This window comes from Cupressus sempervirens, chromosome 1, assembly GCF_028749045.1.
Source record: "Cupressus sempervirens isolate cs-2001-9-10 chromosome 1, ASM2874904v1, whole genome shotgun sequence".
NCBI classification, from domain to species: Eukaryota; Viridiplantae; Streptophyta; class Pinopsida; order Cupressales; family Cupressaceae; genus Cupressus; species Cupressus sempervirens.
This window is the reverse complement of record NC_143118.1, coordinates 30,134,536-30,278,714: the sequence shown is the minus strand read 5'-3', so window position 1 is coordinate 30,278,714 and position 144,179 is coordinate 30,134,536. Positions and strand designations below refer to the sequence as shown.

At 33.8% G+C, this 144,179-nt stretch overlaps 2 protein-coding genes and 1 pseudogene across 2 annotated transcripts; all 3 read left to right on the top strand.

The window, feature by feature from the left end:
• The first annotated feature begins 63,967 nt into the window (after positions 1 to 63,967).
• Positions 63,968 to 119,346, top strand: LOC149576018 (putative disease resistance protein At1g58390; annotated as a pseudogene).
• A 7,608-nt stretch (positions 119,347 to 126,954) lies between these two features.
• LOC149576017 (putative disease resistance protein At1g61300) lies at positions 126,955 to 130,006 on the top strand. Its single transcript, XM_089793745.1, has 2 exons — positions 126,955 to 127,666; positions 127,837 to 130,006. The coding sequence occupies exons 1-2, from the start codon at positions 127,149 to 127,151 to the stop codon at positions 130,004 to 130,006; spliced, it is 2,688 nt and encodes an 895-aa protein (XP_089649871.1). The 5' UTR covers positions 126,955 to 127,148.
• A 7,565-nt stretch (positions 130,007 to 137,571) lies between these two features.
• On the top strand, positions 137,572 to 143,468 carry LOC149576016 (uncharacterized). The gene is made up of 2 exons (XM_089793737.1): positions 137,572 to 137,759; positions 142,904 to 143,468. The coding sequence occupies exons 1-2, from the start codon at positions 137,572 to 137,574 to the stop codon at positions 143,466 to 143,468; spliced, it is 753 nt and encodes a 250-aa protein (XP_089649863.1).
• The last annotated feature ends 711 nt before the right edge of the window (positions 143,469 to 144,179 follow it).

The following is a 144,179-nucleotide window of genomic DNA, read 5'->3' as shown; positions in this document are numbered from 1 at the left end:
ATTAATGCTCTATCCACTACAGAGGCAGATTATGTTGCTGCTATAGAGGCAACCAAGGAGATGATATGGCTTTAGTTCTTCTTGGAAGAATTGGGACATCCTCAGATGGATAATTATTTGTTTACAGATAGTCAGAGTGCCATTCATCTTGCAAAGAATTCAGCTCTGCATTCTAAGACCAAACACATATAGTTGTGGTACCATTTCATTTGGTCAATTTTGGAGGATGGATAGTTAAAGTTGGAGAAGATACATACCAATGAAAATCCAGCAGATATGTTGAAAAAGGTTGTAACAAGGGAGAAGCTAAACTCATCTTCAGCTTCGGTTGGTCTTTTAGACTGAACATGAATAAAAGCACAACATAGTCCAGGGTGTTTTGATCCAGTGGGAGCCCCATGCGGTAGTGGTATTGCTATAGGATCAGTCTCCAAGTGGGAGATTTTTGTTTAGTGTGGAGCCTGATCAGTCCCCAAGTGGGAGATTGTTAGGTTATGGTGACTGATCAGGAAAGTACTGTACATACTTCCAAGGTGTGCTAGATGCACAAGGTTTTCAAGGTGTACTTCTTCGAAGGTGTGTTTCTCAAAAAGGTACACTAGAATTTTTTTGAAGAAGTTAGAGGTGTGCTAATAGTTAATTGCTAGTTCCAAAGTTAGAGCTTTCCATGGATCAAAAATGCATTCTGATGATAGTTTAATTCCTACAAACATCTAGAGAAGGTTGAGCTTCTATTTTTGGCATCTCTAGAGACTCCTACATCATCTAATGGCTTTCTTCTTCTTATTTTCTCATGCTTTCATTGTTTTAGGACATGTAAAGGCTCATTCATCCATTAAATGATATAAATAAGGATGGAGTCCTACTTAGCACTAGTTAAAGAGTAAGTTTGTACATAAATATATTATTTTTATTAGTTTGGAATCATATGTTTGCATAAAGAGATCTCTCACTCTCAACACAAATTGAGGAGACAATTTCTTATAAACTCAAGAATGTAATATATATTCTAGGCCATTATTTTGATGCAATAATATATGTTATTGGTGTCGTCATTCAGAGTGTAGTTATTCTTGCCTAAGTGTGTTATATTTTGTGAATGAATGTTTATAGAATGTAATTGAGCCAATAGTTTTATTTTGTTATTTTGATTGAGTGATCCTTTAATTCTAGTGTTTTCCATTATGTTTACAAATTCCACTGACATACTTAGTTGGAGAAGAGATCACCATATTGTTCTTGCATAGCTTTTTGTCTCACATGAGTACACTTTTCATGGCCTTGTGATTTGATGACAAGTTAAACATCTTATGGTTACTAAATTCCAATAGATGATTATATTAGTGGAATTAAGGAAGCATTTTTCCTATTTTCATTAGTTGCCTACCAAAATTTTCAAATGCTTAATTCACAAACGTGTTGTTTCTGTGGCTTATGTCCATTAGGAATTTACTTTTCAAGTTATTTGTTTAAACTTCTTGTTACCAAATCTTCATTATATGCTTTTACAAACACTTGGTTAAATTAGGATTTCATATAATTGCATAGTTAAAATTGCATTCATTATTAAATAGAAAATGAAAAAATATATTTCTTTTTGGGTGGTTTTTTGTTTCGAGATAGCAAGTAGATTCAACATCTTATCCAAAATAGGTCAGAACCAGCAAAGGCCTCCTTGTGAACACTCATATTTATCTTCTAATAAGTGGATTCAAGTAGGTTGCAAGATTGCCTGAAACCTTGGAGTTGATCCCAGATTAGCTTTTCAAGAGAGGAGTTTGAAAGGATTCCTGTTGTGAAGCATCATGCAAGATGACAACTCAACACATACCACAATAATGTATTAGTCTAGGGGCATCATGCATTGTCCTTACAAGCATTGTACAGAATTGAAATTTCCTTTCACCAATTGGTCTAGAGATGTCATACATAGTGACCCCAATCCATAACTCTAGCAACTCATCAATCAAGGGCTCAATATATGCATTCATATCTTTCACTTGGTACTTACCTAGTTGAATGAACATAAACAAAACATAATTATTATGGTCATTTTGATATTGTGTTTATAAATTAACTTAGATGACTATTAAATGGAAAAATACCTTGTAAAATAATTGCCAATATTATGTGCTCCCTCTTTACAGACATCTAAGGAGGAATATTATTGTTAATAACAAAAATAGGCTAGACCAAGTAAATAGATCTGATCTCTCCTAATGGATTGACATCATCTATTGCCAATGAAAGCTTCAGACTATGAGTTTCTTCTTTAAATATTGGCCACCTATCTTCTATGTCCTTAAATGCAGAACTATCCCTAGACATTCACATAATGTCATATTGGCTTCTATTGTGTACATGGTAATCCATAAATTATGCCAAGCTAGTACACCAGAATAATTTTTGTAGACATGGAATAATGGGAATGTATCAAAGAACCTTGCAAGGCACCTTTTTGGTTATTTGAATTGATTGATATCTACTAATGTGATATTCATGGCATTGTGTTGCAAATTCATGTTGTTTATGATATATAATATGATTATTGGGACATGCATGTATTGTTTCATACTCCATTCCAAAAAATTTCATAATGGTCAATAATTCTTGGTAATAGCGAGGTAGAATGTTTGATGATGGTAACAAACACTCACCTATCAACCTATGTAAAAACATTGTTAATATAAAGAACATTAATATTACACTAACATAGAAGATGACAAAAATAACACCATACCTTATCGTATGTGAGATTACTACATTTGATATACCATTCATAACCTTGAAGTTTACCAACAAAAATATAGCAAAGAGAAGTGTTGTTTGGAAGCCTTGGTATAGGGGCTCGTATGCCTTTTCAATTATAGGTATTTCAAGGTTCTCTTCATCATCATCATTTGATTCATTACTATCATCATCTTCATCATCTTCATTAGTTGGGCTAATAACATCTTCTTCAATCATATTCTCTGGCACATTATTAGTTGCACCAATACCAACATCTTCAATTGTGTTCTTAGCCTCAGGATCATATTCTTCCATGGGAGCATTACATTATACTTCAATATTCACACCTCCATGTTCCACTAGTTCAAAATCCACATTCGCTAAAGGACAAAAATCATTTCCCCCTTCAATGTGATCATGATGCCTAAAATGTCTCTAAGCTGTTGTTATTAGAATTCTTGAATTCTTTAAGGCCTTGCATATTTTGCATGGACAGTAGCATTTTCCATTACTATTTCTTTTTAACTGAGACCACAATCTAGCAATTATCGCCTTATTTTGTTCTGGGTTCATATTATTAGGTGTGGACTTTCTTCACAAGCAAATATTCAGGCTATAAAATTATATCAAGTATAAACACATAGGCATTAGGAGTATCTTGTATATAATCATTAGTAATAAAATAATTAAATATTATTATCTCTTCAATAAGGATGGTATCTAAACAAATCAAATAAATTATACAATATAAATATTGGCATTGATTTTGAACAAAAATTATTCATTTATGTATGTTGCCACTTGAAATATGTTGCTACAACAAATGCGAGTAAAGGTATGGATGGTTTTGGCAAGATTGGGTTAGGATCAAGAAACATTGGGGGGTGGGGGTGAGGGGGTGTAAATAAGTGTTGTAGCACTTTTGAAACAATCATGAATTTTTTAACTTAACCATAAATATTCACATAAGATTATATCAAAAAAAAATGCTAGAACAGTAGAGAACTCATAACATGATGATTTATTTTCAAGGAAACCCTAGCTAAGTGAAAACCACAATGGGGTTGGTACAAAACTATGTACTAATATGAAAGTTCATTATGAAGAGTTATGACCTAGTTTATATTTGTTTCCTTGTTACAAGATTTAACCTTGCTAGAGTTCTCAACCCTCTAAGAAATTGTTTAACAAAAACAAAAGTATACTTGCTTGATAAAGAAAACATTGTCTAATTACAATGAAAGTATACCAATGCCAAAAAGATCATACTAACATGCCAATGTATGATTATTCTGAAATGAAGCTTGCATATAATCTTATCCACCATCAAGACTTACACATATAAATAATAACATTGATCATAGGATCATAATGCATGCTCACATACAAAACCAGTCTTTATAGTCGACTAACAAAAAATCTTCACAAAATTTGTAACACAAACTCTAATATGAAATATAAAATTGATGTACCAAAGGGTTAACATATACTATATCATCCCTACTATGCCAATAAATTTAATTGATTAAACAATTCAATTAGATAGGCCAATTTGCCTGATCTCCAAAATTGTCTTGAACAACTGCTGTAATTTGTCATTTTTACTCTATTCACCTAAAATATGTGCTAATTAACACACTAACAAAAAAGACCATATTTGAACCACTCATACACTATAAATATTACATATAGCAAAAATTGAGTCAATTCTAAAAAGTATTATGTGCTTGCTAACCAAAACTATCTAACTATATACTTGTTCTTGCTTTATACTTAGGCATTTTTCATGAATGAATTCCATTCAAAAGTTATTATCTAAAGAAATGACCATGTCAAAAATCTATATTTTCATCAATGACAACATATATAACTTTATCCTATGATCACTTTCCTATATATCAAGGGCGGAAGGAAAATTTATATTAAAACTAGAGAATGAAGGGTCATCCACATAAAGTGGATCCTAGTGGAGATTGTACAAGAAAAACTTGAAAGGGAAAAGGAAAATTAATAGTAGATATTTCCAATAATATTTTAGCTTCAATAAAACAAGATATTCCTATAATTCCTCCAAGATACGTACATGTATATCTTAGAGGAAAGGAAGTAGAAAAAATAGTTTCAAAAATTTAAGGATGTTGGAATGTTTGTAAAATGATGAGGGAGTTGAAAAATATTTAAAAAGATTGAAAAATGGTAATGTAAGTATTGGGGAATCAAATTACTACTAAAACCTCTACCATATTGATTCACTATATTTACTAGTCAATCGATCATGAAGCTAATATAGGCTCTTTTGCAGTGTAGAAAAGTTGGAAAGATAGGCATCCTATCTTCTTCTCTATTGAAGCCAACTTATGATCACATATAGCTAAAATGGCATTTTTTCTTAATTGGCCATTACTAAGCATTCCTATCTGTAAATGAAATCATGCCAATTTGATTAAATTGGATTAAGTTTGGTAAGCAACTCCTAGAGAAAAACAAATGAACCTTTAGGGAATGGCTCATAAGTCTAATAGAGAACTAATCCTTATATGATGTACCAAGGGACCCTAAATTAATGTTCCAAATTATTTTCCCTCATTGTTGTGCAAATACAATATTGCCTTCTTAGAAAAAATGATGTCAAAATCCATCTCAACAAATTTTTTCAGTAATGGTCTTGGATCATCCCACCCTACTGTGTCATAAACAAACATTATGCAAAATTTCATCACCTTCAACAAATCATACATACAATTATCTAAAGTTCAACAAGTATATTGGAATTGATGAAAGTAATAAAGGTTAAACTTAAAACCATGTCAAATTCCATTAGTTTACAAAATCAAGGCATTTCAGTTGCCAATTTAATTCATAGGTTTCCATCATTGATATAAGCCAGGATAATTACTTTCAAATTGCCTTCTCTACAATTGTAGACTAGACATAGACAAAGCCTTAGATTATGCCATTGTAGCAAATTTATTCACTATATTTACTAGTCAATCGATTGTAATAATATTGACTCTTTTGTGATATAGAAAAGATATCGAAATGAATATTAAGCATCATGTCCTCTTCTCTACTAAAACCAACTTTTGATTACATATAGGACCAAAAGGACATTTTGACTTGATTGAGCATTAGCAAGCATTCCTATTTGTAAATGAAAGCCTATCAAATTGACTAAATCAAATTAAGTTTAGTAAGAAACTCCCAGAGAAAAAAAAAAAATGGGCCTTTTGGAAAGGGTTCAGAAATCTAATAGAGAAATAATCCTTATATAATGTATCAAGGGCCTCTATATTGACTATTTCTAGTCCTTCTCCTCCAATGATGTGAAAAAGAACATATTGCCTTCTTAGTAGAAAGCATGTTAAAATCCATTTCAATAATGGTTTTTAGTCATTGACTCAGATCATGCCAACCTACTGAGCCATAGACAAATATTATGCAGCAATTGATCACCTTCAAAAAATCATACATAGAATGATCTAAAGTTTAAAATGGGAGTCCCTATGATAACATTGTCAACAAGTATATTGGAATTGATTAAAGTAATAAAGGATTGACTCAGAATCATGTCAATGTCCACCAGTGCACAAAATCAAGGTATCTTCACTGGAAATTCAATTCACTATTTTCCATCATTGACATAAGCCAAGACAACTAATTTCAAAGTGTCATCTCTATGATTGTGAACTAGAATATTATTGATGGGGTAGAACAAGAAATCTCTGCTATAAAATTTGAATTCTCACACTAAATATCTAATACATATTCAAAGCCCTTCCATAATAGAAAATAGAAATGAATTAATATGTCATCTACCTCTTCTTAAAAGAAAAAATCATTAAAAAAATCTAGTAGCCTGCATCTTAAGAAACCAATAAATTTGATATCTACATTTAAAGAGAACATGCCTATGCTACATCAAATATACAAAATGACACTAAATATATATGTCACTCAACTAGGCATGAAATAACTATCTCTCTACACAAAACTCTATCAATTAAAAAAATATATTAAAAAATCAATCAACACATTGTAAAAGAGTCACCAATAAAGGTTGCATTCCCAGTTTTAAACATCAATTATTTGCTCCCACTTGGCTCATAGCTTTAACTCATTCACACATCATGATATATATATATATATATATATATATATATATATATATACACATATATACATATGATTTCCAAGTGAGATGAATTCATATACCTAGCCTTGTTTGTATAAGATCTTCAAAGATTGAGATATGAAGACCTATGCAGTCTAAAGTTTCACTTTAAGAGTCATCACTTTTGTGCTTCTCCTCATTTCCTTAATTGCTACGTTAAGGAGCAAGACAACATCTAATGTTTTTTGTTTCTACTAGCGATGGGGTTTCAAAATGGGTCACAGGTTGAAACCCCTACTAACTGCGCCAACCTCCAACTTAACCATGATGTCACATGATAGTTAGCTTTAACTGTGAATGCCTAACTAGGCCTGTGGGACACGTAACAAGACCTCACTATGTCACTATAGCTAAAGGTCAATCATTTTACCATAGCAACAAAGCAAGAGATGTCAATCTTCCTCCATCTGGTGGCCTCAAAGGTACACCCAACCTATCAGTGTACCAACCAATAGAAACACGACCCTTTGCCAACTTGTCTACACTGACCCACCACATCATGGCCTACAAAAGGAATGGATCCACCTGCTACATGGAAACTCATCACTTTGTCACTATAACTAAAGATCGAGCAACTTCTCAAAGAAAAAAAGTGACCACCATTGATCTGTTTGCATCAGATAGTAGAAGGTAGAATATAGAACATGTGGCCCACAACCTTGACATGTCAGAGGCTACGCCAATGAAATTCTTACTATACACCAGCTCAATCTAACTCACCACCCTATCACCTTGCATCCCACCAAAAAACTCAAGCCTACACAGACAGAGTGCGACATTGGTATGTCCCATGAATTAAAGTGCTTGCAGTTTTGCATAGTGACAAGGCAATGACCATAGATCCTAGGAAGATCAACAACTTGGAAGATGCATGATGAACTCTATAAGAATTGGCCCATAAGGAAAGGACTCACCTTGCTATGTTAATGAGAAACTAACAAAATGTTGATGTGCTCTAACAACTACCCAGTTGTTTTGATAGGAAAGTGGGGGCCACCAAGATCAAAGACAAACCATTACTATGTCACATGAAAAACTCCCTTGCATCTCTACATAGTGACATAACGACGATCCTTGATGATGAAAGATTTGATGGCAAGGAAGTTGTGGGAGCCCAAAAAGATAAAAAGGAAATACAATAAGGTTTTATTTTCATTTATATTCATATTTCTATTGGCATTTAAATATTTAAAAGTGGTAAGTGATTGTTGGGTGGGCTTAGACATTTAAATTCAATTTTTTGGCAAGAGGCAAATATGGTTAATAGGGCCCTAGGACCCCTATAGACATATTATAATTGTTCATATGGGTTGAAAGGGATAATAGGATAACCTATGACCCCTTTTGACACATTTCATGACAACATATGTCCCTAAGAGTCCTATGACATGTACAGACATATCAAAATTTTTTATATGGGTGGAAAGGGGTCATAAGATAACCTATGACCCCTTTCGACCCATTTAATGACAACATATGTCCTTAGGTGTCTTGGGCCCCTAAGGACATGTTATAATTGTTTGTATGGGTTGAATGGGGCCATATGATAACTTATGACCCCTTTCACCTATTTTATGACAACATATGTCCCTTGGGGACATATTACAATTTATTGTATTGGTTGAAAGGGTTGATAGGATAACCAATGATCCCTTTTGACACATTTTACGATAACATGTCTCTACGGGTTCTAGGACCCTAGGAACATATTATAATTTTGCATATGGGTGGAAAGGGTTCATAGGATAACTTATGATCCCTTTTGACACATTTCATGGAAGCATATGTTCCTAGAGGTCCTACAACCCCTACATACATATTATAACCTTTCATAAAGATCAAAATGGGTCATAAGATAAACTACGATATCTTTAGACCCATTTCAAGACAACATATTATATTTGATCATATGCATCAAAAGGTGTCATAGGATATCCTATGACCCCTTTCAACCCATTTCATAACAACATATGTCCCTAGTGGTCTTGGGACCCCGAGTCTCGAGATCCCAAGACCATTAGGGACATATTTTGTGATGCAATGGATTGAAAGGGGTCATAGGATACCTATGTCCCATTTCAATACATTTCATGACAACATATGTCTCTAGGGGTCATAGAATCTGTGGGGGTGTATTATAATTGATCACATGGGTTGAAAGGAGTCATAGGATAACCTATGACCACTTTTGACACGTTTCATTACAACACATATCTCTACAAGTCCTAGGATTCATAGGGACATATTATTATTGATCATATGGATTGAAAGTGGTCATTGGAAAACCTATGACCCCTTTTGATGCATTTTCTGATAACATATGTCCATAGGGATTCTAGGACCCCTAGGAACATATTATAATTAATCATATGAGCTGAAATGCCTCATACGATAATGATAGACCCTTTTTTGATCTATTTCATGACAACATATATCCCTAAGGATCTTGTGATGACTAAAGACATATTATAATTGTACATATGGGTCAAAAGTGGTTGTAGGATAACCTATGACCATTTTCAAAAAAAAATCATTACAACATATGTTCATAGGGATCCTAGGACCCCTAGGGACATATTATAAATGTTCATATGGGTTGAAAGTGATCATTGGATAACCAATGGCACCTTTCAACACATTTCATTACAAAACATATAGAACTCCTCAAGACCTATTTCATTTGTTCATATGAGTGAAAAGGGGTCATAGGATAACCTATGATGCCTTTTGACACATTTCATGACAACTTGTATCCCTAGGTGCCTTAGGACCCCTACAAACATATTTATAATTGTTCATATGGGAAAAAGTGGTAATAGGATAACTTATGATCTCTTTTGACACATTTCATGATAACCTATGAACTTAGAAGATCTATGACTAATAGGGACATATTATAATTATTTATATGGGTTCAACCCATTTAATGACAATATATGTCCTTAGGTGTCCTATGATCCTTGGGGACATGTTATAACTATTCATATGGGTTGAAAGGGGCTATAGGATAACCTATGACCCCTTTCAACACATTGCATGACAACATATGTCCCCAAGGGTCCTAGGACCCATAGAGACATATTATAATTGATTATATGGGCTGAAAGGGTTCATAGGATAACCTATGACCACTTTTAACACTTTCATGACAACATATGTTCTTAGGGGTCTTGGGACCCTCAGGGACATATTATAATTATTCATATGGGTCAAAGGGTTCATACGATAACTTATAACCCTTTTAACACATTTCATAGAAGCATATGTCTCTAGGGGTCCCAACACCCCTAGGGACATATTATAATTTTTCATAAGGATTGAAAGGGGTCATAAGATAACCTATGAATTTATCCTATGGCCCCTTTCAATCCATTTCATGACAACATATGTCTCTAGGGGTTCTTGTACCCCTAGGGACATATTATAATTAATCAGATTGGTTGAAAGGAGTCATAGGATAACCTATGACCCATTTTGACCCTTTTCATAACAACATATATCGCAAGTGGTCTTGGGACCCTGAGGTAAATATTATAATTATTTATATGGGTTGAAAGGGGTAATAGGATGGTCTATGACCCCTTTCAATATATTTGATAAAAACATATTTCTCTAGGGGTCCTAGGATTCTTGAGGATATATTATAATGGATCACATTGGTCAAAATGGGTCATAGAATAACCTATAACCCATTTCAACACATTTCATGACAACATGTGTCTCTAAGGGTCCTAGGACTCCTAGGGACATTTTATTATCAATAATATGGATCAAAAGTGGTCATTAGATAACCTATGACACCTTTTGATGCATTTCATGACAATATGTGTCCCACATATATCCCTAGAAGTCCTATGACCCCTAGAGACATATTATAATTGATCATATGGGTTGAAGGGGTCATGAAAATATATGTTCCTAGGGTCTTGGGACCCCTAAGGACATAAAAAAATTGTTCATGTGATTGAAAGGGGTCATAGGATAATCTATGACTCCTTTTGAAAAATTTCATGGCAAAATATATACCTAGGCATCCTAGGACCCTTAGGGACATATTATAAATGTGCATATGGGTTGAAAGGGGTCATAGAATAACCAATGATCCCTTTTGACACATTTCATTAAAACAGACATAGGACTCCTAAGGACTTATTTCATTTGTTCATATGGATTGAAAGGGGTCATAGGTTTTGACACATTTCATTAGAATATATGTCCCTAGGGATCCTAGGACCCCTAGGGGTATATTATAATTGTTGATGTGTCAAAAGGGTTCATAGGATGATCTAATTAGGATCTAGGAATATTATAGAGGAATGCTTAACATAATTACATATAGTTAAATCAAAGCATTATTTAATGAATTAACACAAATTAAATTCTTAAATGAACAAAGCATAATAATATAATGACTGAAAGAAAGAGAGAAGAGAGATAGAAGACAAAACACAATTGATAACAGAGTTTGTCCACAGGTTGGACTATGTCTCCAAGTCTTGCTCTAATAGAGGGACTGATCTGATTAGCTCCAAAATCAATTACAAGTATTTTAAAATAATTCCCTTCAAGAAAAATTACAACATTAATCTCCAATGTGCAGGAGTAATTACCAAGTCTCTAGTCATAATCTCCTTCTCATCAGTTGATGCCTTTCCAAAACCTACTTATCCCCTTTTATACATGAAATTAGCCAAAAATGGGTCATAACCACTAATTGCAAAAAAATCCCTTTTAACTAATTTGATATTTGTAATAGTTCCCCTTTTCTATTTTAAAAATTTGGCCTTATTTCATTTTAGTGGTTAGTTTTGACCCATATCCTTATTTACCTAAGGATAGGCATGATTTGATATAGTTTAAATGCAATATAATATGCACATATTTCAAGTGCCATAAAGAGCACAATAGTTATAGATTCTTTTGGGAGGTCAGTGATCAAGGGTTCCATTCCTACTGGCCTTCACTCTCTATTTGGCAGCTTTTTTGTTTTAAAAATAAACTCCCTCCATAATTTAGTAAATGACATGTGTGGCATACTGGTTAGGGAGAATGGGTTAGATATGGAAGTTGGAATTTTAATTCTCCTCAACATATTTGTTACCACCCAATTCCTAATGTGCCACAATGGTGACATCATCATGATGTCATTTCAATTCTCCTCAACATATTTTTTACCACTTGATTCCCAATGTGCCACGTCACCATGTTGACTGGAATGGTGAAATCATCATGATGTCATTAGAATCCATATTTTTCCCTGAACTTCAAACAGCCATAACTTCGACATCTGCTCTCTATTTTTAATGAAAATAATGTCACTAGAAAGCTCTCGATGAGTTCTTCAATTTGAAATCCATTGTTGACCAATTTTGAGATGATCAAATTTTCACCTTTTTATAGCTTTTATTCCTATTTTGACCAAACTTTGACTAGCCATAACTTTGTCATCTGGACTCCAATTTTTCTAGTTCAATTTGTGTTGGAGTCAAAATTGCAAACACTTTGTAATGATGTTGATTCTTGGAGCATTCAGGATATTTCAATTTTAACTAATTTTTATCCCCCAGATCATAGGATAACCTATGACCCCTTTCGATATTCATGACAACATATGTTCCTAGGGGTCCTACATATTAAAATTGGTCAAATGGATTGAAAGAGATCATAGGATAAGCTATAATGCCTTTAAACCAAATTTATGATTATGTATAACCCAAAGGGTCCTAGGACTAGGAACATATTATAGTTGATCAAATGGATTGAAAGGGTTCATAAGATAACCTATGACTCTTTTTGACACATATCATGACGACATATGTTGCTAGGAGTCCTTGGACCCCTAGGGACCTATTTCATTTGTTTATATGGGTGGAAGGGGGTCATAGAATAACCTATGACACCTTTCAATACATTTCATGACAACATATGTCCCTAGGGGCCTAAGGACCCCTACGAACATGTTTATAATTAAAGATAACAAATTCCATGATCAATGATAATTAAATTCCTACTTTTGGGTGAGATTGTGTGTGAGTTTTTTGAATCAAGGTTTCGGATCATACTTAATGATCCATAATCAGGATGAGAGTTCTAAGAATGTGACAAAATATGTTGTAGACCTAGGCTAAATAAAGAGAGGAGGAGAAGGGGGTAGGGAGAAGCACACAAACCTAAGAAGAAAAACAAACTAAAAAATAAAAATAAGACAAAATAAAAATAAATGAGAAAAGAGAAACCAAGAGGGATGATTGAAGAAAAGAAGACAAGGGGAGATGAAACAAGTGTTGGAAATGCGAATGGAGTAACTAAGAGGGGGAGGGGGTGAATCAGTTACCACAAAAACATTTCACAGTCCCTTAGATGTCTAAAATTTTGATCTTGGTTACAGATTACTAAAACTTGATAATGCAGCAAATACTAATAATTATTAAGAACTAGTAACCAAAACAATTCAGCAATCATGAACACTAAAGACACCAGATTTAACGTGGAAACCCAATATGGGAAAAACCACCAATGTAACTAGTTACTGTTTTTCACTCTTCTGAAGTGAGCCCTATTAGGAGCCAACCCTGTTAAAGGTTAAAAAACACACTGTTAGGTGTGACCCGGTTAGAGGATTTAATCACCCTGTTAGGAGTGGCCTTGCTAGAGGTCTTTAGAACAATTCAACTGAACTGTCACCTTGTTAGAGGATTTACAATAGGGCTATTAAACCCACTCTGTCAAGAGATTTTGAGTTCACTGTTACAATGGTTAGAAAGAAACAATGAAGTGATCTAATATAATGTGCAACTTATCTTTGCTGATTGCAGATCTCTGTTATGCTTGACTGGATCCTTACTGATCACATACAACTTTGTAGCTTCTTCAACGCATCTGATCCTCCATCACACTTTTTCAACATTTGCTTATATGTTCAATATTCGCACTCTTATGCATCCAAATTCTTGCATGTTTCGAATTCACAACTTGATCTTTCATATATACCTTACAAATTATCTTAGTCGGCTTTAATCACTGATCAAACAAATACAATAGTCGGCTAAGAATTACAAACCAACAAATCCCTTTACTAGCCGACACTGCTTGGTTAATACTGTTCAGAAAATAATTCCTGTGTTAACCAACTGAGCTCGGTTAATATAGAAAACTCCCTGACATCCCTTCAATTGCCAGGAGAACTCGGTAAGTATAGATGACCGAGTGAGCTCGGTAGAAACTGTTTTTGCCAAATTTCCTTTGGACACTGAGTGAACTCGGTAAGCACTGACTTTCCTTTGCTTACCTTCCTATCTCGGTAAACACTAACTTTTCTTTGGTTACCTTCCCAGATCGGTAAACACTAACTTTTCTTTGGTTACCTTCTCAACTCAGTAAACACTTTGTCACAGTTTCCTTCAATCACCGAGTGGGCTCAGTAAGTACTGAACTTCCTTCGTTAACCAAGTTAGCTCGGTAGAAGCTATCTATACAATGTAATATACAGCAATGCTTGGTAGACTCTGTAAATGACTATGCTTACCTTCTAAGCTCGGTAGACTCTGTCTGATGACTGATATGACATTTGTGTAACATCAAAGACAACACTCAATTAACCAATTGTATCCAACAACAAGATCCCCAAATATATATACATATGAATATTTATATATACATATAAAAATGTGTATATGAAAATCTATATATAAACATATGTAGATATATATGTGTATATATACCTACCTACATACATACTTATGTGTGTGTGTGTGTGTGTGTTTTAAAAAGGACAAAATGCAGTATAGAGATAAAACAAGAAATAGATAATATAAACAAATAAAAAGAGGAAGAAAGAATAAAGAGGCCTTGAAAAATAAATAAATTAAAAAATAAATAAAAATAAATAATAATAATAATATATAATAATAATAATAATAAATAAATACAACACCCATAAAACATTAACACAATACAAGACCCAATAAACATTAAAACAAAATATAAATAGACTAAAAATAAAAAGCCCCAGACCTATCTCACAACCAAATAAGGAAAGCACATATTTTTTATTTAAAAAAATAATAATAAAAATAAAGTTTTAAAAAATTAATTTTAAAATTTTTTTAATGTGTGTGTGTGTTTATATATGCACCCACATATCTATATGTGTGTGTGTGTGTGTGTGTGTGTGTGTGTGTGTGTGTGTGTGTGTATGTATGTATATGTATATGTGTATATATATATACATATATATATGTATATATATATACATATATATCCATACATACATATATATATGTATATATATATGTATATATATATATATGTATATATATATATGTATATATATATATATATGTATATATATATATGTATACATATATGTATATACATATATATATATATGTATATATATATATATGTATATATATATACATATATATATATGTATATATATATATATATGTATATATATATACATATATATATATATACATATATATATATATATACATATATATATATATATATATATATATACATATATATATATACATATATATGTATATACATATATATGTATACATATATATATGTATACATATATATGTATATATATATATATGTATACATATATATGTATATATATATATATGTATACATATATATGTATACATATATATATATATACATATATATGTATATATATATATATATATATATATATATATATATATATATACATATTTATAGTTGTTTATATGGGTGAAAGTGGTAATATGATAACTTATGATCCCTTTCAACAAATTTCATCATATGTTCCTAGGAGTCCTATGACCCATAGGGACATATTATAATTGTTTATCTGGGTCAAAAGGGGACACAAGATAACCTACGACCCCTTTCAACCCATTTGATGACAACATATGTCCTTAGGTGTCCCAAGACCCATGGAGACATATTATAATTATTCATATGGATCAAAAGGGGCCACTGGATAAAATATGACCCCTTTTGACACATTTCATGACAACATATGTCGCTCGGGATTCTAGGACCCCTAGGGACATATGGCAATTGATTGTATGGGCCGAAAGGATTCATATGATAACCTATGACCTCTTTCAACACTTTCATGACAACATATGTTCGTAGGGGTCCTAGGATCACTAAAGACATATTATAATTGTTCATATGGATCAAAGGGGTAACCTATGACCCCTTTCAACACATTTCATGACAACATATATCTCTAGGAGTCCTAGGACCCATAGGGACATATTATAATTTTTATATGGGTTGAAAGGGTTTATAGGATAACCTATGACCCCTTTTGACCTATTTCTTGATAACATGTGTCCCTAGGGGTCATGAGACCCCTAGGGACATATTATAATTATTTATATGGGTTGAAAGGGGTCATAATATAATCTATGACCCCTTTCTACACATTTCATGATGACTATAATTGCTCATATGGGTTGAAAGGGGTCATAAGATAACCTATGACCCATTTCAACCCATTTTATGACACTAGATTTTCTTTAGGACCCCTAGAAACATGTTATAATTGATTATTTGTGTCGAATGGGGTCATAAGATAACATATGACCCATTTTGATACATTTCATGACAACATATGTCTCTAGGGGTCCTAAAACCCCTAGGAACATATTATAATTGTTCAAATGTGTTGTAAGGGGTTATAGGATAACCTATGACCTATTTTGACTCATTTCATGACAACATATGTCCATAGGATTCCTAGGATCCCTAGGGACATATTTTTAAATTGATCATATGGGTTGAAAGGGTGCATAGGATAACCTATGACCCTTTTTGACATATTTCAAAATAATATATGACCTTAGTGGTCCTAGGACCCTAGTGTAGAAGTTGATGAAAGCCAACTTTAGAGTGCACCAAGGTCACCTACATGCAAATAACGTACTGAAGAGAAATTGGAGAAGGAAGGAACAAGAGCTCAAAGCAAGAAAGAGAAATTATATTGCAACAATGAGAAATAAAATTATTGTACAATATGAGATATGATATTACAATGGGAGGGCATGTTTATAAAGGCCTCTAGGAAGCTTGTAGAACAAGCTAGAAAGAGCTAAGAGATAAGGTTGACAACTAAGCATATGTCCACAAAAGGTGGATTATCCTCCATGTAGGTGAGAAGATAAGTATGACTAGATAGGAAAAAACTCCTGTGTTGTCAACAACTCCTAGATGACAACTAATAACTAAATGCATTTTAGCTAAGTAAACTTACGTAAAGTATAAATAATAATTATTTACTTTAGCACCCCCCTTAAGTGCAACTTAGGGGAATGCACTTAAGCTCACAAAAGCTAAGATGAAATGCAGAATGGGTCTCGGCAACTAGGCCATATTAGGTACCCATGTACAAGTGCAATAAAATCTCTGTAAACTGGAGAAAAAGGAGAAAATTAGTGGGAAAAACCACTCTACAAAAAGACATAACTAAAAATCTAGTGAAGGACTAAAGAAGCCTCCAACTAGAGGAATGTCCCAGAAAATAGGAACAAAGAGAAGATCATGAAGAGTATCACTGAAGCATGAAGAAGTTGTAGACTCTATCAAAAAGAAACTATTGATCTAAAGATTCTCCATAGAAATAGAAGGCACAAACAAAGAGTGTCTATATGGTAGATAACCCATCTCATTGAAATGCATAGGTAGCTAGCCACTACAATCGCCTAGTATATAGGATCAAATACTAAATACATAGCTCACACTATCAAACCATCGAACCAAGGAAGCATTAGAACAATAGAATAACCCCCCCTTAATTTAGGTGGAGTGAACTGATAGGCAACTGAAAAGGTACAAAACACCTATAAAGGCATGTGCCACTAACACATCATTGGGCAAAAAGGAAGAGGGCACAAAATTGGCAACCAACTATCCCCCCATGGCACTTTATAAAATAGTGTGAGTACAACTGTCTCAAAACAACATTCATGAACCCAAAGTGCAAGAGTGGCACTTTATCTCAGTGCATTTGCATAAAGATTCTTACCAATGATATCAATAATGATCAAAAAGGGAAAAAAGCTGATACAAAAGATAATATAGTCCAAAAGAAAAGATCAAATGCCATGAAAATGATCCTTGGACTAGGAACAACCAAGATATCCGCCATAGAGAAAAAAATGTTGAAAACATGATAGAAAGAGCACGGGGTAGAATCTGAAGGAAATTATAGAATGTTTGAAAAGTAGATAGAACTAGCTTTCCAAAAATATAACATTTTAAAAAAATAGAGATGGGATGCACAAGATATGCTAACCAAAGTGAAAAATAGAACATCCAACTTTGACTACAAAAACATGCAACAAATTGCATCAAAATTGAAAAATACCTACACCAATGTCTTCATCTTGGAACCAACTTTTTGTTGCTTCTTTTGGATTGGAAAAATACCTCTGTATGCCCAAGTTATGGCCAAAATTTGCAAGTAGGTCTAAAAGAGACCTAAAGAGGATGGAGGAGTGTTGATGTAGTGTTGATGTTAGCATTACACTATGTTAAATTTGATGGCCAAGGGGCCATTGTGGCAAAAAAAGACTACCACATGGCATGCCATGTGGCATCCACATGGCATGCCATGTGGCATCCACATGGCAATATGACTGTTGACTAGGTACAACCGCATGGTAGGTGCTGACATGGCATTGGTGTAGGGTGTGCCAACTAGACTACAGTGTTGGGCCATAGGTGGGTGGCTACAGAGTGGTGCAGAGGTGGCAAAACTAAAAAAAGCAATGGTCATAATGTAGATAAAGGCAACATCATGGAGGTGGGTGGTAGGCCGACTGGGCGGCGGTGGTTATGGAGTGGCGACCATGGATAGGTGGCGTCATGGTGGAGTAGCTAGTTGTAGTGCCGCAGGGGTAGTGCCATGATGATGTGGTGGCAGTGCCATGGTAGTGCAGTGGCACTACTATGGCAGCAGGTTTGTTTTTTTTTTTTCACCAAAAAAATTGTCCATACAGTCTGTACAACCTCCTGGGGGGTTAAAAAAATTTGTCAGATGCTATAGAAGCCAAAAATAGAAAATATGATATGATTCTTGACTGTAACCAGCCTTCTAAACTCAATAGCAGTGTCTATTTAGGCCCAAAGTTCCCTAAAAAATTGCTCTTCCTCCTGATTGAAGAAAAAATCACAAACAAACTAGGGTTTGTGTCTCCGAATCGTAGCTTCAAAAATGCTTTGAACTAGGAAGCAGCATGAAGGCTCTAATATGATGTAGAAGTTGATGAAAGCCAACTTCATAGTGCACCAAGATCACTTGCGTGCAAATAACCCGTTGAAGAGAAATCAAAGAAGGAAGGAACAAGAGCTTGAAGCAACAAAGATAAATTATATTGCAACAATAAGAAATGAAATTGCTATACAATATGAGATATGATATTACAATGGGAGAGCCTATTTATAAAGGCCTCTAGGAAGCTCGTAGAACAAGCTAGAAAGAGCTAGGAGATAAGGTTGACAACTAAGCATATGCCCACAAAAGGTGGATTATCCTCCATGTAGGTGAGAAGATAAGTATCACTAGATAGGAACAAACTCCCGTGTTGTCAACAACTCCTAGATGACACATAATAACTAAATGCATTTAACCTAAGTAAACTTAAGTAAAGCGTAAATAATAATTATTTACTCTAACACCTAGGTACCTAATTCATTTGTTCATATGGGTCGAATGGGGTCATAAGACAACCTATGACCCCTTTCAACATATTTCATTACAACATGTGTTCCTAGGGTTCCTAGAACATATTATAACTTTTTATATGGGAAAGGGGTCATAGGATAATCTATGACCCCTTTCGACACATTTAAATGACAAAAAATGTCCTCAATGGTCTGAGGGCTCATAAGGGCATATTATAATTGATTATATAGGTTGAAAGGGGTCATATGATAACCAGCTATGACTTCTTTCAACCCATTTCATGACAAAACATGTCCCTGGGGGTCCTAGGACCCTAGGGACATATTATAATTGTTCATATGGGTCGAAAGGGGTCATAGGGTAACTTGTGATCCCTTTTGGCACATTTCATGATAAAATATATCTCTAGGTGTCCTAAGACCTATAAGGACATATTATAAATGTTCATATGGGTCGAAAGGGGTCATAGGATAACCTATGACTTTTTTTGACACTTTTAATGGTAACATATGTCCCTAAGGATCCTAGAACCCTTACAAACATATTTCATTTGTTCATATGGGTCAAAAAGCTTCATAGGACAACCCATGACCCCTTTTGACACATAAGAAATTATTTTTAAATTATATAATGTAAAATAAAATTATATTTATCTAATAAAATATATAATACTATAAAATAATTCTTAATACTATGTAAAAATATATATTATTATAGATATATTTATAATTAAATATAATATTATATAGATAATATTTATAATACTATGGATAATATAGACTACTATATAATACTATAATCCTAATATACTATGTGATTATATTTAGTACTTTATATAACATTATAATAATAAATTTTATTATATTATATAAAATTAGAAAATAAGAAAATAAATATTCATTTATTATTATATCTTAAATGTAAAACATATAGAATTATGTTTGTAAATATATTGGTTTAAAATGTACGATGTGGTGCCCAATATCTAAAATTTGAAATCTTGCATTTTGCTACTAGTTTTTGGGTACCTGAAGCCATATCAAGTACCCAATCCTATTTCGGGTATCCAATTAGGCTTGATATTTACCAAGCCTATTTGGTCAACTCAAAACATGTGTTTGATCCATATTTATTTGACATTCATACTTCAACTGACCATCTAATGACTCTTTTTTCATCCAATTCCAATGAAACAAAAAGGGTTTTTGTAGAACACTCTCATAATTCCATCGATATAATTGTTGTCAAGTTATGAGTTTGATAAGTATTTTTTATTTAATTTCTAATGAAGATGCTTGTAAAGTGTTGATTGGAATATTGATTGAAAAACATCTATAACTTTCAAATAGTATAACATTTTTGAAATCCAAAAGTTATGCCACATTTTGTGCTTTTCCTATTATAAGAAAAATAGAATTGTAAAGTTTTCAATTAGTGAAGTTGGTCAAACATGGGAGTTTTTTAAATTCTAAAAATGTTATAGTAGAAAATTTATAATTAATTCATAATTTGGAATACAAATATCCAAAAATATGGGTCACATCTAGGCATGAGTCTACTTCTTATATCTAGAATTATTTTGGTCACATCTGAGCATGAGTCTACTTCTTATATCTAGATGATATTAAAAAATATTATCATTTGGTTTTGATTAAGGTAGTCAGACATACACCTATTTTTTATTTTCACCTTGAAATTTTTGTAATGCCGCATTAAAATCCAAAATTTTGATCAATCAATTTTTTTCTATAGATAAGGCCTAGTAGTCTACAAACCACATTTAATTTTCTATAGATTATTTTCTTACAACTTTTGGATATAAAGCTCATAACTACTTTTAAAAAATGTGTCATGTTGACATAACCCTCATTTGCTTATTTTTTGCTACTATTTAAAGCCATATTTTGGTTGACCATGATCCTACACATACCCCCAAAAATAATAGTCATTTATATTACTTAACTAATTTTACAAAGTATGCAGGTTTCCTTCTATGGTATTTGATAAATAGAAACTACGAAATATAGGTACTATATACACAGATAGATTTTTAAAACTAGGGATATTATTTACAACTAAAAGCTTTAACAAACTATACAAATCTCTACAAAACTAAGATTCAATATTCTACAAAAACCTATAAGATAATAGACACTAGACCCTAGAGGGCAAAACAAGAGCTAGACCTAAATACAGAGAAAAAGCCAAAAATAAAAATAAGACAAACCAAACAACAGAATGACCAAAATAAGATGGACCTAAGAGTGACAAGGTTTCATCGAGATGAAATCCTTGTCTAAATCAAAGTCCTTAGGAAATATTCTCTCTTCATCTACCATCCTAGCAATTTTCCTCTTTTCGTTGTTAGAAGCTTTTTGAAGGAATGATAGACAAATCTTGACATTATACTTGTTTCTATAGTCCACATCTACAGACACTACTATCTTAGATTCCCTAAAGAAGGTCTCAAGTAAATTGGTATGATCTTCAATTACCTCATGCCAATAGAAAAAAAAAATGAAGAATTTATTCCATCTTGGTCTAGGCTTCCTCCAATTTCTTGACATCCATGATGAATAGAATTGGCCTTTTGAGTATAATCGAATGCTTCAAACTCCTATTGACCAATTTGTATAGTCTTCTTGATACAAAATTTCAAGGTGATTTCTAATGCTACTTATGGCATTGTCCAAACCCTTTTTGCAAAAAAATTTGATTGGATGATGGTATGGGTTAAATGATGTCGACAATTGGGTTGCACAATAACATGGAACTGTATTTCTTCATTGTTTAAATAAGCTTATTGTAATGGAGATTCTAATGTTGCACTAAAGGAAATTGATTTAGCATATGGCTTAAGAGGTCATGAGGTATGTATAAATCTATTAATGACCTCTATGTTTATCAAGTCATGATGCATTTTTTTTACATGTTTGACATATTATTGCAGCTCAAACACCACAAGGCTATCTGGTGCAATGGTTATAAATGTTGCATCAAAAATTTGGATTACACAAAGAAACTTTGTTATTATGGGATAACTAAAGTCTTTGAGGTGACTAATATTTTATCAAGAAATTACATACATTCTTGAGAGTCTCAAAATTGATACTATGGCATTTTGGATGATATACTTGAGTGTGGCTTCAATTCCTTCAAAATGTTTTTCTTCGTCCTCAAATGATGTAGGCTACGAATCAATGAAAATGATCCCAATAAAAATGTTATTGAACATGAAAATGGATTTACAATTGTTAATACAAAGTCATTTGAGCCAATTAAGGATGAGCACTATGTTATTCCAAGCCAATGTGAACATGTATTTTAATCAAAGGTTCCACATAAAATGAATTGGTATGCTTTTGTTAGAAATAATCCAAGAGGAAGCATAATAAAGAATAATGTGATAGAAGAAGAAGACACCAAGGAAGAAGAAGATGATGTAGATGATGATCATGATGGAGATATTCATGAAGAAGAAGAAGAAGAAGATGATGATGATGATGTGATAGTGATGGTGGTGAAAAATATGGTGATGATGGTGGTGGTGATGGTGATGGTGACAATGAGGATGACGATGATGGAAATGATGATCATGATGATGACTTGGATGAAGAATAAGATCAATGACATGAATGAAATGTAGATATATGTGATCAATACTTAATCTATTTAAATAAATTTAATTGCAATTAGTGTTTTGATTAATGTAATCTTTTCTATTTCAACTCCAAAGAGTGTCCAACAAGATGAGGTGGAGGAAAAACAAAATGATGTGGAAGAAAATGTTGGATAATAGAATCTTTTATATGCCAATATTAATGAATATTTTTTAATGTTATTTTAATGATTATGATTTGTTAATGAATGAATTTTATATTTTAATAATGATGAAAGAATGAATGAATATTAGATGTTAGCTTTGGATGTTAGATGTTCTTCATGTGATCATGAATGAATGTTATATTTTATTAATGGATGAAAGAATAAATGAATGTTACATTTGAATGGGGAATTTAGAGTTATGTTGGGGGGAGGGGGGCAGTTGATCTTCTACCTTAACATAGTTGATCTTTAACATAATCAGATTTCCACAATCCATTAGTATGTGAGCAATGTTTTTGGATTAGATTGTGTGAGTTTTTTTAGCATCAACGTTTCGGATCATACTACATGATCCATCATCAAGACAAGAGAACATCAGAATAGGGAATGAGCAGACTAGGACACCACAAGCAGTCCTAAAAGGAGAGGGGGGGGAAGGCACAAAGACCAAGAGGACCAAAAATAAAGACCTAACCACCTAGAGAACCGGTACAGAATAACCAATCACATGAAAAAATGCAGATAATGTGCATAGATGTAAAGGAATTTTTAATATGCATTAAAAAATAAATAACTAAATAAAAATTTAAAAAATAAATAAATAAGTAGATAAATAAAAAATTAAAAAATTAAGGATCAGCGAGAAAAAAGGAGGAAGCACACGATTATTAAAAAGAATAAATAACTATAAGACGTTGAAAATACAAAATTAGGACTTAAAAATTAAGTATTAAAATAATAATAATAAAAAGAAGGCTCAATCCCTAACCTAAATACATAAAATAACAAAAAATAAATAAATAAAAGCATGTGCAAAAATTAAGAACTTATATACAACTATATCTAAAAAATCGAACAAGCCAAAAAATATTTTTTTATTATTTTATATCCCCAAGAGAAAGAACAAGAAGAGAAACATTAGAAAGGCCCTAATACCAAAACGAAGAAGCTATACACCAAATAAAAAGCACAGGAGCAAAAAACCTAAATAAATCGATCGAACCTAAGAACTAAAAATGCTACTATAAGAAAAAGCGTAAATATGCCATGAGTGCGAAGCAAACACAACATTGGAACTAACCCAGATTAAAGAAAACGAGCACAAAGAGATAAAAAGAAAACCATAAATAAATAAATGAGGATAATAATAAAAAACAAGACATAAAGATGGAAGACCCAAGGCTGAAACCACCGGCACAGGAAAGAGCTCTAGGGTTAGAGCGACACAGAGGGCTAAGACGGTTAGGGCTAAGGAATTCTGATGTTCTCTTGTCCTGATGATGGATCATGTAGTATGATCCGAAACGTTGATGCTAAAAAAACTCACACAATCTAATCCAGAAACATTGCTCACATAGTTGACCTTGTTAAGTAGAGAATAGTAAACTATTTTTGAAACAAAGTGAAGCTCGATAATATACTGGATCCAACCATTCTCATTCTTAGACCTATTAATGGTCAAATGCTTATATGATCCACATTTTTTATGTACAAGTTAGTCACCTTGTCAAACTCTGATCACATCTAGATCAAACTCCTATCACATATAGATCAAACTCTCTTATCACTAGACTAATTTTGAGACATGTTTGAAATAAATTAGTCTTATCCCCAATGCTCCTTAATATATTCACTATGCCCAAATGATGCAAATTTGGATTTAACTTTCTGTATGAGCCCCAAGGGTTCCTAAGGTCTCAACTAAGTCAATTCAACCCAAACAACTAGGTTTCAAAGTATCATTGACCTTACCTATTATGCCTATTAGCCCAATTAGGCCTCTAGCAATTGAATTAAATTCCTTTCTAAAAAAATTTCCAATGAAATTATGAAAGAAAATGCACTTTTAGTTACCTATTTTCCTCTATTCTAACATATCAAAGATTAGCCCATGGTATTTTGGACCAGAACCCTCAAAATGGAAAAATTGATAGTTTTAAGGCCTTAAACAACCTACTTTTCCAAAGCATGTGTATGGAATACTTACTCCCAATCCCTGGATCCTTCAAATAGTATCTTAAAGGTTAATTTTCTACTAAAGCCCCAAATTTGGCTTTAAACTAATTTAGTTTGTGCTATTTTTCTCTTTCAAGAATAGATTTCAAATGTTAAGTGCTTTTAAATGTTGATCTTATTTCAAGAGAATATTCCACCTCCAAACTAACTTAGAGGTCATTCTATATTTTCTAAATCTAAATCATGAACTTATAAAAAAAATTATTGCATTTAATTTCAGGTATACAATATCCTATGGCACAAATATATAATTTGTTTATTTTTATTGTTATCAAATGTTTACTAGAGAGTTCTAAACTGAAAAGATGGAAAAAATCACTCCCAACTTTTCTCCATTGTCTTTGAAATCAATATGGATTGTCCCTTCTTCTATCTTCTTAACTATCCACTAGCATGTAACATGCGACTTCATGGAGTTTCATTAAACAACTTATTCATGTATCTAACCAACACTATCATAAATCAACAAGGTAACACATGAGCAACATAGTTTGTTGCCAAAGGTATATGACACTCCGTCTTTATAATTTTATGATATAATATACTAAAAAATTTTATATGGGTTGGTATATGCTTGAAAATGGTGAGTTCTAGTAGATCCATGCACCAATTTTTACAGATGGTCATGAAAGTAGAAATATTCCAACCAAAAGATTTTCTCATTCCATTTCAATCATTTTTATTAGGAGGGTATCCTACATTGCTGGTTACAAAAGTTGCAATTGAAATTTGATGACAACAATTTTTTGGATAGATTGGGATCATTACTTTAATGTTGGATATTGGCATGGTGATGAAATTTCTACCAACACATGACATTGGAGGCATCTCATACACTGTCAAGGCTATAAATTTTAGTTTTTTTGATGTTGGTTTGAATTATAATAAAAGCCTATTATGGTTTGATATATTCTTATTGGAACTTTTGATGGACATCCATCACATTTTTTCATATTCACTCAGAATTAGACGGATGATTGGAATTAATGTTATGATAAGGGACATCTATAGAACTTCCTTATCATAGAAGCAACATGGTTCATTTTAAAAGGTATATAATACTCCATCTTTAGAATTTTATCATATAATATACTAAATTTATTTATCTTCCATTAAAAGCACTCATTTTCTTATTGTTGTGTTGATAGAATGTATTTTGAGCATGCAACTAGATGTGTGAAAGTTCTTTCTTCTAAGCACAGGTTAGGAATATTCTTCATCTACCCTCAATAGGTTCAATGTCAAGCAATTATAGCTCATATTTTCTTGCATCTTGCATGTTTATAAGTACTATAACTATTTTGTTGTTATATTAAGTTTTTGGAGGATGCTTAAGTTAATAATACTCTAACTTTTTCTTTGTTATACATATTTCTTATTGTTATTAGGCTTAAGAAATATGGTTTATGGGAATTATTATTGACTATAGGGTCTTATAACACAATCTCTATGAATTGTACATAACTTTATCAGTTGTCATTCAAAATTTAAGGCATTGCATGCATATGTTTCTTTGATTATCATTTCATACTACCTATTTTTTCTAGATTACCCTTTTATACCATGTACATTGGCCATTGAAGATGAATGCTAATTTTAGATATTTATTATGCCAATCTATTGGCTTTAGGAAATACAAGAGGTGACCCTAGATCAATATTGAAGATAAATAATGGAATTGCTCATGTGGTTTTGTTTCCTCTATTACATACACATACACACACATGGTACTTTTGAGGAAGCAAGTTAGGGACAATTAAAACCTTAATCCATAAGCATGGACAATAGATAGAGCTTTAAAATATAATTTCCAACACACGTTTTCATGTCTATTAGAGATGTCTATAGGTTTTTTAAGTTATAGAGTGTGGTGGACATCAAAATTTTGACTCCTATAGAAGAGGTAATGCCCTCAACAAGAAAGAAAATTAAAATAGCTAAGAACTCTCCTATTTAAAATCCACCATGGAGTTTTGACCATCAACAATTTTATGATATCCACAAAACTATTAGCAATCAAAACTTCTTGGTGGTTTTTGAATAAGGGTGTTCATAGTTATTTTGACTAATAGTGTTCTAGACTATTAGTTATTTTGTTTTAGTGGTTTGCTAGGAAGATTCCCTCACCTATAAAAGTCAAAATTTGAACATCTATAATGGTCCATAACCTGAAAAAACCTATCCACCTCTAACATAAATGCAAACATGTGTTGGAAGTTTTGGGTTTTCAACTCTTTCCCCTATCCATGCATATCAATTGTGGTTTTATCCTCCCTAACTTGCTTCTTCAAAAGTACCATTCATAGGTCATCAAAATTCTAACATATAATGCATAATTTCTGATGAACAATCTAAGAAAAAAATAAAATGTGGATTCTATACACACAACATTGGGTACACCAAACATTTTGTTAGTTTTTTGATGACATGAATTCAACACAAGCCCAATCAAATATTCCTCATCGTTCTTCTATTTTAATGTCTCTGGGGCATCCATTGCAATATTTTTTTACATTTGATGGGAGACATACAAGTCAATCATTTCAAAGCTTGACACTAGTTTAGTGATGATGTATTTAGTCATGGTGCTAATGAAATATTGTTGACTCGTGTGATGAACTTTCATCAAAAATTGATGCAAAATGTAGTAGTGAGACTATTGTAGACATAGCTAGCATTGACAAGTATGGTCACTTCTATCTCTTGAAAAGGGAATTTTATGCATTGGTGGTATGTGCAAGGAATTTCCTATATCTCATGTATCCGGGGTCTACCCAACAATATGTTATATACCAATGAATTATCAAGCACCTAGCATATGATGTCTCTCTCTTCAGGTCCAACTCTGATGGGTAGAGTGAATTTTTTTCTTCTTTGTCATATACTTTTATGGTGATTTTTCTACAAGGATCAATGGAATCCTCATCATAACCAAGATGAGTCAATAGAATATATGTTAAGACCAACACTTCTATCTACCATAACATGATGGATGCACATTTTATACATCATGACTTCAAAATGTAGTGATTGATTGTGAGGATGACTCAAAGAGATATGGTCCTCCTTGGAGAAGGACACATAGTGTGGTGAAGGTAGATGACCCACCATGAGTTGAAATTGATTGAGATCTAAACCTTTAGGTACACTAGACTCGATGAGAGCTTTAGCAAGGATCTCCTTATGAGAAGGCAATATATTAGGTAGTTCAAAGATTGTAATATGTGGATTGGTTCTTTGTAACTGATCCAAGATGTTGTAGTTAGAATTGCTATAGGAGGTTGTTGGCTTTGTGTTCTTTCTAGTAGTACCAGTAGTAGGTTTTTCTTTAGTCTATTATGGTTCAAGTGTAGAAAGTGCAAAATTGGTGTACAGGACTGTGTGATAATGTTTTCTCAAAATTGATATTATTCTTGATCAGGTACATGAGATTCAAGTTCCTCAAGGATAAATGGGGTTTTTGGCTTGATTGTGTTATCATTTCTCCCTTTGATGGTTATGACATCACAATATTTAGATTCCATAGGTGTAACCACGTTGATTACATTGACATTATTAATGTATGTATAGTTGACATTTGTCTTATTTTTGGGTTTTGTTGTCTCTCCCTTTTCATATGGAGGTAATGGCTCTTTGAACTCTTTATGATCATAATTTTTTTTATGTCCAACAACTACCTCACCACCATCAATTAGATCTTGAATCTTCTATCTCAATTTTATGCATTTGTTTTTTTTGTGACCCTTGTTGTAGTGGTATTCATAGTAGTTAGCCTCATTCAACCATTTGGGTCTAGGTTGTGGATTGTATGGTTGAGGATTGTTTAGAGGACTGGTGATTTAATTTTGAAGAAGTGGCTTGTAGACTACTTCCAATGGTTCACTGAGAGATGTGTAGTCATGCTTGGGTCTAGGAGCCCAAGGTTTGTCTTTAAATATATTTCCATTTGGTTTGGCATTTGTGCCAGTCTTTTTTATAACTTTAGCCACTTGCATGATAGTTGTGAGATTGAAGATGATTTAGGAGGTTTAGAGGTCACAGAGTCCACCATTCTGTCATTCACCACATCACAGGTTTTGTTGATATATTTGGGTTTATCTTTTCTTGAGCTAGACAGGCTTGTTAGTTTTCCTTTTGTAGAGTTAACTCATGTTTCTTGACCATGAACTCCTCTATGTAGACACCTAGTTTAATCATATCATCAAATGTAGTGGGTACTTGGAGTTGTAGCTTATAACCAAAATTAGGTAGAAGGTTATCCACGGATATGTCAAATTTCTCATATTCATGTATCTTATAGGAGTATTTGGTATACAATTATCTATATCTCTAGATGAATATAAATAATGGCTCTCTCATTCTCTATTTGAGGTTGCAAAGACCTTTTATGTTAACTAGATGTTGAATTTTATGGGATTATTGTTAAATGAACATGTTTGCAATCTCTTCAAAGGTTTTGATTCTAGTGGAAATCCTCAAAAACCACTCCATAGATTCTCCACCCAGACTACATAGAAACAAGCACATGAGATATGTTTGATCATGCATGAACTCCATAGACATGGTGCCAAACTCCCTTAAATAATCTTAGGGGTCATAAATGCCCAATTATTTTCATATTTAGGTAGCTCAACTCCTTTAGGAAAAGGAGGCATGTACATGTCTTTATCAAAAGGGAATGGACAAATGACTTCTAAAGTGTATTGCTTTGTAGGTTTGTCCTTGTCTTTCATCATTTGTTATAATTGTTCTTGTATAGCTTGGATTTTTTTTTGGAGTTTATATGTTTCAATTTGTTCCTCTTTGATCAAAATCGTCTCTATGTCATAGTCCAAAGGTAGCTTGGTTCCCTCCTTAGCTAGTTCAAGGAAGTATTTTTCTTTTTCTTCCTTCATTAGTATTTCCATCATTTTGAAATTTTTTGTCCATTTAACAATGTTCTATATCTTCTTGGGGTGTTTCTTCATTTTAATTTATAGGTATATAGGTGTATTGATGTTTCTTTGTTCTCATATTTTCTTCTCTAAAATTTCCCCTCTTTATTGGTTTTGATCATCCATCTTGCCTTTGTGCAAGTTTTCAGTAGGTAGAGTTTCTATGTTTGAAGTAGTAGGTAGTGGTGTCTTGATCCTAGTGATAAAATCAGGTTTAGGTGATGACCTATCACATATGTAGTCTATGGATTTTCTTGGAACAAGGGGTTCTAAATCTTAGAGTAGTTTATTGAAAAAAAAAAGCATTTGATGTAAGGTTGATCAATAGGGTATGGAGATTATGACAACCCTTCACTAGGTGTGACAAGCAAAGGAGACCACAAGAATCCTTCATTAGACTCAGAGTGTATCAAGAACTTGGTACAACATCTACCTTGACTTCTACCTCTACATCTTCCTCTTCTAGGTGTACACAAAGAGAAAACTCATTTGCACTCTTAGTTGCAACCATCATAGAAAAGAAAGTATAATAGGTTCAGACTAAGACTACATTTAAACTTCATCTCAAGGTGAGTAAGGATGAAACTGAGAGTTATGTACACCAAGGCACAAATTGTCAAAGTGGTGGCCATAAAAAATGATATGTTTGACTATCATGATAGAGAGGTGTGATAACATAGTAAGACAAATAGGACACTGTAGTGAGAGACTAGTTTGCATGTGGGTTGAAGTGTTCAACCTAAGAGATTCAGTTTCAAATTCAGACCATTTCAAGACATGGAAATGTATAGAGGGTTAATAGACAATGATTGGGATAGATTGAGTGATCAGACAACAAGTTCTAAAGCTATAGAAAGAATTTATTAATAGGCTCGTACAAGGAAATACATTCCCACATAAGTGATTTCTCAACTCGTATAAGGAAATAAAAATCCATACAAGTGATGAAAATAGTTTGGAGTTTTTAGAGAGTTTTAAAAAATTCCAAAAAAGTCTCACACATGACAAAATTGGGATTGGTATGAGTTAAGACTAGAATCTATATGAGGAAAGGAGGAAAGCTACTTTCTATATTCTAACTTGAACGAGCTTTCTTGCAGTACCATATGAGTGGAAAGATCTATTTTCCAATTTATACAATTTTGAAGAGATTTTGACTATTTTAGTTTGTAGTTTGGTTTTCAAAATAATGTTTTGGACAAAAAACAAATTGTAATGTGGATAGTAGTCACTGGCAATGAAACCAAGGGTAAAGCAACCTAGAAGGATAGGAGAGTTTTGACAACTTGCACAAATTTGGAGAAGACAAACCCAAAAAATACGCTTTATCCATAGAAATAAAATGGTAGAGAAGAAACAACCTTTGTCCACATCTTATGCATATACATGCACCTCACAGAACCGTGTCACCCCCTAGAGGATGCCCATGATTTTTTGTTTTTAAGGACTTAGTAATATATGTTTAAAGGTTAGTCTTATAGCAAGGGAAAGTATCATATACCACATTTAAGCATCCAGGTGTATACCTATGGTGAGTATCTTGATGAGATATTCTTCCCCCTCCTTGTACAAAGAGTATGCACCCTTTTGGAGGTGAACCAAGTAAGCTTCTAATTAAGTGGCATTTAATAGGCTCCCATTCATGATAACTCCTAGTGTTCTTACAAGCAATATTGAGACCTCTCAACCATACTAGAACCTAAAAGTGTACACCCTTGGCAAGCAAGGTTAGGAGCGAAGACACTCAATACAATAGGTAGGGCACTCTCAAGATATATGGTATGAGATTAAGAGGGCGAAACTACCATGGTTTTGGAAATCTTTTAATTTTACAAAACTGAATTATTAATGTGGGGTGGAATTATTGGCAAAAAGTGTGTACCCACTTGGGTTGTTCCCAGAGGTTGGATCACTTTGATAAGCCCACTAAATATGACTTAGACTAACTAGTTTAGATCTAAGATTTTGAGTTTTTGATTCTCTAAAAGAGAAGAAAATAATCATCTAGCCTCATCACTTCAACCAAACACAGAAGACATATTCATCACCAAGCTAGCTTCTCCTTCAAAAAAGTCTAAAAGTTTCAAGGTTTTTATTTTTTGATTTTCCCACTAGGAGAAAAGAGCATGCTCCCCTAACTAAAATACTTGCTATAGAAATCACCACCTTTCCCCACTTCCCCAAGTATCTATATCTTAGTAGTATCTAGGTCTCAAATTTGTCCATGGTCATCACTTTTATGTATTGAAGAGCCTAATACCCTATCATGTTATTAAGACCCTTAAGAAATTTTAATGAGGCCCTAATTAGACTATGTTTTAAAAAGCAATAAATAGACACAATGTTTGAGTGGGTTTGAATTTGAGTTTTTGACAAGCATTCTTCGATAGGTGTCCTACAAGAAAAATTTTAGTCAGTTTCTTTGTATTTCAAGGTATATTTGACATGCATTCTAAAGAAAATGTTAGGTTGTCTAAAATCAAAACACACAAAAAAGATCAAATCAATGTTAGAGTCAAAAAATAACGTGAATATTTCATTAAGAAAATTTGCAGAAAATAACTTTTAAAATTGAAATTAGTAAAGAATCTAGTAACAAGTCACATATGAGATAGAAAATTCCCAAACAAGGATCTAGAAACCTTGTATGATCAAAAATTAGACATGGGACAATGATTGAAATCCCTTAGGGCTTGTATGAGCTAGAATCAAACCTTGTGTGAGTAAACAAAAGACTTGTACAAGAAAAGAACTTCCTAGATGAGTCTATTACACAATGTATGAAACTAAATAATGTAAAATGCAAAAATTAATAGCGAATGAGGTCAAAAAATTAATTTTTCTACCCTGTGGTGGGCACCAAAAATGTATGTGTCAAAATAGGCTACACACACTTCAACATAGTCATTGCATGTTAGATTCATCCAAGAATGAACACGAGATTATTCATCTTGAAGTACTACTCTCAAAATCAAGAGCTCAGTGACCAAAGACCGAACTAGAACGAAGGATTTTAACTAGCATGGGAGCATGATTTAGCTAGATTCTTTTGATTTTTCTATGCAAATAGATGAGACTAAGCTATATAAAATAAAAATTTAATCTAAGGAAAAAAAGAATGATTAACCTAACATGAATGCCATAATAATCTAGAATGAAAGTAAATAGCTACAGTGAAACAAGGCTCTTGAATGCAAGAATACTGAGTATTCAAACTAAGAGAGTTTCTTTACTCACAAATTGCATCCTCCTAATGAGAGATAGAAGTTCCCAATCAACAGTGGAGATCAAACTAGATGAGCAATCAAGATTGATTAAAAGTTCAGTTTGGAATGGAAATTTCCTTTTGACAGGGAGTTAATTGTTTTGTTTTCCTCTTCTTTTCAAATTAACTCAAGTTTCCACTTTTCAAACTCAAGAAAGATTTTTTTGGAGAATATTTGAGATTCTAATTAAATATTACCTCATATTTATTGATTTTCTCAATTAATGAATCAATTAAATTCAATAATTGGAATGAGGAGATAGTATTTATTTAATTGTATTTAATTCCTTTTCTATGTGTTATTAAGCTTAAATGGGTGATTTAATTTAATTAAATGCACAAGGACTTTTAATTAAATTAATTCAATTAGATGGGCTTATTAGCCAAATTAAGTCAAATTTTAGGAATTAAAGAAGAAAGCATGATTATTGCAAATTAATGATTTTCTACAATTGATATTCAAATCAAGTGGAGAAATAAAAATAGAAATGCCTAATAAATTAGGGCTTATTTGATTGATTAGAGATTAGGAGAAAATTGGTGTAGTACAATATGTTGTGACCCCTCCTATATCATTTTATAAATCATGTTATCTTGTGTTTTACTACATCTGCTTTTTTTAAGGTATCTGTAGAACTTATCACTAAACTTTAGATTCATGTTTTCATGTAGGTACTATAGAAGGACAAGAAGGTCAAGTTAGGAGAAATCTTGAGAACTAGTGACATCAATTGAGGCATGACATCTAAGATTATTGCCGATCCAATGTGTGTATCTTCTCCATTGACAAATATAAGTGCTTCCAGACACTTGTTGGCTCTAATGTATTGAAAGGGGTCATGGGGGGTCCTGGTCTGTCGAAAGGGACATTAAGACCCCTTAAGATCCCTTAAAAAATATTATTGAGTACATGTGCACTAAAGACCTTATGTCACTACTTGACCTACTTATACATGGTGAGTATTCATCATCATCATCATTTGACATAGGCTCACATACATATCTTACTTCTTTCCTTTGTTGCTTTCCCCTTCCTAGCTCTTCAAAATCTCATTTGTTACTTTTTTCATGGGTTCAAGAAGCTCTTCCCACTCTTTCCCATTAATTGAGTGGGATTCATCTCTTAATCTTGACTAGTTCATTAAAAGTTTCATTCTTAATAGAATTCATAATTAAATTCTCTGTAGCTAATTTTCTTCTTGATTGCTACAATATTTTCTCCTCAACCAACATTTTTTAATCAATTGACATACAATCACAATTTCCTCTTGGTCAATCCTTTAAGCTTGTGATTGAGCTTGTAGATCCACAAAAAGGTTGAAATCTAGATATGGTGAAAGAATAGTAATAGGTCCATCAGGTGTGCCCTAAGGGGTTATAAGAACCCTTAAGGCACAATTGATGGTTGTAATGTGTCCTAAGGGGTTATATGGGATCATAAGGGGTTAGGTAATGTCCCTTTTGACACATTATAGGCATCAAGTTTTCTCTAAGGGGTCTTACGACCCCTTAGGGAAAACTTGATGGATCCAATTCTATTCTTCCAATATATCCATATTTTAACCCTTTTGTGGATCCATGGGCTCAATCATGAGCTTAAAGGATTGGCCAAGAGAAAACCTTGATTGTACATCAACTGATTACAAAATGTTTAGTTGAGAAAAAAATATTATAGTGATCAAGAAGAAAACAAGCTATGAAGAATATGGCTATGAATTATGTCAAGAATAAAATTATTAATGAATTACCAAGGATTGAGAGAGAAAGCCCACCCAGCTAATGGAAAAGAGTGGGAAGAGTTTCTTGGACCTATGGCTAAATTTATTGATAAGGACCTGAAGAGATAGGAAGGGGAAAGCGACAAAGGAAAGAAGTGAGATATGTATGGTAGCATATGTCAGGTGATGATGATGATGATGATGAATACTCACCATCTACTAGTAGCTCAAGTAGTGATATAAAGTCTTCCATGCACAAGCACTCAAAAACAAAAAGTTTAGATAGATAAGTGACAAGTGTTTTAGAATTATCCACAGAGCAATGTGAACTAGATGCAATGCTTCTAGTTCATTATAATGTGATTACATTTTATTACGCATAACATGATCACATTATGAATAAGATAAAAAAATTAATGTTATTCTCTTGGCTCTTTAGTGAGCCAAGCCTCATTTTGAAATTTGATGAAAAGTATATATAATGCGATTGCATTTGTGTAATTTTGATTTTTTTTAATGGTATCCACTTTTTTACACACTATCTTGGTACATATGTCCATTCTTATATTATATAATTTTAATATAATATATATTATATATTATTTATGTTATATATTATATGATTCAATTTTTTAAATATATTAGATATTTTTAATTCAATTTATATTTATTATATTATATTATATTTATTTTATATTTTATAAATACAAATGAAAATTACTTTATATTTAAATATAAAGTGGTTTTAATTTACATTTATAAAGCATAAAATATTACATTAATTTAACATAATAATTATAAATTGAATCAAAAAATTATATATCATATTAAAAAATATAAATATAATAAGAAATATCATATTAAAATTATATATTATAAAAGGGCACAACACACAACTTCCTAGTAGAGAGTTTAAATATGAATATATTAATAAAAATACTATTGTAAATGATTTTCCACAATAATTTTCTCACAAGTTTCATTGTATTTACATATCATATCATCTTGTAAAATAAAGTAAAACTATACTTACTTGAGTTAATATTTATAGACATGAATGTTGTATTAGTTATTTGGAAGATAATAAATATCAATATTTTAATATATAAATAATTAAATTGATAAGTAGAACATTATAATATTGCTATCAAGATTCAATTGTTGTGTATTTTTTAGTAGATTCAACTCACTCAAGAATGTTTCAAGGATATTTAAATTTGAGATAAATAATTTAAAAAGATGCGTTCTAGATAATATAATATGTAAATAATAATAATTAAATTTCACTATGTCATTGCTTTTAATTGTTGAATCATTCCTTATAAAAATCCTCAAATTCAATATAAAAATTTGATACTACACAATTTCCAAATGGCTAAAATTGACCACCACATAAACAGGTGCTACGTAGTGGCCAAGTACTTGCCTTTCATTATATAGCTACCTATAGTTTGAATTTTATACATATATTAATTTATATAATTTATAATGTCATTGATGTGCAAAGGGTCCATGTTACAATAAAGTTCTATATAATACAAAAATGTCATATACATGATGTGAATAAATATGACAATATCTTTGATAATTTTTAATGTTTAATATAGAGTCCTTTGATAGGAATCTTGAAATCAATTGATATATTAGGAAATGATGAATAAGATTATCACATTATATGACTTCTTTGATATTTAATGTTAATATAAATTTTTAATTAGTTAATTTTATTCTAGTATATTGCCAACATATTTATAATGTCTTTAATGTATAGTTTTGCTTTTGAATAAATAGATAATACATAGATAATATGACCCTACAATATAGATACATGTGCTAAAAATTAGGGATAAGAGGAACCAATTCAAATCTTTTATAAAAAATCATATCTTACAAATTCACAAATTTCCATTTAAGCCTCCAAATCATACATCCAATCAAAATCTAGAAAATTAACATATACAAACAATAGAGTTAAAAAATTGACATGTACTTAAAAGAAATTTAATATTTATTAAAAAAATATGAAGTCAAATGAATTATAATTGTTAGAGAAGAACTCATTTAATAACTAGTTAATAGAAGTAATCTAAAATATGTCACAATAGTACTTAGCGTATTGGCAAGTACTAATAAATATTTTCATTAAATCTATATTAACTATTATGACATTTCTAATAATTGATAAATATACATTTTATTATTAGTAAAAAGGTATTGCTATTCTAATGTGTAGAAGTTGGATCACACTCATTGATCCATGTTATATGAGGGGGAAAAAAAAGCGAGAAGTATTTATTGATTACTATGAATATTAAAAATATAAACAAAATTGTTTAAATATGTTTTCTTTGGTTTATTTTATATTGAAGATAGTTTTACTTTTTCACTATTACTTTGGTGGTAAATTGGTAATGATTGAAGAGTGGGAATATACAATTTATGTAGTTTACTTTTTTGAAATCAATACATGTAAATTTACAAGTCATCTAGTCTCGTTTCAAACAATATAATATATCTTTTATTAATTTTTTCTCTAATGAAAGACTAACTTAATTTTTAAAAATATAATATTTCAATATTTAACATAAATAACATAGATAAAAATATTTATTTTAATAGATAAATGTACTAATTTTCTCAACCAATAAAATAAATTGACATGCATTTAAATCTGAAAATCGTTTCTATTATAAATCCACATTTTCAAAATGATCATCTATTTCACTAAGTACTATTAACTATATTCTTATGCCAGTGGCTATGGGGCAAGTTATATGTATTATAGCCAGTGTTAAATAGTGAAAGATTCTTATATTTTCCTTAAATAATAAAGCATATATGTTGTACGATAGATAGATACTCTTACACCTTGTCTCGATGCAAGCACCACTATATTTAGTTAACTTTGCAAGTGCTAGTTTTATTGTCTTCTACTCTTCTTAAAGGCATGTCTCCATTGACTCGTCATTTGTCAAACACCCCTAACCATGGGAAGCCAACTTCCACTCAACGCCACATTGATGTACTTGTAGTGGTACTAATATAATCTTCAAACAACACTAGCTACGGTGCAACTTATTTGCACTGGCCATGCCATGCTTATCTATGCCTTTGTTAACATCCAATCAACTTCATACTGTACTATACCATCAGCAGCACGTTAATTTCCACCAATCACTCTTTAGAAATTATTCTATCTTTTGCAGTCATCATAATTTATAGATCTTGTGTTTAATATGGAAACTAAAATAGAGTAAAATACTTCAGCATTAAGAATAATTGTAAAGATAGCTCATATAGCTATTTAATAAGAATATTTAATATTGTCATGTTTAAATAGTAACTACATAATTATAGTAGAAATCTTATTAGTATATTTTTAATTATTACCAATAGTTTTTGTCTATTGATTTTTATAGTTTTTAAAGTTATTTTTTTCAAATAAATGATACTCTTTATTCCATAAATATATAATTTAACAAATAAGCATAATATAATTTATAAATAAAATTTACTTATAAATAAATAAAAATTAATATCAAATATTTTTTTTATTAGGTTTAATGTACAAAATTCATCAATTAATACATAAAAATCATTTTAAAGATTAGGGTTACTGTAGGATAACAAAAAAATTATCATAATAATAATTAATTCTATTTGTCATTTTTTTTTCAAGGTTCTTTATAAGGCTTAAATAAGACTTATAATTGTATTTGAATAATGTATCATTCAAAATTTTTAATAAATTAATACATTTATATTTATTTGGAAAAGAATATTTTGATAAAGATAAAAAGTAAAAAGGTATATTTTATATATCACTATAAAAATAATTTGTAAAAAATAAATGCAAAATATATTTTCATATATCATTATAAAAATGTAGGAAACAATTATGTAGATTGAATATAATTTATTATAGAAAATATTTATGTTTTTATACACTATTATCTTACCATTAAGTTTTACTCTTTTAGATTTTTCATTTTAATTTAATACTAAAATAGTATATTATTTCAATTAATCTTATTTTATAATTATATTAAGAAATATTTATCTTATTAATTGTAACTATATTTTATTAACTATGGTTACATATTATTAACTATAACTACAAAGGCAAGTCCACTACATGGCACTTGTTTTTTAGTCATGTTCTAAAAGTTGATAATAAAAGCAACATAATTTAATTTCCTTCAAAGTTGAAGTGTCCAAAAGACACTTGATAGACAAATTATTTGCATTAGTTATAGTACAATAATTTTATAAATTTTAATTTATGTTAAAATAGTACGATGCATTTTAACCCTAAGCACATTCTAAAGTATGCAACATGATTTTTCTCATAGTATGTTGCTTCACATTTATTTTTTAATATTTATATAATAACAAACATATTCTATAAGAATATTATTTGCACATAGAGATTTATATATCATGCTAATAGATAGATACAAATTTAAAAGTAACCTAAGATAGATGGATAGGCTTGAAGTTGTTGGTCACGTCATTAAAAAACAAAAAAAACTGCAGACATTTCAAAATCTAAAACCTATAAGTGACACAAAGTGTTTTTATAGCTCTATTTTAAAACTATAATACTTATTGTAAACTTGAACCCTAAATTCTAATCATAATTTTGATGAATTTTTTTAGTTCATTTATAGTGATATATAAAAGAGAAATTTACTTTTTATCTTTATCAAAATATTTTTTTGCAGATAGATTCAAATGTATTAATTTATTCAAAATTTTGAATGATACGTTATTCAAATATAATTATACGTCTTATATTTAAGCCTTATAAAGAAACTTGAAAAAAAATGACAAATAGAATTAATTATTATTATGATAAAAAAATTGTTGTCCTATAGTAACCCTAATCTTTAAAATATTTTTTATATATTAATTGATGAATTTTGTACATTTTACCTAATAAAAAAATAATTGATATTAATTTTTATTTATTTATAAGTAAATTTCATTTATAAATTATATTATGCTTATTTATTAAATTATATATTTATAAAATAAAGACTATCATTTATTTGAAAAAATAACTTTAAAAACTATAAAAATCAATAGACAAAAAATATTGGTAATAATTAAAAATTTACTAATATGATTTCTAATATAATTATATAGCTACTATTTTATAGAAAACAATATTAAATATTATTATTGAATAACTGTATGAGCTATCTTTAGAATTATTTTTAACACTAAAGCATTTCACTCTATTTTAGTTTGCATATTAAACATGAGATATATAAATTATGACGACTGCAAAAGATAGAATAATTTCTAAGGAGTGATTGATGGGCATCGACATGTTGCTGATGATACAATATAGTACAAAGTTGATTGGATGTCAGCAATGGCATAGATAAGCATGGCATGGCCAATGCAAATAAGTTGCACCGTAGCCAGTGCCATCTTCAAACCTCCATTATAAAAATAAATTATATCTCTGCATTCACAAATTTATGCATTACACAATGTCGAGAAACAATGTTTTGGCTCACTTGTCTTTCACTATGAAATGATCCCCCGTTATTTAAGGTGCATCTAACATGTGATAGCTATACTTGTATATCATGGACAGCTCAGCATTGACCCTATTGAATTTTCTCTACAACTTCTCATTTCTTCATCTACTACTATTTTTCTTCACATGGTTTCTCTTCTTTTCTTTTGCTTTTGCTGGATTATCAAGGAAAGTCCTAATGAAAACCTTTCATTCACACTCTTCTACACTAATGATTAATCTTCTATCCTAAGAAAGATTATTTAAGTGCCCAAAATAAAGTGACAATCAATAATTGAATAATAACACAATTGTAACTTCACTAAAAATAAATATGAAAAGTAATTTGAATATGATGACACAATATTTTTTAGACAAATCATATCTAGGAAAATCTCTAAGGGCCCATTTGGCTGCGAGAATAGGAATAGCTATTTTGGAATACTTATTCTAGAATAGAAAATGGGGGTCCATATTCCTATTCTCTATTTGGTTCAGCCAGAATTTGATGGAGAATTCGCAAACCCAAAAATTTATGTTTTCAAAAATAAATAAAACAAGAATAGAAATACATATTCCAATTCCACCTATTTGCGTGGAATTGCAAAACCTCATTTTTGGGCCAAAATTGGAATACATATTCCTATTTTATTTCATATTCCAATTCTGATTTGGTGAATCCAAATGAAGAATTTAAAATTTTAAGAATTTACATATGCCTAGTCCACTTGTATTCCCATTGCCAAACGGGCCCCAAGGGATGAAGAGTTACAAAAGAATTACTTGCCTCTTACTGGTAGAAATCTAAAAAACTCCTAATATCTCCCACTTATATTCCCCATTGCCAATTTCAATGCTATCACTATACCCTTGCTCCCATTGCAAGATTATTTTCTATTATGACAAACGTATTTGCTATCACTACAAATGATTCTCCAAAACTTGATGATTTCAAATGCCTCCTAGCCCCCTTTTATACTACCCTCACTGAAAAATCAATGACTGAGAGACAAGGCCTTATGAAAACCAAAATACCAATTAAATAGATATTTATTAACCAAAACATTCTCAAGAAAAAAAAAATCATTTAATTAGGGAAAATGGAACACTTCCATGCTACAAAAACTAACATTCCCTCTTAGCGAGGAAGTTCTTCTGCATGAGATTCAACATATCCCTTAAGAAGATGATTTTTGCCTTCCCTAAAGCCTTAGTCAGAATGTCTTCTACCTTCTCATTTGTAGGCATGTACTATAGTTGAATAATCCCTTGTTCTACACAATTCCTAATGAAGTGATATTTGATGTTTGAATGTTTAGACCTATCTTGAAACACTGGATTCTTAGATAACTTGTTGCAACTCTAATTGTCACTGTGTATCACAATAGTCTCAAAACTCTGACCAAACAAGGCTACTAGCAACTTCTGAAGCCATGTAGCTTTACATGTTTCCATGCTAGCTGCTATGTATAATGCTTCTAAACTTAGAGCCACAAATGCTTCCCACTGAACCAAGAAACAACTCCTGGTACCAAACTGAAATAACACCTTGAAGTGCTCCTCTTATCTGTTGTATTGCTTGCCCAATTTACGTCGGTATAGCCTATCAATCTGATAAATTCACCTTGAATGTATCTCATCTGATACTCAATTGTACCATGCAAGTAACATATCCCATGCTTAGTTTTTGTCCAATGCACTCTCTTTGATGCAACCATGAACTGACTAAGAGAATTTACTTCAAATTCTTGATTTGGCATGATGTTGACTAAATACATGAGTGAACCAATCAACTACCTATACAAGGTGCTATCTACATCCTTCTCCTTGTATGTATCTACCTTTCTCCAATTCATAGTCATAGGAGTAGTCATGGCTTTGCAATCTTCCATCTTGAACCTCTTCAACATTTCAATATAATATTTCCCTTGACCAAGGAAAATCTCTTTATCTGTTTGTAACACCTCCATGCCTAGAAAGTAGTGCATGAGTCCCAAATCCTCCATCTCAAACTCTTATGCAAAGTCCCTCTTACAATATTCTCTGATCCATAGTGAACCTATAAGAAACAAGTCATCCACATATAGAACAAGAATGAGAACCTCACCCCTAACCACCAAGTAGTATAGGTTAGAATTTGCCTCATTCTTCACAATGCCCATTCCCTAAAAGTATGTATCAATGCACTCATACCATGCTTTGGGAGCCTTCTTGAGTTTGTACAATGCTCTCTTCAATCTGCACACACGGGTCTCTTTATTGTGTGCTACAAAGCCTTCTGGTTGCTATATGTATAACCCCCTCCTTCAATTCACCATTAATGAATGTTGTCTTGACATCCATTTGATGGATTTTCCATCTCATTTGTGTTGCAAATGAGATCACAGCTCGAATAGAAGTATACCTGGCCACTTGAGAAAATGTCTCTTCATAGTCTATTCCCTCCTTCTGAGAGAACCCCTTTTCCACAAACTTTGCCTTGCATTTCTTGATACTACCATCTACACCATGCTTTATCTTGTAAATCCAACATGATCCAACTATTTTCCTATATGTTGGTCTAGGCACTACCTCCCACACATCATTCTACATTATTGAGGTATATTCCTAAACCATAAAATCTCACCATACCTAATATTGTGCAACCTCCTGATAGCTAGAAGGCTCACTATCTACCTAACTGACTAACTAATGCCACATAATCATTGAACAAAGTTGGTTATCTCCTCTGTCTTGTACTCTTTCTAGGAACTCCAACAACCACTTGAGTATCCCTTTGTTTATGTTTAATATTATAAAATCAGTTTATGTTTTTTAAATCTAAAGATGAGAAAAATCATTTTATTTTAAAAATATTTAAATTTAATTTAATATAAATTATTATAAAAATAGTATTTTAATATTTTTTCTTATACTAGTACTCTTATGATAAATAAATTATGAATTTGTTGTGATATTAAAATAAATTGTGTGGATCGAATTATGATTTATCATGTTTCAACATATGAAGGACTTATGATGACTTACAACATGAAGATGGACTTATTACAACAATTTGAACTTTAAATTTTGTTTTTGGTCTTTAAGGGTAATTGCATGAAGCACGTGTGCAAAGAGCCTACACAAAACTTAAGTTATTATAGACTTAGACACAATCAAAACTCTAACACTTGATCTCCCTAATGAGCTCATAGGGTTCTATTTATAGAGGCAGTAGGAAAGAGCTATATGATAAGGGATATGGATATGAAATCCAAGAGTACCAATGAGATTGAAAAAGTAAAGATATGTATAAAGTTGAATCGATGATAAGATTATTAGGACAAGTGGCAATTGGATAAGGACAAAAGATATTTTGGCAAAAATTAAGATTAGGATGGTGAGAGCATTATGACAAGTGGCATGTGGATAAGGATAAATGGTCAATGTAACAAAGCTAGGTGGTAAAGGTTAATTGGGAGGTGAAAGCTCATGATGACATTTTCATATTTTTCTAAAAAATATTATATTTTCATACTAAAATTTATTTTGCCACTTTTTGTTAGAACTATTAAGTGAGAATGACTCACTTAATCCCCGTAAGTGGTTACAGCAGTCTTTTATGTGGATATTGTACACAACAAGATATATCTTGTGCTAGTCAATATAATTTGTATTGGCAAGGAGGAATATCATATCAAATGGTAGACAATGTCAATCCTCACTTTTATATTCTTATTCACTATCGTAGTCATATTCATTTGATTCATAAGGAATACCATATAATGATTCATTATGAAATTCATAATAACTTTGAATATGTCCATCCCACCAATATAAATATTTTGCAGTTTGATGTTTTCATTGTTTATGTTCTCCATTAGCATGATTAGCATCATACACTTAGACCTTATGAAGATAATCTAGTGTACATACACAAGTGGAAATATGATGCTCCACAATGAAAGGCATTATTTTATTTAATGGCTTAGTGAGAAAAATCTTGGAGGACCATATTCATCAAAAATCTTTCAGTTGAAACCATCATGTTATTGCAGATCAATAAACCAAAGGCACCAATATTTCCCATGATAATGTGTTCCCTAGAAGTCTTCATTCATAGTTACTACATGCAAAATTTCTCAAAGCCATACAAGAATATTGTTATGGAACCAAAAATACTCTTGATTACCAATTTCATTAAACTGGAGATTATAAGGGATCACAAAAATTAAATAGCAAGGTGCTTTCTAATTAGGGACCATTAATTCCTTAGGGCATGGATCACAATAAACTTGACCTCTTAGTTTAGAGGGTGGCTCGATGTGAAGAAATCCCTTTTCTAGGAAAATTTGTTTGTAGCTAAAATGGTCTCGATGTTCTTTTTCTCTAACTACATTAAGATCATTTTTATTAATATTAACATACCTATTGTAAATGCATGATTCCATGACTATATAATGATGTTTTTCATTAGTTTGAAAACCTTCCCTAGAAAGAAAGTCAGCTAGAAGATTTTTCTTGTTTAGGTAATTAACACAATCAAATTCAAAGGTATCCAAAAATTGTGTACACCAAAGTAGCCTTCCATACACAACTTTATTCTTTGAATTCTTCTTGCAGAACCCTTTGATATTTTGTAGATCGATCCTAAAAACCAATTCTCAATCAAATAAAAATAAATGAAATGATTTAAAGGTATTACCCAAAATAAGAATTTCTTTTTGAGTATTATGGTAGTTCAATCCACTTCCCTTAAAGTATCTAGATACATATTTAAAAATTTATTCCTTCCTTGCAGAGGTAACTAATTTTAAAACTCCTCTCAAAGAGGAATCACTTGGATCAGTTTCAATAATTTTAGGACTTGAATTGGGTAGAGAAAGTGGAGAAAGTTCTAGACATTTGGCCTTGATATGTTGCATAGCTTTATTACATGCACTAGCTCATCCAAGGGGATTCTTTTTTAGAAGCTTGTTTAACAGTGCCCTATCAAAAGTAATATTTTGATAGAAACCAAAAATATAATTTATCAATCCTTAGCCACAATATTAATTGTTGATAAACCTAAAATAACCATGTAGCTAAAGTATTGACTGATAGAAACATGATTTTTTGGTGATAGTAAAGGGTTTTGATGTAGCCAAATTATGACTATATCGATAAACTTAGCATAACCATCAAGTTCAAATTACAAAAAATTGACATACTCTATCTAATTGGAAGAGAGAGAAATGGATACTTTACAAACCAAATAAGATGCATAATTTCTATTTCCAAAGCATAGCTTCATCTGTGTGGCTTGCCATTGGTCCTTTGGAAAACTATGATAATAGGCAATATGAACATTTACACCAATGTCAAGAAAAATTTGAAGATTATATGGTTTGATGGATGGGAAATGGACCAAGGGTGTGATACTATGACATATTGTAGTAGAAACCACATGTACTCTATGCATATTTGTTGGTGAATCCATTTCATATGATATTTTAACCTTTAGTGCTTTGTCTAATATAGGAGAATTAGGCTTGACTTTACATAATAGCTCTTCATCTAACAAGATTTTGACATTTTCAAGACCTTCCTAAAGATGTGTATGGCTAGATGATGGTTGTCCTTCATTTCCTCAATGTATTGAGAGAGTTTAGTTGTTGGTGGACTTGCATAGCCTCTTGTTGCAGATATTCAAGTTCATCTCGTGCTTTGCTAATGACCTTATTCATGAATGTGCAACATTGGTCCAACCAAGATTTTTGTGAGGATTTATTGCATTAGTGTTAAATTTGGTTAAAGAAGAAGATGGAGATGTATAGAAAGGAGAATCAATTATTGAATTGTACCAAGGCCTAAGGACTAATGGTCAAGGAGGTGAGGAATGTTATTGCCCCACTAGGGAACTTGGAAGGACAATACTAAAGTTACTAAGTTTAGTGATTCTTTTTTACACAATTATTTTACATGTCTATCATGACTATGATTTTACAAAATTCCTTATAGGTTCCCCAATGTTAATCTTCAGACTACAATAACTAGATTCATTCATCTAACTACTTAGATTGATGTGAGCTATCTAATTAACCACTTATCACATTAGAAATAAAAACATTTACATTCTAGTTATCTTTTTCAAAAGAGAAACATTCCAACACATGAATGAAAATATCCCTTATTTATTTTAAGATAAGTTACTTGTTTCACATTAGTGAAAATCATAAGAAATAACTTTTCATTTCAAAAGTAATTCTAACTCCATTCAAGAAAGATATATTGTTAACATAAGATGAATAACAAGACTTTTCTTTATTAAACTTCATAACATAATAGAGGAATGAAATATACATCATATGCACGTTCATAATACAATTTCCTTTTTCTCTTAGCTCTTGGGTGGTCATTTTGTAAGGGGCCTTAAAAATAGGTTGTTCTTCTAGCACCAAATCAATGTGAAAGTCAATGTTTCATTTTGGTGGCATCTCAAGTATTTTCCTTAGGAAATACATTAGAGAATCATTGAAGTAGAGGTCGATTTAAAGAACTTAGAACTTTTATCTTATTCTTGAAGGATTTGGAAAATATGCAAATCAAATCTACGAAGCCTTCGAATGCCTACATGTAGAAAACTTGTCACAAAGAAGAAAAAGATAAGAGGAGGAAAGGCTTTGCTCTGAAAACATGTAAATTGTATTCTAAAATAAAGAAAAGATGTAAATTATTACAAAAGATCAATCTTTATAAAAGGATATCGGAACCCAAAAGGGTAACCTAAAAAGTTACAAAGGGTAACCTAAAAGGTAAAAGCTATTTAATAATTAATTATTAATTATTAAATAGAGAAAGCAAAAAGAACATATAGAAAAATCTTAAGAAGGGAGAAAAGGTAATTTATTTAATGAAATTAAATAACCTTTTTCTCTAACAATTCTCAATTACTAAGACAGCAAAGAGTTGACATCCCCTGCAGATACTTCTTTTGAGTTGCATTGATGAGAGTAATACTTGAATCAAAAACATATTGTTGGCACTTGTTTCTGGATTAGATTGTGTCGAATTTGTTATCATCAAAATTTTGAATCACACTATGTGATTCATCATCAGGATGAGAGAGCAAGAGTTGTAAAACAAAGTAATATATTTTGATTGTATTAATTATTATTTATGTGGCAACACAATATTGTAGATTAACTATAATATATATGTATATATATGTATATGTATATATATACATGTATATATGTATATATATATAAAAATATGTATACATATATACATATATGTATACATATAAACATATATACATGTATATATATACATATATAAATGTATATGTATATACATATATATACATATATACATATACATATATATATACATACATACATACATACATACATACATACATACATACATACATACATACATACATACATACATACATACATACATACATACATACATACATATATATATATATATATATATATATATATATATATATATATATATATATATATATATATATATATATATATATATATATATATATATATATATATATATATATATATATATATATATATATAAGACAAGAGATATCCTTCTTGAGATGTCTATTTTTATAATCTGATTCAGAACAATAAATGCCTGAAATGAACATCTCTTTGGTTGTGATAATGCTATTAGGATTTAACTGTGTAGTTTATGAGTCAAAATCATTGACCCATGCTTCATTAGTAGTGATTCAACATGAATCCATCTCTCATGAGAGTAAATGGTCCACTTAACACTCAATGGATCTTTCATGAAAACAAATGGATCACTTAACACTCATTGGATCTAGGTGATGCTCACAGAGGTGAAGCATCAGGAATTCCAAGGAGGTGTACTACTCTAGCTTGAATGTGCTTAACTACGAAGTTCTTCCATGATTAAACACACTCTAGTTAAACTAATATATATAAATTAGCATCTCTCCATTTACAAATAATGTCATTAGTCAATGTTGCCAAACATTATTGTAGCCCCCATAACTGTCACGATGAAAATGATCATCCATTATTTTAGCTAACAACTATAATTGTATGTCATGAACAACTCAACATTGAGCCCACCATATTTTCTCTACAACTTCTCATATCTTCAGTTGCTTTTTCTTTTCTTCACACATTGTCTACTTTTCTTTATGTGGTTTCTTTCACTTGATTTTTGAGGCAAGTCCTAATGTCAATCACACTACATTTGCATGAAAGCCTGAGTTATATTCTAGTCTTGTTTTAAAGCCTTCATATTTTTGTCATTTTATTACATATTTGACTCCACACTTACTCACAGTTTCCATCCATCTTTACTATTTGAGTTCATGGGGTCTTCCTATTCATCGTTCAGTGAATTTGAAAGTGGAACATGCACAGTGTCTGAAAAATCATATGATGCATTTAGCAATCACAAAGGTCTTGACACCAAAGATACTATGGCTTTTGTTTTGTATGATTCACTGGAGGAACTAGGTTTCAACACATTTCTTGATGATCAAGCATTACAATTGAGAGATTCACTTGATCCTTCCATAAGAAATGTCATTTACTCTTCCTTTATTCAAATTGCTATCTTCTCACCACAATACGCAAAGTCCACGTGGTGTTTGAATGAATTGATTGACATGCCCAAAATCCAAGCTCTATTTATTCTTATATTACGATCCAGGCCTCATCTCTTATGATGTCATGCCTTTGCACTCAGCAAGTCCTGATCCTTACTAGGCTCTTTCTGAGCCATTCAACTTCACCAATAGACCAAGGGCCTTTTAGTAAGACTTTATCCTTGGTGAGCTCTTTGCAAGCCATTCAATTTTACCAGTAGACCAAGGACCTTTCGACATCATTTTTTATTTGAAAATATAAAATTAGTGCTTTTTTACAATTTAAAGATCATGAAATTTTATCTATTTTAAATAAATTATATTTATATTTATTATAAAATTATTTATGAATACTATAATTTTAATATTTTTTCTTATATTAATAATCTTGTAATAAATAAAATATTAATTTTTTTAATCACTTATTAAAATAAAGTGTGTGGATCAAAGTATAATATCTCATATTTATTCTTTTGTTATAATTTTTATATTTTGTATTTCTCTTTTCTTATTAATTTTATATTTTGTATTTTATTTTTTAATAAATTTTATATTTTATAAATGATAGTTTTTAATAATCAAATCAAACTTCAATTATTGGAGTTTGTCATAATTTCTTATTCTACAACTAAGAGAAATATAAGAGTTACTAACATATTTAATATTGCAAACTAAAATTAGAATAATACCTATGTTGTCGTTGATGTCACACCTTGCTCATAAGATATTTGCTACTAGTGTAGAGTACCATATCAATTGATTGATGTTTAGAGGATTTCAAAAAAAAAAAATAGTAGATGTACTAGTGAAGTTGTTGAGTAAAGAAGAGTAAGTGTGTCAGAATTACAATGGGCACTTGATCAATTAGTATTTGACAAGATAATGTGTTGTTTAATTATTGTATGAAGTATAGAAGAGAAGTTGAGTAAAATAGTAAGCTTGACTGAGTGACAGTTTTACTAGATCAATGAAGGAGTTGAAATAAAAGATTAAGAACTTAAGAGATAACCAAGGAGAATAGTATCAGTTAAGTGATAGTTATGGTTGACCAAGATGAAGGATAGTGAAGACTGGGTGAGCCAGTGTAAGCCAAGTGTGACAGAATAGTACAGACCAAGATACCCAATGATGATTGAGAAAAAGTACATACTGATGATTGAGTATCAACACCTTAAATTTTTTTGAAAGAATCAAGATTTGAGGCTGACATAGTTAAATTTTTCAATTGGCCAAAATGTGTAAAAGATAAGGATTGATGGGTTGGCATATTTAATGCATGAATTGTTCTTGTTAAGAAATCGATGGCGAGAAGTCAAGTTTCTAGAATTTTCACAAAAGAAGAAGGAAAAAATAATGGACAGATTCGATGAATTTGATCAGACCCTAAGATCTATAGTGATATTTAAGTGGCAAAAGATCAAAACTACCTATTTAATGAGGGACAAGTGATGTTTTATGTTTATTGTTGGTTGGGACATTATTGACTGAAAAATTTGTGAAGGACAAGAGAAGAACAAAGTAATAGAGGAAAAATGAAAATATTGGTGAAGTGTGATTGCTTGAAGGGTTGCCAAATATATCAAAGATTGAAAATGTGTTAAAGTCCAATCAATGAACCAACATGAGCCGAATGGAGATTTGATTATTGCAAAGTGGGTTGTATTTTATCAGATCAACCTAGATGTTACTTTCTAACCATTGTGATAGTAAAATTCTTTAATCAATGTGACATTCCAATAGAATCATCTTAAGGCCTCTAACTAGGCCACTCCTAACATGGTTATTGAAATCCTTTAATAGGGTCACAATTAACAGTGTGTTTTGTAACCTTTAATAGGGTTGGCTCTTAACCAAGCTCACTTTAGAAAAGTGAAAGGGGTAAAAAAAAAATCAACTATCAAACCTTTATAAAATAAAAAGGTTAACAACAATAAAACTAATAAACTTCATTGACCAAAAAGTCATATTTCTATTAGGAATTTCAAGATTGGTGCAGAAGCACCTAGCGTAAGGTAAAGCCCTAAGCTTAATTTTGGTGTGTAAATGATCTAACCAACCACTGGGGTAATAAAAACTAGTTATAAAGTTCCAAGGTGATTTTAGGTGATTTGATTTGATAGGTTTTGGTTTGGGAGTCTAATCTTGTCAATTAGGTCTCAATAGGAGCAAAATTACAAAAGTTCCTCTAAGTGGAAAAATGTGGTAAAATGTCATAAAAGGGGGAAAAGAGTGTGTGAGAGTCATAATTATATGTTTTAAGGTCATCCTAGAAGGTTTGATGACATTATAAACAAGTTTGAAGAGTAGAGGAGCAAAATTGCCAAAGTTGTCAAAAAGTTGCATTGACAACTTTGCAATTTTTGCAAAATTGCTTGACAACTTTTAGGGAATTTTGAAAAATCCAATGAATTGGGTATTTATGGTTTGAAATATAGGATATAATGGAGGAGGATGTATATTTAAGACTTTTCCAACTCATTTCCAAGGGTTGGATAGTTGAGCATATGAACCACACTTGTAGTAGGACAGTTTTGTGCATTGTAGCTTAGTTTTTGAAGTTTGAATAGAGTTTTTGGATTAAACAATGAACTATTTTTGATGGAATAGCACCTTGTTTTCATGTTTGAATATGTGTGTGATTTTTTTGGTTTTACATAAGATTTTGATAGGGTTTATAAAACTATTTAGTTTCAATGATCCTATTGTCCAGTCTTGTGGTGCAATCATGAAATGGGCTATATCCTAAGTGTCCTTGGTCAAAACATCATGGCTCTTGGAGACCAAGAAATTGTAAGAATTTTACTTAGGTAAAAATAATGCCAAAATCAAGAAGCTCTTGAACAAGCACAATAATGACCAAATGATGTATGATCATAATAATAATATGATAATGAATAATGTACAAGTACACTAGGAGTGCCTAAATATAAAGACCTCTAAAATGCTTCTAGAATGTCTAGGAGTTAGCAATATGATAAGCCTCACCACCAAGAGTGGATTATCCTCCATTGAGCACAAGAGTTAGTGCAATGATGAGAGGACAAGCCTACATAGGTGTGTCACGTAAAATTATGTTGTAGAGACCATGTGCTTAATTAAGAGTGCGAACAACTATATTGTCTACATGACAACTCAGTTAATTATACAAACTCTAATGTTATAGACACCATGTGCTAAAATAGAGTTGCTAACTGCCAAAAAATGGGGCCAAAACCAACATGAAACATATATCCTAAAGTAGACTTGCGAGAATCAAGATCTCCTGCATAGTTTGTGTCTATATATCCCACTAATTGTAGTCCAGTACTAGCTACATAATGTACCCCATGTGCATGTGTAGCCTTGATCTAATGTAGAATTTAGCTACCTTACAATGAAGTTTATGTGGCTATTGCATGAAGTAAGAAACCATGCCAACTACAAATGAAATGTCAGGGTGTGTATGTGTCAAGTAGATGAGGCTTCCAACTAACTATCTACATAAAGTAGCATCAACAAGTGGAGTAAAAAAATTGGCTTCTAACTTAACACCTAAAAGAAAGGGAGTAGGGGAAGCCTTGTAGTCACTCATGTGAGACCAAGCAAGTAGATCAAGAGCATACTGGGGTTGTGATAATATGATCCTTGATGAATACTAACGTATCTCAATACCAAGGAAGTAGTGAAGTAGACCCAAGTCTGTCATCAAAAACTTGTCCTGCAAAGTAGCCTTGACACTGTCAATGATGGATTTTGTGCTTCTTGTAATGATCAAGTCATCAACATAAAACATATATAGCACATGAATCATCCCTCTAGTGAATGTAGACATTTAGATCTGAATGACAACTGGCAAACCCTTTGGAGAGAAAAAAAAAGAATCCATCTTGGCACACCAAGCTCTTGGAGCTTGTTTAAGTCCATAGATATATTTCTTCAATTTTCAAACCAAGGTAGAATCTTGAATGAATAACTATGGATACTCCATATAAATCTCCTCATGAAGATCACCATTTAAGAATGTTCTTTTCACATCCATCTGATGAACAACCCATCTCTGAGTTGCTGCTATAGATAGTGTCAAATGAATGGAGTTTATTTTTGCCACTTGTGCAAAGGTCTCAGTGTAGTTAATGCTAGGTACCTGAGAGAAACCTTTTGCAAAAAGTTGAGACTTATGTTTATCAACACTTGCATCCACTATGAACTTGGTCTAATAGATCCACTTACAATGAACCAATTTTCTTCCCTTAGCAAGAGAGACTAAGTCCTAGGTATCATTTCTAATAAGAGAATTATATTCTTCCTCCATTGCTCTATCCCATTCTGGAATACTTGATGATTCTTTGAAAGATTGTTGATTGGAAGCAACTACAATATAAGCATGTGGGAGTGAATTGTGTTGTGATCTTGTCCTCCTAGTATCTAAAGGATTCCCTACCAATGGTCTTGCTGCATCCAATGTCTTCTTAGCCCATCTAAGTATAGTGGAAGAAGATGTAGAAGGAATATCCTCAACCTTGATTGGCTGATACCTCTATTTGGGTTGGGGATGAACATCTTCCAAGTCACTATCATCAGTATCACTCTATTCAATAAAGGAGAAAGAAGGAGTTGAAGAAGTAAATCTTGGACAACTTTCTTCAAAATGTACACTCCTCTCATAGAATATGTCATGTGTCTCTATATACATCAACTTGTAGGCTTTATGTGAGTTTGCATATCCAACAAAGATGCAAGGTTTGCTTTGAGCTTCCAATGCCTTTCATTTCTATGGAGGTATTCATGCCCATGTTGGACAACCAAGGACTCTGACATGCTTAATCAAAGGGTTCCTACCAATCCAAGCTTCAAAAGGAGTTACACCATCCAAAGCTTTATGAGGATTTCTATTCTAGATGTAGTTAGCTCAATTCATTGCTTCAGCCCAAGAGACTTGATCAAGAGACTTGTTTAGTAGCATGCAAGTGTTCATCTCCTTGAGGGCTCAATTTTTCCTTTTAGGAACACCAATTTTTTTTGGCGTGTATGGAATTGAATGCTGAAGGTCAATTCCCTCTTGAGTACAAAATTTTATTAGTCTTGAGTTCACATACTCCCCCCCCCATTATCTATTTGAAGAAATTTGATGGCTTTTTTTGACTACTTTTCCACTTGAGCCTTGAAGCTAAGAAATTTTTCAAACACTTCACTCTTATGATTCATGAAGAAGACCCAAGTAAAGCGAGAGTAGTTATCAATGAAGGTGAGTGCATAGCAAGACTTACCAAATGATGGCACTAGAAATGGACCCACCACATCACTATGAAATAATTCAAGAACACATTGTGCTCTCCAAGACTTCCCCTTGTCAAACATTTTATCTAGATGTTTCCCAAGTGAGCAACCTAAACAAACACCTTCTAAAAATTGGACTTGAGGTAGACTATGAACCATGTTCTTGTTGTTAAGCTGATGAAGATATTTGTAGTTGAAATGTCCAAATCTCTCATGCCATAGTTTGTTTTCTGTATTTGAATGTAATAATAAGGCTTGTGCATTTTATTTAGGCACAAAGGAAGAGAAAGTATAAATCCTAGAATCGTGATTGGCTTCTCCTATTGTAATCATAGAGTCATCCTTGATTCTTTTCACTACTATTGAGTCTGAAAGAAATTACACCTTCTTTCCACCTCCATAGTGAGTCATTTGGTAGACTGAAAGAAGGTTGGAGATAAGAGTAGTAACACATAGAACATCCTTGAATGCTCCATTATCCATCTCAACTTCACCTTTAACTACAACTTCCACTTTAGTATCATCTCCTACAAAGATTTGTGGTACCTCTGAATGTGTCATGGAAGAAAAATATCTATTTGATGCACCCATGTGATGTGTGGCACCTAAGTCAATAATCCATTCTCCATGACTAATAGTGTTTGTGAGTAAAGCATGCCCTTTGCCTTTAGAATCTAAAGATGAAGATGCTTTCTATTTATAAGCATTAGATAGTGGAACATTATTTTTCTTCATGTTGTTCTTCAGCTCATCAATTTTCTTGTGATAACATTGATGTTCATCATGACCCATCTTCTCAGAATAGGCACACTTTTTATTTTCCTAATTAGTGTCCCCCTTTTTGTTGTTATTAGGAGAAGACTTACCTTGTTGTTTATTTGATTTTGGTGTTGACTTTTATGTGTCCCCTTTTTTTTTATTCTTCCACTTCTTGTTTTTTCCCTTTCCTTTGTTTGAACTTTCACCAACTAAATTTTTTGAACCCTCATTATTAGCCACCAATGCCTTAGACTTTGAAGACTTGAGAATACCCATTGTTATCAACTTAGCTTGTTCATCCTCTAACAACTAAGCATAATCATCAAAATTGATTTTCTTATAGGAAGCTCCTAAGGTAGTCTTTGTGGTGTTGAAAGAAGAGACAAATATGGAGTATTCAAATGGAAACTTATTGTGAATTAGATAAATCAACCTATCATCTTTAATAGGACTACCATAATCATATAGTTTTTTTCTCAACTCATTGACCTTAATGATAAAATCCTATATAGAATCAAAGCTCTTAGGATCTAGGGAGATAAATTCATCTTCAATTTTGTAAACATCGTCCTCAGTCACTTTACCATATAGGTTTTTTAGAGTATCCCAAGTTTCCTTGGATGTATTATACTTCATGATCTGATAGAGGATTTTTGTCTTCAACCCCTAACCTAAGAGTACTTAGGGCTTTCCTATCTGCCTAATTCCAAGAATCGATATCACTTTTAGATACTTGATCACTTGTTGGTTTAGGATGAGAACCATCTACATATTGAGAAACTTCTTCATGCATTAATTCACACCATTTTTTAACAGACCATGTGGCATAGTTATGTTGTGTTAATTTTGGAATCTTAAGATTTCCCATGATGTAAAGAAATGAAATATAACAGCAAAAAAAGAGGAACACAACACCAACACCAAGAGGCACCCCCCCCCCCCCCCCCCCTTTTTACTCAATCAAGAAACCCCTCCCAAATGAAAGATTTTGGCACTTTATACTTAATTTGATTACAATATTCACTTGCCAAATTTGGCCTTAGTGGTCTTATGATTTGTTGTTTACAACCTCCTCTTGGAGTTTAAAACTAGTAGTAAGCATTGTAGCTCAGATGTACAACAATTTTAAAATTTTATCAAAGCATTACAATGCAAAAAAAGGACCTATTTTTGAAAGTGGTATTTTTGTCCACACAAGCCTATAATCCGATCGAAGATCTAGAAAGTAGACAAAAAATTATTCACTTTCAAAAAAATGAAACCTAATTATGTCTCTAGATGAGCTCATGCAGAGTTTTTGAAGTTGCAAAATGCAAGACTGGACAGGTATAGTCACCAAAAACTAAAATTTCTAACAAGTCTATGCACCAAAATAAGAAAATAATAGCACCACTAAAAAAATTAGGAAATTCTAGCCAAAATCAAAAAATTTCACCTAATTTGGAGCTCGGATGACTGGGATATGGCCTCTTGAAGTCAGACTACCAAATCAAAACTAAATATGGTGAGGGGTCTAACCAATAAACTAGGAGGTTAAATTTGATGTCCAAATGGACATCATGGCAGTGCAATTTTTCCTACCGGTGACAGTCAAATGACTGTCAAATTTAAGATAGTGACCAACTGACATTAGCAAAAAAACCCACCTAGCTAACATTGCAAATGACATCACTAATGATGTCAACTGTAAAAAGTCATACAGTGTGCTTACTTGTCAAGGTGATGTGACACAGGCATGTCTTACTATGTTGAGGTGGCAGTACACTTGGATTTTCTGGGGGCTATCAGATGAAGTGGGACTGCAAACTGAGGTGTTGCCAAGAAAGTGTGATGTGGCAATTGGAAGACGAGATTGCTAATTACATTTTTTGGGGCCTGGTGAAGCTGACGATAATAGTCAATGGCCAAAAAATGGAAGTTGATAGCTGTGGGTATTCCACATGGAAGTCACATGGAGTGTTTGGAGAATGTTGTGTGGAGGAGGGGCATTAAACATTGAGCAGATGTGGCTACTTTTTTTTGTTGCCAGTGAGGTTCAAATGTGCTAAAAGATGGAATTTGTTGGAGGGTTGAGAAGCTGGCAAGTGCAATGGGAAAATAATCTGACATTCATGGGGAAAACTATATATGACAAGTTTAAAACCAATTACACTCAGTGGGTTTAATAAGCCATTGAATGTTGTGTGAAGGCTATCATGGGTTGCAATGTTGTAATTTGGATCATGTGCTAGAATTTGTGTGGTCACTAGTTGGTTAGACTATGAATGAAGTTGATGCCACTGGCTTTAATGGAATAAGGAATATGCCACCATCAAATTCTACAGGTGTTGGAATTTGATCACCTGGTGCCTACAAAAAATTCACATCTATAGGCTTGATGGCCTAAAAATAATTTTTAAAAATAATAGGAAAATTAAAAATCCTAAAATTCAAAAATATCGTAGAGAAAATAAACACAAATTTGAAAAAATAAATTCATAGATCTAATAGATCATACCAAATTCTGCAAATTAGGCCTTTGGGTGCAAGTTTTCAAGCAAAAAAAATTGTCTTAATTTTGACTATTACTCAACATAGGCAAATTTATAGTCAAAATTCACCAAATTGATGTTCCAGACACAATGGTGAGGTTTGCTTTAGCTCTAGAAGCTCCTAATGACTCTAGAATGTTAGATTTGAATCAGTGCCCCCTAGAGAGGTGAAGAAAGAATGGTCTCCAATGACTATGAAATGATGCTCCTATGGCTTTGATATCATGTAAGAATTTTCCTTAGGGAAAAATAATGCTAGAATCAAGAAGTTGAAGAACAAGCACAATATTGACCAAATGATGTATGATCATAATAACAATAGATAATGAATAATGTATAATAACACTAGGAGTGCCTAAATATAATGGCCTCTAGAATGCTTCTAGAATGTCTAGGAGTTAGCAATATGATAAGCCTCACAACTAAGCACATGTCCACCAAGAGTGGATTATCATCCACTAAGCACAGGAGTTAGTGCAATGATGAGACGATAAGCCTACATAGGTGTGTCACATAAAATTATGTTATAGAGACCATGTGCTTAATTAAGAGTGCAAAAAACTGTGTTGTCTACATGACAACTTGGTTAATTATGGAAACTCCAGTGTCATAGACATCATGTGCTAAAATAGAGTTGCTAACTCTTGTGTTGTCAACATGACAACTCATATGAGTACACATACTCCTAGGTGTCTAACCTAATAAATAATAAAATAATACATTTATCCTTAGTAAACTTAAGTAAAGCATAAATAATAATTATTTAAAATAACAAAAATAGCCTCTATATATAGTGTAAACAAATTTTTTTGAGGTTGTGGAAGGCCAAATGTTGATTTTACAAGCGAGCCCTAGGCAAGAAAGTAGGCTTGGCAAGGTGCAATCAAATACTTGTAAATAAGTTTTGTGATGAAGGGATCAAGACTCAAAGGAGGAGGTTTGGAATGGAGTTTGACACTTGTGATGGAGGAAACATAAACATTGCCTTTGAAACCCCTAAAATGAGGTTTTTCTAAATTCATACTATATGGACAGTACTAGAGCCCAAGACCTACAAAATCTTCAAGGTTAGGTCATAAGGAATGAAATTCTAGAATACGCCAAGGGGCCTTATTAAGAATTTTTGTAAGTCATGTCACTTTCCTTGTTTCTAAGAGGGCTAATAGGGGCTCTTAAGGCTATAAGGGCTAACTAGGAAAATTGGTGATTTGTGTGAGGGAAACTCAAAAGAACGGTGCAGAATGAGGGTAAATGGGTCAAGAACCTCATTAGGAAGGTTCAACCTTTTTTTTGAGTCACTTGGTGCATTTAGTGAAGTTTTGGCAATCCAGGCCAAAGAACACATATTTGGTGAATTAGGGGAATGACATTGAAACTTGAATTATTGGGAGGGATTCTTGTAGGAAGGGGATTTTAGAGGGATCCTCTAGGTTAAGGTTAGGAGAGAAAACCCTTAATGGGCTAGGAGTGGCTTGGGAAGAGAAAGAAAGAACTTAGTTAAAGAAGCTCCCATCAAAGTGGTATTAGAGCCATAAGATTATGCTTGTGGTGACATGATGTATTCCACTGAATCAAGTGGATCTTCCAAGATGGTGACCAATGCAAAGTTGGAAAAGGAGGTAGATGAGAAAAAGAAGCTCTTAGAAGAGAAGACAATGGTTCTATATGAGGCCCTAGAAGAGGTGAAAGATAATTTCAAAGAGATAGATGATGCTGCCCAAGCTAAGGAAGAGGAAGAGTTTGGCCGATAATGAAAAGGTGAGTTTGGAGGATGAGATACTAAACCAGATCCTCTACTTGGTGAGTAGGAACCATTTCTTAAATCTCTTAAGGCATTTGGAGGAAAGAACCTAGAGAATGTTTCCCTATTACATGGCAAGATGGATGCATAGGTAGTCTTAGAATGGCTTAAGAGCATTGAGAACTACTTTGAGTGTGAAGGGACAAAAGAGGTTTAAAAGATGAGGTTTTCAAAGTCTAGGTTGAAAGGTCAAGCTTTGACATGGTGGAAGTTTGTGCAAGAGGAAAGAGAGAGTGAAGGGAAGAAGCCTATAGCTAAATGGAAAGCTATAGTGGCAAAGATCAAGGAAACATACCTAGCAGAGGATTGTGAGATTCAAATCCACAAGCAAAGGTAGAATCTCAAGAAAAAAGATCTTGATGTGGCTATTTATACTAAGAAGTTTCAAAAGTTGGCCCTGAGATCAAGGGTGAAAGAAGCAGAGAGCATAAAGGTAGCTAGGTACCTAAATGGCCTTCAATGCTCCATCCAAGATAAGTTGATCTTATTTAGCCCCACCACTCTACAAGGTTGTTTTCAAATGGCTAGAAAGGTGGAAGAAAAATTGACAAAGAAAGGGGACTCAAGTTTCAAGAATAGGGATAGAGGTAAAGACTTCTGAGGTGGCTCAAGGGGAAGCTCTAATGGTAGGGCTAATGAGCAGAGAAGCTATGGGGATTCTAAGTGGAATGAGCAAGCTAATGAGACTAGTTAGAGGGGAGGCTCTAATAGAGGTAGAGGGTCCAACATTGGTGGTAGAGGCAGATATGGAAACAACAACAGAGGCTAACACTTTAGTAACATGAAGTACTACAACTATGGCAAGTTGGGACACCCTACTTACATATGTACAAAGAAGGTATCATCTTCTTATTGGGAAAAGAAACACACATGTCCAAGAAGAAGACAAAAAGAAGATAGGAGAAGTGGACCTTGATGTTGAGAAGGGTGAAAACCTCATGTCGAGGAGAGTATTGGTTAATAAGCTAGTTAAACATGAGCCAAAGCAGAGGAGAACATTGTTTAGGACAACATGCAAAATACTAGGCAAGGTATGCCAGGTGATTATAGATTCAGGGCCTATTGATAGTGTCATGTCAAAGGAGGTGATACAAAGGCCTAGTTTGACCAAGATTCCATCTGTGTCCTTATAAGGTAACTTGGTTGAATAAGGGAAAAAATATCTTAGTGAATGAGCATGTGTGGGTAGACATCACCATTGGCAAGTATCATAACAAAATCTTATGTGATGTGCTTCCCATGGATGCTTGTCACCTATTGTTGGGAAGAACTTGGTAGTATGACAAGGAAGTAGTGCATCATGGGAAGGAGAACAAGTATTACTTCAAGAAGGATGGGGTCACTTATAGGATCTATTCTATAGTGGAAGAAGACAAGGTGGAGAAGTCTAGTACTAAAGCATTTCTCATGAGTGGGAAAGAATTCCTTAAGGACTCAAAGGAGGGTGAAGGAGTAGGATATGCTATTATGTTAAAACCTAAGGAGGAGAAGACATCTTCATCTACACCTATACTTGTTGAAATGCAAGAGTTATTGGACCAATTTAAATATATCATCTATGATGGAGCACCACCAATTCTATCACCTAAGAGGGCCATAAGTCATCAGATTGACTTCATACCAGGAGCATCACTACCAAACAAAGCTACATACAAGATGACTCTAGAGAAGAACAATGAGATTTCAAGGAAATTTCAAGAGTTTCTTGATCAGGGGCTGATTAGGAAGAGCATTAGTCCATGTGTCATACGAGTGCTCTTAGCACCCAAAAAGGGAGGTAAGTAGAGAATGTGTACTAATTCTAGGGAAATTAATAGAATCACAATTAGGTATAGAATGCCTATTCATAGGATAGAAGACCTGATGGACTATTTAGGTGGAGCTAGGTACTTCTCCTAAATTGACCTCAAAAGTGGATACTATGAGACTAGGATGAAAGAAGGGGATGAATAAGTCTTCATGTAAGACTACTGAGGGTCTCTGTGAGTGGTTGGTAATTCCATTTTTCCTTACCAATGCACCAAGTACCTTCATGAGAGTCATGAATGAGGTCTTGAAGGACTACATAAGGGTATATGTCATACACCTAGATGACATCCTCATCTTAATCAAGACCAAGGAGGAACACATGAAACACTTGGAGTTGGTGTTGAGGAAGCTCCAAGAGGAGAAGTTGATAGTAATCTTGGAAAAGAGTGAGTTCATGAAAGAGGAACTAGTTTATTTGGGGTTTGTAGTATCCCAAGGAAGTCTTAAGATGGAAAAAGATAAGGTAGAGGCTATTTGAGTTGGCCTACACCTAGATCTACTACCAAGGCCAGGAGTTCTCATGGATTGACACAATTTTATAAGAATTTTTTAAGAAGGTTTAGTGAAATTTGTGCACCTAAGATGAATACAATCAAAGGGGGCTTGAAGAAAAAATTTATGTGGATCAAGTCTATAGATCAAAGTTTTGAGAGATTGAAGAAGTAGGTAGCAACCCAACCTATCTTGGTTCTACCTAGTTTTTAAAAACCATTTGTGGTGCAGTGTGATGCTAGCAATATAGCAGTTGGGGTAGTTTTGAGCTAGGAGGATAGACTAGTAGCATTTTCCAGTGAGAGGCTTAATGAAGCCAAGACAAGGTACACAGTATATGACCTAGATCTCTATGCACTTTTCCAAGCCCTAAAGAAGTGCAAGCAATACTTTTTTCGTAAGGAGTGTGTTGTCTTCACATATAAACAAGATTTGAGTTTTATTAACTCACAAGAGAAATTAAATCTAAGACACATAAAATGGATGGAGTTCTTGTAGTCCTACACTTTTACTATCAAGCATAAGAAGGGAAAAAAAATAAGGTGGTAGATGCTTTGAGCAGGAGGTTGTTGACAATACAAGAAGTCAATTTGCAGAGCATTGGCTTGGATGGTTTCAAATATATGTATGAGGAGGAAAATGATTTCTCAGAGGCTTACAAGGTATGTATTGATTTTGTCAATCATTTTCATAGTGATTTTTCTTAATACACCTTGCAAAATGGAATATTGTTCAAAGGTCAATAGTTGTGCATCCCAAGGGGACCCATGAGGGAGAATCTCATACAATAAAAGCACAATGGGAGCATGAGTGAGCACTTTTGTATGAACAAGACCTTGGACCTTGTGGAAAGGTTTTATTATTGGCCCATGCAAAGAGATGTTAGGTGGAGCAATGCAACATATGTCAAAAGGCAAAGGGGACTTCATCAAATGCAAGGCTCTACCAACCTCTCCATATTCCTAATAGGCCTTAGGAATGCATCACCATGCACTTTATAGTGAGCTTACCAAGGACTGGGATAGGGATGCATAGTGTATTTGTGGTAGTAGATAGATTCAACAAGATGAGCCACTTCATACCATGCAAAAAAACATGTGATGCAAGTAATGTTGCCAACCTATTCTTCAAGGAGGTGGTTAGGATACATGGCTTGCCAAGAAGCATCATGGCTAATAGGGATGTCAAGTTTATGGGGAACTATTGGAAGACCCTGTGGAAGAGGCTTGGAACAAACCTAACACATAGCTTTGCCTACTATCCTAAAAATGATGTTCAAGTAGAGGTGATAAATAGGGTATTGGGCAACCTGTTAAGGTGCCTCACCAAAGAGCATGGGAAAAGTTGGGAGAAAGTCATTTCCCAAGCTAAATTTGCATACAATGATAACAAGAAGAGGGCAACAAGGTTAAGTCCTTTCCAAGTGGTGTATAGCACTCACCCAAGTGATATCATGGAGTTAAGGGACCTTCCTTTACATGAAAATATTAATGGGCAAGCTAATGAATTTGATTAATCAATGAAGGAGGTACATGACCAAGGGAAGTAAACTTTGATGGAAGCTAATTAGAAGTTAAAGGAGAAGAAGGATGAGGGGAGAAGAGAGTTTTACTTTCAAGTGGGAGACTTTGTGATGGTTTATCTCAACAAGGCCAGGTTACAAAAAGGAATCCCTAGCAAATTGCACGTGGAGAGGATTGGACCATGCAAAATCCTTGAGAAGTATGGACCCAATGCCTACAAGATAGATTTACAAAAGGACATGGCTCTCTTTCCAATTTTCAATGTGAAAGACCTAGTACCATACAAAGGTCCTAAGATGGATGACATAGATTATCAAGAAGAGCTAAACAAGAATGTATCCGACCTGAAGGTACCTGAAAGGAAGCAACCACAGGTTGAGAAAATCTTGGATTCTAGGGTGAAGAAGAGCAATAGAAAAAAGGTCTATAAGGAACATTTGGTGATATGGATGGATTTACATGAGGCTGAAGCAACTTGGATTGCTGAGAGTGATTTCAAAAAGGTAGACATCAGCAAGGAGTTCTTATCTCCAATAGTACCTTAGACTTCTTCATGCAGGGGGAGAATGGTGCAGGAGCACCTAGGGTAAGGTAAAGCCCTAAGCTTGAGTTTGATTTGTATATGGTAAAAAAAACCATTGAGGTAATAAGGACTAGTTATAAAGTCCCAAGGTGAGTTTAGGTGATTTGATCTGATAGGTTTTGGTTTGGGAGTCTAATCTTATCAAGTGGGTCCTAATATAAACATTTTTTCTTAATGTTAGCAAAAGCATGAAAAAATATAGAAAAGGTAAAATAGGTAGATAATCCGACCAACTCAGAATTGCAGCTCCCCTCCCCCCCCTATGGTACCTTCCAATGCCATTCCCATTGTGAAAATTCCAAGCACTCCGCAATAGCTAGGCCTCTACACAACTGATGAGCTAAATGAGGAGAAAGCTATGATCTAGTCACTGCACATTGAAGTAGGCATCCAACACAAGGACAAGATTAGAGATACAATTTCACATATGGTAGATAGGGTAGGTTGGTCTCTTTTCTATTTGGAATTGTCAAGGTTCATAGAGATTGTTGGCAAATAGATTGTTCTTTTATTCTACTCATTGAATGCCCAATATTCTTGAACAATATATGGATATAACTGTTGGGAAATCATAACCAAGTGATTGACTTCCCTCTAAATTATTAGGTATAGCTCCTTGGATTTTGTGATTTGCAATAAATCTTGTTTATCCCTAAGTCTAAATGGGGTTTGTTCTTGATTAAAGAACATGAGAGGAAAACAAAGTTAGGCCTAAATAGGAACTAACTCAAGAAAACATTTGGGTCTTAAAACCAATCAAGTCTGTGAAATCACATATATTATGAACCCACAAAAATTAGTGGAATGATAATGGATTCTATCTATGAAGTAGCTACTTAATTGAAAGCTTCTAGCTCTAATAAGGAAGAGACTAACTTGAAGAAAAACACAAAACATAATCTCTTTAAACTTTCAATAATACTATTATTATCTATAGCTTGTTGCATCAAATAGGGGAAAAAACCTCTATTTATTCCTTAACTCAATTCAATGGAAAGAAATATCCTAAGCTATTAAAAAACAATGTAAGGTAAATAAGCAACACAAAATACCTTCAACTTGTCTCTATAACATGAAGTATTTTATGCCAAAATTTAGCCGACCTTCTATTAATCTAAATACATATAGGATTTTGAGATGATTGTTACAAAATGAGACTCAAATTAATTCATCTCCTCAATATTGACAAATGGCAAGGAGCCAATTGTCAGTTACAATCATTACATAACAATATAAAAGGGGGAGATAAGAATCACTTTCCCTTCTTTCCTTTTTTTGACTTCGCCCTATAGGCTTTGGCAGCAACAATGATTGGGATCAACTCTTCATGTCTATGAATGTGAATGTTAGTATATCTTGAGAGCCACTTGGAATTCTCTCTAGCTAGATCTTTGATGGCATTCAACTGCTCCTACATTTCTTCCACAACCATGTGTACACACCCACCAAGCCTTTGGAACTCTGACACTCTATTCTATTGATAAGAATATTTCTCTATTAATCTATCTAGATAATTGGAGAAATTCTTTTGCATGAAAGCAACTCCAACTATCCCTTACTATTGTCCATTAGCTAGGGAATATTTATGTACACCTCTTAGTAATCCATAGTCTTTGTCTTGATCCTTTTTAACTTTAACTTCCATTTCCTTCAATTCTTCTTCTGCCACTAGGATAATTTTAGATTTCAATTGCATACTCTGTATCCATTCAAATAAGGGCTCATCTCCCTTAGGTAGAATATTTTCCTCTATTGCTTCTTTAACCTTCATATGGATAATCATTTTCAATAAGGAAATACAATCCTTGCTTTTGGATTTTTCTACTGACATGGTAGCTCAATTAGTTGAGATATTATCTTTCTCTATTTTGAGCCTTAGTATTGCATTACTGATATTTTCTATGATTGCAAACCCCTCAAACTTGATTTTTTCGCTCCACTCCCTACCAATATGCCCGAAGTACTTGTCTTCTTATAGCTAGGAGATGATAGCTTGAATGTCAGTGGCTATAGGATTATTGGTGGTTGAAATTCCCAAGATTCTTTAAAAAAAGATTTTGTTGAAGTAAAAATATTAGGAAAATATATCTTGAAAAGGAGCAAGAAATATTAAGCTTCAACTGGCTAGATGACACACTTTTTGACAAGTGGATGGCAAATTGTTCTCTAACAACAAGCTATTACAAATGGTAGTTGAAGAAGAAAGTATTGACAAAGCAATTCAAATAGAAGACAAAGAAAAGGAGCAACAAACTACAATGGTGGACATGGCCACTCAAATTGATGATCTAGCATATGAGCAATGAATTTTAATAAATATATAGATATCAAAGCTTGATACAACACATGAAAGCCAAGTGGTCCCACAGTCTGGAGAACAATAGATGGAACAAGACCAATCATTAGGTGCAATGGATTCACAAGAAAATGCTACAACAAAGCTGGCCTCACCACAAGACAAACAATGAAGAAGCCATTATGTTGCAAAGACAAACAACCACTAGTTTTTGTCTCTTCTCATGCATCTTTATGATAGTGATATTTTTTACCATATTGTAAGTCTTTTGTTCTGCAAACAACTACCCTTTGCCTCTAGGCCTGAAGCTTGTTGCAACTCATGCTATATAAGTGAGCTTCCAAGGCTAGATGAGAGGTCGAATCCTGTAGAATTTTAGTGTTAATGCTAATTATAGTCAGTCCTATTTTCGTGTCAATTGTATGTATTTCAAATTTGCACTCTAAGAATACAAGGAATCTTGGATGATAAAATTTGTCATATCTTGAGTTATATTTTGAGTTTTACATCAGTGATGTATCATTTTCAAGGAATATGAATACAAAGTGGAAGTTTTGAATATTTGTGTCTTTGAGTTCTTTCTCCATCTTTATATGCTTGTTATTTTGGGATTGAATGAGCAAAGTTCTTTCAATTTAATACAGTTGAGACAAGTTTTATATTGGTTCATTGTTATTAATTCAAAAAATTAAGTAAGTGCTTCCATGAATTGATAGGGTTCCTAGGCATATGAGAGGGATATCATAAGAATGGAGTTTAGGGTTAACAATTGATGAATTGAATTGCAAGTCAATTAAATAGGTTAATTATTTACTAATGTGACTATGTATAGCAATGGATAAGGCATTGATCATGAATTGTGATGCAAATTGATGTAGTCATTTGGTTACACAATACACATATAAATCAAAATCAATTTTCCATTTCTATTATAAGGAGCTATATCAGTGGTCATTTACTTATTTGTAATAGTTTTCCTTAGATTCAAGAAGATTGTTGACCATGTTTCTGCTATAAGGGATAAATATAAGAAGGAAACTCCCAGTGAGTATAGACTGAAGAGGAGGATCAAAGAATAAGCTATATAATCCCTAGGTGCATCCTCCTTGGCCCCACAGAGCCTAAAGAGTATAAAGGCCTTGTGTGCCTTGTTGAAGTTGGTCTAGACCTGAGATAATTTCTTGCCGAATATAGGAACTAGCTAATCTTTAGGCTTTTATTTATCTTCTACATCCTGGTAGTGGTTGTTGGAACATGTAGTTTTAAAACACCAACAATCCATGAAACTATTGTGCGTATAAATTTATTGGATTACATAATGAAAATATGAATGAAACTATTATGCATTTTTGATATTATGACTTGTTAACAATATCAAATATGGATGAAACTGTACTACAGTTTTGATAATACTCATAATGACCAAAAATAGTCATCAAGATACTAACCCTAACTTAACTTCCTAATAACAATATCCAATTATGGATGAAACTATAATGCTTTTTCAATAAAACTGGAGCTGCCCAAAAATATTCAACACATATTGTATAATTGTATTAGATTACATAGTGAAAATATGGATAAAACTGTTATGCGTTTTGGATATCTCCTCTTTTTTTATCACCGAAAATACTCATCACAATGACTTATAGCGATATATCTCTATCACTCGTCACTATAATGATTATATTTATTTTTCGTTTGTTGGTGATTGCTATATGTTATAGTGATAAGCCTCCTTTATTGTGCATTGCTATATATTGTTTTTGTAGTTTCTTTGCATAAGGATAAAAGGGATCACTATATGTCATAGTGATATTCTTTCCTCATTGCTCATCACTATGTCAAGATTAGGCCTTCTTCATATAGCAATAGAAGAGTTTGCTATATTCTAGAGCGATATAGTACCCAAAAACTCTTTTGACCATTCTATGATCGCTATAGTGTATCGTGACTCATGAAGCATAATCATTGTAACTATAGCAATATATGAAACATCGAAGAAGAAACAACATTTCTATTGATTGAGGTTTTTGATGTGACTGTGTGAAATAAATTTTATTAATGGTTAAATGAAATGTTGAATGATAGATTCCATTGCTTATTCGATGGTTCCAATGCTTAAAATTAAATTGTTGGAGTCCATGAAGGTGGGAAATTGTATTGTTAGCAGGAACACAAGACCATTTAAATTTCCCATAATGGAAGCCTGTGAATGTGCGAAACTCTTCTCATTATTGTTGCTTTGGATCCTTAAAATTATAAATATGGAAGGTCACTAATGTGTAAAATCCTATTGTTCGTTGGAATGTACTATCATTTGAATTAATATTATGGAGCCCTAGACTGTGCAAAACATTGTTGTTTTGTATTCTTCACAGGATGTTTTAAAATTGAATTGTTGGAGCTGCAAAGATAATAATAGTTGTTCATAGGTTCTATTACCATTACTAATTAATTTTTTGAGTGTGGAATGATATTTTTTGTGCTTTTGCAACTTTATTTAATGTTCAATTATTTATGGTTGCAATGGTGCCAAACCTATAGTTCACACATTCATGGGCTCCTTTAACAATAAACAATGTGACCCACGATTAGGTGTTCGATAGAATACATCGAAGGAACAAATAGTAATTCTATCGATCAAGACCTATGATATGTCAAAGGAGAAATAGTAATTCTATCTCTACATCAAAGGAGCATTAAACTGTAAGAGATGGCAATGGCACAAAAGAGAGGATACATTGAAGAAAGAAATAATTGTTTTATCAATTCCGTCTTACGATGTGAACGTACGAACAAGATTAGATAAATGTTTAAATTTTTGTCAACTGACTATAGTTAAATCACTTGAAATGTTTGACTCTACGATGAAGTAATAATAATGGCTAATCAGAGGTACGTAAACAATTATTTAACTTGATGTAACATTAATAGGCCCACGAAACCGCATCAAATGAGATTTCTTTTCTGGTATGAATTCATACAAAAACAGTCTCCGATGACAATTCTATCGTAACTCTATTACTCCAACTGCATAATTTATTTAAAAATGCACAAATCAGTTGCCAGCCCAATGAAACATCCGTTCGACACGCCCACAGAACACCGAGGAAGGAGAAGAAGGACCATAATTGGGTCTATGGAATGGACTTTCATCAGATGACCATACTTAAAAAAGGATGTATGTATCATGCTTTTTCCTGTACTTGTCCTTCGGGAGCATAGCTGCGTCCTAAGTAATTGGCGATGCACAAGTTGAATAACTCAATGGAGAGATTATATTGTCAACAATTCTCATATTAGGTAACACCACCTCACTAAAAGCTACAATCCATGCTCTTGCTTTAACATTATTCATTTATCTCTATTACACATTCATCCTTCTATATTATTCTAGCGGACAAAGCTCTCCCAGTGAAGCCTGTAACAAAGTATATTCTAACTACCAATAGATATAAACTTTAAGACAACTTACTTTAATGTTTCAAATTTCAATATAGCGTTTTAGTGAATTTTTAATATTGTTGTTATTTGCTTTTGAAAATTCGATAGAGATTCCCATGGAAAGTTAACAGATAAGTTGTATTTTCGGTCGAGAGAATATATATAAATATGTTTTTCAGTTGCGTGAAGCAGGTGACAGGAATATGACCAAATTATGAGCAGAGTATGTTTATTAGTTGGTACTGTATTCCAATAGAAAGCCAGCTACAAGATATAATATTACAGATGGAATGGATTTTTTTTTATAATTTCCCAATATTTTTATATCTAATTCATATCGGTGCTAAACAATCATTTACAAAGCTGCGATTTCGATGATTCTAATTCGACAATTGTAGCACAAACGTGGCATACAGTTTAATATGCAGAAATTAATGTTGACATAATTATTTTAGACTATTTTCTTTTGAGATAAAATTCGAATTGATTTTATTTAAAAAAATTTATATTTAAAATTATATATATATATATATACACACACACTTTTCAATTTTAACATTTATTTCTTTCTTTTTCTATTTTGCAAATATGTATCTAATTTCTTCTACATTTGGTCCATTCTTCGACTGGATGGATTAAACATCACATTAAGCTTAATTTTTAGATTAAAAGTATTAAATAGTCAAAGTTGACTTTTTCTTCCTAAATTTATTTTTAGTGTGATGTTTAAGAATGACAAGTTCCACTCAATTTTTAGATTAAAAGTGTTAAATAATCAAAAGTTGACTTTTTCTTACCAAATTTAATATTTTTAGTATATAAAGATGAACAATTCCAACATTTCTTTACTTAATTGATAACTGTCACTAGAATTTTTACTCAATTTCTTCGCCTGTCACTGGATTTTTAGGAAGTTGTAGATTGAAGGACAGTTAGTCTGTACAAGCGAGGAAAGTCATTGTGCATCCCTAGTAAATATACTCGGAAAGCACCTTCAACTGTAGGTAGTCAAGGTATGCATCTCAACAATCCGGTTTTAAAATCCTTCAGATTTATGTGGTTCTATCAAGCCCAGTCGACTCAACTCTCACTTACATTTTCCATCCACTTCTGCTATTTGAGTTCATAGCATCTCCCTTCTCATCCCACAAATGTTCTTTCATTGAATTTGAAAGGGGAACGTTCACCGGGTCCAAAAAATCATATGATGCATTTATCAATCACAGAGGCCCTGACACCAAAGAAATTATGGCTTTTACTCTTTATGATATCTTGGAGGAAAAGGGATTTAGGAAATTTCTTGATGGTCAAGAATTAAAGTTGGGAGATTCACTTGAGCCCACCATAAAAATGTCATTTCCTCCTCCTCTGTTCAAATTGTTGTTTTCTCACCAAAATATGTAGAGTCTCCATGGTGTCTAGATGAGTTGGTTGACATGTTGAAGAACAATGCTCTATTTATTCCTATGTTTTGTGATGTGAAGCCTTTTGATGTTTGATACCCTCACAAGGGAGTTTACAAAGATGCTTTCGCTAAGCATGAAGAGAAGGGTAGATTCGGCAAAGAGAGGCTAGATGACTAGAAATCAGCCCTCCACTCTTCTTCACTCATCTCTGGCTATGAATTCAACACATCTAAGGAGTATGGCTTAGCTTATGTTTTACAAGAATTTTTTTTCTAAACCAATCTTTATAGTTTTTGTTTCAGCTATTTGTTTCAGCTCGTCCTGTCCCGTTGACCACTCAAACATTCTCGAGCATGCCGAACCAAAACGTCCCTAAGATCACTAAATGCCATAGGGCAGTGATCTTTGATGGGGCATATATCAAAGCTCGTGTGAGGTATGTATGTGTTTCTAGGTGCTATAGGACCATGTTGTGGAGACCTACAATAACCTCTCTCGCTTTTTGGATAGGCTACTTTAGTATGTTAGAAACACTAACTTAAAACAATCAAAAGTATTTGCATACTAATTTAACATAACTTCATGAGAGACAAAGTGAAGTCCTCAAATGAGAATATGAGCCATGGATAGGCTCTCTCAATGAGGATGATCACTTGATGTAGGGGTGTGTCTAATAGCTAAGATGGCTTGATTATGTATGTATGCTCAAATGCTTAAATGGACTTCAATGGAGGATTTTTGATAGATTTTGGTGAATGGATTTGATGTAAAGATGGCTTCTCAAAATGGCATTATGGCTTTACTTTCTAGATTGTGTTAAAATGGCTTCAGAGAGGATTCCTTAAATAGGCAAAGGGCTTGAGGGATTAAGAGCTAGGATGCAAGGATGGGAGAAAGCTTATGGAAGGTTTAGATTGAATGAGAGGAGAGCACATGGATTGTGCTTTCTTACAGCCAATCAGGGAGTGACACATGTCACAGGGTCAATGGTTAGAGCAAGAGGGGTTGAGGGGTCAACAAAGGAGGCTCAAAGCTCATAAAGACTCTCATAATGGCTTGTAAAAGCAATGAATGGGCTTGTAAGAGTCATTTATGGCTTTGTGGGCTTCATAAAGTTTTATGATTGGGATATTTGTGAGAGAGTTGAGATATTTTGACTTGGGTTGGATTAAGAAAGTCTTAAGCTTGACTTAGGAATGTGCAAATGATTAAGGCTTGGATTAGGCTTGGGTTAAGATTAGATTAGGCTTTTTAGGGATGGGCAAGTGCATGGCATTTAATGAGGGTGAGTGAAAGATGAGATATTTGTTAACTTTGGCTTGGGTTAGCAAGTCTTAACCCATGTTTAGAGAATGTGACAAGGTTGGGGGGGGATTAGGATTAGGGTCAAAGATAAGGATTGACATCTTGTAGAAGAGTCTAGGCTTTGGATGAGGATGAAGACTTTCTAGAAGAGTCTAGAACTTCCTAGGATGAGGATAAATAAGGTTTTTAGGAAATAAATAAAGCTTTATTTATTTCAAGGGTTTGGGTTGAGGAGATATTTATTAAAATATTTTTAATAAACATGAGGATTGATATTTAATCTTAATTAAATATTTTGAGTTGGGATTAGGGGTAGGAAATGATGGGATTGGCCTTTAATCGAAATTAAAGAAGGATTAGAAGATTTTGGAAGAGGTTAGTGGTCTTAAGGAAATTGGCCAAGTTTTGGGCAAAAATAAATAAATTATTTATTTTGAGATTTTTGGTCAATTTATTAATTAAATAATTAATAAATAAGGAAATAATATTTAAATAAGATTTAAACAATTTTAGGAGGGATTCCTTAATTAAATATTTTTAATTAAGATAAAGAGATTTAATGGCATAAAAAATAAATAAATAAATTAAATAATTAATTAATTAATAAATGATGATGTCATCAGGGACTTAAATTTCAAAAAATAAAAATACTTTATTTTCTAAAGGATTTTTAGGTGTCAACATTTTGCCCCTCTTTGACATAGTGTTGAAACAACACTATTTCAAAGAAGTTTAGATATAAACGACACGAAAAAAATGTTTTAGCAACAAAGTTGCCCCAATATTGGATAAGAAGGAGAGACTAGACTATGAGATGCCCCCTCAAGATGGTGGCGGGGAGAGAAAATGAGGCTCGACGGCTTCTTGAAAAATACAAGAATCTGGGATAAGCAAGGAGACTCAGATTGGCAAAGAGAAGGGGCTAAATCAGCTCAAACTCTCACTATGGGAGAATGCTAAAGGAGAATTAGATGCACAAGAGGAAGCAAGCTTAAGACTTTAGGGAAGGTGGAGGATGAAGGAGCGGAGCGCTATAAAAAGGAATCCAGGATAGGGAGAAGGATGAGGGGATTATAAAGCTGATGCAACAGGATTTCAAAGAGCTAGATTGGCAAAAAAGATGGGTTTCGGAGATCCCTAGGACGAGGATTGTGGATCTCGAAAGATGAGGCTTGGTGGATTGATTGGATTGGTGGATCCCTAAGACTAGGATTGTGGATCCCTAAAGTTAAAAGTGAAGATTGATTCAAAGAGATACTGCTACATAAGTTGGGGTAGGAGAGACAGATGCTCGATATGGATGGCGGATAATGGAGATGAAGGGAATCCATTGAAGCTTTTTGAGCAAGGGGATACTTCAAAGAGAAGTACCACCATGTAGTTGAGCACTAGATTTGCTATAGGACTGTTGGTTAATTGCCAAGGTTATCAAGAACATCAAGGCCGTGTCACCAACCATCCAGAGGACTGACGGACTAACTCGAAACAACCACACAAAGATTGCCCCAGCATCACACATGAAACCCGAAGGAAACAACATGGAACCAACATTGGGTAACTCACAAGCAAAAAAGAGACAAATGAAAGACTTGATCAAAACCGTATGCTCAGAGTGCCCCATTCGCAACATTCCAAAAGAGAACCGTTTGCAAATGAGATGGGTAGGACAAGGTACTAATGGACCAAGATCAGATATGAGAAAAGCTATATCCTGCAAGGATCTATCGGAGAGCACCTAAGCTGGTGGATTTGGATGAGTGATATGTCTGGCAAGCTAAACTAAGAATGATAACACTTTTGTGATAGGAGATCTAGCTAAAGGATGCATTGGAATAGCTAACCAAGATTTGTGCGATGTGTGCAACATGCTAATCAAGGATGAACTGACACGAAAGCTGGATAGATACAATGGTACTAAGCTAAAGAGGATATACAAGCTAATGGACCAAGATATGGTACAAATGTACAAGTTATTTTGGACAAGATTGGATATACAAGCTATGATACAAGGTATGATACAAGCGTTGGATACAAGATTATTTACAAGTTGTATAGGAGCTCTGAATGATAAGATAGTGGGATGGCTCAAGTTGGTGCAAGATGCAAAAGCTAAGGATTAGGTGATAGTGGAAGATATGGATTTGGCAGGATGCATCCAATGATGATGATAGATGTGCAACCAAGGATGGGGACAATGCTAAGGTTGGTGGTAGCTGAGCTGATAGATGGCACTAGAGTGAATGGCTAATGAGAGGATGACATTGGATTTGCATGAGGATAGCCTAGAGCGAGATACCAATGACAAGGGAGGATGGACAAGACAAGATCTTTGAGGAATAAAATGCCCCCAGTCAGAAGATGACATGTGGAAGGAGGTCTTACGATGGATGTGATAGGATTGAAGCTAGGATGGAAAAGCTAAAGGCGCTAGGGAGATGGATGATAGCTGGGATGATGGGGTGAGGTTGTAGAAGATAAGTGGATAGTGATAGATAAAAGCTGGAGGATGAAAGATAGGTGGATGAATGGGAAGATGGAGCTGGATGGCAAGATGTGACCAAAAGCATGAGGATGATAGGCTAAGTTGGGGATGGTTGGATTATGCATGACACTTGTTTGCCAAGTTTTCATCATGGTACTTGTCCAAGGCGCTTGAATTGCCAAGTTTTCACCAGTGGACACATTATTTTTCTTTATTTTCTTGACTTTTTAACTTTGGACTAAGCTGGAATGACTTTGGTTTTCTTCAGTTATTTTTGGCTTTTTTGGGATTTTTCACTGGCTGTTGGAATGTTCAATTTTTTTGCTAGCTGTTGGTACACCGTATGTGTGATTTATGCAATAGATCAGATTAGATGGGATTGATGGTAGGAGATGGAGGGATGAAAAGGCTAGAAAGGAGCATGAGATGGGGATGCTTGCAGGATCAACATTGGCACATGTTGGGACTAGTGTGAAAAGAGCATATGGGGGATAGATGGTAGATGTGGGCTTGATGGAGGATTTGTGGAAGTGCACTTGGGGATATAGGCACCCAAGATGGAGTTAGGAGATGGGGGACACGAATCACTGGATGGGGGATTAGCAATGGTGTATGCCATTTTGTGTTGGGTTTCAACTTTTTTCTTTGGGATCCACATGGTTTTGGATTTTCTTTTCATAGGCTTTTGCATTGTTTTGCATTCTTTGATTGGATTTTTCCTTTTTGGAGTATGTCTTTTAGAATAGACATATGATTGCCTAGGATGTGGATTTTTAGCTTTATGCATTTGGAAGTTGGCATTCACATTGTTGTGGTAAGCTTTGGGAAGATGGTTAGGAGAAGCTTTGTGAGATGGAGAGGATATGGAAGAGCGTGTAGGAGGAGGATGATGGATGATGTTCCCTAATATGTGCCTTTGTTGATCTTGCGTAGGAATGGAGGGAATAGGATTTTTATGATGGCTGATAGGAGGATGGAGGATGGTAGATTTTGGGACATGGGGACCCAAAATGGATTTAGTGGATGAAGGGGGGATATGGTAGGTTGTTTTGGGTTGCAAAGATGGTGGAGGGGGGATGACATAAGATTTCTTGAAGGAGTGATGGGAGGCTAGCATGGTGGGCCTAGAGATAGGCTTGGTTTGGGGATGGCGTGTACCAACACTTTTAGATGGTGAGCTTTTGGAGACATCCAAGACCATGAAATCTTGGATTCTTTTGTGCAATAATAGGCTTTCTGATTCCTTGCTCTTGTGGTCCTAAACCTTGACCTTGATAATGCCATCGATTGAGCATTTGAACGAGCTAAGGAAACTTTTTGCTTGTAGAAAATGGTAGAAGTGCTTTATTATATGTACTACAATGAGGAGATATTGTTCTTAATTCTTCTGTTGAGAGGGGCCCACCATGGATGAATGTAAGTGAACTAAGAGGGTAGATTATAGATGATGGAATAGCTTGGATAGGTGGTAAGATGGAAGCATGGAGTGGAGGAGATGGTAGGATAGAATCTTGATTTAGCTGATGGGATGAAAAGATATCCTACAATAGAGGAGGTATGGCTTGAGGTTTTGGCGATGGAGGGGATGGTGATTGCACTATGGATGGAAGACATGGTACAATGATATCTTCCTTTATTCTTTGGGGGATGTCAACATGCTTTTGGGCAGGATCTTGAGAGGATTGGATTGGAGTGGATGGTGTGATAGGAGGTGAAGGGATGGATTTTTCAAAGGTAGTGGATGGATAGATGGGAGATTTAGTAGTGGAGATGGGTGAGTAGAAGATGGATGCATAAGGGTCATTACGGGAGATTTGGGAAATGCTTGGAGGTGATGTGGATAGAATTTGGAGGGATTTGATAGGTGGTGGGATTTTGATGCTTGCAGGAAGTGGAAGGATTTTAAGAAATTTGATAGATGGTAAGGGGATGATAGCTATGGAAGATGGAGGTGATATTATAGATGGGGAAGCTTCATCACTGACTACTTCACATGGTTGGATTAGATGACATGGCTTATCAACTGTTGGAGGCAGCTTTTCTTGTATTTCCTCTAGGAGATTCCTAGGAGACTTGTGTGTCAGAGGTGGAGGTGGTGGATTGACAGGAATAGCTGGTGTCATGGGGGTGGAAGATTGGAAGCTTGGTTGATTGGGTGATGGACAAGAAGTTGGGATATCAGATGGCATGACTAGATAGTTTGGATGAATGCTTGGATTTTGGGGGATGGTTGGCAGAAGGCATCTAAGGCTCTCAAGATACCCGTCATAGTCAACAAGATTTTCATCATCATTGGAATAGGATGTAGTGGGATAAAGGACAATCCGAACAAGCTCATCATGATAGGGTTGGGATTTCATGTTTTGATGATGAGTTGGATGGGGATGGGGTCTTGCATATGGATGAACACAGAAGCTCATGGTTGGATTTGGATTAAGTGTAGATTTTGGATTGGCTGATGAAAGATTTCCTAGGGAGAGTCAAATCTGCATGACATATCTAATGAGAATTGGCTAGAGATTTTTGGCTTTCCTGTGGATGGAAGACTTCAAGGGTATGCTATCAAAAAGTGAGAGTTTTGCTTTCCTATGTGCAGGATTGGTGGCTTTTGGTGTCAACTTGAGGATAGACAAATGATCCTATGGGCATGACACAAGATTAACCACTTGTGGATCCTAACCTTTAGCTTAAGGTGATGAGGGATGACAAGTGACAAGGCTAGATTACCCTAGACAAAGCTCTTCCAAAGGGATAACCTTGGGGAGATTGAGGGATTTGGATAGATTGATTGGATAGTAAACTCTAGCAGAGTAACAAAAATTCCTTAAAGGCTTGGGTGATTTTGGATTGGGTTGCTAGCTGGCTGGGGGGATGATTTGGATGGACTTTCAATTTGGGATTTTCCTAAAGCAAAGAACTAGATAGATTCGGTTGCGGCGGGGGAGCTTGGATGATTTTTTGATGAGGCAGTGACTACGCTAAGTATGCCTTGAGCTGGGAGATTTCTATTTTTTTGGAATTTTGACCAAAGTTGGCAAACATTCATTCAAAAGCTATGAAAAAATAAGTAGAAAAAGTTTGGAGGAAGCACGTCAAACACACCAACATCCTAGGAAGCTTTCTACAATGATGAAATTTGGTTTAGCTAGGGAGTCCTCGATATATGCAAGGTACGTGAGGCCCAAATCCGTAGATGAAACCAAAAAGATGTCACACAGTTGAGAGGAGTGGTAACCCACTTCTCCTCTTTCACTTCTCAAGGGTATAAAGTTCCTTGAGGCTTAGCCCGAGTGACAGAATTTTGATCCCAAGAGAGGTGTCTTTGGATTCACCTCTTGATCTTTATACTCTGTTGGAACGTTGGAGTTGAGGTTGTCCCAAGGGGTGATGAAATCCCCAAGTAGGCCTCCGAAAACTTAAACAAGATTTTGGATCCTAATCTTATGCACCCAAGATGGCCTCGAAAGATGACAAGGGGAGAGAAGACTTGGATGATCTTGGGCTAAAAGACAGAGTTCTTTTCCAACTGATGGTTAAGTTTTCTGATCTAAACTTTTTGAAAACACACGTGATTAAGATGCAAAGGTTAAATTCCAATTAGAAATGTGCCAACAAAAGAGAAGTGATCGAAGAATGAATACACAAAGGAGAGTTAGGGTCAACAAGAAAGTAAACCCGCACGCCCGGAGGCCCTCCACGTCAAGTATCGATTAATTTCCTTTAAGGCATTCAAGAGTTGGTGTTTGTTTGTTTTAAGGCCAAAACAAAGATGTGTGTAAAGCTCAATTTCAAGCGTGCACCCGGAGGCCCTCCATGTCAAGATTTGTTCAATTTTTATGCCCAAATGAAGTGTTAGCGAGACTAATGTGCATTCAAGAAATTTTTTATTTTAGAAAAACCAATAAAAACTCAAGTGAGTTGAATTTGATTTTTGTGGAGCACTTAACAGCTTCTTAGGTAGACCCATCCCCATATATGGCATTGATATTGCAACCAATGGTTAGAATGATGGGTGATTAAAGAGGGTGAGTCCAACAACAAATTCACTCAAAGTGTCTTTATTTGTTTTTATAACTTAGAAAGTTTCTAAAATGTAGATTCTTTTTATGCCCCAAAAGATGAAGTGTGAGATATTGTAATGATTAATTGACCTTTTGCATTCAAGATTGGATTTGTTGTTTTAATCATGCATTCATAAAAAATAAAAATAAAAACTTGATTTTAATCCATGGCACTCAAGAGTGATTTTAGCAACATGCATTCAAAGACAAGTGATTAAACATTCAAGTTTTTTCCTTTGAACATTCAAGATTGAGATTTTGTGTGTTATTTTAAGAACTTTGAAGTGCTTTTTTTTAACCTTAGATCATTCAAGATTGTTTTGGACTCAAAAGTGAAAATGACTCTTTGGACTTTGGTTTTCATTCAAGATTTTGTGTTCTAGTTTGCATGTTTTAAGCCTAAAAAATGATATTCCTAGATTGTTTTGATGCATGAAAAACCTAGGAAACATTCAAGATTTTGCAACAAGACATTTGTTTGGAACAAATAACAAAGCTTTTAGGACAATTTTGGCAACCATTTAGGACTCTTAGTTTTCATGAGATTTTTAAAAGAACTTTAAAATATTTGCAAATGAGGTTCATTTTATCCTTGATGGATGCTTTGAGTTTGATTTAGATTTTAGTGTGCACTTAGTGTTGATTTTGAACCTTTTGAAATGGAAACTTGAAGTTCTTTTTAAATTCTCAAAAATGAAGTGTTCCTAACTTTGCATGAATGCATCTAAAACTTTGATGTTGCAAGGATGCAAATGATTGGATTGGTTTAGTTTCACTTGTTAAAAGATTTTTTTTTTTTTTTTTTTGCAAATTCTTTGTTTTTAATGGATTTAAGTATGATTTGGGGGTTCATTTTAAGCACTTAAAAAAAACAAGTGTGTATGATTTTGCTTCCTTAAAAAAAAAAAAAAAGGCCAAGATCCCTCAACAAGAAGAAGAAGAAGTAGATGGAATAGAAGAAGAATATAGACAAGAAGAGCAATAAGAATTCCAAGTGTTCCGTCCACCTATAAGCTTGAAAAATCTGCAAACACTATGAGATGGACTATGAGTTCCTTTGTCTTCTTCATGCTCATGTGGACCTGCAAAACCAATTTATACAATCCTACCAATCACAAAAATAAGAAAAATTAGCCAAAATTAGCAAATGACATATGAAACTTGACTAAAAAAGCTAATGAAGATGACCCATGCGGGGTCCCACCAGGCATGCCAAAATGTATATGCTACTTTAGTATGTTAGAAACACTAAATTAAAACAATCAAAAGAATTTGCATACTAATTTAACATAACTTCATGAGAGACAAAGTGAAGTCCTCAAATGAGAATATGAGCCATGGATAGGCTCTCTCAATGAGGATGATCACTTGATATAGGGGTGTGTCTAATAGTTAAGATGGCTTGATTATGTATGTATGCTCAAATGCTCAAATGGGCTTCAATGGAGGATTTTTGATAGATTTTGGTAAATGGATTTGATGTAAAAATGGCTTCTCAAAATGGTATTATGGCTTTACTTTCTAGATTGTGTTAAAATGGCTTGGGAGAGGATTCCTTAAATAAGCAAAGGGCTTGAGGGATCAAGGGCTAGGATGCAAGGATGGGAGAAAGCTTATGGAAGGTTTAGATTGAATGAGAGGAGAGCACATGGATTGTGCTTCCTTACAACCAATTAAGGAGTGACACATGTCACAAGGTCATTGGTTAGAGAAAGATGGGTTGAGGGGTCAACAAAGGAGGCTCAAAGCTTATAAAGACCCTCATAATGGCTTGTAAAAGCAATGAATGGGCTTGTAAGAGTCATTTATGGCTTTGTGGGCTTCATAAAGTTTTATGGTTGGGATATTTGTGAGAGAGTTGAGATATTTTGACTTGGGTTGGATTAAGAAAGTCTTAAGCTTGACTTAGGAATGTGCAAATGATTAAGGCTTGGATTAGGCTTGGGTTAAGATTAGATTAGGCTTGTTAGAGATGGGCAAGTGGATGGCATTTAATGAGGGTGGGTGAAAGATGAGATATTTGTTAACTTTGGCTTGGGTTAGCAAGTCTTAACCCATGTTTAGAGAATGTGACAAGGTTAGGGGGGGATTAGGATTAGGGTCAAAGATAAGGATTGACATCTTGTAGAAGAGTCTAGGCTTTGGATGAGGATGAAGACTTTCTAGAAGAGTCTAGAAATTCCTAAGATGAGGATAAATAAGGTTTTTAGGAAATAAATAAAGCTTTATTTATTTCAAGGGTTTGGGTTGAGGAGATATTTATTAAAATATTTTTAATAAACATGAGGATTAATATTTAATCTTACTTAAATATTTTGAGTTGGGATTAGGGGTAGGAAATGATGGGATTAGCCTTTAATCGAAATCAAAGAAGGATTATAAGATTTTGGAAGAGGTTAGTGGTCTTAAGGAAATTGGCCAAGTTTTGGGCAAAAAATAAATAAATTATTTATTTTGGGATTTTTGGTCAATTTATTAATTAAATAATTAATAAATAAGGAAATAATGTTTAAATAAGATTTAAACATTTTTGGGAGGGATTCCTTAATTAAATATTTTTAATTAAGATAAAGGGATTTAATGGCATAAAAAATAAATTAATTAATTAAATAATTAATTAATTAATTAATGATGATGTCATCAAAGACTTTTTCAAAAAATAAAAATACTTTATTTTCTAAAGGATTTTTAGGTGTCTACAAATACAAGGTTGCACGGGGACGGGGGTACTTGGGGTACTTAGGGTACGGGTATGGGTACAAGTACAACTATCTTTTATAATAGGGGAGGGGGTACTTGCGTATGTCAAACTTTATTTTTAATTATACTTTTATATTTATAGAAAACCTAAATTTATGAGTCATGACAATGATTTTTGAAATCAAGAATAGTGATAAAGTTTGCAAATCTAATGTATTGTTTTCAATTTCAAATTTGTTATATGTTTGTAATAATAATTTATGATAAATGTTTAGATGCACAACATAGAAGGCGGATTGTAAACATGAACAAGAAGATCATAAATCATATGACAATGACATATTGCAAATGATAAATTTCTGGCTTTAACATTGATAAAGTTAATTGTTGATCGATATTGTATCAAAGTTTCAAACTGATTAGGTATTGAATTAAGCTTGATAAACAAATAACAAAGAAGGGAAACTTTAAACATGAACAAGATCATAAATCATATGACGATGACATATTGGAAATGACAAACGTATGCTTAAACAGTGATAAAGTTTATTGTTAATCAATATTCTATCAAAGTTTCGAACTGATTAGGTACTGAATTAAGCTTGATAAACAACGAGCTAATACACAAACAAATTTTTTTTTTTTAAATCAAAAATCTCAATCAAGGTTCTTAGCTATGATGCTCTCCGCTGAGTACCCGATAATTGGGATATGTGTACTCGGTACTTGGGTATGTGGGTATGAGTACTAGGGGTGTGGGTACAAGTACCCATGCAACCTCATAATATATCATGATAACCAATAATGTCATATATGAACGAACATAAAATATATTATGATAACCAATAATGTCATACATGAACAAAGATATAATATATTATGATAACCAACAATGTCATACATGAACAAAGATATAATATGTTATGATAACCAATAATGTCATACATGAACAAACATATAATATAAAATGATAACTAATAATGTCATACATTAACAAACACATAATATATTATGGTAACCAATTATGTTGTACATGAACAAACATATCATATATTAACCAATAATGTCATAAGTCTAATATATGTCATACATCAAATATAAAATGTCATATATATACATCAAATGTTTATTGAATATGTCCACTAACATAAAATCCAACATATATGTCCATTGATGCCTATACATGTGTGTCTATCAACTATATCTTCTCCTTCCCACGAGAGGAAGGAAACAAATCTCTAGAGGTCTTTAGTCATTGTGTGGAGGGAGATGATGGGGTCTTCCTCACATGCTCACTCGTCCTCTTGTTTAGGCTCTTCTCTAACTCGAGCTGATACAAAAAAAGTAGATATGAATCAATAATTATACATTGAAATCAAATATATGTACACAAAAAATTAATTATTTTCTTACCACCATCAAATAGTCGCTCTGCAAATCCACCTCAAAGGCTCGAGGACGACCAGGTGTAACAAGACCCTACACCAATTCAATCAATATAATTACTTATAAATAACATTATAAATTTTGATACTAACTATTATAAACAACAACTAATACCAAAAAAGTTCTTTCATACCTCAGTCAATGGCTTTGAACTAGCCATAGCTATAGCCACTCCATGATCGATGGACTGTTAAAGATGAGGAGGAGTCTCAGATGTCAAGAGTTGCATGCCATACAATACACGTTACATGTAACATGAAATATGAAACAAATATAATTTAATTAATTAAATTAACATGAAATAAATGTACCTATACAAAGCTCGTATCATGCCTAGGCTCGGAGTCCCTAGTGAATGTCGATGGTCTAGTAGAGAACTGATATGCATGCATAAATTTTTTTTTCAATCCTTCATATCATTACTTAATAAATATATGTATTAATTTAAATGATTAAATTGATACATACCTTTGGACTCGTCAATGGGATGAAAAATGGGGTCGGGGGATCTCTACTAGGGCTGCCAACACTCTAACCCAAAATTTTAAACAATGTCAATACATGCTAATTAGTTAGTCATTCACTATACATATGACATGTGACCAAATTACTTTATTATAATTGTAATTTACCTATGTGTCAATGCCAAATATCTCATTCAGGAACTAATTAGTGACTAGCCCATCATCTATACTATCTCCAACATGACTACCAAATGTGCATAAGGATCCACATGATGTGCACATGTGACCGCGATGCACAGAATGCTCCTCCTCAACTAATGGACTTGTGCAATGAATGAGGGTCTGCATCAAAGTATTAATAGTCCCTAGAGTGTTGGCCTCTACATGTTCCTTCACAACTAAAGGAATAATCACATACTCACCCTATGGCTTGACAACAAGTGCCCTAACTATGTTAAGGTCATGACGTACCCCTGACCTCTCAAATGATGACCCCCACCTCTACCTTGAGATTCTAATATATCAAAATAATTGAGAATCTCTCAAAGGAAAAATTCACAATAAAATTTCTTTAATAAATACATTGGGACCTCATGATTATTGCAGGGAGAGGCATCAAAGACAATCTATCATCTATCCCAAAAATTATTTCTAATACCATCATGTATGCACCAATGGATGGGGAACCATTTAGTTGTCTCTCTTACAGTATTTTGTTCACCAGGCTTTCTAAACAATGCATAAATGCTACCTTTTGGTATATCTTTTTTTTTTTTACATCTTGATATGATAATTTGTTTGCATAATATCTTTTTTGTTCCTCCCTCTTAACACACCAAATATTTAACTGACCACTAACAGAAGATACATGGGTCATAATGGACTTGAGGGAGGATGCCAATTGTGCTCTCATTGGATTGGTTTGTCCACAAGCTTTCAACCTACCAATGAGTGCTTGTAATTAATTTTTCCCTCTTTCTATTTCATTTATTATGTTGTCTTGTGTGCCAGGAGGAGGTCTTCCAATCGGTGTAGGTTGCAGAATTTCTTGTTCTTGTTATGGAGGGTTTTGATTCTCATCTTGTGGAGGGTTTTCGTTTGGACCTTGTTGAGGGTTTTGGTTTTGATCTTGTTGGGGATTTTCTGGTTCATTATTCACATTTCCTAATAAGAAACCAATTGTGATCTAAATAAATAAACAAATTTTAAGAAAAATTTAAAAAAAACCTACAAAACAAAGCAAAAACATATAAAACAATGCAAAAACAAGGGTAGAGAACATACGACGTGATCTTGATCTCGAACTTTGGTGATGAGGGGGCATTTTGAGGAGACAGGTGGAAAAAATCTTCAATTCCTTCAACTCATGTATGTGTTGTGGCTATGAAATCCTTGCATAATGGAGTGAAAATTAAATGGGCTATAGGTTTGTAGACCATTTATAAATAAATAAAAAATTAGAAAGTGACACGTATGCACTTTTCAAAACTAGAAAGAAAGGGTGTCATCTTTTTGGCACCACAACTTGGTGCACTTACCCTGAGACTATATGGTCTACCAAAGAGCATAATTTCTAATAAAATACCAAGTTTGTTGGGTATTTATGGCATACATTGTGGAAGGATTTGAATTTAGACTTGAAGTTTAGCTCATCTCACATCATCCACATACTAATGGAAAAACAAAACTTGTGAAACTAAGTTTGGGAAATTTGTTGAGATGCTTGGTTGGAGATAAGCTAAAAGGTTGAGATTGGTTTTTCCACATGGTATAATTTACACACAATAATTCTATCAATAGGAGAGTACTAGTAAATCATCATTCTAGATTGTATATAGAAGGTACATAATTTCTTATGAATTGAGGCAGTTGGATAAAAGAGAGATATGTTGAAGATGACGATTTTGCAGAGCATTTGAAGAACATTAATGAGGAGGTGAGGAAGCACATTACATGAATGGATACATAGTATAAGAGTAAGGAAGATTAAAAAAGAAGGTATAATGAATTTTAGATTGGAGAGGAAGTCATGGTTCATTTAAGGAAAGGGATATTTCTAGTGGGTACATATAACAAGCTAAAAATAAAGAAATGTGGGCCATGCAAGATAGTGAAAAGGCATGATTCTAGAAATTCCTAAGAAGTAGAGTTTCTTGTTGAACTAAATATTTTACCAGTATTTAACACTTTATATCCAACAAAGTATCATGAAGGAGGTGATGGCAATGTAGTCATAGAAGTCCAGTGGAGTATTCTAGCAACTACTTCAACTACAAAGGCGATTGAGGATATACTAGACAATCAAGTTTGTAGAAATTAAAGGAACAAGGAATATGGAGAATATTTGGTTAATGGAAAGGATGACCTATTCAGGATTCATCATGGCTAACAAGGGAGGAGGTTGATCACCTTGGATTTTCTCTAAGCACTAAGACCTAATGGGGTCACTTCTCAAATTACCCCAGTTGTATGATGCAAGAGCATCCTGTTGGAATTTACAAGTGGGAAGATTTACTTCTAAGAGGGCAGGGGGGTGAATCGGAAGTAACTAACTTTAACCATTTCAAGACCTTTTGGCTGAAAACATTCACATGCATCTAATTCATCTAATAATCATAAAAGTAAAGACATGCATGAAAATAGATAACACAAGATTTGGTAACCCACAAACCCTCTAAATGAGAAGGTAAAACTGGGGTGGGGATGATACCCACAAAAAATCACTGTAGCAATATGCAACTATTCAAGGTTACAAAATTTGACTACTTCCAATGGTCTTCCCTATGAAAGGCCTATCTTGTTAGAGATTTTTCACCTTGTTAAAAGTGACCTAGTTAAAAGATTTACAAACATTCACTTGGAATGTTACCCTATTAAAGGATTTGCAATCCTGTTGAGGATCTACAATGTGGTTGCTAAACCAATGTAGCTACTAAGATAATCTATCATCATAGAATTGTCATTCTTACAATACAATGGTTAGAAAGTATAGAAGAATGTCTTGACCTAATAACTTGCAATCTTTAATTGCTAATTCCAAATCCTTGTTCTACTCTATCTGTTCTGATCCTTGCTTGATTTGATATGTCTCTTCTCAGAACTCTGATACTATGCTCTTGATCAACTGAATTCTACAATGTTGCTATGCTTTGTCTAAGTCTATAAACCCTTCTGCACTTCACCCATACACTTCTCATATCCACTTCTCACTCGTACATAATGGGGTTTCATCCTCCTTTTAAAGATTTCAAAGACTTAGGGTTAGGTATGAATCTATGATCAATATTAAATCTTCATTTCCCACTCAATTCTTGCACTTTTTCTATTAGTTGCATGCCTTCTCCATTTTTCTTATTGGTTGTATGTTGATTACATAGGTAATGCAAAAGATTTGATATTATCTTCAAGATCCTTCGAGATACATCCTTTGGTGGCTTCAAAAATGGTTTACATCTGAGTTTGTGAAGGAATAAACTCATATGATGATTCTGTGTTACTCGACACTTTCTTGTTGCTGATGCTTGACACATATAGAAATTATTTCTCACTCAACTCCTATAGTAATTGTATTTCACTCAACATCTATACTCTGCTTGGCATCTATAGTGACTCGACATCCATAGTTTTCTTAGCACTTGAACTTCACTCAGCACCTATTAAATTCTTTGGCTTGGCACACATTGTAGCTCAAAATCTGTGTTATACTCAGCATCATCTTGAGAATTTGGTTAAGTGTGTTGACACTCAAATGTCAAAACCAATCTGAGATCAACAATCTCCCCCTTTGACATGAGTGACAAAAACACTTAACTTCAAAAATTTGTAACTCCCCTAAGTTGGTGTGCCTTTTTTGTATCCAAAATTCCTAGGCTAAATTTGTCTCATGATGGTTCCTTTATCTTCCTTCTTATTCCTTTGCCTCTATGTCTTGTGTACTCTATTTCTACTTTTTTTGTACTTACCTTTGTTTCTACTAATACTCTTTCCCACATCTTCTTGCAGTTTTTGCATCCTTTTGGTTATATCTCCTTATTACTTCCTCAAAATTTGAATATATCCCCCTTTAGATATTCTTTATTACCTCCATCAAATAATATATTATGTAACTATTCTTATTTACATCTCCCCCTTATTTCACATATTATCTCCCCAAAATATTATATCTCCCCCTTTCTGACACTTATGTCAAAGGATCCTAAGAATGAATAGAATATTTAGCCAAATAAGTTTTATTTACCTCCATGATCATCTTTAGAGAAGCATCCTAGTTGTTCACTGCTATTTCTAGTGATTTGTGCTGGATGGTTGTCTCTGCTACAAGATGTACAAGGCCATCTAAAGTAGAAAGATTAGGGTATTTCTTTAAGACATTTTTTGCATAGGCATGTTCCTTATGGAGTACTTCTAGATGTGAAGTAATAGAGGATTGAATCTATATTAATTTGGCCTTAATATTGGCCTCTTCTAATGTCAGTACAACTAACTCCTTTTGGGTGTGAAGCGTAGTTGCAAAATGCTTCTCACTTTGAGCTGGATTTTTTGGTAGCTGTGTGCTAGAAATATTGAGATTTTGTTCCAAGCTTAATATCCTTTGGCTAGCTTCTTGTGTGAAGAGAGATGAATCACACAATTTTAAGTACAATGAGAATATATTCTCAAGTATTGTTTTTGCTTTTTCAACTTTCATAGCCAACTTTACTTGTGAAAGTGTCATCTCCCTAGATATCTTCTCATTAACTTTCATTTGAAACTTCTTTTCTGACTACTCTAATAATTTAACATTTGTATCAAGGTCTTCATTCTATACTTGGTCCACTATGGTGGACAATTTCTCCTTGGTTTCATCAGGTACTGGCAAGTTGAATGCATCAAGAAATATATCTTTGATTTCCAGAAGTGCTTGCTTTTGTCTATACTCATTTCTAAGTATCTCTTGTTTCTTCCTTCTCTCTAGTGCCTCAGGCACTTTATTTATCTGTGCTAGGCTCATTGTCCTTGAGTCATAACTAGGTATGACTATTTCATCATCAAGTACAGGGTCTCTGTAGTGAAGTACCCTTGCAACCTTGGTGGTGCTTGAGCTTGGTGCTAAAATTTGCAATGGTACTACATCAGTGCTCGGCTGCTTTGAAGGAGTCCCTGAGGTAGGCAAGTTCACCAGTGTCTATATTTCCTCCTACTTCTTTTATTTAGGGGTTTTCTCCTCTTCCTTCTCCTCTCCTTTATTGCCTTGATCAATAATGATGATTTGAGGAGGTGCAACTTTGATTTGTGTTGTAGGAACATCTTGTCCTATTTGTTCCTTTGCTGGCTCCTCAATAGCTGTTGTTGCTATGATTGTATGATCAACTTTAGCAATTTTATCTTGTGCTTCTTGCTCTTTAGGTTGATCTACTATAGTTGTGGGAGGTTGTGAAGGTGGGTCTTGTGTGTTTTCCTTCTCCCTTGTGATTTTTGCTATAGCCTTTTGTAATTCTTCCACACTCACCAAAACTAGATTTGTGCACAGTTGTGATTGTAGTGTAGTTTTGTGAAGGATATTTTTGAGATCCTCTATATTCAATGGATTGATGTTCTAATTTGAGGTGTCAAGAACATCCTTGACAATTATTGTTTTTATAGGTGTTTTATGTGAAGGACTTGGTGGTGGCAATTAGACATTCTGCTCTTACTGCTACTCTTTTGTTGTTGCCTCTTCACCTTGTGTCTTCTCTACTATTGCCTCTTCTTTCTCTTTCTCTCATTCCTCCTCTTTTTGATTCTCTTATTCCTCTTCATTATTTCTTCCCTCAAAGGGATCTTCCTACCATTCCTTGATTGTTGTCAATCCATAAATTAATTTTCACATTTGTGTGGATTTCTACACAACATCTTCAATTTGATTTTTCATAATTTTGAAGGCTTTGTATTTGGGTACAAATTTGCTCCCATGCTTCTTATTAGCCTTGGTTATTTGACCTTTTGTAAGCTCTAGCATTACTCGAGCCAATTTTGACTCCCTTATATCCTTTTCCATATTAACAGAATAATTCCATTTATTCTCTACAATGGAGCTTAGTTCCTTAGGCATTGACTAGTTCAAGTGGGGTGGTCTTGTACTTAGCCATCATAATATAGATGGACTCTTCCACTATGTTTTTTTGTTCCCTTGTAAACCTATTAAAATCAATGGTCTTTAAACTAGTTAAGTTTGCATTATCTCTAATGTTATTGCAAACATTTTCCAATTTAGACTTGGTAGAATGTCTTACCAATCTACATTATTCATCATTAGACTCTATCCTTTATTCATCTAATTCTAGAGGTGCAACACATTTTCTTCTCTTCTTTTTCTCTATAGGACCTCCTTGCTCTATTGGATTTTACTTCCCCTATTCTTTTGCCACTTGGGTAGTTGCCCTAGTGTCTGCCCTTGTAGTTGGCTTGGCTAGGCTTGGCTTTGTTGCTTTCTTCTTTCCCTTTGGTTGTGCAACTAGTTGTTTTTGTGCCTTTCCTTTCTTTGGCTCTAGATTTGGTGCTTCCTTCTTGGCACCTTCCTCTTCTTTTGCATCCTCTCCTATACCTTGGGATAAAGCAAGTGGTCCCTAACCTTGTTCTTCTTCATCTTCTTCGACTTCTTCACCTTCTTGTTTTACTTTTGTTGTGCCCTCACCAAATTTGGCTTAAATTAACTTCTTTACAAGTTTTTCTTTCTTCTTTAGTGTGGAGGTAGTTTTTAGCTCCATATCCACCTTTGATCTAACCACGTCATAGGTTCCAAAATGTGGTGCACTTTTGTCTACTTCTTTAGCTAGTAATGCATTTATTGTTGATGATGCTTCATCTATATTTATTTCATAACCAAGAGGTCTTAGCCATCTAACTCTTGGTATGGAAGCTTGAATGTATGTTTAGTCAATATCTACAAGAAATCATGCATCATTTATATGTTTCTTTACTAAGGAAATTTGAATTCTTAGGCTTTTCTTCATTGACTTCTTGAAGTCTTCAAAATAGCTAGTTATTAGGGTCTCAAAATTAGCTCCCATCTGCTTTATGTATTCATTAACTTGAGCTATGATTGACCTATTTGTCTTCCATGCAACTCTTCCAAAAGAAGGAAATTCATTCTATACATAAAAGAATATACAAATCAAAATAGCACCAATTTTGCATTGTGCTCCCTTGGTTCTTCTTATAGCTACTAAATTCTCATTAATCTATTGTAGTTGCAGTTCTGCAAGATCATAAGTATGATCCTTTTTCACCAATTTGTAACCCACATCTACTGCAATGCAAGCCCTACTGTTGAGTCTGTTGGATTGGTAGAATTTATGTACAATGACTCTAATATAAAAATCTACAAGAGGGTCTTGAATGGTGTTAATTGTCATTAATCTCATGTTCCACTTGGCACCAATATTCTTCTCAGTTGCTTCCATAGAATCACTCCTAAGGGTCTTTGGCCAATCTAGGGTTGGGTAACTTGTTACTCTATGTACAATTTTCTTTGTGATTTTCACTAGCCCATCCTCCAACTATAAGCTTCCATCATGTATTCTACTAAGGACTAGTCTGATCCATTCAGTCTTGAATACTATGGGGAATTCTAGGGCTCACATCAAACCCTTCTTCTCAACAATCTAGTATTCTTCCTTCAACACTCCATTATCACACAATTTCTCATAGTCTTCCCTCATCTCCATATCTCTTGTGGCTCCAATTTTGCAATTGTAACATTTCCTAACATCTTGAACCATGACTACCTTAGGGGGTATGATAGATAGGGCTCCAGTTGGGTCATTTATATACGCTACTTCTAGTATTGGGTAGAAATCATGTTGTTTCACTTCATTGGACACTAGTTGGGCCTCAAGTGGTTCCTTCTCCTGTGTCTTCCTAGAACTTGAAGCCATTTTTGTAATCTAGGGTTTGTACGCAAAGAAAATATAAAATTGCATAGCTCAGCACAAACATAAATACCTTGAAATTGATGAAATCATACTGAAATGCTATTGAAATCTGCTTAAACATTGGATTCTCTACTATGAAGTTTCTCTACACTCTTCTTCATCTTTTCTCTTCATTCACGATGAAGAAAAATGATTCAAAATAAGATAATATACCCTATTATCATTGCATTTAATGCTTAGTGTGTTTACAGCTATCCACTCAGCTTCTGAAGGATTTTTGCATTACTTGGCTTCCATTGCCTTATCATCACTTGGCTTCCACATTAGTATTACCCACTCAACTTCATTTTAAATTTCTCGTCACTTGGCTTCCTCTACCAACATAGCTCCAACTAATCATTCAACTTCTATTGATTTTGATAGTTAACTTGGCATGTACTAGAATTTTACTCAGCTTCTAAGGGCAACTTGACAACACTTGTAAAATCTTGAAAATCCAACTTTGCATCTCTAATCATGTTGATTTCTTCTTTTTAGTATTGAATTTATTTAGGAAATAATGTATCATAAAGCTTTGTAAATTAGTCCCTCATGCCTTCTCTTTTCTTAGTTTTATGAAATGTGACCATTTGATCTTTTAGGTGAAGTGATCCCTTCATTTTATGTGCTACACCCGTCTTTCTTCTTCCATGTCTTATTCATTTCTCCTTTGATGTGTTCAACCTCTACCTTCTCTTTTCCTTTGTCATTCTTTGAGTTGGGTGCCTTTGACCTTATTGGGAAATTTTTGCTGATATGACCAATCTTCAAGCAACTAAAACATGTGGTTTAGCTCCACCATCTATTGTAGTTCCCTCTGAAATGTCTTCTTATGCAATTTTTAGGAATGTGTCCATATTCCTTATAGTAATGACAGCTACACCTAGTGTTGTAGTCCCAGTTGTAGTGATGTCCATGGTTATTTCCTCTTACTAGCTGATTAGGTGTCCACATAGGCTTTGATCTACACTCAAAAGCTCTATGTTCGTACTTCTTGCAATTGTAGCAGTGACCTTCAAATTTTGATGTTCTGATGGTCCTAGTCCTCCAGTCATGTGCTTGATGTCCTTTCTTTTTGCACTTATGACAATGACTCAAATTCTTAGGTTTGTTATGCTGATGAGTATTCTTGGTCCTGCATACATTAGAGGTATGTCCTTTTTTACACAAAAATGACAAGTAGGTTTAGTGTTCTTACCTTTATTACTTCTTTCTTCTACAGTCTTGGATGACTCTCCTTGTTTAGTTCTGGTGTATCCTAATCCTAAAGTATCATTGCTAGACCTTGGTGATTTCAGTAGCTGCTCAAAGTACTTGATTGCCTCATTGGGTTCGTTGAAGTTCGCTGCAATTTTTTTTCTCTCTTTTTAGATTATTTTACAGTTGTTCATTTTGCATTTTTAGTGTAGAGATCTCAATATCCATGACATTCAGTTCATGATGTGTATTCATCATCTGGCTTAGGGTGTCTAGCTGCATATTTGAAATTCTTGCAAGCTCAATTGACTTTTCTTCCAGTCTATTGGCAAGATTTCTCTTGTCTTCTTCTAGCATAGCCTTATCCTCAATGGCTCTTTTCTTCTATTTAGTTACCTCACAAAGCACCATAGCTTGTGACTCTTGTTCAAGCTTGAGTGTTCTAATTTATTTTGCTTGAGCTCTATTCTTCTCCATTAAGTCTACTATTGCTACATCAAACTCTTTGGAATCTCCATTTGTAAACAACTTTGAGGTGTCAATCTCTTTGTATTATGTATCATTTTTAGCTATGGAAATCTCTCTTCTTCTCTTTAAGGATTTTCTCAATTCCTCCCTGGCTTCTTCCAAAGTGTGTAGAGAAAGTTGTATATCAATTGCCCAATTCTCTATGATCTTCCCAAGTTTGTAGACTTCCATTTTTAGATTTTTTCTCCAAGCTGTAAGGCTCCTCCTTGTGAGAACTTGGCTCTGATACCAATTATTGGAATTTACAAGTGGGAAGATTTACTTCTAAGAGGGGGGGTGAATCAAAAGTAACTAACTTTAACCATTTCAAAACCTTTTGGCTGAAAATATTCACATGCATCTAATTCATCTAATAATCATAAAAGTAAAGACATGCATGAAAATAGATAACACAAGATTTGGTAACCCACAAACCCTCCAAAATGAGAAGGTAAAACTGGGGTAGGGATGACACCCACAAAATATCACTACAGCAATATGTAATTGTTCAAGGTTACAAAGTTTGACCACTTCCAATGTTCTGCCCTATGAAAGGCTTGTCCTGTTAAAGACTTTTCACCCTATTAAAAGTGACCTAGTTAAAGGATTTACAAACATTCACTTGGAATGTTACCCTATTAAAGGATTTACAATCCTGTTGAGGATCTACAATGTGGCTGCTAAACCAATGTAGCTACTAAGCTAAACTATCACCATAGGATTTTCATTCTTACAATACAATGGTTAGAAAATATAAAAGAATGTCTTGACTTGATAACTTGCAATCTTTAATTGCTGATTCTAAATAATCATTCTGCTTTATCCGTTCTGGTCCTTGCTTGATTTGATATGTCTCTTCTCGGAACTCTAATACTCTATTCTTGATCAACTAAATTCTACAATGTTGTTATGCTCTATCTAAGTCTTTAAAGCCTTGTACACTTCACCCATACACTTCTCATATCCACTTCTCGCTTGCACATAATGGGCTTTTGTCCTCCTTTTAAAGATTTCAAAGAGTTAGGGTTAGGTATGAATCTACAATCAATATTAAATCTTCATTTCTCACTCAATTCTTGTACTTTTCCTATTGGTTACATGCCTTCTCCATTTTTCTTATTGGTTGCATGCTGATTACATAGGTAATGAAAAGGATACAATCTTATCTTCAGGATCCTTCAAGATTCATTTTTTGTCAGCTTCAAAAATAGTTTACATCTGAGTTTGTGAAGGCACAAACTCATATGTTGATTCTATGTTACTCGGCACTTACTTGTTGCTGATGCTCGGCACATATAGAAATTTTGTCTCACTCAGCTCCTATAGCAATTCTATTTCACTTGGCATCTATACTCTACTCGACATCTATAGTGACTCGGCATCCATACTTTGCTCAGCACTTGAACTTGACTCTGCACCTGAAGTTCACTCGACACCTATTGACTTCTCTGGCTTAGCACACACTATAGCTCGGCATTTGTTTTATACTTGGCATCATCTTGAGAATTTGGTTAAGTATGTTGACACTCTAATGTCAAAACCAATCTGAGCTCAACACATCCTAGGTGTAAGGTCAATCTTACATCACCCTAATTTTTTTGATTTTTTGATTTTTTTCATTTTCCAATAAGGGCTAATTCAGTACGAAGTTACTAGTTTTGGAAACTTACTATTTTTAGTAAGTGTGTCATACAATCTTGGAATGTTTTGAATTCATAGGTGGAGGTTCATCTTAAATCATATTAGATTGCATGTGGTGTTGCATTGTCATATGATATGTATTACACAAGTTATTAAGGTTTTTCGGTGGAAAACCTTTGAATTCAAATTTTAAGGCCTAAGAGGCTCCAAAATGAGGTTTTTCCTAGGTTGACTAGTCCTTACACATGTCAAAAGTTATAGTTTAGAATCTAATGATTCTAAAAAGTATATTTGAAAATCAGATACGTGGTTTGAAAGTTACGGCCTCCAAAAGTTAGGGTACCTAAAACCATAATATTGGCCAACCCTATGCAATACATTAGGAAATAATTTTTAATTAGAGTTTTATCAGCATTAAGGGCTAGGCTTAATGTCTAGAACCTTCTCGAGAGGTGAAACTTTTCCTATGTGACGAAGGCCTGTAGTGATATTTAGGCACTTTTGGGTGATAGTCAAAGCTCTATTTTACAGACTATAGTAAGAAAGGTGCCCATGTGGGTTTGCATATATTGTAATTTGTAAATCCACATTTTTTGGTGACAATAAGAAACCCATATTTTGTTCTCTCAAATTGTGTTGTTTCTTTGTTTTTGTTGTGTGTTGTGGTATTAAGGAGAGAACCCTTAATCAATATGTAGCTACCTAGTGCATTTTGTGTAGTTAGGTTGGATATCTTCTAAGGAGCATTTTTGTGTTAGATATTCCCAAAATCCTTTGTTGTTGTAATATTTTTTAAGGAGCATTGGGTCAAGAAATGTATTGTAACAATTGTTGTTGATAATAATCTAATTGAGTCTAGCTTTTGGAGGGTGGGACATTTTTTTCGTGAAATGATTTCCTCACATATGTCTAGTGCTATGAGTTTATTTTCTTAAATCTAATTTTGTATGCGTTTACAATAGTTTAAGGGTTTGTAAGAAATTTCAACATCATCTCTCCTATTAGATTCAACATTTGAAAGCATTATTTTGCACTTTGGCTTCCTTTCACATACCAACAATGACTATTACTTGATTTTATGGGTTGTTAAGAAGCCTTCCATGTCTTTAAATTTGAAATCAATGCCTACTGGATGTGAATCTCCGGGAAGAAGACTAGTTCTTTTCAATGGTGCAAATGCCTATGGGAGTTTTATATCCACTTCACATATCTTGGAAATCTCTAAACTGTATTTCCAACCTTTTGTTTCATAGCAAAGGCAATCTTTGAACATGTCTCCAAATTAATCCTAAATTGAAGTGAATAAGAAATCAAGAGTTTAAGTTATATATGAAGCTTGGGTGTAAGGAGAAAATCATAATGTAGAGAAAGAGAACAACTGATATTAAATAAAATTAAAACTAATTTAAAACCCAAAAAAATCATAGGAACAAATAGTGAAGCTCTACTTATTAGATGTGTTGAATTTTTTGTCAGAGAAGAGTAGAGGGTTGATCTTCATTCATCCATCTTCTCTTTGTTGATTCTCTCCTTTTTTTCATGCTTAGAAAATGCATCTTTATAATAATTAATTATATAAATTAATTTAACTAATCATTTAATAATTATTTTAACAAATTATAAATTACAAAAAGAAATACAAAATATAAAAAATTATAAATGAACATGGTAAATTATAATTCTATCTACACCATTTATTTTAATAATAAAATAAATTCATAATTTATTTATTAGAAGAATATTAGGATACCAACAAATATTAAAATACAATATTTATAAATATTTTATATTGAATTTTGTGATTTGTGACCATCGTTAAATGGTCATGTATCTCTTGTCATTTTATTGACTGTGTATGAATTTTTATACCTTTTCCATGACTGTATGTGTAGAATTCTCCAAAAAAAGGCATGTTATGCATTATCTTCACACGTAATGTTTCTCCATATATCCAAGTGCTATCATCTAGTATTTTCACCTTAGTTGACATACCACTTTGCACTATTAATCTTTATTCTCATAGAGTCAACAATAGAATTGGCCTCTATTTTCAACAAAAAATGATCAAATTTTCTACCCAAGTTGGTTGAATTATCCACAAATGGCCTTGTCAGTATTTTTCCCATCATAATTTTGACATAAGTTCTCATCAAAATTGTCTCCAACATTTGGCCATTGTGGTCATTGAAAATTTGACCATTTCTATTCAAAATAGGTGCCTCATCCGACCACAATGCAAAATTGACAACAAAATTCTAGTCGGTGGTTTCATCAAAATTGTGACAAAGGCTAGTTGAGCTTTCAACCAGCCTTGGTTAAGGTTGAGAAATAAGCATCAACATTTTTCTATATGAGATTGTCAAACCTTCCATCAATGTTGGTTGAAAAGGGTGGCCCATTTGACTAGGATTGCAGAACCATGACGGTGACCTTGTCGAAAGTTCGACCACATCTGGTCGAAAGTTTGACTAAACTTTGTTATATTTCAACCTAGATTGGTCAAAGTTTTGATGAATATAGAAGGTTTATATATATATATATATATATATATATATAGTTATAGCTACAATGATTAGGCATCAAGTATCAGTGTATACTATGGTGATAGCAGTAGGGTCATCTTCAAAGTCAAGTGAGATATCGCTATAGCATATAGTGATCAAGTTTATTGCCATGTGAAGAAGACATATTGTGGGTTGTATCACAATATGATATGGCGATAAGTGCTTTCGATGATCAAAGAAAGGAAGTTTGTGTTGCAAGAATTAGTGATAGGACCGGTTGATCACCTTGTGTTACAGTGATAAAGCAATGTGATTTTCAAAAGGGTTTTCTATTGCCTATAGTGATGGATCAAAATTGATCATGAATTGCATTTGGAGAATAATGGACATAGAAATAACCAATGGGCATTTGTCTATTGCTACGTATTATAGCAATAAGATGAAAACTCGCAACAAAGACTGAAACTTTTGATCACTATACTCTATAGAAAAAACATGTATTAGGGGTTGCAAAGAGGGGATTTTCTATATAGCAATGAGTGATAGGGTCATCACTATTTCTATAGCGATAAGTGTGAGAAGTAAAACATATTTCTATTCAGTGGATGAGACATAGTGATCAAAGATGTGTAGGTATTTGTCACTAGGAGTTGCAGTGATCAAATATTTGAATATATCTAATGGATTGGGGAAGTAATGACCAAAAATGACCATTGACAATCTGTGTTGTATTATAATGATCAAAATTGTTATTGCATCAATTCATGCACAAAAATAAGTGCACGAGCACATAAGGAAAATTGTACTAAAAGGGTGATCATTCTGCATTCCAAACTCAAAGAATTTCGTAAAAGCTATAAAGTTTTTTGTTAGTGCATAGAGTTTGCACCAATTTGATTCAGAAAGGACCTTTAGAGAAACATGGAAATTTCTAGCTCAACACCAAAGAGGAAAGCTGAGAAAGAAAAGAAGGAAAATCCAAGAAGAAGCAAAGAGTGGAAGATGAAGTTCCTCTGAGAAAGTTGAATGAGGACTTGATTGAACAAATGGATTTTGTCATGCCTAAATCCAAAAGGAGTAAATTATCTTCTCCTGATAATTTGGAAGATAAATATAGTGAAGTAGGAGACATTTGGACAATGATGAGGGGTTATGAATTTTTCTTATACCATTATATCGGAAGAAATCATAAAGTGCCTATTTATCATCCATGGGAGATGAATTTGGGAAAACTAACTCTGCCCAACATATTTGTGAATGTTTTGTTGTTGAACGTTACCATCAATAAATATAATGTTGATGAGAGGTGTATCTATGATAGTGCAATGGAAAAATTCATTGAAATTTTAATTGATTCCTTGAATGAGGTCTTCAAATTGAAAAACAAACTCACAAAGAGGTTTTCATTTATTGAGTTAAAGAATGAGTACAAGGTGTCAAATATATCTTATATGCAATGGAAGCTAATGCTACATAAGACTATCAAGGAACCATTTACTGAGGCAAATAGACTACCATTTAACATTAAGATGTTCAAGACATATCTTGATATGACATATCAGCCCTGGGGACAAGTGGGAGGAGTAAAAGTTATAGACCTAATGGAAATTATATCAATACACCCACACATATAAATATACCTCAATTCTTGGGATTCTTGTTGTGGGTGTTTTGTTTGGTTTTCTCTTTTGTCTTATTTATATCTTTATTTGTTGTTTTATTTGTACTTTAATTTATGTCTTATTCTTCTTGTTATTCATCTATTTATTCATTTTCATTTTTATTTTTATATTTAAGGTTTTTAGGGTTTCCACCTTTGGTTTGTGTGCTTTTTCTATCTCTATAGTCCCTTATATCTTTGGAGTTAGTCCCAATCTACAACTTACTTTGTTTTGAAACTCTTGTCTCTCATCCTAATGATGAATCACATTGTGTGATTTGAAACATTTGATGGTGAAAATTTTGACACAATCTAATCTAGTAGAAATTACCTACAATTTTAATGGATTATGGAAATCTGATCTCTCTGGAAAATTAGATAGGTTAATGGCTCTTTAAAACATTTCACTTCCACCCATATTATGATTCTTAAATCTAATGAACATAACATTCACTTAAATCTCCTATAGTAGCAAGATTAGCCACTAACCAAATTAGTTGATTTTGGCTTAATGGAAATTAACCTTTTCACTTTAGAATCTAAAACAAGTGTTTGCATTACAACTCTTTATGTTCGGGGAAGGGAAGCATAAACTTACCTTTTCATAGCTTTCTTTTTCCTTTGATTCAGGATCAAAGCATGAGTAATACTCCTTTGGCAACTTGGATATCCTATCACTTTCTTTTCCGCACAAAGCTTTCCTTTGTATTTTATCGCATTCTTTGGAGAAGACACGAAATGGAATTTCTGCTTTGAGGGCTTTGACTCTTGCCTTCTTTAACTGGGTTCACACTTCACGAACTACTCCATCAAAAACAACATTGTGGTATTTCCAAAGAATGCTTTCACATTCAGATTTAATATTTTTACATTTTTAATATCTTCTAGAATAGAAACTCCATCCTTTCTTATTAAACTAAAGGTGTCATTGAGGCATATATTTTCCAAACATTTGAACAACTGGAAGTATTTCCATTGATTTGGTTGGTTACTCTTTTCTCCTTCCCAACATAAAAAATGAACTAGAAGATGTTTGCTTCCAAAGTGGAAGCACTTAGATTGATGAAACTCCTCTTCTCCTCACAAAAAATAGATTTTGACTTCGGGGAGGCACTATTAGAGTTTCATAGTTGTGGATCCTTTTTCTTCTTCTCCTCTAATCACAAATCAACTTTTAAATTCACCTATAGATGTCAACACACCTTGCTCTTTGGGATGCTACTTGATGGAGTGCACCAACAACAAGGATTCAACAACATCGACTAGAATCTAAAAGGTATACCATGCTAACATTAGGAGCTAATTACAGAGTAATAATAATATTCCTTCTCATCAAGAATATTCTTAGACAACAACCCACCCAAACCTAGATCACCTAAGACCTTGATGCAAGGAAAAAGAAAGAATCCTACATAGAGGTGTCAAGGGAAGAAGAGCATGGAAAACCCAAAAAAACCCAAAAAGAAAGCCTCAACGATGCTTGATGAAAAGGGAGCCACATAGGGGATACCTAGACAAGGACTCAAAGATAAATGTAATGAAAATTGATCAAGTTAGAAGCTTGAAAGGGGAGGACTGAAATTTGGCAACATAACCCTTGAAAAATAAAAATATTTTTAGTAGATCATTTCCCCACTCATATCTCTCCTTGAAATATTGGTAGGGGTGATTCAATGATAGCTTATTACTCTATTGAGGCCTTGGTGTGGCATGTATAGAAGAAAAGATTAATCAATATTATAGAAATTGTAATTCTTCTTATGTCAAAGATTTTAGCCTCTTATTTTTGAGTTTGCTAACACTGTTGATTTCGCTACTGATTTGGGCTTCCCAGGTCTCATTTAGAAATTTCCATTTTGATTTGGGTGGGCATTTGAATAAGTATGTTGGAAAAAATAAATTCAAAAATACTTTAATCTTCTAACTCCACATCTACAAAAATATGCGTTGTTGTACTTTTGATAAATGTTGCAAATCAGGTACAAGCTGAAATGTATGTCATCTAACATATGCATAAGACCGTTGATGCATAAGTTTCATCCACTAAATAGACTTGGTAACCACAAACATAATGCAGATGGCTCATTGCTAGGACCTACTAAGAAGGCAAAACTTAGTGTGTGATGGTTAAGGTTGGTTAGTACTTTCTACTGAGGTGTTGTTAAACAATATGAGAATTGTTGACTCCTTCCATTGAATCATTCAACTTGTGCATTGCCATTTAGGGCCTGTTTGGTTGTTGGAATAGGAATAGGAAATTAGAATATATTTTCTATTTTTCATTTGGTGTGCTAATTGGAATAGGGAACATGAATACATATTCCCACTTTGTCTCTAAAATGAGGTTATGTCTATTCCAAAAAATAATTGTTATTGGAATAGCCATCCATATTCTCAAAATGCATTCATATTCTTAATTCCTATGCTTGAAACAAAATAGACCCTTAATTATTTATTACAAACTTGCAACTATTGTGGCATGATGTGCTTTTAAAACAGTCACTTGTTTTCCACTACAGTATATAATAATCCCTTTTTTCATGAGGTGGTACTTCCTTTAGCTACATCTTGGAGCATGTATTTCAAGAGATTAAGGGGAAGCCATTGGCAATTAAGGGGTCCAATGAATTTTAAAGTAGAAAACAATCCAAAAAGAATTAGTTCACTTTATTTTGGTTGCCTGGGTTCCTATTGATTTTTATGGGAACGTCCAATACTATAAAATTGAAGATGCCTTTAATGATGTCATGTGGCCAAAAGTTACTTCAAACTAGTGGATAAATTTTCCAGCCCCATCACAAAGACAACTAGTGAAAATCTAAGATAGCAACTCTTATTTCCCTAGATAAAATTCTAATTTATCTTGAAGCAACTTCTTTCTTACTCCATGGTACCTACTACTTCATAAATCTCCTACATGGGATCAAATCCCTTGAACACTTCCTTCAAGAATAAGGACATGAAATTGAATACTTTGTATCACTCCTCATTTGCTTAAACAATCATGAACAAAATATTGAAAATATTTTCCCAAAGTAATGGGAAAATAAATTGGTGAAAGAAAGCAGTAATATGCATTTGAAAACTTACAAAATAGAAAGAATAAAATCCATGTGAGTAACTTCCACTTGATGTTTATTTTGCATCTTTTTTTTTTATGTTGGTGTTTGTACGTAAAGAATGAAACTTCAAACACAAAGCCACATAAGGAAGAAAGATAAGATTATGGGAAATGTAGTCAAATAGTCAATCACCAAGACTAGAGGATATTAAATTTTCTATTTCACTCATATGATAATTAAAAAAATTCGATCCAAACCATCTAATAAAATCATTGATTAAGAAAAATGCAATATAAATAAGTTGATCATTATGTTGAACATTCAAGTTTATCCATTTAGAAAACAAGTGAAAAAAATTGCAAAAAGGATATCGACCCACTTGCCATGCATCATACATCATGAAGATACAAAAGATATCAAGCACATGACCAAAAGGTCACAATGAAAATCATATCAATATGTCATTGGATAATTATCCATTTGCATGCTTGCGTCTCCTAACATATTGGACATTTGTCCATCCATAAATCTCAAGACAAGTTTGTGGTCCAATCACCTTTTCCACCTAACGATAGAGTGATTAGATCCCCTAAGACTCATCCTAAAAGAAAGAGCACACCAATGCTACATGATAATTCTAGGACCTCGACACCTATGGAAAAGAAAGAATCTGGTGTAAATGTGAAACTAACTGTGTTCCACATATGTCTAAGTAGAACTAATTGTACGGTGGTCAAGAGAATAAAACATACAAGCAAAATATTTTTAAAAAAAACATATCTGCAAAATAGCTCTGGTCAAAGAAAATTTAAGAGCCATACTTCTATTGATAGGTAAAGTAAAATATTTTTACCCTTCTCAACTATTTCCATTTTTATTTTTGTTATGTTGACTAGTTCCAAAACACAAACAATAGGACATATAATACTAATCCAAATTGAGTCATAAAATGGCTAACTAACATAAATAAATAAATTTATATCTATTAAAGTGATTCAATGACATTTTCCATTTTTAAATTATAAATAAGCATATAAAAAATACAATTCAAATAAGAAAAAAAACATTTGTTATCTCATATTTAATGTCACAGATAAGATAAATACTCAAAATAAATGAAATTTACAAAATAATTTTTAGGCAATTTTTACAAGAAGTTTATTAGAAGTATTAGCAGTATTTGTTGGCCCTTGACAAAAATAGTGAGAGGGGATAGGAAAGAATTTAAGTGGATAGTAGGTGCATATAAGAGCTTTAATCTGTTAAAATAGAAAGTTACAAAGAAGCTTGTTTTAGCACTTCCAAATTTTAGTAAGGTGCTTCAAGTAGAATTTGATGCTAGTGGTACTACAATAAGAGGTATTTTGTGCCAAGAAGGTAGACCTATTGCTTATTTTATTGAGAAATTAAATGATGCCAAAAGAAAGTATTATGTTTATGATTGGGAATTTTATGCTATAGTTTTGGAATTGAAGAAATGGAGACACTATCTTGTTCCTAAGGAGTTTTTTTAATATACTGATCATCAAGCTTTGCAATATTTGAATAGTCAAGGAAAATTAAACCAAAGACATTTGAAATGGGTTGAGTTTTTGTAGAGTTATACATTTGTTTTGAAACAAAGGAGTGGGAAGTTTAATAGTGTTGTAGATGCTCTTTGTAGAAGACAACTTTTGCTGACATAGATGCAGATTGAGGTCATTGGGTTAAAGGAACTCAAGAATTTGTATATGGGGGATCTTGCTTTTGGTAAAGCTTGGAAAGCTTGTATGCAACCTATAAAATTTGATAGGAAAAAATGGTTCGATTTTATAATCTAAGATGGTATGTTATTCAAAGGAAGTCAATTATGCATTCCCATAAGTTTTATGAGAGAGAATCTCATCAAAGAGAAGCATAGTGGAGGATTAGATAGACACTTTTGTAGAGATAAAACTATTTCTTTGGTTGTTGAGAATCATTACTGGCCATAGTCACAAAAAGATGTTAAGAAGTTTGTATAGAGTTGTAGAGTATGTTAGATGGAAAAAAGGAGTGAAACAAAACACAAGATTGCATCAACCATTACCTAAACCAAAGAAGCCATGGGAAGATGTTAGTATGAATTTTGTTCTTGCTTTACCAAGGACACAACGAGGTCATGATTCTATGTTTGTGGTGGTTGATATGTTTTCTAAGATATAATATTTTATTACATGCAAGAAGACTAATGACGTTGTTTATGTGGCAAAGCCATTTTTTAGAGAATTGGTGAGACTATATGGTCTGCCACTTGAGCATAGTTTCTAATGAGATACCAAGTGTGTTGGGTATCTATGGCATACAATGTGGAAGAATTTGAATTTAGACTTGAAGTTTAGTTCATGTCACATCATCCACATACTAATGGACAAACAAAAGTTGTGAATCTGAGTTTGGGAAATTTTTTGAGATGCTTGGTTAGAGATAAGCTAAAAGGTTGAGATTGGTTTTGCCACATGTAGAATTTACACACAATAATTCTATCAATATAAATACTAGTAAATCATCATTCTATATTGTATATGGGAGAAGCTACATAAATTCTTATGAATTGAGGTAGTTGGATAAAGGAGAGATAAGTAATGTTGAAGATGAAGATTTTGTAGAGCATTTGAAGAACATTGATGAGGAGGTGAGGAAGCACATTACAAGAATGAATACACTACATAAGACTAAGGAAGATGAAAAAAGGAGGTGTAATGAATTTTACATTGGAGAGGAAGTCATGGTTCATTTGAGGAAAGGGATATTTCTAGTGGGTAAATATCATAAGCTAAAAATAAAGAAATGTGGGCCATGCAAGATAGTGGAAATGCATGATTCTAGAAATTCCTATGAAGTAAAGTTTCCTATTGAACTAAATATTTTACCAGTATTTAACACTTCATATCTGATAGAGTATCATGAAGGAGGTGATGGCAATGTAGTCATAGAATTCTAGTGGAGTATTCTAGCAACTACTTCAACTACAAAGGAGATTGAGGATATACTAGACAATCAAGTTTTTAGAAGTAAAAGGAACAAGGAATATGGAGAATATTTGGTCAAGTAGAAAGGATGACCTATTTAGGATTCATCATGGCTGACAAGGGAGGAGGTTAATCACCTTGGTTTTCCTCTAAGCACCTGAGATGTGATAGGGTCACTTCTCAAATTACCCCAGGTGTATGATGGAAGAGCATCTTGGGCGTAAGGTCAGTCTTACATCACCATAAATTTTTAATTTTTTTTTTTCATTTTTCAATAAGGGCTAATTCAATACGAAGTTACTATTTGTGGAAACTTACTATTTTTAGTAAGTGGGTCATACAACCTTGGAATGTTTTGAATTCATAGGGGCAGGTTCATCTTAAATCATATCAAGCTACATGTGGTGTTGCATTGTCATACCATATGTATTACACAAGTTATTAAGGGTTATGGGTAGAAAACCTTTGAATTCATATTGTAAGGTCTAAGAGGCTCCAAAATGAGGTTTTCCTAGGTTGACTAGTCCTTATACATGTCAAACATTATAGTTCAGAATCTAATGATTTTAGAAAGTACTTATATTTGAAAACCAAACACATGGTTTGAAAGCTACGACCTCCAAAAGTTAGGGTACCTAAAAACATAATATTGACCAACCCTATGCAATACATTAGGAAATAATTTTGAATTAGAGTTTTGTCGACATCAAGGGCTAGGGTTAATGTCTAGAACCTTCTTGAGAGATGAATTTTTTTCTATATGAGGAAGGCTTGCAATAATATTTAGGCACTTTTGGATGATAGTCAAAGCTCTATTTTACAAACTATAGTAAGGAAGGTGCCAATGTGGGTTTGCATATTGTAATTTGTAAATCCGCATTTGTGGCAATAATAAGAAGCCCATATTTTGTTCTCTCAAATTGTGTTGTTTCTTTGTTTTTGTTGTGTGTTGTGGTATTAAGGAAAGAACCCTTAATCAATATGTAGCCACCTAGTGCATTTTGTGTAGTTAGGTTGGATATCTTCTAAGGAGCATTTTTGTGTTAGATATATTCCCAAAATCCTTTGTTGTTGTAATATTTGTTAAGGAGCATTGGGTCAAGGATTGTATTGTAACAATTGTTGTTGTTAATAATCTAATTGAGTCTAGCTTTTGGAGGGTAGGACTTTTTTTTCGTGAAATGATTTTCTCACATATGTCTAGTGCTATGAATTTATTTTCTTAAATCTGATTTTGTATGCATTTACAATAGTTTAAGGATTTGTAAGAAATTTCAAGATCATCTCTCTTGTTAGATTCAACATTTGAAAGCATTATTTTGCACTTTGGCTTCCTTTCACATACCTACAATGACTATTACTTGATTTTATGGGTTGTTAAGAAGCCTTCCATGTCTTTAAATTTGAAATCAATTCCTACTGGATGTGAATCTCTAGGAAGAAGACTAGTTCTCTTCAATGGTTCAGATGCCTTTGGGAGTTTTCTATCCACTTCACATATCTTGAAAATTTCTAAAGTGTATTTCCAACCTTTTGTTTCATAGCAAAGGCAATCTTTGAATGTCTCCAAATTAATCCTAAATTGAAGTGAATAAGAAATCAAGAGTTTAAGTTCTATATGAAGCTCGGGTGTAAGGAGAAAATCATAATGTAGTGAAAAGGAACAATTGATATTAAATGAAATTAAAAACTAATTTAAAACCCAAAAAAATCATAGTAACATATAGTGAAGCTCTACTTATTAGATGTGTTGAAATTTTTTCTAGAGAAGAGTAGAGTGTTGATCTTCATTCATCCATCTTCTCTTTGTTGATTCTCTCCTTTTTTTCATGCTTAGAAAATGCATCTTTATAATAATTAATTATATAAATTAATTTAACTAATCATTTAATAATTATTTTAACAAATTATAAATTACAAAAAGAAATAGAAAATAAAAAAATTATAAATGAACATGGTAAATTATAATTCTATCTACACCATTTATTTTAATAATAAAATAAATTCATAATTTATTTATTAGAAGAATATTAGCATAAAAACAAATATTAAAATACAATATTTATAAATATTTTATATTAAACTTTACTTTAAAAAAAATAAAATGAATACTATTGCATTCACTTAGTCCAAATTCTAATTAGTTTTCATCAATCACAAGCAACTATTTTCATATAATTGAAACATTTCAAAAGTTTTATAATTTATTTATTTATTTTATATATTTTACAAATTGTATGATTGGGAGATTTGATTTGTGTTATAGGAACCCTTTTTTGGAGGGTTCTCCATATTGCATTTTTCTTGACCAATTTTTTGACTACAAACAAATGAAAGAATTTTAATTTTATACATTATAAAAATATAATTATATTAACAACATCTACAGTTTTAGATATAAATTTAAAAACTTTAATTATCTCATAGCTTAAACTTACTACAATTTGAATAAAATAGTTAAAATATTTTAAAAACGAAGGCGTGGAAATTGCACGGGAGTTTCCAAACGCCTTTGGAAATTTGATGCATTCTCTATTCCCATCCAACATCAACTTCAAGAGATTCGCTTCTCTTATCAATCTTGCCCACTATTTTCATCATCTTGCACTCTACTCAAGGCATGTTAACGTGTTGCAGCTCAGCATTGACCCCACAGCATTTTCTCTACAACTTCTCATATCTTCGGCTGCCTCTACTTTTCTTCACGCTGCTTCTTCTTTTCTTTACGCGCTGTCTACTTTTCTTTACGCTGCTCCTATTTTTCTTCACGCGGTTTCTTTCACTCGAGTTTTTCTCCTAAACCAGTTATTATAGTTTTTGTTTCAACTGTTTGCTTGGAACACTTTTCATTTTTTTTATAACAAAAGGCGTAAGCCTATATATATTTAAATAGGGTAAAAGTATACAAAGTTCTTGGAACACATTATGATTCTGAGTTCAAGTTTTTTTTTTCTCCAGTCCTTATTGAAGCTCCATATTGAAGTTGATCTCTTTTGATTTCTTATTCGCTTCAAATTGGGCAGTAATGTGGAGGTTGTAATGACCCATACCAATAGGCCACTAAACAAAACCCTAAATTTAATACACTGCTAAAATATATTGCTGAAATAAAAGAAATAATAGTGCCAATGTATTCATTCAATGAAAACCAAATGTTTTTACAAATGATATGGCAAATTTCAACACCAAAACATTATGACATAGCACATTACAAAGAAACCCTAACTGGCTATATACAATTGAGAACTTGTTGCAACTACAGATTGAAATGAAGAACCTGGATTGATCAAATGGTGGAGATTGAATGGTGAAGATGATATGGTGAAAGTGCAACTCCACTGGAAACTCCAAATCAGCAATTAAGCACAAATGAAAGGACTGAAATATCCTTCCCACAGTTACAATAATTCAGGTGATCTCTCACACCCTCAAAATTGCATACCAATTGAGAGTTTTTCGTTCTCAATGGCCAATTGTGACTATTTGCAGAAACCCTAAGCTCCACAATGCACATAAACAAAAATCAATAATAAATCTCGATGATAGGAAATGAGCCCTCAATGCCTATTTATTCTTTTTTCCTTGATAGGTCGGCCTCCTTTTTTAATTTTTCTCCGCTTCTTCCAGCAACCTCTAGAAGATTTTATTATTATTTAATTTATAAAGTTACCTTGTAATATATATATATATATATATTACAAGGTAACTTTATAATTAACTCCTCCAAAAAATGGGACATTATAGGTCCACCCCTCCTAAAATTACTTGGCCTCAAGCAATCTTAATGCTGGATGCTGCAAAATCACTTCTCCCTCCCAAGCAGCATCTTCAATAGGTAAATCTTTCCACTTAACTAGATACTCTCTAATTACTCTCCTGTGAAGTTGCTTCTCTCTACTATTAGAATGAATTCTGGCACTAAGATCAATTTCCCCTCATCATCCAAGGGAGGTAATACAATAGAAGGCATCACATTCTGACCCAACACCTTTTTGAGGCGTGATACATGAAGCACATTGTACACTGTATTGTTTGTGGGAAGCTGCAACTCATAAGCCACCTCACCAACTCGTTTGATGATCCTAAATGGTCCATAATAGCGTGGCTTGAGTTTCTCTACACCACTCTTCTTGAGAGTGGATTGCTTATATGGCTGCAACATGAGGTAAACCATATCATTTACCTCAAAACTATGCTCAATCCTCTTCTTGTCTGCATACTGCTTTTGCTGGTTCTGAGCTCTAGCAATGTTGTCTCTGAGAGTAGCAACTATATCCTTACTTTCCTGTAATAGTTCACCTGCACGGGGTACTCAACTGTCTCCCAACAACAAATCTAAGAAACTAGGTGTGCCTCATAACCGTAAAGTGCCATGAAGGGTGTCATTTGTATAGTCATATGATATGTAGTATTGTAACAATACTCACAGAGATATATACATCTGACCCAAGCTCGTTGTTTATCTACCACATAATTCCTCAAATACCCTTCCACCCATTTTTTTACAATCTCTGTTTGACCATCAGTCTGTGGGTGATAACTGGTACTAGGTGTAAGCTCAGTGCCACACAATCGAAATATCTCCTACCAAAAGTGACTCATGAAGCGGCTGTCCCTGTCACTCACAATGCTCCGAGGCAAACCATGTAATCTAAAAATCTCCCTAAAGAAAACCTCTACCACCTGAGTTGATGAGTATGTAGTAGCAATAGGGAAGAAGTGAGTATATTTTGTTAGCCTATCCACCACCACATAGATGCAATCACGCCCCTAGGCCCTGGGCAAGCCCGTAATAAAATCCATAGAGATGCACTCCCACTTCCTATCAAGAATAGGAAGTGGCTGTAGGAGCCCTACTAGATAAGTGTGCTCTTGTTTGTTCTGCTGGCAAACATGACACTCTCGCACATACAGCAAAACATCAGCGTTAAGTCCCTTCCAAGTGAACCGTTCCCATACTAACTTGTAAGTCTTGAAATACCTAGGATGGCCTGTTGTAGGTGAATTATGGAATGCTCTCAAAATCAACTGCTTCACTTTCAATCCTGGGACTAACTAAATCTTGTTCTTGTAAATGATCAAATCATCTATGAGAGTGTATCTGGTGTCGATTGTTGTCCCCTCCACTATAGCAGAGGCCCACGTGTCTTTGGCATATTCTGCTACAATCAAGTGTCACCAATCCTCTGATATCTGAATCATAGAAGTGAGGTGTGGCCTACGGGATAAAGCATCTACAACAATATTATGTGTCCCCTTAACATATGTGATATCAAAATCATATGCCTATAACTTACTCACCCATTTCTGCTGATGATCATTCAAGTCCCGCTGTCCCAAAAAGTGCTTCAAACTATTATGATCAGTTTTAATACAAAATTTTTTGCCCACAAGATACTGTCTGAATTTGGCCAAGGCATGCATGATGGCCAGCATCTCCTTATCATATATGCTGAATGATCTCTCAGCCCCTCTGAGTTTCCTACTCTCATAAGCTATAGGATGCTTGTCCTGCATGAGTATAGCACCAACTCCCTCTCCACAAGCATCATATTGAAGCTCAAATGGCTTCATGAAATCAGGCAATGCTAATACTAGGCATGTAGTCATTATTTCCTTGAACTGCATAAAACACTCCTATGCCTCCTGAGTACACACAAATGTCCCTTTCTTCAGCAAATCTGTCATGGGCACTGCATGTTGTGAGTAGCCACTAACAAACCTGCGATAGAATCCACATAGACCAAGGAACCCTCTTAACTGTGTAAGGTTCTCTAGTGGTGGCCAATAAACAATAGCACAGATAGTTTTAGGATCCATTCGCACTCCTTCCACACTAATGATGTGTCCAAGATACAAAAATTCTATCATCCCCAAATCACATTTGGACTCCTTGGCATAGAAGGACTCGCTCTGTAAAATGCTTAATACTGTCTCCAAGTGCTCTAAATGTTCCTGCCATGTCTTGCTATAGATCAAAATATCATCAAAGAACACTAGCACAAATTTCCTCAACTAATGGTGGAAGACCTTGTTCATAGTGGACTAAAAAGTGGCAGGTGCATTAGTCAAACCAAAAGGTATGACTACAAACTCGAAATGCCCGTAATGACATCTAAAAGAATTTTTTTCAATATCCTGCTCTCGAACTCTGATCTAGTGATAGCCTGATCTCAAATCAATTTTTGTGAAATAACAAGCCCCATGTAATTTGTCTATCAGCTCATCGATGTGTGGGATGGGATACTTGTTCTTTATAATTTTCTTATTCAACACCCTGTAATCAATACACATTCGTAGAGTTCCATCCTTCTTTTTTACCAAAACAACAGAAGATGCAAAAGGTGACTTACTTGGTCCAATGTGTCCCATCACTAGCAACTCCTTGATGATCCTCTCGATCTCATCTTTGAGTCATTTCGGGTGTTGGTATGGTGTGATCATGATAGGCTTAGCACCTTCCTCCAGCTCAATAATGTGCTCAATACCTCTGTCTGGTGGCCTACCTGTTGGAATCTCACTGAATACCTTCCCATACTTGATTCTTAATTTCTGAATATCTAGATGATATTCAGTCTTATGTTTCTCCCCCTAGGTAGGCATCAAGGCACATATTGCTGCCCACTCTATATTATTATGCTTGGCTAATCTCTCCAACTGACTAAATGAGAAAGTCCTAACATCACCATTACGGATAGCCTTCAGCACATGAGTCTTGCCATCCACCACAAATCATATCTCCCTATCCTCCAATCTTAGGGTAACCTCCTTCAAAGAATGTAGCCATTGCATCCCAAGTACTATATCCATGTCACCCATGTTGACCACATGATAGTCTGCCTTAAACTCATAGTTGTTCACGTGCAAAGGTAGATCTCGCACCATCCTATCACAATGAAGAGTATATCCATCAGCTACCTTAACTCTCAATCCCTCGAACTCCTCAGTAATGAGTCCACGCCTCTCCAAAAATCGTGCATCAATAAAATTATGTGTGGCACCTGTATCCAACAGAGTAATAATCTTTTGTCCTGCCAAGACTCCCCGAAATCTGAAAGATCCCTCTCTTTGAATACTAGATAGACGTGCCTCCTGTAAATGTATCTCTGGAGCCTCTTTTTCTCAGCACTATCTACCTCTTGTTCACCCTCTACCTCATTAGGATCCTCATCATGGTGCTCTGAGATGTCTTAATCTGAACCTTCGTAATAAGCCCACATCACCTGGTTAGCCTTCCCCTTAGACCTCGTAGGACAATCATGACCAAACTCATAGGGACCTTTGCAAAAGAAGCATAGCTTTTTCCTACGCAGGTCATTAAGTGTTTCCTTATCCCAAGGTGCAACTAGCTTGTCTTTTGAGTTACTAACCTTTTCTTTACCCTTGCTGAATTCCCCTTTGTTATCTCTAAATGATGAAGAACTCTTTGAACTAAACTAGTTTGTTGGAGTTGCAAGTTCCATACTACAGGCTTTCTTCATAGCTTCCTGTAATGTAGGAGGATCAAAGGTCTTTACCCACCCCTTGAGTGGTTCAGTTAATCCCTCTATGAATAAAATGACTAGCCTCATTTCTGAAATGTCAGGCACCATCACTACAAGCTTTTGGAAGTCATTGATAAATTGTTCTAAGCCTCTTGACTGTCTCAACTGGGCTAACTCCTAGAAATAAACTTCAAGATTTTTTTTATCAAACCTTTCTATCAATCTATCCACAAACTCTTGATACGTGGTTACCTGATTGTGTTGCAATGTGATCATGCCATGTGTCCACCAATCATCTGCTGCCCCATCTAAGTGTAAAGTGGCATACTTGAGTGCTTCAAATTCTGTCATCATCTTCAAAGATAGGAAAGTATCCACCTTATGAATCCAAGCACGAGCATTCATTTTTCCACTGCCGTCAAATGTGGGTAATACCAACTTGTTGGTGACCTGTTGCAACTCACTGTGTTTATCTACTTGCTTCTACCTGGCAGCTCTATAGTTCAGGTACTTGTCAAATGTCCATCCATCCTGTACATATTTTGGTAATGAATCCCACTCATTCCTCGCTTGTTGGAGTTCATCTATAATATCTGTTACCATAGCATCAGGTGTGAATGTTGAAGTTTCTTCTCTGAATGTAGGACGTGTGGGTTTATCAATTGTTCCAGACCATGTCCTATGTTGTGATCCTGCTATGCTCCTGTCATCCTGGTCATTATTATGATTATTCCTCCTATTTTCCCCAATCAAATGTTGCATCATAACCATCATTTCCTATGTACTTGCCTCTATTGACTGTAGAAGCCTCTCCTATTGTTGTAAAGTCTCATCATCTCGCACACTTCTGGATGGGCTTTGAGAATGTCTCTCAACCATATTCTCAGTTATGTTGGTTCTTTTGTAAACTAAATTAAATGGTGGCTGGGTAACCCTATCAGGTTGGTAGGAAATCGCTCTGATACCACTGTAATGACCCATACCAATAGGCCACTAAACAAAACCCTAAATTTAATACACTGCTAAAATATATTGTTGAAATAAAAGAAATAATAGTGCCAATGTATTCATTCAATGAAAACCAAATGTTTTTACAAATGATATGGCAAATTTTAGCACCAAAACATTATGACATAGCACATTACAGAGAAACCCTAACTGGCTATATACAATTGAGAACTTGTTGCAACTACAAATTGAAATGAAGAACTTGGATTGATCAAATGGTGGAGACTGAATGTTGAAGATGATATGGTGAAAGTGCAACTCCACTAGAAACTCCAAATCAGAAATTAAGCACAAATGGAAGGACTGAAATATCCTTCCCACAGTTGCAATAATTTAGGTGATCTCTCACACCCTCAAAATTGTGTACCAATTGAGAGTTTTCATTCTCAATGGCCAATAGTGAATATTTGTAGAAACCCTAGGCTCCACAACGCACATAAAAAAAAATCAATAATAAATCTCGATGATACGAAATGAGCCCTCAATGCCTTTTTTTTTTTTTTTCCTTGATAGGTCGGCCTCCTTTTTTAAATTTTCTCCGCTTCTTCCAGCAACCTCTAGAAGATTTTATTATTATTTAATTTATAAAGTTACCTTGTAATATATATATATATATATATATTTAATTGATAACTTTATAATTAACTCCAAAAAAAGGGACATTATAGAGGTGTTGTGTTCAAAGATTGTCTTGGCTATGCAACAAAAGGTTGGAGATACAAAGCTTCCAGAGGCATTTGCTCCGGCGAAGAAAAGTAGTCTTCTTCCCAAAGATTCACATCCACTGCGCATCGATTCCAAATTTGAAGACATGGAATGCTTGTTGAACAACCCAAAAATTCAAGTTATAGCCGTCGTCAGTATGGGCAGTTTGGGGAAGACTTTTCTTCTCCAATTTGTTTTTAATGCCTTGAAATCCAGGTATCATCATTCTATTTGGCTCTCTATTTCAAAATCTTATTCTATCAAGAGTTTACAAAGGGATATTGCCTCCCACATTGGTCTAAAAAGTGAAATTGTGGAAGATGATGTAAGTGAAGAGAGAGTTGTTGTCTTGATTCATGGCTATCTACAAGGAAAAACATGTCTTATTGTGCTAGATGATCTATGGATGCTATCTACAACAGATAGTCTCTTAGATAAACTTGGTTTGCCAATTGATGAAGATTGTAAAGTTATGGTGAGCTCAAGAAATAGAGAGGTTGTTGTAAATTTGAAAGCTCACATTTATGAGCTGGAAGCCTTGTCAGAAAAACATAATTGGGAACTATTATGCTTTTACGCATTTCTAGATTGTAAAGAAAATAGGGCACCATCAAAGATGTTGAAAGAGGTGGGACATGAGATTGTAAAACAGTGCAAAATTTTGAAGGAGGTGGACAGAGTGGATCAAAAACAAACACCAACTAAAAGATAACCATTCATTTCAATATGTAAAATAAAAAGGCTATCACAATGTGCTATAACACTTCATGCATACCTAAAATCTATTAGAAGTGCTTGGAATGCTACAACATTTTGTCCACTCATGATCCACAATGAGAAACCCAAAATGGGCTCTGCTGATTACAAGCCTAGCTTATTCTATTTATAAGAAAATGCATATTAAATGTTGTAGGAAAGAGTTGACAATATAATTTATGCTAGATGGTGGGGTTGGTGTGTTGGCTAGTGCTTGGACAGCTGAGGATAGTTTTGGACGGTTACTTCTCTGTTGCTGACAGCTGTTTGTCTATGGTTGTGGATGGCAAGCAGGTGGGAGAAATTACTTTGCCAACAAAATTTACCCTTGGCTATGAAGACGAAAGCAGCATCATTGGCCAAGACTAAATCTCTAAGCAAATAGGAGTCCAAGCGCCATCAGCTGGAAAAGGTAGTTATCCCCTTTGGCGAGGATGATCCTATGATGGACATATTAAGATTGAGTTACGATTGTTGGAAGTATCACCTGGGTTCTGAGAGGAGGGGGGGGTGAATCAGAACACTATTAAATTATCTCAAAATCTAATTTCATTAAATTCAATTTACAATTTACAGTAGCAAAGTAATCAAATCACACTGAAATGTAAACATTCATTATAAACAGATTAATGCCAACTCACAAAATGAAGAGACACCAATTTTGTGCCGAGTGGAAAACCCTCGAAAATTGTCACAGTTTCATCATAGGGAGAAAAACCACTCCATGAACCTATATCCTTTATTGAGTTCCAATTCTTTTACAATCAACAGCTTCTACTACTCAGGGTGTTTAACCCTTTATCAATGATGTGATTACAAACTCATATACATATACAAATGTGTATATGACATCTATACATGTACATAAGCTTATAATAAAACTTTCAACCTTTTCAGATCTCCTCAAATGTATATATGTCTTTTTATGCTTTATACACAGATATCCATCTGAGGATTACAAATGATCTCTATAAATAAAGATAAAATTTGAATTTGATAAGTTACATGAACCTAACTGAACCAATTAGGGTTGTTCAAAAACTTATTTTAAAATGTTGTTTAAGAAACTAACTTCAAACAGTTTTAGTTTCGGATTTGTTCCTGTCTCAAAAACTTGATAGTCATAATAAGTTTCCAAATTGTGCAAGAATATTTCGTGTTTGAGATCCTCAAGAACAGTTTTGCAAAATGCCATTTTCGGACCAAATATTATACAATTGAAACTACCTGCCATCTTTTCCTTTGTATTATACAAAAATAGTGCATATAGTATTCTGGGTTTAATACCCACAAAAATTTATTCAGCGTTTAAGAGAAATGCTATAGTGACTGTTCATGCATATTGTCTTAAGGAAAAAAACTTCATTTTAGAATCTGTTATGAAGTTCTCCATATTTACTTGCTTTGTCATTTTCATTTCTTCTTTTCAATCAGTAGTCTTCTTTTGAAGAAAATTCATTTAGAGTTTCAAGAGAAATACTCTAATAGAAGTACCTTTTGATAAAGCTGACAGCAGCAAGTAAGATGCAAAAACATTTTAACAATTAAATCTCTTTGTCCCTATTAAAAATTTGTATTACTTTGATTGAACAAACTGTCTTCCTTAAATATTTGAAGAAACCCTTAAAAAATTCTTTCAAAAACTTTGTTAAGAGATTTTTTTTTAGACTGTGCTTTTGGATTTGAACATACTATCAAAAACCTTACTGTGTTTAAAGAAGTACTCCACTGTTTACTTCAATGTCTTTTTGCCAAACACAAAATTGAACTTAAACATATTTTATGATCCAGTCCCCTTTTTTTTAAGAAAAATCTTTTTAAAAATAAACTTTGACCAAACTAAAACTTACGTTTTTGCCTTCAAGTCCGATTGTGTTTTTGAATCTCAAGATTTTCTCAAAGAAAACTAAAACAGGAATAACTATCTTTTTTATTCCTTCTTATTTCCTTTCCAAAAAATGAATGTATTGCATTTGTGTTGTGCCATACCTAAAAAAATTTGTCACTGTATTTACTTGAGAAACTTTATTCTTTTGCCTTTGAAAACATCATTCATTTGAAGATACATGTTTCTCTTTAAGAGCGACCTTTCCCCCTTTTGAAATGAATCTATCCATCGAGCATGCACAGAAAAGAATGCACATGAGTATGTATAAAATATCAAGACCTATTTATGCATTTCAAACATAAGCAAATGTTCGGGAAACCTTTCTATGTAAAAAAATGAATCGCCTCCAAAACTTCCATACACACCTCATGAATTTTGCAGAGAAAGAATTATCATCAAAACTTGCAGAGAGTAATGGATCAAAAACCAATTTGCATTGTTTAGAATAATACCCACAACCTTAAGATTTTTTTAATATCTATTTGAAATCTGCCATACAAAGTGGACATTTGGCAAAAACCTTTCATGTCATGCAGACCTTTCTTAAATGCCTGTGTACTGTCAGTTACAGCAAGTGCCACGTTATTACAAAATTTCTTTTCCAAAAACTGCCTTTTAATATATGCCATGTTTACCAAGTTTAATGCACATACCGAGCCTTTTATTTTGCCACCTTTCATTTTCATATTTTGCTGCACTTTGCCACCTTTTAAAAGGTCATCGTGGTCAACAACGATTCCTTGCCGTCACATCTCAAACCCTGCTTTGCTTATCTTTCTTTCTTTCTCGAGGATGAGAGAATAACTTGTGAATATTTGATTTATTTATGGATAGGAGAAGGGTTTGTCCCATCAGGAGAGGAGCAGTGGGATATGGCCTGGAATTGATTAGACCAACTTGCCCAGTTGTGTCTCCTTCAATTATGGGAAGAATATTCTTTTGATGTACTAAAATATTGTGCAATTCATGATCTGTTGCACGATTTAGCCATAAACATTTCTAGGGAAAACAATTGTGTGTTTTCTCTTGAGGAAGCCTCTATGCATGCAGGTGGTAGAACTGGTGGATGCTGTCGGATTTTATCGGCCAAGAAAGATATAAATGACAATGCTCTCTCACAGAGGCAGATTCCTTCTCATCTCCGTACGTTGTCACTATCAGAGAACATGGAGATGCGAAGCATTACGGAAAACTTGTTTACTGCAATTAGAGGACTGCGCGCTCTGGACTTGAGTCAGACGGCGATTTCTACATTGCTGGAGGGTTGAGCGCATGCCAATGGGAACATCAAAGCTGGTGTCTTTAAGAGCGTTGATAACAAGCGGGGTGCACTTGGAATCGATAGAAGAGGATTTGGCGGGTATGACTCAGCTTCAGGAAATAAGTTTAAGAGTTACGCGGGAGAGGGAGGTGAAGAGGATCGAAGAAGGGCTCCTTGCGCACCTGGTTAAGATGCGTCGTCTCTCAGTAGACAATAATATTGGAGACTCGAGAGTAAAGCAGCTGCTTCTGCCGCTTCCGGAGACGATAAGAGAAATGAAACATCTGGAAAGACTTGCAATATGCAAATTTGGGGTGCCAAGTTGGATCTGTAATTTGGAAAATCTGAGGGAATTGGTGTTATATGCTTGTCACTGCAATAATTATCCAGAGTTGGAGGGAATGCCTAGTCTAGTGAAGTTGGTGTTGGGTAAGAACGACTGGTGCAGAAAATTGCCAGAGGCATTTGGAAAGTCCGGTGCGTTCCCACGCCTCCGCTTGTTATAATTTCTGACTTCGAAAATTTGAAGTTTCCGAAGTTGGAAGAGGGAGCGATGCCATGTCTTGAGGAATTAGGATTGTATGGTTGTCACTGTATTAATTTTCCTGCATTCGAATGTTTGAAAAGTTTAAAGAAGTTCAGAGTGTACTTCGGAGGGGCTAGATCACGGCGACGTCTATACAGCCACGAAAATGCACTTTCTTACGAAGGAGAGGACTTGGAATTTTTTTTCAAAAGTTACAAAGGTTACAAAAAACAGTGTAAAAGGAAGTGCATTTTCGTGGCTGTATAGCCACGGGCCTAGATCACAAGGACATATTAAAGGAGGGCGGAGAATACTGTAACAAAATCAAAGCTATAAATCCCCAGTTAACTATTATCGAACTATAGCTAATTTTTGAGCAATTGTTACTCTATTAAAAGATAATTAATTTATTATTTTTATGGTTTTTATTTTATTTGTATCATGATAAGAGTCGATGAAGGTGGAGAATATTCAAACAAAAATAAAGTCATAATTCTCATCTAACCTTTTATAGATGGCATTAATTTGTTAATTTATTATTTTATTATAAGAATATAAGCAAGGTGGAGAATATTCTTACAAGAACAAAGTCATAATTCTCACCTAATTATTTTGTATTTGTTCTTATGCTACTACTTTTGCAATAAATAAATTATGAATTTGTAGATGTATTCTTTTTTAATAGGTAATGGGCCCAAGTCTAAATTAATTATTATTGTGTGTTAAGTTCAAGTAGACTCAAACCCAACACCTCCCATATGAGAGGTTCACAAATTGACACTCTGTTGTAGGCTCTTGCCTAAGACAGTAGGCCCAGTTTTGAATTGGACCTAGTTACTTAGAAAAAAAATTGTAGTAATGAATTTTATTGACTTGCAACAACTTGTGAGTACTCAACAAAGCTCACAAAAAATTATTATTGTTTGGACAATAAATCGTAATTTTATTGTTGATTCCCTAGGAAGGACTCTATCAAGATGGATCAAGATGGATTGAAAACCAATAAGGAATAGAGGGAAAACCTATTCCTAGCCCCAAGAGTAGTTTAGTTGCGCTTTTCTTTAAGTTTAGCAACGTCTTGCTCGATGGGAAGTTGTCGCTCTCATAGCATTGTCGTTGCACACCATTGCACTTGCAATGATAATATCCGTTGGATGACCATCGCTTGAACACCATTTTCATTGCATGTCATCGCCATTGCGATGTCTATTCTGACTTCTACCGATAGCTCTGGTCAAAGAAAATTTAAGAGCCATACTTCTATTGATAGGTAAAATAAAACATTTTTACCCTTCTCAACTATTTCCATTTTTATTTTTGTTATGTTGACTAGTTCCAAAACACAAACAATAGGACATATAATACTAATCCAAATTGAATCATAAAATGACTAACTAACATAAATAAATTTATTTATACCTATTAAAATGATTCAATGACATTTTCCATTTTTAAGTTATAAATAAGCATATAAAAAATATAATTCAAATAAGAAAAAAACCATTTTTTTATCCCATATTTAATGTCACAAATAAGATTAATACTCAAAATAAATGAAATTTACAAAATAATTCCTAGGCAACTTTTACAGGAAGTTTATCAGAGGTATGTGCAGTATTTGTTGGCCCTTGATGAAAATAGTGAGAGGGGATAGGAAAGAATTTAAGTGGATTGTAGGGGCATATAAGAGCTTTAATTTGTTAAAATAGAAAGTTACAAAGAAGCTTGTTTTAGCACTTCCAAATTGTAGTAAGGTGTTTCAAGTAGACTCTGATGCTAGTGGTACTACAATAAGAGGTATTTTGAGCCAAGAAGGCAGACCTGTTGCTTATTTTATTGAGAAATTAAATGATGCCAAAAGAAAGTATTATGTTTATGATTGGGAATTTTATGCTATAGTTTTGGAATTGAAGAAATGGAGATTGATGAGAGCCATTTACAACCCATTCAATACCATATTTTAATCCATCTCACACACTTTCCTACTTACTTCCCTATTCCATTTCTATCACATTTTTCCATTATAACATTGCATATAGTTTAATATAATTAAGTAGTATTTAATATTGTTTTGGGATTAAAATATGAAAAATTCATTGTTGATTATGTTTTACTAATCTTTATTATTGCAGCATGTTGATTTGTGGCAAATATCTTCCTATCGCCTACTCTATGGGAACTTCTTGTCACAGTTGGGAAGAAACTATTATACATGATTGGTTAATTGTTTCTTTCATTTCTATATCAGAAGATATTACTAGCATGCTGACAACAAATATCATACACAAAATAAATAGTATTGGTGAATCAAAATTAGATATGGCATACTCATTATGAAGTTTTTAGCCGTAATAGAACCATATTTCCTATATTGTTGATGGATGGAAATGAGGCTTGAATCAATATCCACCATTACAGCTGTTATGAGTGGTATATATGATCCACGTAGAATATTATCTCCTTTAATAAGTTGTATATGACCCACGTAAAACCTATGCTATAGGAAACTAAGTTGTTATAGATGCTGAGGAGGTGAACTGACATGTGAAGAATTTGCAACCCTCACATGAAAACAAACTCCAATAATCTGATTCCTTCAAAAACCATTTCAAATCCATATCGGATGCAAACAACGATGCTTGCTAGAAATTGGTTGAAGACAACGATGCTGGCTGGAATGACAACAAATCATTGGCACATATCTAATTTCTATTATTATTTGCATAGTGATTAAAATGGAGGACTTCATATGTGGCAGGAACCAAAATTGTTATTTGTTATTCTCTGTTGCAACTACTTACAGCCTGTAAATATGCTTGTACATTTGGTATTGTTTGGTTTCCATTATCTCTATTCTGGTCTAAGTTGTTATAAGCTGCATCTATATAAGCAATAGGAGATAAAAATAGATATATATATATAAGTACAGTTCTGAAAAACACACAACAGTGTATAAAGATTATATTTATTCTAAATGATAAATTATATATTCACATGCATGGTTAAGAAGCTATAAATCAATTTGTCTCTTCATCACTAGGAAGCTGAGGAGGTGGGCCCACTCTGAAGTCACCTGGTGATTCTTTATTTTATTGAGTGTGTTTAAGTTTGTATTTATTTATATTTTGATTAGTTTAGCATTGTACAATATGTATTTAATCATAATATACTAATAAATATATTCAATATTCATGCTTGATTGTGTAATAAATCTATTTTTATGTAATTTAATTAATTAATGATTTTTATTTTAGTGAGTTGTAGCCATTTTATCAAAAATTAGTTTTGTTGAGTTATTTCTATTCCTGAAGTTCCTGTCGCTAGGAAGTGACAGTTCTTGTCGCTGGGATTTACTTGGTTTTTCATAGATTCAATTTTGTGTTATAGATGCATTCATAAACCCTCATCTCACAACTATCATCCCTTGATAGCATATTGCTCAGACACCTTTCGCAAGCTTACGCTCTCAGATTGACACATATAGACCAGCTGAATTCTACCATAAATCATTAATTCTTTATTATTATTTGCCCCAGTGTTGGCCTATCAAAGACACTATCTTGTTCCTAAGGAGTTTGTTTTATATACCGATCATCAAGCTTTGCAATATTTGAATAGTCAAGGAAAATTGAACCAAAGACATTTGAAATGGGTTGAGCTTTTGCAGAGTTATAAATTTGTTTTGAAACAAAGGAGTGGGAAGTTTAATAGTGTTATAGATGCTCTTTGTAGAAGACAAATTTTGCTGACATAGAAGCAGATTGAGGTGGTTGGGTTCAAGGAACTCAAGAATTTGTATCTGAGGGATCTTCATATTAGTAAAACTTGGAAAGCTTGTCTGCAACCTATAACATTTGATAGGACAAAATGGTTCAATTTTATAATCTAAGATGGTATGTTATTCAAAGGAAGTTAGTTGTGCATTCCCATAATTTTTATGAGAGAGAATCTCATCAAAGAGAAGCATAACATGGAGGATTAGATAGACACTTTTGTAGAGATAAAACTGTTTCTTTGGTTGCTCAGAACCATTACTGGCCACAGTCACAACAAGATGTTAAAAAGTTTGTATAGAGTTGTAGAGTATGTTAGATGGGAAAAAAGAGTGAAACAAAACACAGGATTGTATCAACCATTACCTATACCAGAGAAGCCATGGGAAGATGTCAGTATGGATTTTGTTCTTGCTTTACCAAGGACACAACGAGGTCATGATTCTATGTTTGTGGTGGTTGATAGGTTTTCTAAGATATCATATTTTATTACATGCAAGAAGACTAATGATGTTGTTCATGTGGAAAATTCATTTTTTAGAGAATTGGTGAGACTATATGGTTTGCCAAAGAGCATAGTTTCTAATGAGATACCAAGTTTGTTGGGTATTTATGGCATACATTATGGAAGAATTTGAATTTAGACTTGAAGTTTAGTTCATGTCACATCGTCCACATACTAATGGACAAACAAAACTTGTGAATCTGAGTTTGGGAAATTTGTTGTGATGCTTGGTTGGAGATAAGCTAAAGGGTTGAGATTGGTTTTGCCACATGTAGAATTTACACACAATAATTCTATCAATAGGAGTACTAGTAAATCATCATTCTAGATTGTATATGGGAGAAGCTACATAAATTCTTATGAATTGAGGTAGTTGGATAAAGGAGAGATAAGTAATGTTAAAGACGAAGATTTTGCAGAGCATTTGAAGAACATCGGTGAGTAGGTGAGGAAGCACATTACAAGAATGAATACATTGTATAAGACTAAGGAAGATTAAAAAAGGTGTGATGAATTGTAGATTAGAGAGGAATTCATGGTTCATTCGAGGAAAGGGATATTTCTAGTGGGCACATATAATAAGCTAAAAATAAAGAAATGTGGGCCATGCAAGATAGTGAAAAGGCATGATTATAGAAATTCCTATAAAGTAGAGTTTCCTATTGAACTAAATATTTTACCAATATTTAACACTTTATATCTGACAGAGTATCATGAAGGAGGTGATGGCGATGTAGTCATAGAAGTCCAATGGAGTATTCTAGCAACTACTTCAACTACAAAGGAGATTGAGGATATACTAGACAATCAAGTTTTTAGAAGTAAAAGGAACAAGGAATATGGAGAATATCCGGTCAAGTGGAAAGGATGACATGTTCAGGATTCATCATGGCTGACAAGGGAGGAGGTTAATCACCTTGGCTTTCCTTTAAGCACCTGAGACATGATAGGGTCACTTCTCAAATTACCCCAAGTGTATGATGCAAGAGCATCCTGGGTGTAAGGTCAATCTTACATCACCCTAAATTTTTTCATTTTTCAATAAGGGCTAATTCAGTACAAAATTACTATTTGTGGAAACTTACTATTTTTAGTAATTGGGTCATACAATCTTGGAATGTTTTGAATTCATAGGTGGAGGTTCATCTTAAATCATATCAGCCTACATGTGATGTTGCATTGTCATACCATATGTATTACACAAGTTATTAAGGTTTTTGGGTAGAAAACATTTGAATTCAAATTGTAAGGCCTAAGAGGCTCCAAAATGAGGTTTTTCCTGGGTTGACTAGTGCTTACACATGTCAAAAGTTATAGTTTAGAATCTAATGATTCTAAAATGTACTTATATTTGAAAATCAGACACATGATTTGAAAGTTACGACCTCCAAAAGTTAGGGTACCTAAAAACATAATATTGGCCAACCCTATGCAATACATTAGGAAATAATTTTTAATTAGAGTTTTGTCAGCATCAAGGGCTAGGGTTAATGTCTAGAACCTTCTCGAGAGGTGAAAATTTTCCTATATGAGTAAGGCCTGTAGTGATATTTAGGCACTTTTGGGTGATAGTCAAAGCTCTATTTTACAGCCTATAGTAAGGAAGGCACCCATGTGGGTTTGCACATTGTAATTTGTAAATCCGCATTTGCAGCGACAATAAGAAGCCCATATTTTGTTCTCTCAAATTGTGTTGTTTCTTTGTTTTTTTTGTGTGTTGTGGTATTAAGGAGAGAACCCTTAATCAATATGTAGCTAGCTAGTGCATTTTGTGTAGTTAGGTTGGATATCTTCTAAGGAGCATTTTTGTGTCAGATATTCCCAAAATCCTTTTTTGTTGTAATATTTGGTAAGGAGCATTGTGTTAAGGATTGTATTGTAACAATTGTTGTTGCTAATAATCTAATTGAGTCTAGCTTTTGGAGGGTGGGGAATTTTTTTCGTGAAATGATTTTCTCACATATGTATGGTGCTATGAGTTTATTTTCTTAAATCTAATTTTGTATTCATTTACAATAGTTTAAGGGTTTGTAAGAAATTTCAACATCATCTCTCTTGTTAGATTCAATATTTAAAAGCATTATTTTGCGCTTTGGCTTCCTTTCACATACCAACGATGATTATTACTTGATTTTATGTGTTGTTAAGAAGCCTTCCATGTCTTCAAATTTGAAATCAATGCCTACTAGATGGGAATCTCTAGGAAGAAGACTACTTCTCTTCAATGGTGCAGATGCCTCTGGGAGTTTTATATCCACTTCACATATCTTGGAAATCTCTAAAGTGTATTTCCAACCTTTTGTTTCATAGAAAAGGCAATCTTTGAACATGTCTCCAAATTAATCCTAAATTGAAGTGAATAAGAAATCAAGAGTTGAAGTTCTATATGAAGCTTGAGTGTAGGGAGAAAATCACAATGTAGTGAAAGAGAACAACTGATTTTAAATTATTATTTTTTTCATTTAAACTTACCAATACATCCAATTAAACATTCTATTCTTTCTAAAATATCATAGCATTCTTCCTTCTAAAATATCATACCATTCTTCCTTTACTTTTGTTTTGTTTTGCATATCTCTCTATTTCTTTATAATACTTCCTTTTGTTGCATGCACCAAATTGTTTTTGCAACTACTATAGTATATTTTATCACCATTACAGAATGTAGGTAACTTACTCTTAAAGGTGTGTATGTTGGGAGTCAAATTTGAAGGGAAGAATGAAAGTTAAACGATGTCAAATAATGGATACTCTTCAATCCCTTAAACCGTTTGGCTATTGGAATATGAAATTCTAGCACTAATGTCATATCCAAAATTTGTCAAATTCTAGATTTGTTATTTCAGAAATGGATAAATTGGGAATATGAGTGAACCTATTTGGTTGGCTTGAAATTTGATGGGGATAATGTTTTTGTTGCGTTTGGTTGTACCAATGTCCTATGATTCAAGCCAGGCTAAATACATGTTTGTTGTATTTCTTGAAATCACTGGGTGCAGATGTTGGGCTAGTTGTCTCACTATTTTCTATATGAATTTCAGTCACTAATATCCAGATCTATGTTCTCAATGGATGTTTATGAGTCCCGAACAATTCTAAGACCCACATGGAATCGAGCTTCTCTTGAGGACCGCCGATTCAAATGTGGATGGATGCTTGAATGCCACAAATCTCCACCTTACATGACCACCTTGATCATCATTTTAGAAACTTTTACATTTATTATTAAATAATATTTATTATTTTTAATTTATAAAATATCTAATTTTAAATTGCCGAAATAAAATTAGTTGTCAAAAAGAAAAAAATCATATTACAGGGAACATATTCTAGGCCTGGTCCAAGAGAAGGAAAAACGGACCAATCCCATTAAATTAGACTTAGAAAATCAATTTCTTCCCGCATCAGTCAATGTGGAAAAGTATAATAAAACTGACTTCATTTTCGTGATGAAAATGATAGTCCATTGAAATTCACCAATGTCTATGCCAACACCAAATCAGCAATTTACTGATTTTAAAAATTAAATTAAAAATTATTTTAAAACTGTGTCTTGAATTTAAATTTATTTAAAAATTACCATTTTGATGCCAGCATAGACATCGCCATTATTTTTATCTGGAGTTAACGTGTTACAACTATACTTGTACGTCACACACAACTCAGCATTGACCAGAACCATCCTAAGATCCCACCAAAGTTTGTCTGCAAGTTCTCATATCTTCGGCTCCTTCTCTTTACGCGGTTTCAGCCACGCTACAAATTCCAGACATGTTTTAAGGCCTTCAGATTTGTCTACTTTTAAAGCCTTCGGATTTCTCTAGTTTTATCAAACCCAGTCGACTCTACTCTCACTTACATTTTCCATCCATCTGTGGCACTTGAGTTCATGGGGTCTTCTTGTTCATCTCAAAAACGTTCTTTCATTGAATTTGAAGGGGGGACGGTCAGAGTGTCAAAAAGATTGTATGACGCATTTATCAATCACAGAGGTCCTGACACCAAAGAAACTCTGGCTTTTGCTCTTTACGATTCGCTGGAGGAAAAGGGATTCAAGACATTTCTTGATGATCAGGCATTACAATTGGGAGATTCAGTTGAGCCTTCCATAAGAAATGCCATTTACTCTTCCTCTGTTCAAATTGCTATCTTCTCACCACGATATGCAGAGTCCCCTTGGTGTCTGAATGAGCTGCTTGACATGCTCAAAACCAATGCTCTGTTTATTCCTGTATTCTGTGACGTGAAGCCTTCTGATGTTCGATTCCCTGACAAGGGACTTTATAAAGACGCATTCGCTGATCATGGTAAGAAGGGCATTTTCAGCAAAGAGACGCTTAAATACTGGAAATCGGCCCTCCACTCTTCTTCACTCATCTCTGGCTACGAATTCAGCACATCTAATGAGTAAGACTTAGCTTATTTTTTACCATGATTCTCTTAGGTTTTCTAAAAATTAGTTTTCAACTATTTTTGTTTCTGTTGTTTGCTTTGAACACGTTATGATTCGGATTCCTAAGTTCCTTTTCCTCTTACATTTGAACGCTTTTGATTTCTCACTCGCTTGAAATTAGCAGTAATGTGGAGATGCTGTGTTCAAAGATTGCCTTGGCTCTGCAACAAAAGGTCGGAAATCCATTACCGGGCTTTCCAAGATATGTGGAAGATGCAAAACTTCCAGAGGCCTCAGCACCAGCGAAGAAAACTAGTCTTCTTCCTAGATATTCACATCCAGTGGGAATCGATCCCAAATTTGAAGACATGGAAGGCTTGTTGAACAACCCGGAAAATCAAGTAATAGCCGTCGTTGGTATGGGCGGCTTGGGGAAAACTTTTCTTCTCCAATATGTCTTCAATGCCTTAAAATCCAGGTATCATCATTCTATTTGGCTCTCTGTTTCGAAATCTTATTCCATCAAGAGTTTACAAAAGGATATAGCCTCCCACATTGGCTTAAAAGCTGAAATTGTGGATGCTGATGTAAGTAAAGAGAGAGCGGCTGAATTGATTCATGCCTCTCTACAAGGGAAAACATGTCTTATTGCTCTAGATGATCTGTGGACGTTGTCTACAGAAGATAATCTCTTAGATAAACTTGGTCTGCCTAGTGATAAAGATTGTAAAGTTGTGGTGAGCTCAAGAAACAGAGAGGTTGCTACAATTTTAAATGCTCATATATATGAGATGACAAGTTTATCAGATAAAGAGAGTTGGGAGTTGTTCTGCTTCTATGCATTTCCGGATTGTAAAGAAAACAGCGCTCCATCAGAGTTGGAAGAGGTGGGTCGTGGAATTATTGAACAGTGTGGAAATTTGCCCCTGGCTATCAAAACGATAGCAGCCTCTCTTGCCAATACCAAATCTGTCAGCAAATGGGAGTCCAAGCGGCGTCAGTTGGAGAAGGCAGTTATTCCCTTTGGTGAGAACGATCCAGTGATGGATATATTAAGATTGAGTTACGATTCCTTGCCGACGCATCTCAAACCCTGTTTTGCTTATCTTTCTTTCTTCCCTGAGGATGAGGAGATAGATTGTGAATATCTGGTGTACCTATGGATAGGAGAGGGGTTTATCCCAGCAGGAGCAGGAGAGGAGCAGTGGGATATGGCCTGGAATTGGTTAGACCAACTTGCCCAGCTGTGCCTCCTTCAACTATGGGAAGGTCTGGAAGGCGGTAATATTTTCAGAAATCTAAGGAAATATTGTGCAATTCATGACCTGTTGCATGATTTAGCCATAAACATTTCTAGAGAAAACAGATGTGTTTTTTCTCTCGAGGAAGCCCCTACACATGCGAGTGGATGGTATCGGATTTTACTGTCGAAGCAAAGTATTAATGATGATGCCCTCTCACAGAGCCTTAACCTTCCTGCTTATCTCCGTACATTGACACTTTCTCGGAATACGAAGATCATGAAGAGCATTACAGAAAACATGTTTACAGCTACGAGAGGACTGCGCGTTCTGGACATGAGTTGGACACGGATCTATACATTGCCTGAGTCCGTTGGTAAGATGATACTTCTCAAAGTCCTCAATTTAAGGAATACGAGGATAGGCTATGTACCAGAGTGTGTGAGATTTCTGAAAAGTCTCTTGTTTCTTGCAATTCCTATCCGTTGCTCTGAATTACCAGAATGGATAACTGAACTTAGATGTCTTCAGCATTTAGAATGCCGGCAATTTTCTGGCGTGCTAAAGGGCACATCAATGCTGGTCTCCCTGAGAACGTTGCGAACACACAACTGGGTGAAGCTAGCACTCATAGAAGAGGATTTGGCTTGCATGACTCAGCTTCGGGAAATAGGGCTAATAGTTAAGCAGCAGAGGGAACTGAAGAGGATAGAAGAAGGGCTCCTTGCGCACTTGGTAATCAAGATGCGTCACCTGAGAATACAGAATGACAATGGAGATGGGCTTCAACAACTTCCACAGAAAATAAGAGCAATGAGACGTCTGGAAAGTCTTGCATTAATCAATTTTGTGGTTCCAAGTTGGATCTGTGATTTGGAAAATGTGAGGGAATTGGAGTTATATTATTGTGACTGCGTCGAATATCCGGAGTTGGAGAGAATGCCCAATCTAGTGAAGTTGAGGCTACAAGAGAATAAACGGTACAATAAATTGCCAGAGGCGTTTGGAAAGCCCGGTGCATTTCGACGCCTTCGCATTACGAATTCTTTTTCATCTTACAAAAGTGCTCAAAAGAAAAGGAGGGCTCTATACGAAGGCCTTGGATGGATTTGACTCTAGAGATTGCTCTGAAGGTGAGGCCTTGTCTTTCAATTTTACCGATATCAATTGTAGCCCTGCCTAAGGTTAAACCATGTGATTTGTGTATAGTGATAGCCCACGCTGTGGCAAGAGGTATTTGTGTACAATTGCCTCGGGAAATGGATTGTATCATAATGGTTTTTGGGTTTGTAGGATCCCAAGGTGGACCAATATAACTACTAAACTCTACCGTGACATATGAAGGCAACGAAGGAGGTTTACATCCTATTGGATACACTATATATTTTACCTCTCCAAGAGATCCATTAACAAGATTAGCAGTGACCCAGAGGTTTGTTGTAAGCATGACACATTGAAGTTTACATAATAAAACTTCTCTAGGTAATTGGTCATCATCAGTCATTTCCTCAAGCCTGCGATGTGCATTTATTGCAATGCATAGTGCAATAGGGGCATTGAGCTCTTTTAGTATTTTCCTGTTGTGAAGTGAAACTCGTTCATTGGTAGCAAAAAAATGTGTTGCATCGTCAAACTCAATCTGTTCATTTGGAGTGAGGTTCTTGTTTGTGTGAGTCATTAACAAATCCCAATCATGCAGCATTGGTTCAGCATTGCGCATATTGTGTAGTGCTCTGCGAAATTGTATTTGATGCAGATCATCACCTTCTTGTCTAAATATTGTTTCTAATGTTACTATTGTATTAAAACTGTGCCATAATTATTTTGCATTTGTGTGAGATGCATAGAGCAGTTTATCCATAACTGGTGGAAGTTGGGCTAGGTCACCTACAAGAATCATCGACATGCCACCAAAGAAAAGGTGTTGTTTTTGGGGTATAGCTTTACCTAGCCTGGAATCAATTTTAAGAAGTAGCTTGGGGCCTATGAAGCTCATCTCATCTATTAAAATGTATAAAATATTTTTCATGTCTTCTTTGTATGTTGTTAATGCTTGACCCTGAAGTGATTTCGTTTCTCGAATTGGGATTTTGAGGGCTACATGTATGGTTGATGCATGAATATTGAAAGCTACAATGCCTATGGGTTCAAGAATAAGGAGTGGAGTTATTGTATTGGGCATTGAGTTGTGTAGTGCATTTCTTATGTAGTTGATAAGGTATGAGGGTGATCCCACAATAATGGGTTCCACTTTTTGACCAATTTTGACACTGAAATCAATATTTTTGCAACAAACGTCACGTTCAAGTGACTATATCTCCAAAACTATAAATAATTTCAAGATGACATAAACTAGTGATTTTGAATACTTTGTTCCTGCTTTGTAACTATATTTTTTAATCAAAAAAAAAAAAAAATTATGTCAATTTTTTTTATCTCCTCCGAAAAGTGGTACATAATAAAATTCAATATTTTAAAGAGTGACAGTCTGTTTGACACACATAACTTTTTTTCTAGAAACGATAATGAAGTAATTCTTTCGGCGTTGGATTTGTAACATCAATATCCAGTGTCTGCATTTGGTTTGATTTATTTTTGTTGAATATTGTATAGCTTATGAAGTTTTGAAGTGACATAAATCCTAATTCAGACATACGTTCCGTTTGACACAAATAATTTGAAGTAAATTTATCATAAACCATTTTTTTAAAAAAAAATATAAAGGTATCTCAATAAGCCAGTGCCTCCATATTTTTCAAAAAAAAATTGACCTAATTTACTAATTTTCTTGAGCTGTCAAAGTTGGTTGATGTTCAATCGGTAATGAACCTATAATGAGTTAAACTTATATTTGAAAGTCTTAATGATTAAATTATGTATTAAAATTATAATCGTTGGAAAGCTTGCTCCGAGTAGCACATTTTGACATTTTTTATTTTATAGTAGGAGATCATTCTCCTGCAATTATGGCAGTCAAAAAAGCAAAAAAAAGAAAAAAAAGTTAAATTTTTTGTGATTTTGCATGTATGTGCTAACATGGTGTTCGCACGAACACGTTTACCATGTTCGCGTGAACGTGTGTTCGTGCGAACATGCAAATCATGTTTGCGCGAACATATTTATCACATATGTTTGTGCGAACATATTTATCACATATGTTCGCGCGAACATACGAAATATGTTCGCGCGAACATGATTAAAAAAAAAGTTTGCGCGAACACAATAAGTGTGTTCGCGCGAACATATGGTAAACTCAATTTCTCATTTTACAATTTTTTTCATTTTTGTTCGTCCCACTAAAGTGGAACCCATTATTGTGAGTTCACCCTATGAAATTTATTTTTCTAAAATCAAGATAGTGAGAGCTCTAATGATTTTTTTGTTTCATAAAAAAAATTGACTGGGAAGACCCTCTAAAAATTATGGCAAGGCATGAATTTGTCAGTTCAATGCCTTAGCCAAATCTTGAGAGGTCAAGGCATAGGCTTGGTCACCAAGCCTATCTTGATCCAAAATCTAAGGTGGGAAAAGAAATCCGCATGTAAGAAATGGACAATCGTTATTTGAATTTCAAAAAATGGGTACTTGTTTTGAAAAATTAAAAGTGGCATTCAAAATCCCCTCAAAAATTAAAAAAGTTTCTAAATTTTTTTTTTTTTTTTTTTTTCAAAAACGGGTACCCATTTTTTGAAAATAAAAAATGGATATCCAATTTTTTTTTAAATAGTTGCCTGATTTTTAAAAAAGTGGGTGCCCATTTTTTAAATTTAGGATCGGGTATTCGAGCTGAAAATGGGTGCCCATTTTTTAAAATTGGGTACTCATTTTATAAGAGGTCTCATTCTACAGAATTGACTTCCACATAATGTGACCCAACTTTGTGCATTCACCCGTGAGTTACTAGTTCCAACAGTTTCTTGTATGACCTTGTATAAAGGTTCCATGGAGAAATTAGATGTAGAGTGGTTTCTAATGATAGAAAGTGCAATTTGTTGATGTTGTGATAAATTGTAACTATTGGCAGAGACAGAGGTAGAAGAGCCAATAACTGAGCCAACATTTTTTTGTCTATGTATAAATTGAATGGCATGGTCATGCAAATTCAAAGGAACGTTATGGTCTTCCCATGGGTGGTTGTTGTCAAAGTCACATTTTCTCAACATGTCAAGATCATTTAGGATAGAACTACTGGCAAGGCCTAGTTGGGATAGAAATTCCCACTCATTTAGTTGCAATGAATCTTGTATTAGACATGGAATTGCTCTAGATTTTGAATGACCATAATTACATGTTAGGTATGTATTGTCTTTGAATCAATTAAGATCAATTTTGGACAGTCGCTCATGAATTCAAGTCTCTAAAAGCTATTAGTTGGGACTCTTGATAAACAAAGAGTGGCAGCTGGGTAATTAAGCCTTCTAGCAAAGAAGAATGTTGATAATAGGATTTGTATAGCAGAGGCTGGGGCTATACATTTGCTAGTTAATCTTCTCTCTACACCTGATGGAAGAACATAAGAGCATGATGTGACAACTCTACTTAACCATTCCATTTATGAGAATAATAAAGGGGCAATAGTGATGGCTAGGGAAATTACTCCAATTGTTGAGGTTTTGAAAAATGGTAGCATGGAAGAAAGAGAAAATGTGGCCGCAACTCTCTTTAGCTTGTCAATTGTTGATGAGAACAAGATAACAATTGGTGCATCTTGAGTAATACTTTCTTTGGTTGGCTTGCTTCGTGAGGGGAGCCCAAGAGGTAAGAAATATGCGGCTACAACACTATTTAATTTATCAATCTACCAAGGTAACAAAGCAAGGGTTGTGAGGGCTAGAGTTGTGGCTCCTTTAATGCAATTACTCGTAGATCCTAGTGCAAGGATGGTTGATGAGGCCTTGGCTATATTGGCTATTCTTGCAAGTCACCAAGAAGGGAAAATAGCCATTGGAAATGAAATGATAATGCTATTTCAATATCAGTGGATACTATCAGAATTGGTTCACCTCGAAACCTGGAAAATGCAGCAAGTGTCTTACTTGTATTGTGCACAAATGATCCCCAAAATCTGATTGTAATCAAAGACCTTGGAGCTTAGGAACCCTTAACCGATTTGGCTCAGAATGGCACAACAAGATCCAAAAGCAAAGTTTTCTCTCTGTTAGAGCACATGAAAAAACACAAAATCCACATAATGTATCATTTCTGGAAGCTGCTAATAAACTATTTTACATTATCTAAAGAAAACACACAAAATCTTTGTAACTAAAAAAACACACACAAAATATCACTATAACTTTTGAAGAGCAGCAAATAAGAATAAGGTGGAAACAAACATGTGTAATGGAGATGGAGGTTGATGAGGAGAAAAGGCGGAAGACATGATGATTTATAGCACTAAGACTAGGTAGATAAGATTTCTCTAAGTTTTTCTTGCCGTTCATGATTGTAGGATCACTAAATCAAATCAAGCATGCCTTTTATGATTGTAGAAAGATATGCTAGCAAAATCAAATATACAGCCTCAAATTTTAATTTTTTCTGATTTTGAAATCATTCAATCTACATGGAAAGATTTTATTATTACCTAAATTATTAGTTTCAGTAACCACATAAATGATAGTTGCAGCATCTATTATATTCTATTGATATGAACTTTGATGCATCATATCTCTTATTATATTTTTGTATATTTAAGTTATTAAAAAAATTAAAATACTATTATAATAAATATCTATTATTAAACATTACATTTTATAATAGAAATCATTACATCTTTATAATTAATTTATAAGATACATAAAATAAATAATATAGATAAATTTTATGTTTTTTTAATAATTTGAATTATTTATAAACAATATCGTGTTTCTATGTGTAAACAATAATGAGATTACTTCACTGACACAAGTGCCTCGATATTTAGATGCCATGACTCATGTTGGCGTGCCATTGTAATCTATAGTTGCGTGACTTGAGTGTTCGCATTCACATGGCATTGTTTGTCCATTTTGCAAAAATGATAAATGCAAATAAGAAATGTCAAAGAATCATTTGCTTCTTCCAAAAGGCATTTTAAGTGAAAAAGATCTTTGCTCACCAAACCATTTATGCCTATTTGAGACCATTTGTTAGGTGTGATTTTCAGGCGTGAGTTAATTTCCGATTGCAGGCAATCCCAAAGGGAAATCCTATCAACTAATTAGATCCATATAATCTTCTTTAATACAATTTTAGCCAACATAAAGAAAAAAACCTATAATTCTTTTTAATCAATGAGTGTAATTCTATATAAAATATTCATCATTTATAATTTGAAAAAAAAAAAATGTTTTTCAATTTTAAGATTGAAGTTTTTTTTAAGAACTTTTTTAAATTTAATTTATATTTATTATACAATTATTTATGAATATTCTATTTTTAGCATTTGTTCTTATGTTATTAATCTCCTAATAAATAAATCATGAATTTTTTGTTTTAATTAGTTATTTAAAAAAAGTATGTAGATCAAATTATAATTTCTCATATTTATTCTTTTGTTAAAACATTTATATTTTGTATTTTTTCTTATAAATTTTATATCAACTTTTATCATTGTTGACCAATCATGCCCTTATAGGCCAGATGTGTACAATATGACATAAAATGCCTTAAGCTTGCAAAACTATGCATAAAATGATACCAAATAAACATATAGATATTAACCATGTCCTTTAAATGGCCTTATTACATGCTTTGACTAGGCATTGGGCTTGGTTCTTCCTTGTGCTCTTGGTGCTCCTATACCACAATGTCATAGTAATTGGTGTGTTTGGGAATAAAGTAAAAGAGGGCATGTGAAAGTAAAATATAAATGAAGATATAATAGATCATTTGATTCATTTGGCATATCACATCCCTAGCTTTAAGGAAGAATCACATGAGCTTCAACCCGAGATCATAAAAGCATAGTGAAAAAATGGTGAAACATAGAGTGAAAATAAGCACAATAGATAAGTTTCAATCTAAGAGATTAATTGAATTTTTTATTAAGTATAGGTTTTACTAGGCATAAGTATAGGGGCAAGAAGGTCAAGAAACAAACACAAGAAGACATGTGACACAAGGAAATCAAGTCTAGGTAGTCAAAGAAAATGAATCAGTACTCGTGGTTTAGTTATCAAATTTTTTTATTGGTTTTCAATTTATTGATCTTGAAAACTATAGGCATTGGAGGACCATTGATCTTAATGTTTATTCTTAAAGCATTAACTAATATTAGGGGCGAGAAGATGTAACATTTGAAGGGATTATGATTTTTTTAAAACAATTCTAAACATAACTTTAAGACGAACGCTCTGCAATTTTTTGAATTTTTTTCCCACTTGGCTCCCTGAGCCTAGCTTTGACTTCAATTTTGGCCCTTGGCTTTGATCCAGCCTTTATGCCTAGCTTCGGCTTCAACCCCTAGCTTCGATCTAGCCTCTACGCTTGGATGAATTTTACTGTGCTCGAGGTCTAGATTATCTAGACATTGGGAGGAATATCAAGATTTTTGTTGTTGCTGGTTTTCGAGTATACCCTTTTGTTTGGATGCTTTGTGCCTCTCTCCACTAGTTATAGATAGCTACTCTTGCAGTCGCTCTAGGTCGGCTTCTACTATGCCTTCTGGGGGTAGATCTGCCTCTTATGCCGATGTGGCTGCATTTGAGGTGGGTCTTCATGGTGCTCAAGCTGTTCAAACTGGGCCTTCCCGTCCCTGTGAAGTTTCCCCTATTTGTGTTTCAAACCCTGTACGAGTACTCCTAGACTCTAAAACTGTCGACAATATTTTTGGTATGGTAGATGAGCTCTCTTCTTTTGCTGCTATCTTTAGATTTTGAGGTTTCTGGCCCTCTCTTTCTAATCTTCATGCTTGGATTTCTAAGCATTGGGAGCCTATTTTAGATAGTAAGGTCCACATCTTTCCGGTGGCTAAAGGTTTTTTCATAGTAAAGTTTAGTTCTGTTAAAGATAGGAAGACTATTTTGTGTAATTATAGTTTTTCATGGGAGGACAAATTTCCTCTTATGACCAAACCGTGGCATATGGACTTTGATCCGCTAACTGAATCTTTTAACAAGGTCCCTATCTGGGTCTGAATACTGAATCTCCCGATGCATCTCTAGCATGATTTAGTTTATGAAGCTATTGGGGCTGCCATTGGTGATTTTTTATATGTGGACTCAGACACTTTGGATATCCTTCATTCAAAATATGCTAGGTTTCTTATAGAGATGGATATTTCTAAGGGCCTTCCTGAGAAAGTTTTTTTGGATTCTTCAAGGGGCTCTTGGTCCCTTTTTTTGGATTATGAAGGTATTCCTTTTCGCTGTAGGAGGTGTCATAAGACTGGTCACATTGCTGCTCATTGTGTTGCTGTGAAGACTAAATCTAGGCGTCCTCCTTCCTGGTGGTTAGGGGCCTCTTCTAAACACTATACGGTGGTAAAGTCCAGTGATGCACCTCTAGATTTAGTGGTTGTATCTGAGGATGTTTCCTTTATAGTTTTTCTTTCAGAGCCAGTGATTGAGGAGGTTCCTGCTCCTTCTCCTGCCCCAGTACTGGATGTTCCTCCTGGTCCTGTTGGGGGCTAGGACCCTATTCCTAGCCCTGGCCCTATCCTTTCTACGGGGGGCGAGTTGGCTACGGGCTTTCATAGGATGAATGTTGGTGTTTCGGATCCCCCTGGGCTTCATTGTTTGGTTTCATTTGGGGATTGGATTGCTGAGGTAGCTAAGGTGGAGGATGGTTGGACTGCGGTTAAAAGAAAGAACACTAGACCATCTACTCCTCCTTTAGAAATGAACCTCAGATTGTGCAAGGGTGGCTCGAAATCAAAGGGAAAATCGTGATATATCTGGCTTTACCCCCCTTGCTGGATCATTTCTTTTGGTTGGTGATAGGCTTTTTGTCACCTTGGTTACCCTATGTTTCAGGGGCTGACCAATTCTACTTTTGTTTGTTGTATTTTGTTTCCGAGTTTATTAAATATCTTTAGTCTTGTACAGGGTTTCAGGCACCCTTCAAATTTTTTTTATCTAATCAAAAACTAATATTCGGGGCGACTATCTTTAAAGAACTTGTCAAGTACCCAAGTTAGTTACATATTAGATCCTTGTTTATTTGTATAATTTTTATGTTGTTGAGGTTAGATAGCAGATGTAGAGAAAAATAAAAATTACTATTTACATAATCTAACAAAAGCATCTAAAACTAAGTCTAAAAATTGTGAACTGGGTGTTCTTATTCATCAGTGCTCATTCTTTCTATGTTGAATTACTTGATAAAGGGTGTTATTGGTTACATGCACATGGAAGTGATCTATGAATACAAAGTTATGAATTTTTTGATGTTGAATTTTGTTGAGGATTTGAGAGAAAATGAAAACTAGATAGTAATTCTTTATATTTCTAAACAAACTTTGTGTTGTAGTGGTTTGTTTTACATATAAGAACTGTACCTTTTAAGACTTTCTGGTTGAAAGTTCCTCATCTTACTTTCATTCTTGTTAAAAACATAAGAGAGTTTTTAATTTTTTAGTTTTAATCATTAGAATGTAGTTGTATCTTCTAAAATAAATAGAGAGTTGGTCTAAAAATATCATTACATCTGATTGAATGTTGATTTAGATTACCTAATATTAAAAAGTTAAGTATTATAAATGTGAATTAATACATATATTATTTTATGTTTACTAAAATGTAATTCAAAAAGATTAATTTTAAAGTACTTACAAATAATATTTTACCTTCCCTAAAATTAAATTCAACACCTGGCATAATTGGATACTTGTGGTCTTTAAATTCTTTTATAGTGTTAAAACCAAATTCAAGAATTAATAAAATAATACCACCTCGAAATGGTAAGGTGTTGATTATGGTTTTGATTTTATTAAAATATTCTCCACCTACCTTTAATCTCTCTAGCCACATTCCTATAGTAAACATTCATCATTTAGCCAATGTGTATAACGAAATACCTTTTAAACTTTTCAAATATTCCAATGCTCTTCCCACTAAAGTGGGATAATGCATTACTTTCAATTCCTCAATACATGACATCACTCCCTCCTCCACCTTTGAAAACTCTTCTAATATTTTGAAGTTAATTAGTGTGAAGAAGTGAAGGTTTGGAAATGCACTAGACTTTCCAAATTACTATGGCAGTTTTGTGCATCAGTTGTTCCTGTGCAGCACCAACTTCACTAGGTTGGGCATTCTCCCTACCTCTGTATAATCAAAATAGTGACAATTAGCTAACACCAATTCTCTCAAGTTTTCCAATTCACTCATCCAACTTGGCACCTCATTAAAATTCCATAATGCAAGTCTTTGTAGATGTTTCATTTCAATTATTTTCCGTGGAAGCTATTGACACTCCGTTAATTTTTGAAAACCCATGAAATTTACTAATCCTAGATGACACATTTTCCAAGTGTGAAAAGAGCCCCTCTTCAATCTTCGTCGACTCTCTTTAGAACTGAACTACTAAATATCTATTTCTTGAAGCTGAGTCATATAGGACAAATCCTCTTCTATAGAATCTAAGTGCACCCACAGCCTTGTTCATAACATTTTGAAAGAGACCATCTTTGATGTTCCTTTTGGCATCTAAAAAACACTCTAGCATTCCAAGTGTTGAAGACATCTAAGTTTAGTTATCCATTCTGGTAATTTAGGGTTGGTTTGTTTGTCAGCATAGGAATAGAAAGTTAGAATGGAAAATTAGAATAGGAATGGAAATGTGGAATGGGAATGGAAAATAGCAATCCTATTCTTGTTTGGTTAACTTGGTATTTGATTAGGAATATGTTACTCCCTTGTTTGGTTGTACAAAAATGGAATAGGAATAAGGTGAAGTTTTGTATTTTTAAAAATAGATATAATATTTAAAAAAAAAAAAAAATTGGAAATAAAATTGAAAAAAAAATTAACTAATTTTTTTTAAAAAATTTAAAATCAAATTGGGAATAGGAATGGCCCATTCCAATAACAACTATTGTTTAGAATGAATATATGCTCATTTTAGGAGAAAAATTGGAATATGTTTGCCTATTCCCTATTCCAATTTGGGGTACCAAATAGAGAAAACATTTCCTATTCCTATTCTAGCAAACAAACGGGCCCTTAGAGAAGTTGATAGGCATTGCAAGAAACAAGAGACTTTTCAAAAATCTCACACACTCTGCTACCTCCTTTATATTTGTATCCTTTAAATTAAGGACTTTAAGAAGTATTTATAAAAAAATAGAATCAACAAAATGATGACAACTCAGATAACAAAAGTATTTTATTAATCTCACTGCACACTTAAACAAATTACCTCTATAAATAGAAGATTTCCATCAACAAAAGAAGAGTCTTGATCCCATAAGTGGATGGTGTAGTGTGATAGCACTCAACTAAACTTGTCTTGTGTTTAATGACTTAGTCTATCATGCATGCACAATAGAAGTGTAATAGAAACAACAACTTTGTTGTAAAAAATTGGTTGACTCGAAGATCGTGATTAATTATTCCAAAACCCTCCCTTAATTTCTACCACTAAAGATTGTTAATGTGGGAGAAATTAGTACAATAAGAAATCAAAATAGAATAGGTCTTGGCATTGAGCCTTGTTAGGTTCCCATTTACAACATAAAATTTTGGTTTCCCTAAACATTATCACCCAAACAAGTGGTTTTGGCTTGCCACAATGCTTTCAAAAAACTTTTAGGTTTTTCACATAAATAAGTGGTTTTAACATACCACGAACCCTTCAAAGATTTTAGATTTTTCACCTGAACAAGTGGTTTTGGCTTACCACAAACCCCTCAAAAACTTTAGGTTTTTCACCCAAACAAGTGGTTTTAGCTTACCATAAAACCTTCGAAAAATGCTTTAGGGGTTTTCACCCAAACAAGTAGTTTTGGCTTACCACAAACCCTTCAACAAATTTTTAGGTATTTGCACCTAAATAAGTGGTTTTGGCTTACCACAAACTCTTCAAGTGACTCTTAGGTTTTATAGATGTGAGGCAATTTTAGGAAATGTAGAAGTAGTGAAATTCTAGAAGCAATCAAAAGAGACCTAAAATACTTGAAAGTTTCTTAAGCATTTTTTTTGTGTGTGAACACCTCATTTGAATCCAACAAGTGTCAACCTGTAGAAAAGAGTAGTGAATTACATAGGAAGCAACACAAAGACACAAGTAAATGAAAGAAATGGATATTTGTAGATTGACAGACATTACCATTTTCTATAGAAGTAGCTTCAAACATATGGTCTTGATGTGAGATTGAGTGCAAACGTGCTTCTTCTTTCTTTCTAATAATATTGTATGAATTATTTTTCATCTTACAAAAGTGCTCAAAAGTAAAGGAGGGCTCTATACGAAGCCCTTGGATGGATTTGACTCTAGAGATTGTTGTGGAGGTGAGGCCCTGTCTTTAAGTTTTACCTATATTAATTGTAGCCCTGCCTAAGGTTAAACCCTGTGATTTATGTATAGTGATAGCCCAGGCTATGGCAAGAGGTATTTGTGTTTGATTGCCTTGAGAAATGGGTTGTATCAGAATGGTTCTTGGGTTTGTAGGATCCCAAGGTGGATCAGTATAACTACTGAACTCTACTGTGACATATGAAGGCAATGAAGGAGATTTACATCCTATTGGATACACTACATCTTTTACCTCTCCAAGAGATCCATTAACAAGACCAGCAGTGACCCAAAGGTTTGTTGTAAGCATGACATGTTGAAGTTTACATAATAAAACTTCTCTGGGTAATTGGTCATCATCAATCATTTCATGTGATGTGTATTTATTGCAGTGCATAGTACAATAGGGACATTGAGCTCTTTTAGCATTTTCTTCTTGTGAAGTGAAACTCATTCATTGGTAGCGAAAAAATGTGTTGCATGGACAAACTTAATCTATTCATTTGGAGTGAGGTTCTTGTTTGTGTGAGTTATAAACAAATCCCAATCATATAGCATTGGTTCAGCATTGTGCATATTGTGTAGTGCTCTGCGAAATTGTATTTGAAGCAGATTGTCACCTTCCTGTCTAAATATTGTTTCTAATGTTACCATTGTATTAAAATTGTGTGAGATGCATAGAGCGGTTTATCCATAATTGGTGGAAGTTGGGCCAGGTCACCTACAAGAATCATCGACATGCCACCAAAGAAAAGGTGTTGTTTTTGGGGTAAAGCTTCACGTAGCCTAGAATTAATTTTAAGAAGTAGTTTGGGACCTATGAAGCTCATCTCATCTATTAAAATGTATTGAATATTTTTCATGTCTTCTTGGTATGTTGTTAATGCTTGACCCTAAAGTGATTTCATTTCTCGAATTGGGATTTTGAGGGCTGCATGTATGGTTGATGCATGAATATTAAAAGATGCAATGCCTGTGGGTGAAGAACAAGGAGTGGATTTATTGTATTGGGCATTGAGTTGTATAGTGCATTTCTTATGCAACTAATAAGGTATGATTTACTAGTTCCAGCAGTTCCTTGTATGACCATGTATAAAGGTTCCATGGAGAAATTAGATGCAGAGTGGTTTCTAATGATAGAAAGTGCAATTTGTTGATGTTGTGATAAAGTGGAACTATTGACAAAGACGGAGGTAGAAGAGCCAATAACTGAACCAACATTTTTTTGTCTATGTATAAATTGAATGGTGTGCTCATGCAAATTCAAAGGAATGTTATGGTCTTCCCATGGATGGTTGTTGTCAAAGTCACATTTTCTCAACATGTCAATATCATTTAGGCTAGAACTACTGGCAAGGCCTATTTGGGACAAAAATTCTCACTAATTCAATTGCAATGAATCTTGTATTAGACATGGAATTTCTCTAGATTTTGAATGACCATAATTACATGTTTGGTGTGTATTGCCTTTGAAGCAATTAAGATCAATTTTGGACAGTCACTCATGAATTCAAGTCTCCAAAAGCTATTAGTTGGGACTCTTGATAAACAAAGAGTGGCAGCTGGGTAATTAAGCCTTCTAGCAAAGAGGAATGTTGATAATAGGATTTGTATAGCAAAGGCTAGGGCCATACATTTGCTAGTTAATCTTCTCTCTAAACCCGATGGAAGAACACAAGAGCATGATGTGACAACTATACTTAACCATTCTATTTATGAAAATAATAAAGGGGCAATAGTGATGGCTAGGGAAATTACTCCAATTGTTGAGGTTTTGAAAAATGGTAACATGGAAGCAAGAGAAAATGTGGTCGCAACTCTCTTTAGCTTGTCAATTGTTGATGAGAACAAGATAACAATTGGTGCATCTAGAGTAATACTTTCTTTGGTTGGATTGCTTCATGATGGGAGCCAAAGGGGCAAGAAAGATGTGGCTACAACACTATTTAATTTATCAATCTACCAAGGTAACAAAGCAAGGGCTATGAGGGCTGGAGTTGTGTCTCCTTTAATGCAATTACTCATAGATCCTAGTGCAGGGATGGTTGATGAAGCCTTGGCTATATTGGCTATTCTTGCAAGTCACCAAGAAGGGAAAATAGCCATTGGAAATGAAATGCTAATGCTATTCCAATATTAGTTAATACTATCAAAATTGGTTCACCTTGAAACCTAGAAAATGCAGCAGGTGTCTTACTTGTATTGTGCACAAATAATCCCCAAAATCTGATTGTAATTAGAGACCTTGGAGCTTAGGAACCCTTAACTGATTTGGCTCAGAATGACACAACATGATCCAAGAGAAAATTTTTCTCTTTGTTAGAGCACATGAAAAAACACAAAATCCACATAATGTATCATTTTTGGAAGCCGCTAATAAACTATTTTACATTATCTAAAGAAAACACACAAAATCTCTGTAACTAAAAAAACACACAAAATATCGCTGCAACTTTTGAAGAGCAGCAAATAAAAATAAGAAGGTGGAAACAAACATGTGCAATGAAGATGGAGGTTGATGAGGAGAAAAGGCAGAAGACATGATGATTTATAGCACTAAGACTAGGTAGATAAGATTTTCTTGCCTTTCATGATTGTAGGATCACTAAATCAAATCAAATATGCCTTTTATGATTGTAGAAAGATATGCTCACAAAATCAAATATACAGCCTCAAATTTTTTTTGGATTTTGAAATCATTCAATCTGCGTGGAAAGATTTTATTATTACCTAAATTATTAGTTTCAATAACCACATAAATGATAGTTGCAACATCTATTATATTCTATTGATATGAACTTTGATGCATCATATCTCTTATTATATATTTGTGTATTTAAGTTATTAAAAA

Excerpts from the sequence above, each read along its gene's own strand:
- LOC149576017 (XM_089793745.1), top strand. The coding sequence starts at position 127,149 with ATGGGGTCTTCTTGTTCATCTCAAAAACGTTCTTTCATTGAATTTGAA. Across the intron at positions 127,667-127,836 it reads GAATTCAGCACATCTAATGA|TAATGTGGAGATGCTGTGTT; the intron begins GTAAGACTTAGC and ends TGAAATTAGCAG.
- LOC149576016 (XM_089793737.1), top strand. The coding sequence starts at position 137,572 with ATGAATGTTGGTGTTTCGGATCCCCCTGGGCTTCATTGTTTGGTTTCA. Across the intron at positions 137,760-142,903 it reads TCGAAATCAAAGGGAAAATC|CCTTCTAGCAAAGAGGAATG; the intron begins GTGATATATCTG and ends TGGGTAATTAAG.